Source organism: Scleropages formosus, chromosome 1 (assembly GCF_900964775.1).
Source record: "Scleropages formosus chromosome 1, fSclFor1.1, whole genome shotgun sequence".
Classification (NCBI taxonomy): Eukaryota; Metazoa; Chordata; class Actinopteri; order Osteoglossiformes; family Osteoglossidae; genus Scleropages; species Scleropages formosus.
This window is the reverse complement of record NC_041806.1, coordinates 53,013,663-53,125,710: the sequence shown is the minus strand read 5'-3', so window position 1 is coordinate 53,125,710 and position 112,048 is coordinate 53,013,663. Positions and strand designations below refer to the sequence as shown.

The 112,048-nt window shown below is 49.2% G+C and overlaps 2 protein-coding genes across 10 annotated transcripts; both read left to right on the top strand.

Moving 5' to 3' along the window:
• Positions 1 to 8,652: 8,652 nt before the first annotated feature.
• znf638 (zinc finger protein 638) lies at positions 8,653 to 27,657 on the top strand. Its single transcript, XM_018730323.2, has 27 exons — positions 8,653 to 9,512; positions 9,640 to 9,753; positions 12,625 to 14,089; positions 15,569 to 15,630; positions 15,715 to 15,753; positions 15,840 to 16,237; positions 16,362 to 16,636; positions 16,852 to 17,004; positions 17,240 to 17,338; positions 17,456 to 17,520; positions 17,672 to 17,724; positions 17,963 to 17,991; positions 18,069 to 18,209; positions 18,485 to 18,616; positions 18,718 to 18,759; positions 19,008 to 19,139; positions 20,450 to 20,575; positions 20,713 to 20,753; positions 20,866 to 22,207; positions 22,496 to 22,561; positions 22,776 to 23,906; positions 24,007 to 24,115; positions 25,092 to 25,310; positions 26,494 to 26,739; positions 26,915 to 27,037; positions 27,161 to 27,282; positions 27,478 to 27,657. Exons 2-27 carry the CDS (start codon positions 9,746 to 9,748, stop codon positions 27,538 to 27,540), a joined length of 6,681 nt encoding a protein of 2,226 aa, XP_018585839.1. The 5' UTR covers positions 8,653 to 9,512; positions 9,640 to 9,745; the 3' UTR covers positions 27,541 to 27,657.
• Positions 27,658 to 29,615: 1,958 nt separating this feature from the next.
• On the top strand, positions 29,616 to 110,399 carry dysf (dysferlin, limb girdle muscular dystrophy 2B (autosomal recessive)). Of its 9 annotated transcripts, none has more exons than XM_029253133.1 (57): positions 29,616 to 29,885; positions 40,108 to 40,163; positions 40,431 to 40,522; positions 44,255 to 44,360; positions 46,076 to 46,190; positions 46,896 to 47,107; positions 47,405 to 47,533; positions 47,748 to 47,810; positions 47,915 to 47,965; positions 48,221 to 48,251; positions 48,942 to 49,057; positions 49,235 to 49,361; positions 49,450 to 49,553; positions 49,751 to 49,819; positions 49,896 to 49,939; positions 50,901 to 50,983; positions 52,246 to 52,278; positions 53,538 to 53,653; positions 54,047 to 54,160; positions 54,335 to 54,512; positions 55,260 to 55,384; positions 55,799 to 55,905; positions 56,224 to 56,419; positions 56,909 to 57,055; positions 57,651 to 57,782; positions 58,129 to 58,295; positions 58,659 to 58,773; positions 59,320 to 59,425; positions 61,790 to 61,932; positions 63,082 to 63,255; positions 64,740 to 64,827; positions 65,807 to 65,884; positions 70,841 to 71,022; positions 71,210 to 71,350; positions 71,871 to 71,900; positions 72,693 to 72,728; positions 73,131 to 73,172; positions 75,307 to 75,408; positions 76,006 to 76,167; positions 77,174 to 77,339; positions 77,531 to 77,604; positions 88,713 to 88,772; positions 95,856 to 95,954; positions 97,328 to 97,456; positions 98,170 to 98,325; positions 98,715 to 98,806; positions 99,316 to 99,486; positions 99,931 to 100,073; positions 102,650 to 102,789; positions 103,368 to 103,456; positions 103,579 to 103,674; positions 103,861 to 104,002; positions 104,262 to 104,361; positions 105,302 to 105,474; positions 105,804 to 105,913; positions 106,277 to 106,424; positions 107,845 to 110,399. In XM_029253133.1, exons 1-57 carry the CDS (start codon positions 29,798 to 29,800, stop codon positions 107,902 to 107,904), a joined length of 6,348 nt encoding a protein of 2,115 aa, XP_029108966.1. In that variant the 5' UTR covers positions 29,616 to 29,797; the 3' UTR covers positions 107,905 to 110,399. The 9 variants fall into 9 exon arrangements, with proteins under 9 accessions (XP_029108966.1, XP_029108975.1, XP_029108965.1 ...); XM_029253130.1 differs by lacking the exon at positions 29,616 to 29,885 and adding an exon at positions 34,998 to 35,331; XM_029253142.1 differs by lacking the exon at positions 88,713 to 88,772.
• The last annotated feature ends 1,649 nt before the right edge of the window (positions 110,400 to 112,048 follow it).

Here is a 112,048-nt window from a genome sequence, read left to right as displayed (position 1 = left end):
GACGCTCAGGGGAGAGAAACGTCGTTCTGTTGTTCTCATGTGCTCTGGAGTCACCGCATATTTCGAGTCCTTCCAGAAAGTTCTGTCCTCCACTTGTGTCCTTAGCGTCCACTTCCTCTCTGACTGAGTCCGTCCATCTGGTTGCCGCTCTTCTTCTCTTTCCCCCAACTTTACCGCACATTTACAGTGTTTCAGAGAGAATCCCATCTTCTCACCACGTGTCCCAGGTATGAGAACCTCCGTCTCCTCGCTGCTGCTCGCAATGGGAGCTCCTTCCCGATGTGATCCAACACCCATGTGTCATCCTCTCTGTCCACGGTGTCCTTAAAAGTCGCCTCTGGCACCACAGCTCATAGTTGCAGATTTTCCTTTCCTGCTCTCACATCCTTACAGCGTTCCTAGCAAACAGGTGTGGGCTATGATACAGGAAAGCCACCAGTGAAACAGGCTGTAACGCGGTAAAAGCTGTGCGGTACACGTTCTGTTACACATGCAAGCGCTGTGTGTCACTGGGACACGTGTCCGTGCGTCGAGGCCAGGGACCGTACTGTTACGTGTTACGATGTTTTACGTACTCGTATGTAATGACTAGAAGTGGAAACAAGTGCTGCGTCCTTACACTAGATGTTGTATTCAGAGGTTTTTGAACAACAGCAACAACAGCAATAATAATAATAATAATAATAATAATAATAATAATAATAATAATAACCCCAAAGTGACATTTTCTGTCTTGATGAGTGAAGCTCTTTCTTGCCATCAGAAGAAAAGCGGCGGACTGGACTTGTGGTTCCCCCCCCGACCCCGCCGCGGGAATTATTAATGGGGGAGTAAACTGTGCGGCAGCCTGCGCTGAGCAGAGGGGCTCGCGGAATACGCTGTGAAATGCTCCGGGGACGAGGCAGGGCCTCATGCTGACCCTTGGCACAGGGTTCCAGAAGAGCTCTGTGGGGTCCTGCCCACCCCACCCCACCCCACCCCATGGTCTGGGGGCTCTTTCCAGTTGCCTTGGTTACTTTGGCCCATCTGAGACTGGCAGCTGGTGGCCACAGGCATCTTAAAAGTGACTTTTATCGTGGTTTGATTGTGATTAATCTTTAATCCGTGTAAATTAAAGTCTCAGACAGCATTGGGCAACACCGCTATGTCGGCATCCATGACTGGATCCTTAATCATCCACCCAATTTCAATAATGGTGATCCGGAGCTCATCGCAGAAACATCGCGGGCAGGACATCAGTCTATGGCAGGGTAGCCACACCCACACAAACACAGTGGGTAATTTGGAGTCCCCAGAGCACAACTTTGGATGTGGGAGGAAACCAGAGCACTCATCAGAAGAAACCGCTGAAGAAAACACCATACAGACTGACCAGGGCTCGAGCCCACAATCCCTCTTGTGAAGAAGCGGTGCTACTCGCTGCACCACGATGACAGAAGTTATTAGACGTTATCCTAATGTTCATGTACTTTGTGACATGAGGTATATTTTTCATTCCCTTCCTGCTGTGCGTCAGAGAACACAAAAAAAGCACACATGCTTTCAAGTAACATATTTCTTATGAAAATTTATCGTGGAAAACATACAATTTCTTTTATACATTAGGGGAAAACATTTTTAAAACATGTATGTTGTATTAATTTTAAAAAAAAAAAAGGCTGGAATACGAGATGAGAAGGATGAAGTTCTGCACACGTCACGGGACCCAAAACTGGGCCAATGACAACAAGCCTCAGTCCAAAACGAAGGGAGACGGTGTCATCCGCTCCATGAGCCGTGTTAATTTTGCCCCCGTCTGTGACCCCTTCGCTATTTGTAATCAAATAGCAGCAGATGCTTTTTATAGCTTTGATGAAGCACAGCGTTTGGGAGGGTTTACCGCGTTTTCTCACACCGAGCTCTCTGGACACACCGAGCCCTTCAGATCCGTCTGCGGTCATTATCCGTTCAAAGTGGAAACTGTTGAATGTCATCAGTTAAGTGATGTTTACCATAGTGGAGAATCTGCCAGCCCCATGTTAACAAGACACAGCGAAGGCGATGTACAGTTGGCCATAACTTTTACCGTGGTGACAGGATGCTGCAGCCAAAGTGTTGCTTTTGTGGGACCCCTTACACTGACAGGGAGCGTCTCAGGTCAGGTGGACCTCTCACATTCTACATGCACTCATTCAGAACTCATTCATTTCTCCAAAGTGACTTCTCTCCGTTTTTTTTTTGTTTTCCTCTCCTCTGTTGCCAGTTGGGTTTTTTTAGTCACTGTTTGCAAAACATTATCTGCATCTTTTCGTTTTCTTCTGTGTGACTCGGGTCCCGCTCTTCGGTGCGCTGTGTCATGTGGTTAAGAAGAGTGCTTTATGGCAGTAAACTTACGTCTCTCTTAGACCCCTTACACTGATTTATTCCTTTATCTGACACTTTTCTCCAAAGCGACTTACAATGTGAAACTACTTACAGTGAATTACCCCTCTGTACAGCTGGGTCATTTCACTGGAGCAGGAGGTGGGATTCGCACCTGGGCCGCTTCCTAAACACGCAGCTAATGGCGGCTTGTCCTCGTGCGCGGTCTTGGACCGGAGGCCCTTTCCCACCACGGACACAAAAACACGGGTTCCGAAGTGACCGTGTGAGCGTGAAAGAGAACAGTCCCCATGGCGAGGGGCAGCGACCGTGAGCGCTGCTTTCTCGTCTCGGTGAGGACAGTACCCGCCGTCTTCGGTACGCGTGTCCACACTCGAGAGGACGGTAGCCGCTGATCTTCGGTTTGGACGCCTCAGACTTGTCCTTCTTGGAAGACTTGACACATATTACAGCCTATTAACTGCACCCTTTATCACATGGTCTTGTTGCTTGTGGGAAATTCCCACCGATATTGATGACCACGTTGTACCATGGTCTACCATGGTGTACGGTCAACTCTGATCTGTATGGCCTCAGGTTGCAGTGAAAAAGCGGTCGTGTATATTTGCCTCTTTTTGCTGTACGGCCCAGAAGGATTGCAATCTATTCTCCCAGTTGTGGGACACACTGTAAAAAGGCTTTTTCTCATGTTAAACAAACAGGCGAACACATTTGGACATTTATTTTGAGGCGGTATCCTGTCAGTCCTGCTTGTGCAAACAAACATCCAACATCCCCGTGCAGCGAATCCCTGGAGTTGTGACCGCGCTCTTATGGGTGACCCTCTTCGCACAGCACCCCCGAGCGACACGTCGGACTAACGCGCTGGGGGAGGGGTCCCGGGGACGCTGGAATTCGCGTCCCGTCTATTCCTGGTGTGTCAGAAACATGAACGAGTTGGTTTATCTCACATTTCTGCCGGGCGCGTGCAAATCCCACTGCTTAATAGGCGAAACATGAGGGCTGAAAGTACGAGCAGCTGCTTTCAATTAGGAATTAAACAGGCAGTAGAGTAAATGACGGAGTAAATAAACCACAATGTTGCCTATGCTACCCTAAGCACACGTCGAGAGTCCTTAATACACGGACTCAGATAAAGGAAGGCCTACGAGCTCTTCTTGCATGAAACCGTTTGGAGGGAAAGTCATGTGACGCAGGACCGCTGTCTGAACGCAGTGCCCTGAAATAACGTTCCTGGCCATTTGGGCAGCTTCCTGTGGCCTGGATCTAAATAGCACCATTAGTCAGTAAACTTGTTTGTGTATTTTTAATAAACCATTAGGAGGAAGCCCCACCAAGGGGGGCAGAAAGGGACCCTAGAGACGGGGAATAAATCAGGGGCTCACAGCTCATTAAATCAGAGCTCATCACACACTCGCTTAACTCCTCACCATCACTCGGCTCCGGCGTAGGAAACCCGATGCGTTTGGTGTGTCCCCTTCCCGCTCCCCTTCCCTTCGCCGTCTGTCAACATAAAAAGCTGAGAAGATGTGAGGCAGAACGTCTTCTGCTGGATATGGTGCGCTTGTCCAGACAGAGGGGAGATGGCCATGAGTCAGTGGCGCTGTATTCGTAGTATCGTCATTATATCAGTATTATTTCATTAAGTATCCACAAGGGCCCCCAACCTGATACGGTGACTCACCCTTGCATCACCCTGAGCCTGGCAATGACCACTTGTCTGTTATCTGCAATTCATCTTTATCTGATTGGAGGCTCTAGCTTGTGTGATGATCATTTCCCAGAGATCACTGGGGCTAGAGGCCACACATAACTGTTAGAGCACAGCCGAAGCACGCAACTGAGTCGGGGCGGGGGTGAGGATGAAAATGTTGAGATGAGGGTGACGCGTAGTCTTTGTTCGGCGGGGCCACTCACACCCATTGCCCAGTGCTGATAACTGTGGACAAGTGTCTCCAACACATACTTGGCTTTGGCTAAAACTTTACTCAGGAAAACAAATGTCAAGGACCATTGTATTCGTGCCAGAAATACACACACACACACACATTTTCTGAACCGTTTGTCCCATACGGGGTCACGGAGAGCCGGAGCCTACCCGGCAACACAGGGCGTAAGGCCGGAGGGGGGGATACACACCCAGGACGGGACGCCAGTCCGCCGCAAGGCACCCCAAGCGGCACTCGAACCCCAGACCCACCAGAGAGCAAGACCCAGCCCAACCCACTGCGCTACCGCGCCCCCCGTGCCAGAAATATCTTGATTTTAAAAAACCTGATGTGTTCCAGGAGAACCAGGAACACGTGCAACCAGACAGCACACAGTAAAGTGGTTAAGGGCCTGGATTTGCAACAAGGAGCTGCTAATTTAAGGCCCAAGAACTGCCCTGCTATTTGTAAGAGTAAATACCAAGTGGTGTGAACTGGTAAAATTAACGCTGCTTTAGAGGGAAAGACCTGGCAATAGCATAATAATGTATGTCTACACATTTAGAAATGATTGAGTGTGGTAAACACATCCCTTTGGTTTCACAGAGGTCCCCAAACAGAGCAGGTGATGGGGCCTATAAATGTGTTCCTACTGGTAGTCAGCATTTCAGATGCCCACTCAAGAGTAAAATGTAGGTAACACTGTTTCTAAACTTCCTTCCAAAAATGATTTACGACTGACAAGTGTGACACACGTGGTGTGGATTACCGCTTGTTATGTACCCTTTGACTTATTTACCACTTACTGCGCTTTATGTCAGCGGTAAAGTAATTTAGGACTTGGTTGTTGAAGAAGAAACACAACCCTTTGACATGTGGGAAATACGTGCGTCATTAAAAAAATATGTCATGTTGCGATGGTTTCAAATAGCCAGCATCCGAGGTGTAGTGCAGTGATTTTGTTTGAGAAGCCGGGAGAAGCGGTGGCCTGTGATGCAGCCGTCTTTTAGCACTCGTGATGCTGATTCCAGTGATTCTCAGCTCTAATGTTCGCTAGGTGACACATCGTAGGGGAATGTCAAGTCACATCAAGTTGTGATCGGCAAATAATAAACACAATTAAGAACAAAGCTGAAGCAATGTTAAATAATAATGATTTAATTACAACAATTCAAGCTGCAAATTTTCAAAGAAAACTGAATTTATTAATTATCAAATTGCATTTTCTTCATGGTTCCACTTTTGAAAATGTGTCAGTCGTGAAGTGAAAGCTACCCGTGCTTCCTTTCCCCTCCACTAGTTGGCAGCAAAACGCACCCCAAAGGTGTAGGAATGCAATACAGTAGAGGTAAAGGGCCACCTTCATTCCACAGGCCTCTACAGTGTTTACCGTGTTTACAACTGCTGTCTAGTGTTCCTGAATTCAAAGCTATGTGCAGCAAGAGGATGAGGAATGTTGCGTGCATTTATGGGATGAATCGGTCAACAACTATCACTGAAAGGGGCCTGGCGAAAAGCATGTATTTTTGTTTTGTGATTTGTGTGTTTTGATTTGCTGAAAGTTTGCATGTTTACGTGTGCATGCCCCTAGAAGGATGTCGCCTGGGTCATTTGAGTGAGCTGGATTAATGCTCTGCTTCAAATCACAGTAACCTGCTGTTCTTAACTGCTTCACACTGGGTGCGACTGAGAGTTTTACTGTATTTACTCGGATACACAGCAGCACTAATGACCCTGCCTGGTTCAGCAGGTAGTTCCGTTAAGCTGCTCTGCCTGAACACAGGTACGAAAGAGAATGTGTGTGACTGGGGCTCTGTTGCAAGATCTAATACCCTTCTGGCAACTGGTCCATGTGCAAATGTGCTGTAAGTCATGTAATAAATGGCACCAGGTAACGGGTCACTTGGTACGTGACGATGTGGTCAGAAGGGCTGCGCTGGAACAGAGCTGATCATTGACAGAGGAGAACGATCCGTTAGTTCTGCTGTATAAAGAAGACGGCAAATGTTCATATTTTTACAGTAACTGCTCTGCCTTCAATTTAAATTTATTCACTTGACACTGATTTACCCATTTGTACAGTTGGATCATTTTACTGCCTCAGCTGAGGGTATGTACCTCCATTAAAGGCACTACAGCAGGGGGTGGGATCCAAATCTGGGTCCTTTGAGTCCAAAGGCAGTAGCTCTAGCTACTGTGCCCCCTACTGTTCCAAATGTAACACTTTATATTTTCAGTGCTGGAGTGACACTTCTCCACCTTGAAGCTCTCGTACTGTCATACGATTCAAGGGACATGTCAGAAACCAGATATGAAATGTCTCTTTATAAACTACTCCAGCTGAATGATAATAACCCTTATTTTAATTACTACTACTACTATTATTATTATTATTATTATTATGATGAAAGAAAACACACATGACAGACGTTGTTTCATCCGTTTGACCACAAAGTAGGACCTTTGTGCGACTGTTCCCAGCACCAGCAATGTGACGAGGACCGAGTACCAGGCGCTGCCAAGGACTGTAACTGTGGCCCTTTCACGTGTCCTGATTTACCACATGATGCCCTGCAGACGCCAGGACAGGATGCTCTCGCACCCGGGACGGAGAAAAAAATTCAAACACGCAATCTTCACACGGAAACACACATGGAGCCCAGTGACAGGACAATGTGACAACAGACACGTGGACAGACACAGCCTGGATCCTGAAACACACGCAGTTACTCACCGGGGTGGGGTTGGGCGGTGGGCCCAGACAGGAGCTTCAGCTGATCGCTGCTAAACGAAATGAGTTTTGAGCTTCGATGATTTAAGAACAGCAGAACAGCTCGTTGTTGGACACAGTGCGGTTGAGGGATGCAGGAGGAAGGAGCGCGCAGGAAGGAAAGTGGAATTTGACTCAGTCCTCCGACGGGACCCCTCAGCGCCTCACACATCTCCTCACTTGGAGCAGGAGCGACTCGTCTCTGGAGCCTGGAGCTGCTGCTCAGAAACACACAGAACACAGGTGACACGCGTGTCTCCTCACTCCTGCAGGGGTATCTAGCTTTACCTGTAGCGTTACTTGTAGGGGTGTGTGGCCTTCCAGCACGATTCTTTCTCTACTTCTTACCCCAATACACACCCAGCATCGCTGCTGTTCTTTTGTGTCTTTTTCCTCCCTAAAAGTAGGAAATACGTCAATTTATACAGAATGTTGCGGTGGGGCTGCAGCCGTGGGCTGGACGGACGGACGGACGCAAACAAACATGACGACGACAAGGGCGCGTGTGACGGTGCCCTCAACGGACGGCCGGTTGCTGGAGCGGAGGAGTCGCAGCAGCCCTCGGCGTGGCACAAAAGGGGTTCCCGACCTCCCCCGAAGAGGAGAAGAGCGCCACCGCGTGGGGGCAAATGGACAGTGCAGGAGGCTTTCCTCTCCAGAGCCCGCACACACTAGTCGTGCTTGTAGGATGTTAAGGGAGAACGAGCAGCAGGGGGCGCAGCGGTCAAAGCCGCCACCTCTGCTGCTGCCGCTTTACCTGGAGATCACAGGCTCCGATCCCACCTCCTCCTGCTCCGGCAGCCTGAACTCACGCAGTAAAGATGACCCCAGTAAGGCTGTGGAGAAAGGCGCAACGTTAATATTCCCTTAAGGCCCTAATTGCACTCGTCACAAAAGACAGTAAAGGCACAGAACTGACAGTTGTGGGGACTCAGCGAAGGGCAGAGCTACACGAAAACTTTAATTTAAAAACTAAGCTGTGCTGTGAGTGACAATGAATCATGTGTTACAAACTTTGCGGCACTTGGAATGAATTGCCAGTTAATACTGTAATATGACACGTAACTCGTGGACACTGTAGAGAGTGTAAGTTCGGCACACACGTCACGAAGTACTGTACTGTACTGTGCTTTAGGTACAAACCCCGCCGGTTCGCACAGCGCTGCGGGCGGCGCGGCTCAGTGACGTCACATCAACTACAGCGCTAATCGCTACAGTGCGATACAAAACGAATGATCCGCCGTGGGGGTGAGCGAGTGGTGTCTCTGGAAATACAAACTGCTATTGTGGTAAAAAAAAATTAAAGGAAAAAAAAAAAGAAAGTGGCACGAGCAGCAGTAGGCAAGCGGGTGTTTACGGACGGGCAGCAGCAACAAGGCGGAGCTCAGCGCGGCGCGTGCACGGACGTATCGGTGACTTATCGACCTGATCCGGCATCGACTCTCATCGACCTGATCCGGCATCGACTCATGCGGACTCAGCTCTAAAAGCGGCGACCGAAGCGTCTCGAGACGGAGTGAGAATAAGACAAGGGCGACCGCTTCGCTGGAAAGCTACGAGTAAAACAAATCCTAGTGATTGCAAGGTATAGTAAAGTACTGCTGCACAACGAAACGAGTGCCGCTCCGTGTTGTACTGCTTGATTATATCGGTGAGATTTCGCGAGCTGCAGCGACGAGCCCAGCTGAGCTGCGTAGGTGAGAACCAAAATGGCCGACAGCACGAGCGCAGCGGCTGTGTGTGAGAGCGCCTTCAGATGAAGTACTTTGTCATTGTATGCAATGAATGCAATGCAACAACGATGTTGTGTGGCACCCCTCAGAACCGCAGCAGAAGGAAAGAACACTAAGTGAATATAATATAAATAATAAAATGGGTAAATGAGATTTAGACAAACTGAGTGAGTGAGTGCTGACGACGTAGCTGCTTGGTGGTTGGGGAACAGCTATCATTACTGTATAGAATCAAGTAGCACCAGCTCTGTTGCTCGCATCAACTAGACGCACAGCCCTCCTGCTCTTGAGTCCCTCGTTCTGATTACCCTTGGTAAATAGACCTGGTCGTGCTGAAGAACACCACGGGGGACGAGCTGCTGCGCCTGGACGCGTCGTCTTGCCCCTCCCCCTCGGCCTCGTGAAAACCTACTGTCGCTATATATAAGTCTTACGCAAGATACTCTTCATATATTTTGTTGTCAGACCGTGAGAGAGTAACGTTTACTAGGTCGTTCGTTCGTATCTGCTGCGCTACCAGCAGCACGGAGTCGGCGAGCTAAGTTGCTAATGAGTCATTGCCATTGCCGGTCCCGCGCATGCGCACTCACGGGCCTCGGTCGCCATGGACACCGCGGGGTGAAACGTGCTCGTAGATGCAAATAAACTGCAGTTCGATTTGCGTCTTGAGAATCTCCTGTTTCGTCCCGTGTTAGGGTTGTGCGCCGTCCCCCATATCAGGTTTGACAGAACGGTGGACGTTATTGCATTGTGATTAAATGATCAGACATTAAATGGTTATTTATTTATTTATTCATTCTTTTTTGTTGGATGATTTTATCATCTTGTCCACGTTGGGTGTTCACAGGCACAGCTGCTCCCATCTCATGGGTCTCTGATATTTGGGGCGCTAAAGCCGCGGTAACATTTGGTGGCGATTGAAGGCCAGCACTGCTTTTCACTGCTGTTCTGGGATGTGCAGGTGGGTCCTGCTGTGTGTTCACTCACAGTTATGTAAGACCCATTTTAGCTCAAGGCTTCGAGTAGTTTTCTAGAGCAACAGGAGATGTTTTCTGTGGCCTCCTGTTAAACTGTGCTGCTGTAATGTGCCCACAGTGTCCTCAAAGTGTATCCAACTACAGTAACTATTGTGCATATGTGACTAAATCAGGAAAATAACAAGGGTGGGATAACGGTGGAAATTTGCCAAATACAGCAATGATCAGATAGAAGGGCATGATAAAAATGACGTGCAGAAGATGCAGCATTTACTAAAATTGTGCATTTCGCGCTGTCTGTGGAACTGTGTCGACCTCTTTGTCAATAGTTAGCATCCCATGGGTTAATGTCTGCTTATATGCTGGAAAATAGTCATGCTGTGTGTTTTGCGAAAAGTAGCACATCTCTTCTCACTGTTTAGTAGGTATTGCTGCAAAATGCCCAATTATTTGCTTTCCTAGAACTTAAGAGGACATTACTGTGCAGCTGTGCATTGTGTTAAACCTCAAATACTTTAAAACGATTTCCTTCTCTGTACTGTATGGATGCTCTTTTGTCTGCGCTGCTCTTCTTGAAGTGTGTCCTCTTTACAATTTCACGTGGATCTTCATGTATAAAGTGATTTCCAGTTAAAGTACAAGTGAATGTATAGAAGTTGTCATTGTCAAAGATATGACATCATAAGGTGCTGAATGTCTAAACCACATTTATCTAAAAGGATTCAAAGTTGTGTTTTTGTTTTTTTTTCTTGTTTAAAATGCCTTCGATAAGGAGCTTTCTGCCACACTCAGTGCTGCCCGCTAGTGCCACTTCGCACTGTGATTTTTGAGAAATTGGTCTCAGAAACCACCACATAATTTGACATGGCGGTGAAAGGTAGTGTGAGTTCTTACAAAATATGAACATAAGGTAATATCTACTCTCTGCCATTCCATATGTCTTGTTAACTTACACTGAATGTGGTAGAATCGTGAGGGATATTCAAAGTGTAATCTTTGCTTATTTTTATTTAACACATTGCTTAACATTGAGATCACTTCTGAGACCGTTTGTACCTTTCCTTTACGCATTTCTCGATGCAACAATGATGTGGTTTCACACGTGTTCATTTAAAATGCATACAAGATTGTAGAACAGTTATTGAAAACCAGTCCCTATGAGGAAGCAGCAGGTACCGAAAGGGCCTGGGTTCATAGCCCACCTCCTGCTATATGTCCCTTGAGCAAGGCACTCACCCTGAATTGCTTTAGTAGAAATTGTTCTGCTGTAATAGCTGTAAGTAGCTTAACATTGTAAGTTGCTTTGGAGAAAAATGCCACAAAAATGAATAAATAATGAATTGCGGTGATTTTAGAGGAGGAGGGTTGAGGGGCCTTAGCTGCCAGACTGGGCTAGTTAGTGATCCCAGTGAAACTGACAAAATAAGCAAACTGTCCGGCTAAACTCATCAGTTACAGTACAATAGTGACAGCGTCGCTCATAAAAATCTAATTTCTCTTTAGCTTTAGTGGTGTCCTTATAGTCAATTTTTGTAAAAGACCTTGAGCTACCTGGCTAGAAGGGTCACTAACTGAAAATAGTCCAGATACTTTCCACTAACCTTCATGCATGTCTGTATTTATTTAGTAAAATAATATAAATGCTCCCGTGTAATGACTTCTGTAGTTTTCCAGAAAGCCCAGTTTATTTACCAAGACTCTGTGCAAATAACATTGTTCACATTTCAGAACGTTGACTTGTATTACCATCTTCAAACTTTTACTGTGGGTTTTGGAAGCGCACCTCTGACCTTCTGTTTACAGGATGTACCCATGAGTGTATTTTGATTTTGAGAGCCCTTCAACAGACTGGGATGCTTGAACCTGCAGCCTTAACTTTGGAAGACCATGTCTTTAGCCAGGACCTTACTGTTGTCCCAGGACGGGGGACGTAGGATGCGTGTGCACTTGGACATATCGAATGTAGTCGTTCTTTCATCGTCAATACTGCTGCTCTTATGTTGTTTGGGAAAAGTGGCCCGGCTCTCTTTGCCGAGTCGGATGCAGCGCGTTCCTTCCCTTCTCTAATCGTGGGAAAATGTGAAGAAGTATGCAATCAAGCACAAGTGCCACTGCTGTGGTAATACTCAAGAATTTTTGATGAAATGGAATGGCAGCTATCAGAGTTGTATTTAACCTCACTTGTACTTCTTTGTTCAAGTGTTTGCGTCGGAGATTTTGTGACGCATGCTTGGCAACATCTAACCGCTGCTTTGTTTTGAAGCAGCATCATGGACACGAGCAGGTTATGATTAGTCTAAGAGAACTATTTTTAAACGACAGTTTTATTGGGTTAATTATTTTCATTTTCTGATATAAACAGTTTTGGAATTACTGTTTCAGTGACGTAAAAGTTATTCATGTTAAATTGCCCATCGTGCACCTGGCTGTTGAACTGCAAGTCAGTCAAGAAGTAGGGTTGTAGCTTCCTTGACCTTCAGTTGGTTTAGTCCGTTTCTTAATTTCAAGTCTAATTTTGTTCACTCCAGCGTGCCTGTCCGTAGCCTGCACTTTGAGTGCGTTACTTAAATGACGTGTTTAAATCCAGAAATATTTACCATAGGCACGCATGAACGCTCTAAGATTGTTTTTAGTCACGTTACACTGTCTTGATTATTTATTGATTTAACGCTTGCCGTTTTTCTTCCGATGAAACTAGTTAGTCTTGTGTTTTGGGCCTGGCCTTTGAACCAGCAGAGTGACTGAGTGTTTCCATCTGTTTCTGTGTCAGAATCAAGTGTACTTGCGTGTGGTAAAGGGGCGGGGGGCAGGTGAAGCAACGAGTCAATAATCCTGTCTGTGTTTTTAACTTTCAGCTTTGCGTTCTTGGAAAATTATGTACCTGTTGCGAATTCCTTGAACTTCGGGAGCCCGCTCCTTTTCAGCCCCACCTCTTTGCAGTTGGCCCAAATTAAGACCCAGTTGGCCCTGCAGCAGCTGAGCGCACTCACCACTGGTAATCGCGCCATACCAGCGTTGTCCTTGCTGAACCTGCTCAAGGTCACGATGTCCCACCCCTTGTACAACCCGCGGGGGACCCCCTTCTCCAGCCAGAGGCCCATGGTGTCCAGCCAGTATGGCATGAGCACACAGTCAGCCATGGACATGGGGGGAGCTCGCTTGGGCCCGAGCAGCATGATGCCGCCGATGATGTCTCAGCAGTTGGGGTTCCAGGTGAGCCAGCGTCCCTCGTCCATGTCTCAGGACATGGAGTCTACGATAGACATGCACATCCGTGGAGCTCGGGAAGAGGTGCGTCTACTCAGCCAGATGATGCATCAGCAGAAGATGGTGGACCCCCGAGTGAGGAAAGAGCCCAGAGATGATGCCCTGACCCAGGGCGGCAGCTTCCCTTCGCACAGGGTCTCCGGCAGAATGGAGGAGCAGTCTTCGGGGGACTGGTCCAACTTCCAGACCTCGAGCAAGATCTTCTCTCCCCCAGCGATGGCTCAGCCTTCACCTTCTACGCAGATGTTCCAGGCTTCTGGGTTTGGAACACCTTCGGGAGGGGGCAGAGTAACCATAGAGGGCCAGTCTGCTATAGGGCCAGCCTGCTACACCTCAGAGAGTGCCAGCAGTATATTGGCCAGCTTTGGACTTTCAAATGAGGATCTTGAGCTCCTCAGCCATTACCCAGATGAGCAGCTTACCCCAGACAACCTCCCGTTCATTTTGCGAGACATCCGTGTTCGGAAAGCCAAAAGGAATTTGACCAACATGGATCACGGACCTTCGGCAAGCGGAGCGGAACATGTTGGCGCTGAATCGCGACAGAGCAAAGTCATCGACTATGGACATTCGAGCAAGTTTGGCTATTCCGAGAAGAGTGCAGACAGCTTCCAGCTTGACCAGCTGCCTAAAGAGTCTCAGACGTACGTGGTAGAGTCCTCCATGAACAGCAGCACTTTTCCCATGGTGGATTCCAAACATCCTCAGCCGCCCACTGTCCCGGGTCCAAAGAACCCCACGATGGAACAGAGAAAGCATCCGCCCGACACAAAGACCATCAAGCCCGCACCTGCTCGGGACCCAGCCGTGAAGCCTGTACATCTTCCCAGCAGAACTGCGGTACTACCTCTGACACACAGCGACAGTGCCCGAGACTGCATGATGAAGCCTGCCTTTATGGCACCGAAAACGGCTTGGCCCCACTCGTTCCCCTCCAGCAGCGGCGCGAAGAGATTGCCCACACCCACTATGATGAACGATTACTCGGCCGCATCGCCAAGGATCTTTCCTCATACGTGTTCTCTGTGTAACGTAGAGTGTGTCCAGATGAAGGTGAGTATTTGCATTCCTCAAGTGTCTTGAATGTCGGGTTTTTATTTATTGTTTTTAAGTAAACGTGTTAATTTTTAAAAATTCTTCCAGCGTGGGTTTACTTGTATTTAAAGGTTATTAAATAAAATGGAGGTATTTTATGAATTAAGTCTTTAATATGGCAAGTTGCTGTTCTGTAGCCAGACCGAAGAAGTTTAAGTGAGCAAAATTATGTTTATTGATTTGGAAATATAGGTGGTGCTTTCGGTGTTAAACGTCTTTGATGTTCGGCATCAAACATCCTGAATAAAACTCCTACACTGGATTTATATTATTTGATATCATGGTCGGTGTGAATTTTTTCCCCCCTCCCCTATGTCTAAAAGTGTGATGCGTACCAGTGAATTTGTGTTGTGTGAGCGGCATACATTTGCTGTTTTAGACAAGAAGAAATTGGACGAGACGACGAGCTGAGATCCTCCTGTTCCAGTGATGTGCTTTTTGTGTTGTTCTCTGAGATGTTTGTCACTTTGGAGAGAAGCGTTTGCTAAATGAGTAAATGTAAATAGACGTTTTAACTGATGCTTTGGCTCTGAAGACGATGGAAGAGTTTTTTTATTTTTTTATTTTTATTAAATAAATGTGTCTACAGCATTCGCTAGTTTCCCCTCGATGAACTGCTCAAGAAAGAAGCTGAAGAGAAGATGAAGAAATCTCACTGGGATTCTTTGGTCTCTTTGAGAACTTGAAAACACCGATGTTACGAATTTGAGCTTTTTTAAACACTCAATCTGGCTGCTGAATGAATGCTGATCTCTGGAAGGTGTCCAGTCCTTTAAGCAGCTGACGACTCGCTACCTCTTAGGCCCGGTGGGAAACAAGTTTTGCGTCTGCAAAGCCTCAAAGGAATGTGATGTGCAAAACTGGAAGAGTGCTCCTGAGACCTCAACTCTCGTCAGAAATGAAATTGATTGCGTATGATAAGACGAGAGGTTTTGTCCACCGTAAAAAACTAATGGCATCCACTTTTCAATGAAATACAATTATTTGTTTAGGAGAAGCAGAACAAATTAATACTGTGCAAATGAATGTTAAGGTTTTTGTTTTTGTATTCCTGCTATTTAAGTGATAACATAGTCCCAACCTTTTTACTTTTCATTCTCTCCTTTCTTTTAACTCTGGGACTGCAAGATCTCACTGTAGTCTAGGTTATGTATTCTTTTTTCAGTTGACAGTAAAAGAATATTACGATCTCTGCAGTCTGTTTTTGCTGAGACTGAATGCATAAATACATATTTTCATTGTACTTAATAGCTTAGAATAGCTTTTATGGTGATAATTTTAAAATCAAAAAGCTTTTTCCTGGCCAAAAAAAAAAATTTAATTAGAGATTATCTGTTGTGGAAGAATAGGAGTGTGAATTCCTGAAGCATACTGTTTCTGTGAGTGTCTATGGAGCTCAGCTGTTCTTTCTGCATTCTGTTTCTCTTTGCTTCACAGGACTGGATTGAACACCAGAACACAAGCCTTCACATCGAGAGCTGCAGACGGCTTCGGAAGCAGTGAGTTTGCTGCCCTCTAACTGTCAAGATGTAGCCTGGAGTCAGACCATTTGTACTGAATTGTTCCTTTTGTTTTCTTGCAAGGTACCCCGACTGGAATGTGGAAACTGTTGCTGTGTCGAGGTAAGCGCTAAAATGCAGTGGTTCTGATGGTGATGAGGTATGGTTGACCTCAAGAATGAATGTTAAGAACTTCATGTACGCTGTAGAAATGAGAGGAAGACATCCTTGGATCGGCGCATTGGACTGCAACGAACTCGCTCTGCGTCCCGCTCCCAGTCCTGGTCCAGATCCCCAAGCCCATGGCGGTACCGTGGTCGCTCTGGGTCGCGGGGTCGGAGGCACCGCTCTCGCTCCAGAAGCCCTAGGAGGTATCGGCTCTCTCGAAGTCGTAGTCGCTCCAGATCCCTCCGCCGGGGGTCCCGGAGCAGCCCCCTGCTCTCTCATCGAAGGTCTCGCACCCCACGCCGTTCCCGGTCCCGCAGCTACAGTCGTCATTCCCCGGCCCGCAGCTCCCGCAGGTTGAGCCCACGCCGATGCAGTCCTCGGCGACAGATGCGCTCCTCCAGCACTGAGAAGCTCGCAAAGAAGCTCATTGAGTCTTCAGGTTTGTCTCTTGCGGTGAAGCTTATTTTCCAGGCTGTTCTTATTGGAATAATCCTACACCAGCGAGTGTATATTCTTCTGTCTTAATTTATGGCTTAATTGAACTCTGTTTTGTGTCCTTGCAGGCTTGTCTCTGACAGACAGCACCACCCTGGAGGCGATGATGCAGTCTTTGGCTCCGGCACTCATTGCTGAGCTGGCAAAGCGGAAGGGAAGGTCCTCTGCCTCTCCAAAAAGGAGCAGCATGAAACGCTCCTCCACTCCCCCCTCCTCTATGTCCAAGAAGAGTGAGCCTTTGCACGCCTTGGCATCCAAGTCACGGCACTTGGCCGCAGCGAAATCTTCAGCCTCCAAATCCATTTTGTCCACAGCCGCAAAGTCAAGCTCCTTCAACTCCACGGTCAGTTCCAGGTCTTGGGAAGAACAATGTACTAGTGCAGATTTAATTGTAGGAAGATTTAAAAAGGAATGGTGCTAACTGTCGCTTCCAGGTTTCCCACGTTTGTAACCTTTGCATGATTCACTCTCTGCTTACCTGCTATACTTCCAGTTGGACACCAGGTTTTGTAAATGCAAACTGCAAATGGACACCGTCTCCTGATTGGTCTCTTGCAGAATGCCAAAGTGAAGAAGAAGACTGCACCGGGTACAGCCTGTTTACTCCGCTTTAAGGGAATTCCCTTTACCACCACCCACAAGGACCTTGTGGAAGCTGTGCTGCCCTTTGGAAAAATAAGCCATGCTATTCTTCTGAAGGGCATACGGGAGGTAATGCTAAGAAACCTTTGATTCAAGCAGCTCTTTGACCATGTGAACACAAGCACAAAGACGTTGATGTTGCTGCACTTCAGCATAACCTGTGTCTTACTCCATGACAGTGTTTGTCATTGCAGTTTATCTAAAGAAGCCTGTTGCACTTTTTAACATAATGTTTTCAACCAATACATTTCACACACAGCAGATCATATTACAGAAGTGAGCAGTAACATTTGTTGTTTTTAAGGCTTCTGTTTGCATGGAAAGGGTGGAAGATGCCAAGGCTCTGGCTGAGTGCAAGAACTTGAAGATTCAAGGGAAGTTCATCCAGATATGTATGGAGAAAGTATGTGATAGTCTGTGAGCCCCCGTCTTTGGGTTAAATGTTAATTTAATATTAGTGTTGCATGTCTGATTTTTCCCCCTGCCTTTTTTTTTTTTTTTTTTTTTTTTTTTTTTTTAGGATGTAGGGAAGGATACAACTAAGGAGCCAAGAAAAGAGCTCAAGAAGCTGACTGGCACTAATAAGTAAGTTTTTACTAAATTGCTTTTCTGATGATTTCTTGTCAGGACTGTGTAAAGGAGACAGTGAAATGCTCTGTTTTCTTGACCTTGTTGTTACTCAAGTTCTCATGTTTGTCTGTCTGATGATGTTGCATTTATTTAATATGTTTGACAGGAAGGAGAGCATTGCAGTGAAGTCCAAGGTGAAGAGATCTGTCAAAAGCACTGGTGAGTTGCACTTTGTGTTCTTCAGGTGGGTGCCAATAATGCACCTTAGTTTTCCACTGGGTAAGGAGACTCCAAAAGTGCGTTTTAAGCATGAGCAGAGAAGTGAAATAGTAGGTAAGTGACTAAACTAACACTTTTCAAACAAGTGAGCGTTTCTCCTTCTCTGAGTTTGTGGCTTGTTGAAGTGTGACCTGGAACAGTTTTACCCTTAACAATGATTTTGTTTTTACTCCCACAGAGACGAACACTTTGAAAAAGATGAAGAAGGTATGGTCTTTCTGCAGTTTTTAAAAAAAAAAAAAAAGTTGGCTGGTTGTCTTTTAATCACTTTACTCCCTCTGCAGCCTCCACAGGAAGTAGCAAGGAAATTTGTAGTTGAGGTCACGGGTCTGCCAGAGAGTGGATATAGCGAAGAGGATCTCATCAAATTAGGAACACCCTTTGGAGTTGCCTCGGAGGTCATCATTGCGGTTGCCCAGAGAAAGGTAGAAACGAGATGCAGCTTAAACGTGCTATTGCTGTTCTAGTGTTGTACTGCAGAAGGCAGTGGCCTGTGATAGTGTTAGTCCTTTGGTTCACCAGCCATCTGCAATGCTGACATTTATCTCTGTTGCAGAAGTTGTTTTGGAACAGGCATATTCTAAAAAAACAACAATGCAAATCACAAGGCATTTACAGAATATTCTTGAGAGGTTTAAAATCATTGGCCTTGCATAGTACGGCATGTTATGTGTCGTCATATTTCAATACCTGCATGCAGGCCTTCATGGAGATGCCAGACATGGAGTCGATGGAGAACATGGTGAAGGTTTACAAGGAGCTGCCGGTGAAGATGCAGGAGAAGGAGTTGAGCATTGTGCCAATGACAAAGCCAGTTGACCTCAGTGCTGTGGTGAGGAACGCATTTGCTGTTTAATTTCACAAATTATCCTCTGTATTGTGATGCAGGAGCATTAATGTTAGTTTTTGTTCTTCTTGTTTAACTTTTTTCAGGAGTCCTTGTTTGCAGTACTGATGGGAAGTGAGAAACCTTTGGTAAGTGTTCTTGGATATGACCACACATAGTACCACCCTCTAGCTTTCTGTGGAACCCTGGCCTAGGCAGTTTTAAAGTAATCTTTTGGACGCTGGCTCAAATGAAAATGTGTGCACAGTATTCACTGGAGTTCCTGAAATGAACACTTATGCTGGAATTGTGCAAAAACAGTTTACTTTGCAGTGTATTAGGGATTTGAAGCTTTCGGCGCACTGCTCCGATACTGACCTTCATTGCTGTGCTGCAGGAGACGGCTGGGCTGGCGGACAGGCTGCTCATCGTCAGCAACGTGCCAGTGGGCACCAGCGCTGCTGCTGAGGTGCAGGGTCTGGTGAAGCGCTTTGGCGCCGTAAAGCAGGCACTGGTGCTCAACCACAGGGTGAGGGAGAGTACAGTCTTTGGGGGCCTTCACTTCCTTTTCTCTCTTGTCCTGCTGATGTCTGCGTTCGCATTAAAGGCTTGCTTGGCTTTTCCTGTGTTCATGGATTGGGTACTGAAGCAATTCAGTGTCATCGAGTTGCAAAGCAGTTAACATTTATAAATGGCCTTAATTTTTCCTGAATGTCAAACAACGGATGATATTAGTTTTTCCATAAATTTTTATTGGGGGAAAAATTCCAACTCATTCCATCCCCATTAAAGTTCACCTGCAAATTGCCATAAATTGTACTCAATATAATTTACATTTATTAGTTTAGCTGATGCTTTTCTCCTTGGTGACTCAGAACGTTAAGATACTTACAATTATCTACCCATTTATACAGCTGGGTAATTTTACTGGAGCAATTTAGGGTAAGTACGTTGCTCAAGGGTACTACAGCTGGAGGTCCAAATTTGCAGCTTGAATTACTATACTTCCAGCTGTCCCAGTATCATAAGGAAGAAGTAGTGCAGTAGCTGCAGTTTTTCTTTCTTTTCAGTTTTAAACGTATGCAGTTTGTTCCCAGAAAGCATTGGAACAAAAAATTTTATTCCATCCCTGCAAAGTTTTGGGAATCACATTCAGTTTCAATAACAAATATGGGCCTGCTTTGTCACTGTGAATTTTCCTTAGTTAAGTAGAATGAAAAACAAAAGATTTTCTGTATCATAGTTGCATTTTCTTCTTCCCGACCTGAACGCTGTACTATACAATAAAAACCGGGGATTTCTTAAATGGAAGTTAGTGTGATGGTGTGTAGCCTGAGGCTATATGTCACATTTAAATTAACGAGTAATTTGGAAGTTAACGCACAGTGTGGTCTGTCGCTCTCGCACAGCTGCTTGGCATAGTTTTCAAATGCACACAACAAATGACTGGAGAGGTGAAAGATAAGTGGTATTAATAATCCCCGAGTGGATAACAAAGAAGAGAGTGAATAACGGACTGAGTTCAGGAGCTCCACGCCCTTTGTGTATCGCTAATCAAGTAGGGTTCCTCTGTGCTGAGGACCTGCTGCTGAGCTGCAGCTTTCAGGTTCAGGTTACCAGAGGGTCCTGCAGGTGCACAGAACACTATTTATTTATTCATTCATTCATTCATTCATTCATTCATTTATTTCTGTACATTTTTGGAAGCTTTCTAAAGAACATCAGCTGAACAACCTGTCCCACCCGGTATTTTAGTTTGTCTTGCAACATTTTAATGCTGCACGTTAGTTCGTCTCATTTATCCGAGGCAAAGATGTTTGTTCTTGTCTTTGGAATTAGATCATTTTTGAAATGGAGTCAGCTGCTATTGCCAAGACAGTTCACGCTCGCTTCTTGAAGTTCCCGTGCATCATCCAGAACAACCCCCTCACCTTTTCAATCGTTGCCAAACCTGCAAAGGAGGAGGCAAGTTTTTTTAAAACTTGTGCTGATTTAATTTTGACGGTTGAGCCTGATGTGGATCCATATTGCAACAGATTTATTGTTGCTGTTGTGCGCTGCTTTGTTTTCAGTTTTCCAAAGTACATTTCTTTGTTCTGCAGGTGAAAAAGAAAGAAGCAGTAAATTTGCTTGTGAAGAAGAGGTACTTCTCTCTCCCCCCCCCCCCCCCCCCCTCCATAAGCTATCTGTACTGTATATGATGCATATCTAAAAATGCCTGCCTCATTTTTGAAGCCTTTTCATTCTTTTTGAAGCCCTAAACCGTCCAGCAAACCCAGTGACTTGAAGAAGAGTTCAGCGTTCTACAAAAGTGCTTCAGTGGCCAGCAAAGTTAAGGCAGCTAAACTTCAGGCCACCACTTTTGACAATGAAAAGTCAAAGGTCGATCGAGACGCTTCTCCTGCGGGTAAAGCGTCCGACTGCAAAGCAGGCATCTCCACGGCACCTCGTCTGAGCCCTGTGTGCGCAGTGAGCAGTTCCGGCCTCGGTGCCGCTGAAGCGTCGGCGTTCGCTGAAGACCAGGCCCTGGGCAAAGTGATGGCAAGTGCTGAAATGAAAGACAATATGAAAAGCACCGTTTCCATTCCTCTTGATAGCGAAATGCCCACTGTTGTTGCACAAGGTGAGATCATACTGAAGGCATCCCTACAAGAACATGAAAATCACCAGCAGGTGCTTGTGTCAAAACCTGCCAATGACACAAGTACAAATGAAGTAACGGAGAGGTCAGACTGTGAGCAGCAGGAACAAGGAGAGCAGAGTGAGGAAGTTGCACACAAGGACACGCCTGCTTCTGTTAGCAGCAGCTCAGCAGCTTCCGCTGTGGCTGAACTAGCGGAGGCTCAGAGTTGTGCAGCAGTGGAGGATGAATCCAACCTGGGCCCTGAGGTCAAATGGGACGAAAGTACTGTAGGAGAAAGCAGCGTACACAGTACTGACACTCAGGCTGCGGTGACTGAAGGTGGTTCCAGCGAATACAGTGGTGACATGGTGGAAGAGCTCCCTATTCCGTCCATTACTGATCCCATGGAGGTGGAAACCTCCCCACCGGTTGATGGAGGAGAATCCAAAGCCTGTGAAGACCTCACTACGTCTGAGCCCAAACAGACTGACATGTCATCAACGCCTGAATGCCAGCTTGGCTCTGCCCCCAGCTGCCAGTCTACTGCCAGCACTTTCAGCGTTGCAGATGACACAGCCATCACCGCATGGCCCACCTCCAGCGATACCGCAGAAGTAGAGTCCGTCCAGGCAGACAACCAGCACGACAAGCCACTGGACTTCCCTCCTGTGACACAGGAGATACTACAGGCACTGGAGGTGGCAGTACAGGAGTGCCGCATGCGAGCCTCCATGAAGGGCAAGAGCAGTGGCAGGGTGATGCCCTCGACTGACAGCAGGGCTCCGCCGAACGAGAGGGCCCGCTGCAGAGAGCCATCCCCAGAGAGGCACCAGCACTCCAGGTCTAAAAGCTGCCCCTGGTCAGACGAAGAGGAGCCTCCTGTAGCACGACGTAGTGGGTCATCGGGGTCGTCGGCAGAGTCATGCAAAAGCAAGTGTGACAAGGGCTTGCAGGTGGAATCGATCAAGAACAAGGTGAGGCTGGTGCTCTCTTTTGAATGCAGTAAGAATCCATGTTTGATTTTACTGCAAGCACGGCATAAACTGGGACGTTATTGAGCCAACTTTCTGTATGCGTGAACTGAAGAGCAGCTCATCTATGGAAGCTCCACAGTTGGATTGAGGGGAATTCTGCTGGTCTTGACTTCTGGCTCAACAGCCATTCACTCTATCACACAATGACTCAAAAGTGCCACGTCTTTGTCAGGTCCTGTGCGGTTGAAGGTGGTCGTTCTCATTCTCTTCATCCTTTCCTTGTCACAGAGTTACAGCTTTGCCAGAAACTCAAGAGAATTTAGGAGCAGTTCCAATGGCAAAGATGAGAAAATGGTGTGTAGCTCTTTTCTAAACTATGATGTCACTTTTTGTTCACTCGTGTGCACTTGGACACTGAAAAGTCAGATGTTAGACATGAATAAAGAGATGTTAGAAAATTTACATCTCTTTGCATTTGTTTTAGAAAACCAGAAGCAGTAAGTTTCTCATTAAGTGATTATTATACAAGTTGTGGGTAACCTGACATGTATTCTTTGTTTCGCCTAAGGAGCCTATAGTCCCTCAGGTGGAGGAGCCAGCCTTGGAGGATATGAACGAGGATGCCTTCCCATTTAATCTGGATGAATTTGTGACTGTAGATGAAGTGGGCAATGAGGCCGGCGATGAGGTGGATGCAGTATCCCCTGGTGAGCCAGAAGGACTTTGGAGCCTATCCATGCCTGCCCTGCAAGAGTCTGCCAAGCTCGGGAGAACCCTGGAACCAGAGAAGGAGCAAAGGCAGCAGCAGAAACCTGTTGTTAGTCCGTCTCCGAAAGGCCGAGTACAAAAGAAACCTGTTCCAACTGCAAAGCCACTGAAAAAGTCCACTTCAGGACTTCATAGGTCCAAAGCCAAGCAGATTAAAGTGGTGTCCAGACCAAGAGCCGGTGAACTTGGAACAGTAACTGTGGGACTTGCAGCAGCAGCAGCTGCCCAGCAGACTCCCATGGAAACTTTGGAGGTTGACAAGGGTCCTAAAGACTCGGTCCACAAAGCAAGTGGGATACAGAGTGCTGATGCTGAAGTCAAGGCCTATGACACCCATCAGGGGGCAGTACCTGAAAATGCTGCCCATACGATGGATAGCACAGTAGATACAGAGGTAACAACTGAAAAGACTCCCTCAGTGGTAAATGAACTGCAGAAGATGAGAGAACCAGAAAGACTATCAGCAGGTTGTCTTTCGAGTGGGCCATCTCCTCCTGCAGGGGCAGCCCCCCCTCATCTGACAGTTGTACCTGGCACAGCTGAGCAGGTTTTACCTGAAATGGGAGGTAAGGTGGCTAACGTGACCAAGAAGTGTCAAGTAGACAAGGAGAGTGAAACAGCCCAGGAACCCCAAACTCCAGCAGATGCAGCCCTGGTCACACTAGATGAGGTGAGTGAGGAGGAGGAGGATTTCCCTGAGGAAGAGGAGGAGCTGTTGGGGCTTGGAGGAACAGGAGAAGATCCTGAAGTGCTGGTCACAGTGGATGAGGTTGTTGGAGATGAAGACCACTTCCTCCACACGGTTCGGGATCTCCAGGCTTTGGTCACTTTGGATGAAATAGTAGAGGAGGATGATGTGAAAGAGGAACGTGGCTCTGAGAGCTGTTCTTTTGGCCTGGATGAAGAGTCTGGGGAGGCATTCAACCCTGAGGTTGGTACCACTGCATACACTGGTTTTTGTAGGGAAACGGAGGCCCTTCAGTTTGCGCTGCTGTCCCTTACGTGTTGTCAACATGGGTGGACTTTCGTAGGCCTTGGTGACCCTCGATGAGGCTGATGGTGATGATGACGCGATGGAGGAAGATGAAAGCAAGAAGACGAGCGGAGAAGAAGCCGCAGCCCAGCCTCCAAAAAATACAGGTAAGAATTAGAGCTGTGGGTGTGGAGAGTGTGGGTCAGCTGTTAAAAAGGGGTGAAAGGGTATTGAACAGGTGGATATTGGTGAACCCGTTTGTAATGAGAAAGAACGAGCCCAGGGAAGTCCTTGTTGTCGGTGCTGGTAAGCGTACAGTAATATGTCCATTCTTACCGCGGTGTGGTTCTAATAGATCTCACACTTAAAAACTATTATATTAATGCGACTGACCATTGCTCAGGATTTCACTGCATAACTCAAAAGGAGAGATTAGAGCACCTCTGAAACGCCAACACATTAATATGTATTTGTGAACATTTTCTGTGTATTGTGTAGCATCACAGCCTGACATTAAACAGAAAATATGGCATCTGACTTGTAACTGATTGTCTTGCAGGATTTCTTAAGTTATAAAATTGTTGCTTTCTCATTAGTGAACATATGGTACTCAGACATAATTAGCTGCTGTAATGTAAATGTTTTTCCACGTTTAGCAGTTGGTTCTATTTTGTGTACATAACATTTAAATGAACAAAAAAAATTTTCTTTAAATACAGATTTAAGGATAGTCCCTCGGGAAAACTAAGGGCTGTAGGACATTTGTAAATGGTGCTGAATCTTCTGAACAGCAGTGTGGTGTGTGTGTTTTTTTTTTTTTTTTTTTTTTGCCATGTTTACAGATTGAGCCAAATTTGCTTATTGTAATGGATGGCTATATATATTTTTTTTTGGCTGAGGGTAATTGATTTGATTCTTATTGTTTTTAGATTTTTGTATTGCTGTTTAAAAAAAAAAAAAAAAACTGGCTGTACAGAACATGGTGCCACTCACAATATGAAAAGTTCTGAGCTGTGAAGAATCATGTCTGCAGCCTGTATTTTACTGTATTTGTGCCATAGTACACTTTTAGGTCCAGGGTACATTTCACCATGTTGTGTTGTATTCTACGTTGCTAATGGGGGAAGCATCTCGCCTTTGCAGAGCTTGAAGAGGGGGTCTCGGAGCCCCCAGGGGAGGAGGATAACAGCCATGGCTTTGAGGAGCTGCACAGTATGAACTTTGTTACTGTGGATGAGGTGGGAGAAGAGGAGGAGGAGGAGGAGCAGCAGCAGCAGCAGCCTGTTAAAGAACAGCAAGAATCTTTGCAACAAACCAAGAAAGGTGACGGTGTGTCCCGAAAGAGGGGGAGGCCGCCTGCAGGTGAATATTACAGCTCTATCTTTAAAACAAAAAAGCCCAAAATCTTAATCTTTTTTGCTGTCATGTAGCTGTGTGTTTGAGTTTTACTCAGTTTGACCCCTTTTACATATTTGCATGTGACTGTAACCTGTTGAGGTTGATGATCTGGGTCACTGGAGTGTTTTTTTTTGCCATCTGGGTTTCAAATTTTTGCATATATAAATATTTTCTAGTTTACTTCCTAATGTGTTTCATTGACTAGTGTTTATGCTGTAAATGCACTTTGTGTGTGTGTGTGTGTGTGTGTGTGAGAGAGAGAGCCTTTATTCTGCTGGCATTTGAATGCTGCTGCTCAGTAACAAGATAAATGCTACACATTTTTAACTGATTAGGCAACAATTGGCATTCATTGGGTGGGGTGTTCTGGAGAGACTTCATTCCCAGTTTTTTTGATAAAGAATATTGAACACAGCCAGAAACTTGGAAAACGCACTGTGTACCCATCATCTGCATTATAGAATATAAAAATACAAACAGTTTGTAACCCGAAAGTCACTCTTACCAGTGAGATTTTACCAAAAAAATCAATGAAGGGTTTATGATGATGATTTTCACTTTATTTGCATGTTACATTTGGTTTAAAAAAAAAAAAAAAAAAAACTTATATACAGTATAATTTTAAGTTTAGACTTATTAAAATTGAAAGCAATTTAAAGTGACAAAATGTGTCCACAACCTCCTGTTCAGTCCTGGTTGTTGACTAACTGGTCCCATAAATAACAAATGTAACGCCTTTATTCACTTGGCTGATGTTTTTCTCTAAAGTGACTTTGTGTTAAACCGCCTATGGTGATTGTAGGTAATTTATGCTTACCCAGGAGGTACACCAGGAAAGCGCTGGGGTGCAGTTTAGGGCAGTTTAGGGCAGTTTAAGTATCTGGCTCGGGCACTGGAGCAGAGCAATCGGTGGGATTCAAATCTGTGACCTTCAGGTCCAAAGGGAACAGCTGTAACCACTGCGCTGTTAGCGGTGCCTCAGGAGTTACTGTGTATCTTTGCGATTCTGCTGACCTTCAACTACCCTCAAAAACCTGTTTACGCTGTCTATGCACTAGGTGTGAGGTGACATTGCTGTGCTTCATAGGCATCTTTGCTACAAACACGTTTTTTTTTTTTTTTTTTTTTTCCCCCCCCTCACCCTCAGTGAAGAAATGGGGAAGAAGCAGGAAGGCTGTTGGCGTGAAGAACACGGAGGGAGAGAATCCGGTCCCAGAGCCTTCTGCGCTGCCCTCCTCCCAGGCCACTGTCACCGTTGAGCCTCCGTGCGTTAAGTCTGAGGTGCCCGAGGTGGGCAGCAGCGGCCCCTCGGCTCAAGAGCCGCATCAGAAAGCGACACGAGAGAAGCCGGTGGAAGATGAGCACGCGTCAGAGCTACGAGCTGCACTCAAAGGTGGGAGTGCAGATGTGGGCTGAGTGGAGCAGTCCGCTCTTTCTTCACTAGAGCTGTTCCAAATATTGGATCAGCTTCTGCCTGAGTGCAGCTCTGGATAATAAAATAATCATAGCGTTGGGCTGCTTGTGTAAGTTGTCACTTTGGCTTTTAGTCTGACTTGTGCGCTTTGCAGAAGAGTCAAAGCAACGTAGAGATGTGACAGACAAGGTGGGTCCACCTCCGAAGAAGCTGTGCGCTCAGTCTGTGCTCCCCAAGGACTTCAGCCTGCGCCCGTTCAGCCCGGGACATCCAGTTGGTGAGTGCGAGGATAAGGGCGATTGCTGTAGGTGCGGTATGTGCGGTATCGTGGATGTATAACATGGTACCGCTGACTGATGTATGAACTGACCGGTGCATCTCACTCTTTGTGCCACGGCAGGGCTGGAGTTCGTCATACCCAAGACGGGCTTCTTCTGCAAGCTCTGTTCCCTTTTCTACGGCAGCGAAGAGGCGGCCAAGAAGGTGCACTGCAGCAGCCTCAAGCACTACCAGAACGTGGAGGTGGGCAGAGCTCGTTGCACTTTCTTACTGGTGCATTTCATTGTGCCGGAGCTTGGTGTGTCAAAGAATAGCACTTGTTACATGTTGCCCCCCCCCCCCCCCCCCCCCCTTTTTTTTTTTTTTTTACATTTTAATATGATCATTAAAACCTGACACTAGGATGGGGGGGGAAAAATCACTGTTTTGTTCCTACAGAAATACTTGCAGAAGCTGAAGGCCCAGCAGAGCAGCAGCTCCACTCAGAGTTCAGCAGACTGAATGGATGTCTCCAGTTCTTTTTTTTTTTTTTTTTTTTTTTTTACACTTTAGTTCATGGGTCCAACAGCATTTTGATGTAAATTTTCTTCTTTGAATTAACTTTTAAGTGACAATAAAGGGGCAAAAAATGTATGTAATAAAAAAAAAAAAAGTGTTTTGTGTCGTTTATGGTGCCATATCAGATGTGTTGAGATTGTATTCTGACAAGATGTCATATTCTGCAAGCACAGTCTTGGGTTCTGTAAGAATCCTTGCATGAACCCAGGGGCTGGAATATGAAATATAAATACCATCAGCGAGTGCTGGCGAACGGAGCCCGGCGCAGCCCTGCCCTTGGACACACATTAGTACTGCGATGGCAGTGATTTGAATCTATGTTCAGAATTCAGTTTTACTTCGTTAGTGTCACAAGGGGGGGTGGGAGGTGTCACCTCCATTTAATTTACCAATTTGTCTGTGTTGTTTTTCTGTCTTGAATGTTGTCCTGAGCAACACAGTGAAGCAGTTAGTACAGGCGCTCATTAGCAGGGCCCTGTAAACTGACACGGGGGGTCGGTCGGTGACGGCGCTCAGATGACGGGGGGCACAGCAGCTCTTTGACTCCGCTTTGACCCTCACATCTTGTTACATTTATTTATCCTGTGCATTCCTCCAGTTTTAGGTACAACTCTGAGTAAACGAGTGTTGAGCAGAAGAAAAGCTGCAGAAACGTGTTGCCACTTTGCTCATGACCTCATGATGTAGGTAGCTGCTCACAGAAGCACCAGTGAACTGCTGCAAACTGGGTAATAGTGGTGGCAGTGGGTCTGAACATGAGCGTTGCCGGCTCGTCCCACGTGCGCTTGGGCTCACGTCCCTCTTGTCGAAAGGTCAGTTTTCGTGGCGTTTGCATTTTGAACTTGACGTCGTGACAGCGTTCGGGTTTGGGAACTCCTTACTTTTACCTTCGTCAAAGTATCGCTTTGTTGGGCCTCCGTTGTTCTTTGTATGAACAATGAATTATTAACACTACGTTTATTGCACTTTTCTCCAGAAATGGTGTTACGCTACTTACGCTGATTTTCCCCATTTATAAAATGGTCATTTTTACTGCAGCACAAAATAGACCGTTCATATACAGTACAGTGTGAACCAATCACATCCTTCCATTGTGGTAAATATAAACTGCACAGCACGTTCAACGCTGCTCTTATTAATTCCTTTCTCCTAGTCATTTACCGTGTTAGTCGGTCCCGTGGTCCAGCGTGTCCTCTGTGTGACGTCGTTTTCTCCTGCTCAGCCCACAAAATTCCAGGCACCCACACACATTTTTTCCAGCTCCTTCCCACCTGCTGTGAGTGGAGCGGAGCCCTGGCTGGTGCGTTAACCGCACTCGTCGCTTTCTTCGCTTGCCGCAGCAGGCGCTGCCCCCCCACCCCAACACACAGTGCGAGTGTTTTTGTCTCTGTGTGTGTTATGTTATCCCACTGTACAGATGTGTGAATGGCTGTAGTAAGTTTACCGTACTGTACTGCGTGTACCACGCCTGGGATGCGGTGGCGCAGGGAACTGAGCTGCTCGGTGGGTGTGGGGATCATGGTTGTTGAATTGCTTGTAAACTGAAGGGTAAAGCAGCCTTGTGTGGGCAATATTAAGACAGAATTGATGGGTGTGAATAAAGCCAACGTACTTTTGAATGGAAGGAGGCGGACCTACTTCGGTGTTACTCCTAAGCTACCTAGCCTCCTAGCCATTTACGCAGCTGGCTACTTTTCATTTATCTGTTCAGGGTAAGTACCTTGCTCAAGGGTACTACAGCATGAGGTGTGATTCAAGCCTGGGTCCTTCATGTCCAAAGGCAGCAGCTGTAACCACTGCGCCCCCTGCTGGCCAGTGTTGGAGACCCACATTTTCTCTTCAGCTTCACGCTATGCCACCAGGGTGCTACAGCAGCAGAGACTGGGAGCGTGTGGAGAGACGACTGTCTCTTTAAGAGCAGCACTGATTGAAAGCACCGTGTGTGTGTGTGTGTGTGTGTGTGTGTGTGTGTGTGTGTGTGTGTGTGTGTGAGAGAGAGAGAGAGAGAGAGAGACTGGGTCAGTCCAGACCGCAGTCAGCAGCGGCGGCGGTGTCTCCAGCAGCTTCTGTCTGTCCTCCTTCCCTTGGCCTCTGTGGAGGAGGCCCAGCCGAGGGTCCCGGGTCCCAGTGAGGACTGAGGCCCCCCTCCCCGGCGCGGGTCTGTCTCTCCGAGGACTGAAACCCACCCCATACCGGCGCCATGCTGCGGGTCTTCATCCTGTGTGCCCAGAACGTGCTGACGCCGGACGAGGACGTGAGCGATGCCTACTGCTGCGTCACGTTCCAAGGTAAGCGGGTGGTGGTGGTGGGGGGGGGCAAAAGGGTACAGGCTAGCCTGTGGGGGGTGGGGCAGGGTCCCAGGGGGCAGGTCTTCTTTTCCTTTCCCTCCATCCCGACCCCCCCCCCCCACCCCCGGCGGCTGGCAGGTTATTACTGGAAGGCCGGTGACCGTCAGCGGGCTATTTCTGTTGGGGCTTCCCGTGTTTTTACAGCACTGAGGGGTTGGGGGGGCACTGATGCAGCAGCCAGAGAAATTCAGCTTCTTGTTTATTTATCTGACACTTTTCTCCAAAGCAGTTTACAGTCATTTACCTGTTTGTACAGCAGGGTAATTTTCACTGTATCACTTCAGGGTAAATACCTTGGTGAAGGGCACTGCAGCAAGAGGTGGGATTCGAACCCAGCTCCTGTGAGTGTGGGACAGTGACTATTAAGGACCGCTTTCCCTGCTGCCCATATGTTCTTTGCTGTCTGTGACTGTCTGTGACTGTCTGTGAACGTGACCGTGTTTTGGACGCCGCTCCTCCTGCAGGTCGAACGGGCGAATTGCGCCCGGAACTAACTGTCAGCCAGGACGACGTAAACCAGTTGCGTTTGTGTTCAGCATCACTCTCCGTGTGTGTGTGTGTGTGTGGTGCCCACTGACACTGGACTGTGGTCACACTTGTTTCTGCTCTTGGAGTCGTGTTCAGGCTTCCTTCTCTTTGTTTTAACTGCTGTTCTTGCTGAGTAGTGTTTTTTTTGAAAAAAATCCACTGGTTTTTACACCGTTTTACCCCATGCCTTATGGACAGAAAACAAATCACCGTGAAAACGCTGCTTCTGGAAGCATAACAAATTCTCCACCGGGGGACGTGGGACGGCAGGGTACTGGTTTAGACAAAGTGTCCCGAGGGATTTGGGGATGAAGCCTTATTTTGGACCGTGATGCGAACGCAACCGCTGGAGAGCAGAACCCGGCACTTCACACACTCGTTCTGTGGGAAAGGCCTCCCAACAGAAGAGGTTCATGGAATTCATTTCTGATTTAGCTCCAGTCTCTTACATCAGTTTACCACATTTTTTACTGCGACTGGTGCGGTCCTGCTGCATCAGCACCGTGAACAGCCAGTCACAAATGGGCTTCTTGTGTCTCATGTTTACCTTTAAATGCTTTTACTCACCTGACACTTTTCTCCAGTCCCAACACTGATTTACCCCTTCACAGTAGGGTAAATACCTTGAGGGGAGGTGAGATCGGAACCTGCGTCCTTTGACGGAAAGCCAGCGGCTGTAAGCGCTTCGCCCCCTGCCGTCCGGCCGACACGAGAGCACGTACAGAATTTGTGCATCAGCTGTATTTGAACCCCACACGGGACTCAAACCCACAACCTGTTGCTGCGGAGGCCAGTGTCTCATCCATCGGTGACGTGGCTCGTTCTTCAGAGCACGGTGTGACTCCAGAGCTGTGGATCCACAGAGCTTCTTCACGTGATGGAAGAGCTCGGACGCGAACGCGGTCGACAGACCCCCCCCAACGTGGTGCGGTCAGCAGTTCGGACATTAAACACTTAGGGTTACGAACTTTCTCCTGTCGGCCCCTCCAAGCCTCCATCCGTGGTCTCGTGCGTTTGTGCGTGGAAACACAAGACACGTGTACAATAAAGCCCTTGTTCTTTACGCTCATCTCTTGCAGAAACTCTTGACCGCCGTGTGGCTCCAAGCCAAGAACCGTGTGTTCAAACCACGTGTCCCTCAGTCTTTCACATCCTTTACTCTATGTTATACTCGTTAGCGGTCATTCAGTAAGAGCTCCACCGCGTTATAGTTCACATCCGTGGCTCCACTTCGTCAATATCGGCTCCTTATTTAGCCTTAAATGTTTGTACCCCGTTAAATCAGCGCGGTAGAACATGGAAAAGGCTGCGACCAGCTTGCCTCTTACTGTCCACAGCAAGCATGGAGCTGCTGAAGTATAACTGTGGAGTTCATGTGGTCATCCGTGGTCATCCGTGGTCATCCGTGGTCATCCGTGGTCATCCGTGGTCACTGTTACAGCAGCTAGAGACCCTTGAGGAAAATTGCAGTGAACGTGGTCCAGTAGGTGAGCAGGAGCTTCCACCTTCCGCTTGGTGTGTTTCGCCCTCTTGTGACCGTGATTCACACACATCTGCTCTGTCTTTTGCTGCAGGAAGTCTGTGTTCACAGTGGAGTCTTTCTCTCTCTCTCTCTCTATTGCCTTTGGCTTGTTTATTTATGGATTTGTTTACTGTTATTGTTCATAACAACTTTCCATTTCACCTACTTGTGCAGCTGTATATTGTACTGCAGTAATTCGGGGTACACACTTTATCAGCAGGGTCTATATCTATATCTATGTCTGTATCTATATCTATATCTAGATCTATCTATATCCACATTCACATTAATATCTATATTTATACATCCTCATCCACATGTATGCATCTATAGCTATAGATCCACATCTGTATCTCTGCAGCTGTTGGTATGGTGATTAAAGCTGCTGCCATTGGACCCCAGATTCCCACCTCCAGCTATGATACCCTTAAGCAAGGTACTTACCCTAAGTTGCTCCGGTAAAGCTCCTCAGCTCTATAAATGAGTTAATAGTTGTAAGTAACTGAACACAGTGAGTTGCTTTTGGAGGAAAGTGTCACACGCACACACACACACACACACACACACACACACACACACACCCTTGCAGTGTCAGCCGAGACTCTTTTTCTCTCTCGTTGCACTCTGTGTCGCTAAAACCTGTGACTGGGATTCAGCTCATCCCTGTAGCTTCCTGTATAGTTTCCATTTATTTATGTTCATGATACTACAGCAGGAAGTGGGATTCAGACCTTCGAGCACAAGGCAGCAGCTCTAACCACTGCGCCCCCTGCTGCTCTCCTGTAAATGCTCTTTGGAATCAGTTTACCCTAATTTGCCCAATTTGGGATTCAGCAGCTCTGAGGGACACAAGGAGCTCATTCATTCCACCAGGACCCCCTTCGCTGGCAGATGGCCTCATTCCCAGGCCTGCACACACACACACACGCACGCACACACACACACATACACACACACATACACACACACACACACACACACACACACACACACACACACACACACATTATCCTGTATGGTCAGTGAAGACGGGGTCATTGGGTGTGTGTGTTTTGACAAGGGCAGGTGGGGATGTGTTCCCAACACAAAAGCTCGTCGGCTGCAACACACTTTGGACTTTCCAGCAGCACACAGTCAATAATGTGTTTATGTGCCGGACCCGTCGGACCAAAGTACAGCTCGCTGTGGTCAGACCTGGGTAAATGGGGGTGGGGGGGTGGGGGTGTTTAGTCATGCGACTGACCCCTCATTCCAATCATTTTTACATGGCAGTAATCCTGTTGTACTCAGATACAATGTTTGAGAAGTACTGAATGTATGAAAAACAACACAGTGCAATACAAGTTTCCATGGTAACAGGGCAATAAACACTGTACCGTAACAGTAATTACTGGTTCCTCACCAAATCTGCACTTATAATAAATGATTTCTGATGCTGTTCTAAGTTTTATGCAAGTGAATCATTCAAATACTGAAGTGATTTCTTTCTACATTTATTTTATTCTTATAGTTTGTCTCCCACTGTGGTAAATTGTTTGGGTTTTTTAGTTCACTGGACTGTCCGGTCTGTCCGGCACCTGGTCACTGGTCACTCAAGGCCCACTCATGCGAACTGTACTGTACTGTGTACCGTACCATCAAATGTACCATGAGCTGCGGCTAAGAGGGGTGTCCTTGGTGTTCCAGTGAACTTGCAGTGGTCCGGTCTGCAGTTGCAGCTGACGGAACATAGTCATTAACCGTAGTAAAAACCGTTAATTACCGTCTTATCTAAAATGACTAAAATCACACACTGCTCTCATCTGTCGGGACGCCTCCGACGAGACAAGGCCGCGACCCGGTAAATGACACGGCCGCTGCGTCCAAACAGTCGTTTGCTTTCCAAAACTCCTCACGCTCCCAGTGCGTCCTCTCTCGCGTCGCTCATTCCGTGTGTCTCCTCCATAGTGGCAACACTGCAGCTCCCATGATGCCGTGCGGGGGACCCGGGGCCCGCGGCGCGTGCGGCTCTGCGTGTGGACAGCGCTTTCTCTGTCTAACAGCAGGTGGCGCTGAGCCGCTGGGCGACATCACCGCGCCGCCGTGTGGGTTCATCGGCAAACTGGCTCGCTATCTCAGCGCATTGCCACACTTTTACCATAGTAAATGTGCATTTCAAACGTCCAGGCACTGGAGCTTCAATCAGTGCTGTAACTGTACCCAAGGACACATTTATAGTGATTTTTACCTTGTGTTTAACTGATACCTTTCAACAAGGTGACTTGCAGTGGGGGGAGGGGGGGCTGAACCTGATTCCTGTGCTCTCAAGTTTACCATGAATGGTACAATTCATCTGACACTCATATCTAAAGCAACTTATTAATGTTAAGCTCCATACACTGATTTACCTGATTACACACACACACACACACACACACACACACACACACACACACTTTCAGAACCGCTTGTCCCATACGGGGTCGCGGGGGAACCGGAGCCTACCCGGCAACACAGGGCGTAAGGCCGGAGGGGGAGGGGACACACCCGGGACGGGACGCCAGTCCATCACAAGGCACCCCAAGCGGGACTCGAACCCCAGACCCACTGGAGAGCAGGACTGTGGTCCAACCCACTGCGCCACCGCGCCCCCACCTGATTATACAACAGAGTAATTTTTACTGTGTTACAGGGTAATTACCTTGATCAAGGGTACCGGCAGGACATGGGATTTGCACCTGGGCCCTGTTATGCCCCAGCCACTACACCCCCAGATGGGGATCCTTGATCTAGTGCCCACAACATTAAACTGGTATCACGATGTCAGGCCAACGATGCTGCTGCTGCTCAGCCTAGTCCTGCCCCCCCAACCCGCCCCGGTGACTCTAACCGCACTTCGACCAGCAAAGTGGGGGAGCAGGAAACATTTAGACTTCCTTTGCACTCGAGAGGCGTGTCACTTGGGCTGTGGAGATAAGTGTGTGTGTGTGTGTGTGTGTGTGTGTGTGTGTGTGTGAGACACAGAGAGCTCCTCCTGGCTCTGCAGAGTTCCCACTAAAACTGGTAGGGGAGGACAGCGGAGCGCAGGCAGCGTTACCCTTATTGGAGAGCCTGGTCACACACACACACACACACACACACACACACACACACACACACACACACTCACACACGCTCTGGGGACCGGCGCTCCCTCTGCCATGCCTGGATGGTCTACGTTTGGGTGGGGGCACTAAGCGTTGGGTCGCGTGTCTCGTGGAAACATGCTGCGCTGCGTGCTGCAGAGGGCCAATAACCTGCCCAACGTGGAGAAGGGCGACCGGCACAGCGACCCGCTGGCCAGCGTCACGTTCCGAGGTGAGTGTGCGTGTTTGTCGGCCAACTCCCGAGAGCCTCTGCTCATCCTGGGGTGCCACACGTGTGCTACGTGTGAAGGACAGGCACGACCGAGGGCTGCTCTCTCTCTCTCTCTCTCTCTCTTCTCATTGGTGCAAAGGGGCAAGGGTTTGCGTGAAATATAATTTCGACACCGTTACTTGCTTACGCTGATTTACCCGTTCATACAGCCGGATGATTTTTACAGTATCGTTCAGGGTAAAATCCTTGATCGAGGGTGCGGCAGCGGGAGATGGGATTCAAACCTGCGTTCTTTCAGGGTGAGGTGGCAGCAGCTCTAACCACTGCGCCCCCTGCTGCCCGAACGGTAGTGCAAAGGTGCTATAATTTACGTGGAAGCTGAGGACTGGACACAGAGACAGAAGAGATGTACAGTGTCCATCTGCTGTAGAGGCTCCTGCAGGGACCCCAGCGCACGGCACTCCTGATACTGTTAATATCTCATTCACCACTTTTCATATGTAGCAGGTGAGGTTTCACGAGTTCACGAAGGAGTGGAAAAGGTTGTGCTGCTTATATAGTAACCGTTCTAACCGAAAATGAAAGCTTTTCATGAATAATTGAAAATGGGAATGCGTGTAAAGATTAAGAGGCTCGTCTTGGTCCTGCTCTGGACGGACTCGCCATCAAGCGATGCTATACTTTAGAAACTGTCGGCATCGTCAGTTTTTCATCTTTTTTGAACATTTTGAACCAGTGGGAGGCTGAATGGGAAAGCAAAGCTTTAAATCCTTTACGCAGCCAGTCGCTGCTAATGTGATGCAAATAAGATGCAAATGAGATGCTAATCAGACCGTCCCAAGTAAGAAAGGAGATGCGTCACGTGCGATCCTGAGTCTCCGTGGGTTGAGACACTTTATTTCCATGTGTGAATCAGTCACCGGTGGCGACAGGAACAGGAAGCGTTTGCATCATGCGTGTCCCACGGATGAGCGCGGGGGGGACGGGGCCTGGGGTGGGGGCTGCTCCTTCATCATGGAATCCCTGTTTTTTTTTGTTTGCTCTGCCCTGGTCTCTCTTGGCTCTCGACGTGGAGAGCTGCAGTTCCTGCCATTGTGTCCAGTTCCTGCTCCACGGTGCAGAGCCTCAGGGCTCCGTGTGCCTCGCCGCGGGGCCTCGCCGCGGGGCCTCTTACGCGGCGCAGAGTCACGCGTCGACATTTCGGCATCAACTCGCCTTAAATGGATTGAGGAATAACAGCCGGAGATTTTTCACGTTCTACAACAATGTTGCACTTTTTCATTTTTTCCGCTGTTGTGAACATAGTGGTGTTTGTGGGAGGGGGCGTGGTGGCGCAGCGGGTTGACCGGGTCCTGGGGGGTCTGGGGTTCGAGTCCTTCTTGGGGTGCCTTGCGACGGACTGGCGTCCCGTCCCGGGTGCGTCCCCTCCTCCCCCTCCGGCCTTACGCCCTGTGCTGCCGGGTTAGGCTCCGGCTCCCCGCGACCCCGTATGGGACAAGCGGTTCAGACGGTGTATGGTGTGTGTGTGTGTGTGTGTGTGGTGAATCCCACCTACAGCTGTAGTACCCTGAACAAGGAACTGAGCCTAAGCTTCTCCAGGAAAATTACCCAGCTGTATAAAGGGGTAAATAGCTGTCAGTACGTTCACATTGCAAGTCTGCCGATTGAATAAATGTAAATATATCCAGCTGCAGGATACCGGGAGGGATCACACACTTTATACCCCAAATGTACCGTGGCTACTGTTCACTAATCTAGTCTCAGTCTGGACAGGCACTCAAGTGCAAATTGCATTTAATTCGGTGAGAATTCTACCTATGTGCCACAATACTACTGTGATCATGGCAGAAAAGCTGCTCAAATATTGCAGTTTGTCATTACAGGTAATTATTAGCCCACGAAACACTGCTCCTATTTTAAAAGGAGAAGAGAGCAAGAAGGATCCTTTAAAACGATTCACGTAAACACGCGTATAAACGTCCAGCCCCTTTCCCGCGTCACCATAAGCATCAGAGAGCTGTGATGCGCTGCCGCATGTGTGCCAGGTGGTGCGAACCTGGTAGGGCACGCATGTCCTTACACGTCAGTCAGCTGCTCCCCGTGCCACTTGGACCACAGCCCTGAGGGAGTGTTTATAACACTGTGTGTGTGTGTGTGTGTGAGTAAGAGAGAGAGCCGGGACGGACCCGAGGAAGAGAGAGCAGCTGCACACATTATATCAAAGTGCCATTTCCCCCCAGCAGAATCGAATGCCTTGACCATTTATAGCCATGGGCGCAGCAGAGCGGGGCGCAGGGGGGTCTGTGCGGAACGAGCAGCGATCGAAACGAGCCGCTCGCCTCTCGGCTGCTTGCAGCGAACCGCGTCGGGAAGCCCTTCGCTAACATTCGCAAAATGACCTCGGTAGCGGAGACCTTTTCAAAGTCTAAGGTGACAAGTTGTAATGTGTAAAAGTACATCTTTTAAATGGAAAGATAATTATTGAAAACAGCGAAACAATGTAAACAAACCAGAAAGGACAAATTGCAGCCAGTTAAATTATGGAACATCTACAGTGGCTCCTTTCTAACAACTTCACAAAGGGCTGTTTCCAGAAACATCTTTTCTGGCCGGCAGCGGGTCGCGGCAACACGGAGGCGGGGGAAGAGCTGCTTAGAAATGGGAAACGCGAGGGCCTCCGCATGGGCGCGAGAAGGCCGGGAGGTCCCCGTGGCCTGTTTCCATAATTTGCAGGTACGATCACGCAGCTCCATCTGTCTGAAAGGTCCCAGAAAGGCTTCCAAAGGGTACGCAATTGCTCGGAATGGACACGCAGCCCGGATGTCAATTTTTCTTTCGGGAAAAAGTTAAACACCTCGTTCGTCTACGAGCCGCTCCCTCCCTGGGGGAGACGTGAGAAGCGCTCGACGCAACACGCTGAAGGGAGGTGCTGTTGAATTTTTCGCTCTGATTTCTTCATGTAGATGTAACAGTGGACAAGCTGTCCCAGCGTGACCTCGAGGGATTTCCAGGCCCAGGCTATACATAGATTGCCATGTTTCCATGGAGAGACTCGAGTTATTTTCGCAGTGAAACACCCTCACATCCGCTGCCCATCCACACGAACCCACGTTGCTCGCTAGTTGTGGCCGCTTGTCCCGCATACTCGCTGGAAATGCCTCAAACATTTGAACATTTCTGAAATACTTCCAGCGTGTACGTGGGACAGTAGGGGGCGCAGCGATTAGAGCTGTGCTCAGAGGACCCAGGTTCAAACGCCAGCCTCCTGCTGTCGTACCCTTGCTCAAGCTGCTCGACATGAATCGACGCAGTAAAAATTACCCTGCCGTATGAAGGAGCGTCCAGATCTTAACGCTGTCAGTTGCCTTGGAGAAAACTCTCAGATAAATAAATGACGGTAAAGGTGAGGTAAAACATCTTGTCGGACTTGCGGCCAGACTCTGCCGCTCGATCGCGTCCTTTTTTCTCCGAGGAAGCTCCTCGCAGTTCTCGTTCTTTGCTGCTCGTGCTGCTTGTTCGCACCGCGTCGGCAGAGCGGGAGACAGGAAGGTCGACACCCACTTCCCCGTCTCTGGCCGGGGTTTGAGCGACAGCGAGAGCTGGGCAGCGTGTGGGTGCGTTCCTTCGACAAATCACGCTGTTTTCCCCCAGCGGGGGCACTTTGTATACCTGGAAGTCTATATTCAGGGAGCGGACATCAATTACCCCTCCGGCAGAGGATGTGTGTAATCTTCGCCGTGTTTGTGTCCGTATGTCAAGAGGACCGGTGTGCCGTTGGCAGAGGGTTTGGTCACTGCTGCTCACTGCCACTGCTCCCTAGTGCGGTCTTTCCCCAGGATCTCACCGGTTGATCGGTTGAAACGAATCCACGTTTTGTAGACGTACATCATCTCCCCAAACGTGTCTGCGATGGAACGCAAATCTGCTATAACTGTCGTACGGCGAGCTCCATATGCCTGCAGTCAAGTCTAAAATGATGATAATGGTCCCCCGTCCCTTGACCTCTGTCCCCTGTCACCACATTAGGACGACCATGACGTGTGTGTGTGTGTGTGTGTGTGTGTGTGTGTGTGTGTGTGTGGGGGGGGGGGGGGGGGGGCACTGGTACTTGCACCTCCGAGGTTTATTTTTGTCTCCACTTTTCGCTTGGGAGCTTTTTGTTTTCCTCTCCTCAACTACCAGCTGCCTCATGCTTATCCTAACAGTGCACTATAACTGCTGCTCCTCTGCATCGTGTCTCTCCCTGGAACCGCGTTCACCGTGGTGCGAAGAGCACTTGATAGAAGTAAATTGAATTGAGCTCTACTGAATAATAGGGTGTATCTCCTTGGATAATAATAGTGCGAAAGGTCCTGATGGGATAAGACTCCCGCTTGAAGGCGGTCAGACAGCATCCTGTTTGAGTTGCTTTGGGTGGAAGGAACTCTTAACTCACACCTTGCTGATTTATTTCGGATGTGAACTTCCTTCATGCCTCATCCAGGCCATTCTGACTCATGGTCGACGTGCACAGGTGACTGATCAGAAGCGCTTCCGGAAAATACCCACATTTTGTGCGGTGAAGCACCGGTAAGTGCGGCGTACGCAAGTGGTTAATGTGATGTCAGCAGTGTGCAGCGCTGAAGGATCGTCAGCGCGGTGCTTCTTTGCGCTCGCAGAGACAAGGCGTGCGGTGATTTATGGGCTTTTCGCCGCTCTGTGAGCAAACAACCTGCCGTGTGATTTTGACGTGTTGCCTGCAGAAGCACTGCCCTTGTCGTCCCTCTCCTTCCTCAGGGTCCAAGAAGAAGACCAAAATCATCAAGAACAACTCGAACCCGGTTTGGAACGAGGTGCGTTTCGCCGCCGTGGACCGGCTCTCGTGCAGGACAGAGCGGGGCGGGGCGGGGGGGGGGCAATATCTGTATATCTGTAACCGTCTCTGGAGAACGTGAGCGAGCGGGAGAATTTCCTCCCGGTGATGATGTCTTCTACAGCACTGGGCAGGAAACTTCGAGTGAACGAGGCAACGTCCCGCGAAGCCCTCCGGCGAAAGCTCTCATTCCTTTCCTTTCATTTTGACGTGAAATGACCTGGCGGTCCCCTCCTCTTTGGCACAGGGGTTCGAGTGGGATCTCAAAGGTCTACCCTTGGACCCGAGCGCAGATCTCCACGTGGTGGTCAAAGACCATGAGAAGATGGGCAGAAACAGGTGAGAAACGCGGCGAAATACTGTATGACCGCTACAATGGAAAGCAGTGCGGTGCGTTGCTCTGAATGTTACCCTGGAGGTCAAAGGTCCAGTCACTTGGCCAGTTTACAGATGCTTAGGAACAAAGTGCAATAAAAGAAAGAGAAGAAAAGAACTGGTGTCACTGCCCACTTTGAGATGCTTCGATTGTATCTAATGAAGTGAACGAACACAAGAATCAACGGGCCTCGGTCCCGCCGTCTCTAAACACGAGACGTTTCAAACCGATTTCATTCCTCATCTTTCCGCGACCAGAAAAACCACCTTTACTCACGAGTAACTCATCATAACCGCATTCTCTCCAGTCTGCACTTGGCATATTACCACGTTTTACCGTGGACGTTTGCCCAACCGAACCCCGGCGACTTGCTGCCAGTCACTGTTCCGTGCGCCAGGCGCCCGTGGTCGTTTTACGAGGACGGCCTCGTGGGTCAGCGCACTTTCGGTGTTGGGCGACTCATCTTTGACACTTTTACGGTCCAGGAACGTGGCAGGGCTCAGAAAACTCCGAGTGCAGAGACTGAGAAGGACAGCTGGTACCGTAGCGGTCAGAGCTGCTGCCTTTGGACCCAAAGGTCGTAGGTCTGAATTCCACTTCTAGTCACGGTGCCCTTGAGCGAGGATCTGACCCTGAGCTGCTCCAGTAAAATTACCCAGCTGTTAGGGTTAGGGTTGGGGTTAGGGTTGATACGACTGGGTACATAACTGTAAGTGGCTTTAGCAAAAAGTGTCCCATAAACGTAATTGAGCAGCGGTGGTTGAGGACACTGCCGGACCCCTTCGAGTTAAGTGTCCAGGTGAGATGAACTGAAACGGGTTTTTACACACACACACACATTTTCAGAACCGCACGTCCCTTACGGGGTCACAGGGAACCGGAGCCTACCCGGCAACACAGGGCGTAAGGCCGGAGGGGGAAGGGGACGCACCCAGGACGGGACGCCAGTCCGTCACAAGGCACCCCAAGCGGGACTCGAACCCCAGACCCACCGGAGAGTAGGACTGCGGTCCAACCCACTGCGCCACCGCACCCCCCTCGAAACGGGTTTTTATTTCCATCAAATTAATATCTGTTTTATTTGGATGACAGAAGAGAGAAGTTTAGGGGCACAGCTTAGGGCCCTCGCTACGAGGAATTTCTCCTGGAACCCGGAGCCGGGCTCCGGGACGGGACCCTGGGTGGGAAAGGGCCCCTGAGGAAAGAGGCAGCAGCACTGCCATCCTGGGTCCAGAGCGCGGGGTGGGGGTTGAGCGCAGAGCCCCCACGGCTAGAGGAACCAGCAGGAGACTCACACTCCCTTCGCCGGGACCCGTTTTCGCTGAGATTTGGTGTTTGGTCAAAGATGCTCAGATGTAGGTGTGCGTGTGTGTGTGTGTGTGTGTGTGTGTGTGTGTGTGTGTGCGCGTTCCACGTCTTTCCCACAGTTGTTTCCAGTGTGAGAGGAAGAGTTGTACACAAAAGAACAGATGAAACATATACGAAAAGTGAAGAAGCGGGAGCAGATCTGTTTGCTCGCTCTGTGGACGGGAAAACGATTAAAACACATTCCGCATTCCATTGTTGACGCTCATGCTCGTTCTGAGGAGCCGCTGCAAACAGGAGGCGCTGAGTCTCGAACCCCAAACATTCGGCTTCCTGTTAGCAATCTCCGGTGCGCGGCCCTCGCTGGGCTCCGGCCAAAGCGACCGCTCTCGGCATCCCCGCCCCCCAAGCGTCAGCGGTACCGGCTACCGCGACTCCCCGCAGGGACCATGACTGCGGGCCAGAACTGATCGTTTGTCGTTCCTCGTCATCGAGCAGCGAAAGGAATCGTGGGGTTGATTTCCACGGATTCGCTCCGCTCTGTGTTCTACGCACTGACTGCGCCCGCACTGGTGGAACATCCATGGTCAAGCGGTCCGGTCGGCTGTGGTCCTCACTGAGGTCGACTTGTTTCCCGCTGGTCTCGAACCCCCACCTTCTCAAAAAAACAAACGCATTGCTCAGTTTGCACTCCAGGAGGGAAGTGTGTCGGAACCCTATCGCACGCTGGGACGCGAGCACATGTCCTGCTGGCGCCAGCTGGACTGCAGGAGGCAGCGGGAGCCCCTGGCAGTTTGAACCTCCCTAATGTGGGATGGGATTCGCACCCCAGCTCTGCTCTCACATTTAGGTAGTGGCTTCCACTCCAGTTGGGTCTCCCTCCAGGGGCAGTAGGTCACCTACTTTGTGGTCAACGCCACCACCTTCGGGCTCAAAGGACCTTGGTTCGAATCCCACCTCCTACTGCTCTCTCATCACTTATAGTGAACGCCACGATATTGAGGTGTTTTAGGAGACAATGAGGTCCAGGGTCCCGCCATTCTCATCTTTGAAAGAAAGCAGGTATTTTTCCCATGGTGTGTCCAGGGACGGAACTTGGCCCCTGCGGAAAGGACCGAGGGCGCGCACTCCCAGCATGCATTGTTCCTGCAGGAGTCCCCAGGTAGCGCACAATCACACTCCATTGTTTCTCAGAGCCGGTCTGGACAGCGTGAAGGTTTCCCCCGAAATTGAGCACAAACAACAACAGTGGCGGCGGAGAAGAGTCACAGCACCCCTGCTGTGCGGCTTCTTCACATTCGTACCGAGCAGCAGCTCAGAGTTGTGACGTTTATTTACGTCGCTGGCGCTTTTCTCCAAAGCAGTTCGCTGCGTTGAGCTCCTTACGCTGATTTACCCTTTCATACAGCAGGGCCACTTTTACCGTATCAGTTCAGGGTTAGCGCCTCGATCAGGGCTACTGCAGCAGGAGGTGGGATGTGAACCGGCGTCCCTCTGACTCTTCGCCACGTGCCTCCACCACAGCAGGATACCAGTGCAGTGCCATTGGATTCAGACTTGTTGTTTCCCGAGAAACTGCCCTGCGAGATGATCATAGGAGCACAACGAGCCCTCGTGTGATGGGGTCGCATCCCGAAAAGAAAAGCTACGATGGCCGATGAGAGAATGTCTGTGTGATACAGTGCAGTACCGTATTCCCTCTTCTGTCCTTTCACTTCTGCAATGTACTTATTATTCTGTAAAAGAGGCTGTTTCAGATGCTTTGTGCACACACACACACACACACACACACAACACACACCTGGTTCTATAGTATAAAACACAAACAGCGGAACCCACACATATGTTTGGACTTTTACCGTGTTTTTGGGCCCCAATTGGGAAAAGGGACGTCTGGATCAAAAAATGTTCCCATTCCTTTCAGAGTTCAGTTTCTGCTTCTAGAGGCTCTTTCCAGGCGCCAGTAGAGTAAAGCGTCTCAAGCAGGAGGGTAAAGTCCTGAAAATCGGGGTAAGAGTAGGGTAAGAGCAGGGTAAGGCCCCTTTACTGGCCCATTTCACCAGTGACCACCTTGGAACATATGCTTCACCTGAATGCCTGCGCGCACTCGTGTGTGTGTGTGTGTGTGTGTGTGTGTGTGTGTGAGAGAGAGAGAGAGAGAGAGAGAGGGAGCAAATGCACAACGAAAATAAGAGACAATTTGTGTTCACCTTGTCTTGGTTGTGATATTTGTGATGACGGGAAGGAATTTTGCGACTGCTCCGTGTTGCCGTATCAACCGCTGCGTCCATGAACGTGTCCACGAACGCTGCCGGTCATGTTTCGCCGCATGTGACTGCGTCACCTTCCGCTTCCCGGATTCTCACGTGTCTTTGTGTTCCTGCAAACAGGTTCCTTGGGGAGACCCGGGTGGCGCTGAGAGATGTGCTCAACTCCCCGAACCTGGCGGCCACCTTCACCGTCTCGCTGCTGGACACCAAGAAGAACAACACGGGGGTGGGTCTGTCCACACGGCGAGCGGACGCACGTCCAGACGAGTGTCGCTCTTCCGCCTCGCTGGACACCCCCCTCTGCTCTGTGGCTGCCGGGACCTCAAAGCCACCCAGACGCACGTTTCTCGACGCTGCTGGGAGCGTAATGTCCAGCATCGCTATAATCTGACGTGGACCACTAGGGGGCGTAGCGCTTCGAGTCACCGCTTTGCGTAAAGGGTTGAATAAATAACGTGTTCCCTCTGGGGGAGTTCCGAGGGTTCGAGGGTTAACTGTCCTGGACTCAAACCAATGATGTACCGTATCCCGTGGCGTCTGCGTCCGCCGTGTTCCCGCATCGTCCGCAGCGGCACATCCTGCAGAGCGGCTCGCTCCGGTCTCCACCCCCCGACACCCTCCCGAGGGGTCCGAACACCTGGCTGTTGGCTGCTCACAGCCTCCAGCGTAAACAAGCTTTTCCGGAAAATTCGGCTCCATTAACAGCGGCCGCCTGGTCTGGACTCCTCGCACAAACGCCTTGTTCCTGAAAAGTGACGTCACGAGTGCAGGCGAGGCGCCCTGCTCCGTCCCCCTCTCCGACGTCCTCCTATGTCCCCTGAGGCTTTGGCTCTGGGCTCAGAAAAGGGGTTCGAGCTGGAGGTGATGGTGGCGTCACATTAAGCCGAGCAGTAATAGCAATAACTGAAATGAGCCAAAGCGACAGGCCTCAGGTGTCCGGAACACCCGGGACCTCAAATGTGGGACTCTTGGTGGCGTAATGGTTGGAACTGCTGCCTGTGGACCCAGCAGACACAGCTTCGAATCCCACATGCAGCTGTAGTTCCCTCGAGCAAGGTACTTACCCTCAATTACTCGTAAATATTTGTGAGTCGTTTTGGGAAAAAGCGTCGGATAAATGGAGGTGATGGTGACAGACGGTGTGATGTGAGTTTATGGAGCAGTTAGATCAGGAGAGAAGTTGCTCTGAAGCACATGGGTTTGAGACCCTTCTTGGGTGTTGAGAGGGATTCAGCAGCTCTGAGGGACAGAGGGAGCTCATTGCACCGCAGTGGAGCCAAAACTGAGAACCTAGAGAGTTTGGATTTTGAATCCTTGTGAGGGGCGCCACCAAGTCTCCAGAGACCTAGGAGCTCAGAGCTTGTGGACCGTAACGTAACCAGTTTGTTGAACGTGACATGAGCGGCTACAGGAATTCAGTGGAGAGATACTTGAAAGCACAAACTCAACTCGTACCGCGGTATTGTGGATCAGCTGTCGCTCCAGCAACATGTGAAACCCCCAGTCAGTAGGTCAGGTGTGCACACTGTAACGATCCGGCTAAGCTAATGAGTTAGCCCGGATCCTCACGTGGATTCCAGCAAGGCGTAAAATTATATAAATCCAGATGGACACGGACAAAAGGACGCTCTTCTTTTTAATATCTTGTGGGAAACTATGGATAACATATTTCACACAGCTGTCCTTACAATAAAATAACCAACATTAAAGCAATCTCCAAAACGTGCGAGGCACAAAAGGTGTACACGGCCACGTATATCAGCCTGCGCGCCCGGGAGCCAGCATCGAGGGGGCGGAGCAACCCTTTAGTCTCCACCATGATACGTCATCATTACAACACGCTCCATCCTGCGGACCCACAGCTGTCCATTTCTCCTGTAACTACCTGGATGGACATTGAGTGTGTCTCCCTGACCCCCTGCTGTCTCTGTCCTCCTGCAGGCCACACTCACGCTGCAGGTCTCCTACATCCCCCCCCCAGGCATGGCGCCTGTCTTCCAGCCTTCCGCCCCTCCGGAGGCCCAGCACACACCCCAGGAGCTCGACACCGTCACAGGTACTGTGCGCAGAGCCGCTCGGTCCCCCAGGAGTCCAGCAGAGGCTGCGGACACCGTTTTTTTCCCCGGCTACTGCCGGCACTCATTCCGTGGCCGTGGGGGGGCCCCTCTGTTTGCTCACGCTGAACTGGCACTGACAGAAGAGCACAACAATCCCCCCATTCAGCACGGAGGGTCAGAACTGGAGCAAAACATGGTACAAACAAAAGGGAATTGAAGTGAGGACAGTGGGGACAGCGGGGAGGGACAAGGAATTCTCCGGTGCCGCTCACTTGTCTTACTTTTACTGGACGCGTCTCTATAAACTGACGTACCGTGTTGAGCCGTTTACGCTGATTTACCTTTTTATACAGCGCGGTAATGTTTATGGTGAAAGTACCTTGATTAAGGGTACTGTAGCAGGAGGTGGGATTCAGACGTGACTCTCTGAATCCAAAGGTAACATCTCTCACCGTTGCGCCACCTGCTGGCCCTTGACGTTCGTGTGGATGAGATCGTGACCGATGTTAGAATGAGCACCTTAAACCAGGTTTTCTTCGGTCACCGCAGTAAATGACCACGGAAGGAGCGCAGCGAGTTAAGCGGCGAGGTGTGTGAGACGGAAGCTCCCGTCGTCCTGCTTGCCGCTTCACGCTCAACTTGTCTCCGAGCGAACAGAGCAACTCGGGTGCCAAGCGGCGCTGACGAAGGCCTGTCCTCGGCAGTCTTCTCGATGGACACGGTCGGGGAGGAGGACACCGAGAGCATGCTGATGATGGAGAGCACCGAGGACCCGGAGCCTGCGGCGGGACCCCCGGGGCAGGAGCCCCCCACAGCCCCTCCCAAGAGAACTCCCCCAAACGTGGTCCAGGGTATGAAGAAGAAGAAGCGTCAGCCGAACCGAGCGCCGCTGCCCAACAAACCCCAGGATGTTCAGGTGTGCGGCGGCACCGCGCGCGTGCGCGCGCGCACACACACACACACACACACACCTGTCTCAAAAGCCGAGTGTGTTTTCGCTCGCATTCAGACACAAGACAGATGTCACTAAATGTGCTAAAGCGTGATGTGCTGCGGAAGTTGCTTCTTCACTTGTGTCACAGGAAGGCCCGTCGTACTGCCACCTAGTGGTCATCAGCCGTAGCGCCGTTCATGTCAACGAGCATCAGGACTCTGCCGAAATTGTCCACCTGCACGTGGGCTTAATGGACTATTTTTGGATTCACTCACGAAGGTGCGGGTGAGGATCATCGAAGGGAGGCAGTTGCCGGGCATCAACATCAAGCCGGTTGTCAAGGTGACGGTTGCCGGGCAGACCAAGCGAACCCGAATCAGGAAAGGCAACAACCCGTTCTTCGACGAGGTGAAGGACGCACGTCATGGCATCACATCCCATCTTCTCAGCGTTTCCGCTTTCTGTTTCACCGATGTCTACTGAGTAGTTTACCGCGCTTCCCCGGAAAGGGACGGGAGGTTTCAGCTCGACTCTTTAGTCCAGGTTTCGAGTTGTTATTTGTGCTTTAAACGAGTTCACTTCTCTGACACTTGAGTTACACAGCAACTGCTGTCCTTTTCAGACTTTCTTCTTTAACTTCTTCGAGACGCCGTCGGAGCTCTTCGATGAGCCAGTCTTCCTCACTGTAAGTTCACTCGTCCCCCCCTTCCTGTGGTGAGTGTGTGTGTGTGTGTGTGCGTGTGCGCGTGGAGCACTGGAGCTCTGACCGCTTCCCTCCCTTCCCTCCAGGTATTGAACTCCAAGTCCCTGCGCACCGACTCTGTGATCGGCGAGTTCAAGGTAACACTGCGCTCCTGCATACACCTGCCAACGTGGCTTTTCTCCCTGCTCACCTGCACACAGAGTCACTTTTGCACGTTCAGAGTTCCGCCCCTGCGGTCCAAACGACGGTAAAGGCGCTGCTGAGGTCGCTGTCCTCCTATACCTGTCCTCATCCCTCCTCCTTTGTGCTCTTCTGGCCAAACCATAGAGCAGAGGCTTTGTATGTAGCGCTTGCGTGTGAACGTGTTTGCTGACCGCTCTACTGCCTTACAGCTCGACGTGGGGATGATCTACGCAGAGCACAGTAAGTGTTTGCTGCGAGACACACACACACACACACACACACTCTCGCACACGCGTGTTACATGTAACGGTATAACACAGCGGTTCCCAGACTCGTGGCCCCAACCCAGGCTGTTGCTGAGGGTCACGGGACACCTTCGGAAAAGAAAAATTGCAGACGATTTATCCAGTGGGTTGATGTGACGGGTTGTTGAACCAGTATTTAGGACAGTTATGTTAACAATTTAGCGCACAAACATGCCTCATATAATAATGCTTGGGTCCATTCACATCCGGTCCTCATGTGTTCCGCGGCCATCGTATCCGAATGCAGTGATTTTAGCTTTTCAAGAGGGATTATTCAATGCGCTGCTTTTCACTGCAATTAATTGAATATTGGCAAGCAACTCAATAAAAGCAAATGAATAAACAAAACATATCAAATTAACTGGCAATTAACTCTGAGTGTAGCAGTGTTTACAGTAACCAGGACCCTACAAGACTGTATTCCAGAGCCTTCCCTAAATGTATGGGAACCTCTGCTATAAGAGCTCTATTGGAGTCTCAACGGTGTCACATGGTGGCCAGTCTGAGAATATATTTATTGACTGTACCTCATAGGACTGCTGAAATGAATAATGTTAAAAAAAATGACGAATGATGCCATGTGAAGGCAAATGTCATAACACGGTCTCCTGCACACATTTTCTAGAGCATGCCTTTCTCAGGAAGTGGCTACTGCTCTCTGACCCAGAGGACCTCTCGGCCGGGGCCAGGGGTTACCTGAAGGTCAGCCTGTGTGTGCTGACGGCAGGCGACGAGGCCCCGGTGAGTCTGACAGTTGGAAAATCAACAACCCTAAACCCTAAACCGTAAACCCTAACCCTGACCCTGACCCTGACCCTAACCCCAAACTAACCCTAACCCCTAACCTTGACACGTGACAGTAGGACCGTATGTTAGTCGGGAAGGCCTTCGCCGATGACTGGTGCTCTATTTGTGCAGATGGATAAGAAGGAGGGAGTGGAGGAGAAGGAGGACATCGAGGGGAACTTGCTGAGGCCTGCGGGCGTGGCCCTGAGGGGGGCCGTGTTCTCGCTGAAGGTGTACCGGGCGGAGGACCTGCCTCAGAGTGAGTCCAGCTCTCCTTTCGTCCCCAGAGCTCAGTTTGGCGGAACGCGAATCCATGTTAAAGCAATGTTCCGTCTCTCTTCATGCAGTGGATGACGCCTTCATGGACGGCATGAAGCAGATTCTGGGATTCGACAGTAACAGGAAGAACCTGGTTGACCCATTGGTGGAGGTCACCTTTGCTGGCAGAATGGTACCGGAGTCTTTTAGCGCCATCTTGCTTACTGGCAGAACTTCCAGCACACGACCGTACATGAACGTAAACGTGAAAGGACGCACGAAGGACGTGTGCTGGATTCAATGAGTGCAGGTCGATGCGCTTCGCTGCGAGCGCTGCTGAGTGTTGCTGCGGACGTATGAGAGAGCACTGGTTTCTTCTACCTCCTGCAGATCTGCTCCAAGATCCTGGAGAAGAACGCCAACCCACAGTGGAACCAGAGTCTGACGCTGCCCATAAGGGTAAGGAGGTCCAAATTCACAGGAAGAGGCCTTTCTCCATCCTCGTGGCTCTAACGGTACATCTCATTCCGTTCAGTTTCCATCCATGTGTGAGAAGATGAGAATCCGGATCCTGGACTGGTGAGCCTATGCGCCCGAAAAGCCGAAGCCCAACAGCGTGTCCGTTTTTGCGTGTGTGCTTGTCGTTAGTTCCAGTGTTTCGCTGGGTCGCCCACTCAGAACCTCTGCACTTGAGCACCGTGGAGAAGAACAGCAGTGTGTTGCTCAACACCCGCTGCCCCCCAACCCGTCTTCTGGCATATCTTTCCTGCCTGTAACCATGGTCGCTCATCTCTCACGCTGCGGGGTCCTGTACGATGGGTCCCGTACGATGGAAAAACCACTCATTCTTCACGTATTGGATCCAATGATGATCGATAACTACTCGTTCGGTGCGGGGCTGTAGACTTCGGGTATTGACGAGCAGTTATCGATCTTCAGTGAATGAAAGAAAAAGGATGGGGCAGTAGGCAGTGTAGCAGCCAGGGCTGCTGCCTTTGGACTCAAAGGTCCTGGGTTTGAATCCCACCTTTACTAAGTACGCTTAAGGTAGTTACTCAGAATCACTCCAGTAAAAATGACCTGCCTGGTAAATCAGTGTAAGTCACTTTGAAGGAAAAACACCAGACAGATGTCAACTGTCTTTCCAGTTACAAATATGTTGGTGTTTTGATTATGATTTACGAAAATACCTTACCATGGTGTGCTGATGAATTTTACATTATGTATTTATCGAGAAAAGCAGTGAATATGAATATTGAGAAATAGTGCTAATGCAGACTCACCGACCGGGCGCTTCCGCAGAACCACTTAACCGCCTCGTGTGAGGAGTGAGTGTGCTTGCTTGCATACCTTTCTTTCGGTGCATCTTGTTATGAAGTTATTTTTAATATGAACTTGTCGGGTGAACCATACTAATAACTCCCAGCATGCATTGCACCGCCATCCTCAGCCACAGTGTTTCGCACGGTTCGGTGTGGCGGCGCGGCTCACGCGACCGGCCGTGTGCGATGTGACCCTGAGTGCGGTCGCTCTCTTTCAGGGACCGAGCGAGTCACAACGATGTCATCGGCACCACGCACCTGTGCATGTCCCGCATCTCGGCTCCCGGGGGGGAGATCGAAGGTAGGACTGTGGCCCTGCTGTGTCCCGAAGCAGCGTCTTGCCGTGCTGCAGCGGCTGCGGCTGGTTTGGAAGTTCAACGGTGCGCTTATCCCCTGTTACACGGCCAACACTTGCACTTCCGTGCTGGGCAGGGTCATTGTAACGCTCATTGTAACACTCATGGTCATGGTAACAGTAATGGTAATGGTAATGGTAATGGTAACGGTCATGGCGAACTCTTTGCACAGTCTCAGGAAAGACGGAAGACGAAGGCTGTACGTCACACTTAGACCAAGCAGTAATTCAAACATTCAGGTGCCGCGATGCGAAAGCGGAAAGGAGCCAAACGCTGACGTGTGAGCACGCAGTGGGTACACAGTTCCCACAATGCACTGCGTCTCGCGGTCTCCCGCACGCAGCCGCTTAACGCACTTTCCACGCGGGGGCTTCGGTTCCTCACGGCGAACCGAAGGGTGCGGCTCGGGTCCGAGGGCACGGCCCGCACGCGCGAAGCGATGGCGGGGGCAGCAATATGCGCCACCAGCAAGTGGACACGTGAACATCCGGGTGCTGGGGGAGCGAATCGCGGGCGGCGAGCGAGCCGGACGTGCGCGCCGGGCCGCAGCCGGAAGGACGCCCCGCGGCGTGTTGCTGTGTGCTGTGCGCTCGAGTGGTTTTTCAACAGCTCGTCGTTTGCCCCGTGTGGAGTGTCGGCCTGCCTCGAACCGTGCCCCACTGCCGGACCTCTCGCACGTCACTCTACTTTTCAAGGTATTTCACTCTAGTAAAAAGGGAGGACTGCTCCAAAAATTGAGGCGAAGCCAGTTTTCGTTCTTTACGTTCTTAGAACGTCAGCGGCGTCACAGCGGGCAGCTCACGTGGGGCAGGGGTCGCGGCGGCTTCAAAATGCCCCAACGCTGCAGTCCTTGCACTTGTAATTGCAATTATAATTACGGATACAATTGCAATTATAATTCAAGGGCACAAACACATGCGTGGGAAACGTGTCTGGTGGAATGATCCTCACCATAACACGCATCATTTGAAGCGAAGCGTGAACCGGAAGGACGACGGCGTCCCTGTGTGCGGTGGTTGTGTGGACGCGACTCCTCCGGAGCCCCGGCTTTTTCGGGCCCGTCGGCACTCACACAGCACGAGCTTCTCTCTTCGGCGCGTTCTTTGTGCATGCGAGCGTTCGCTCATGCGCTGCGTGTCTCGGGGACTCGTCCCACGGGCTCCGAACTCTGTTCTAACGTATGTCCATCATCTCTCCATGCATCCAGACGACTTGCCGCCGAGGACTCTCTCGAAAAGCCGTACGTTCGCTTTTTCTCCACTCTGCGGTGACGCACCTCTTGCACACGTTGATGTGGTATAAAGTCCATTCACTTTTCATTATAGTGAACAAATGGGGATGAATGTTAAACGTGGGCACTTGGTAGCGCGGTGGTTGGAGCTGCTGCTGCCTGTGGACACAAAGGTTATAGGTTTGAATCCCACCTCCCACAGCTGTAGTACCCTTGAGCAAGGTACTTAGCCCAAATTGCTCCAGTAAAATTACCCAGTGGTATAAAAAGGTGTAAGTAGATTAACCTCGTGAGTGACTTTTGAGCAAAGTGTCAGATAAGTGAATTAATGTCAATAATTGCATTTTTTGAAAAAATGGGACTGTATGTCATTTCCATGTTTAATTTCTGTTTCCTTCAGACTGTGTCTTTCCACGCTGCGACGGGACCATTAGTGTCACTTAACATTTTAAAGCGCCACATCACACCACTCAGAACTTCTTGCTCACAGTAGATGGTTAAGGCACCGTGATGAGATGCCGCAGGGCTGTTTTTCGCTCTGCTGCGCTTGGTGGGATGCAGTCGTGTTTGTGCCTCGTCCAGCTGTCCCGTGATTTATTATCCCTCGTTATCGAATGCTGCAGTGTCCCGCGGTATTTCGGATATCCCTCTTTATGAACTTCATGAATCCATCTCACCGGTGCGTCACACCGCAGTACAAACACAGCTCGGACACGTTTCCATAACAGGCGTCTGTGGGTCGGCCGGAGCCGGAGCCAGCGGTGCTGCGTGGAGAACCGGGGGGGGCGGCGGTGGAGGGGCTTCAAGCCGGACCTGGCACAGGGTGTGGCTGCTTTGTCCCCCAACCCACCCCCCCGAACCGCGGAAGAGTCGTCGCGGCGCTTCGAGACCCTCGCCAGCAGGTGGCGCTGTTCTCTCAGCACTCGCCGCGGCTCGGGCTGAACCACAGCCGTCTTACAGCAGAACATTACGCTGAGAAAGTCCCTTCATTTCTCCCAGTCAACTCAAAGTCCCAAACGCGCCGGGTTCTGGAAGCTGCTCCCGCTTCTGAAATGCGGTCGCGGCCCAAGGGACGCTCCGCGCTGCTCCGCTGGGTTCACCAGTACCGCACGTTCTGAGGACCGTTCCGACAAGACGCGGACGTGCAAACGCGCGTTCGTCGATCCTGCGCCACATCTCGCCGACTGCTTACGTCGCGCACTTCCGCGCTTCTGTCGCGGCTCCGAGCCACGGCCGCGGCCGACGTCTCCGCTCTCTCTGTCTTACAGCGGACGACAGCCTGGGCTTCCTGCCCACCTTCGGCCCGTGCTTCGTGAACCTGTACGGGAGCCCCAGGGAGTTCAGCGCCTTCTCGGACCCCTACGAGGCCCTCAATGTGGGAAAGGTGACCCCCGCCACGCCGGCGTGTCCTCTTTCGCGCTCGTTCGCCTCTCAGGCGCTTCCCTCCGAAGCGACTCGCGGTGAACACGAGTATGTATTGCCAACAGGTGAAGAGCTACACACACACACACACACACAGGTGATTGTTGTGTGTCCACTACCGGGATATATACACAGCAGCTGTATATAGAAGTGATAGGAAACACAGAGGTGATGGGGACAGATGGTTTGAGGCGACTCTACGGAGCAGTTAGGAGATCAGGAGGGAAGTGGCCCCGTAGGATATGGGTTTGAGACCCGTCTTGAGTGTCGACAGGCTTCACCGAGCAGAGTGAGCACGGTAAAAAATGCCCAGCGCTGTTTTACCCCTTAATGGCCGTGGCTCCTGTGGATGCAGGGCGAGGGGGTGGCCTACCGTGGGAGGGTCCTCCTGGAGCTCGGCACCAAGCTGGTGGAGCGGGTGGAGCAGCGGGTGGAGGACATCCCAGCTGACGACCTTCTTGTGGTGGAGGTGAGAGCTCAGCAGACGCTGTGACCTGTGACCTGTCAGCGAGGTCTGGCAGCAGAAAGTAGCAATGAGACGCACAGCGATCCGATACTGGGGAGGGAGGGGGGGGGCACTTCATGAGCCTGCGGATGACGTGTTGCCCATTTCTGAGCTCTTCGCTGTCGTTTCTTGTTGCAGAAGTTCATGCGGAAGCGGAAGTACTACCTGTTTGTGGCCTTCTACTCTGCGACGATGCTGCAGGACGTGGACGACGCCATCCAGTTCGAGGTCAGCATCGGTAACTACGGCAACAAGTTCGACTACACCTGTCTGCCCCTGGCCTCCACCACGCAGTACAGCCGGGCCGTCTTCGATGGTGAGTCCCCCCCGCCTCCGACACGAGTGAAAATGCGCGTATGTCGCACTAAACGTACGGCATGTGCGTGAAAAGTGCTAAAATATAATCTCTCCCGGAGCTTCGACCAGAGAGCGTTTCACAAGCGGTGGTCCTTCGGTCCCAGGAACAGCAGATGGTGTTCGAGCAGCAGGGCTTAGAGCTGCTCCCTTTGGACCCGCACCAGATGCGTTCACATCCCACGTCTGGCCGCCGTACCCTCGAGCGAGGCGCGTAGCCTCAAGCGATATGGTAAAAATGGCCCAGCTAGTGTGTATAAATAGGTAAATCGCTGCAGCTTGAAAGCGTATGTGACTATGGAGAACATCAGCTATTGAAATAACTTCATCCTGTCGCACAATATACAAATAGAGAGATGACTGAGTTTCTTGTGGATGTTTGCTGGCAGTCACATGTCAGATCGGTGCTCTTTTTTCGTCTCTCAGTCGCTCGCTATGGAGCACCGCTGCGTCACCGGGGTGCTTCGGTCGGTCTCTCGACATGAGCGCAAGCGTCACGGTGATGAGTTCTTTACCGCACCCCGATGGACGGCTCCACGCAAAGTGCTCCGACCCCGTTGACGGGCTGTTGCCACCCTCACTTGGGTGATGTTTGTGCGGTTTAATTAAAAGCGCCGAAGACGTGACGTTCTTCGCGAACGGTGCGGCGCCCCCAGGGATGGGGGCCCTGGACGCGTCATTAAACAGGCTCCACGGTTTCGCCCTCCAGGCTGCCACTACTACTACCTGCCTTGGGGAAACGTGAAGCCGGTGGTGGTCCTCTCCTCCGAGTGGGAAGACGTCGGGCCGCGCGTTGAGGCTCTGAACATGCTGCTCGGCACAGTGGAGCGCCTGGTTCGTTCCGCCCGCTCTCCCTTCCACACGTCTACATTTTGGCACGTGCAGCAATTCATGCCGGAAAAGCTGCGGATGTTGCCGAGATGAAGCAGTTCTGCTTGGAGAAACGGCTCAAAACTCCTCTACGGAGATGTGAGACCCTGGCGAACAGCAACAGGGCGAGTTTAGTTGCAGTCATTCCAGCTAAAGGCGATGGACCCACTTATGACTGAACATTTCGTTGTGCTCCGGTGTCACCGTTTCGCTCCCAGACCCCATTCATACAAAAAAATAGGATCAGATTTAATGTGAAAAGCTGTAAAAACGCGGGGAATCGGGAGGGATGCGACGAGCCTGAGAACAGCGGCGCTAAACGCGCCGATCGGCCGGCGGGGAAACGTGCGTTTTGTGACGTTATTGCGACCCGTGCAGGAGGCCCGGCTGGAGAAGGTGGAGCTCTTGCGGAAAGCTGGAAGCGACATGGAAGAGGTGGAACGTGAAGTGCTGGAGCTCCTGGATGAAGTAATAGCCAACTGCAGGTATCGTCCCACCGACGCGGGACAAGGCGCCTCCAGCTGCAGCGCTTACTCTGCATATTTACATTAACATTCCGGTTTTTGCACTCGGAGGTTTCCGGCAAATCGCATTAATCCACATAGATTCAAAAATGACTCTGCTCCACAAAAGGGTGAATCGGCGTAAGATGCCTGACAATGTGAGTCGCTCTGGGGAGAAGCGTCAGATGAACGCACGTCATGCTGCGCTGCATAGGTGCCTTAGAAACGCAGCCGACGGTCCCGGAAAGTGCGCACGCCGGGGCTCTAAACCTGTTCTCGTTTCGCTCCGGTGCGGAGCAGCCAGGGGCTCCCGGAGTTCGGCGACTGGCCGTGCGCGACGCCCCTGGACCGGGCCGTGCGGCAGCAGCGCAAAGCCAACCTGCAGCAGATCGAACGGGCCGCCCTGGCGCTCAAACACGGCGACGCCACCGAGCTGGAGGCCGTACTGGAGCAGGCCGAGGACTGGGCCCAACGGCTGCGCTCGCTGGCTGAAGAGGTGTGTGTGTGTGTGTGTGTGTGTGTGTGTGTGTGTGTGTGTGTGGGGTGGGGAGTGCTACTAGGCTATCTGGGGGCCTCCGGTCATAGCGACCCATGACCAGCGTCCCCTCTTCCGCTCTGTACGGTTTATTCTTAGTTTACTGTATATTTTCTTCATTATTACTGATACTGTTACTCCACCTTTATTTTTGCCTCTTCACAGAAACACTCAAATTATGCCATATAATTATTATCTCTCCCAGCTGCAGTTCAATCATATTTAATTATGTCACAAACAGTGTGTTGCCAGTGTACGCACTTTCGCAGCTGTGTGTGCTTCCTGTGATGGGGGCAAACAAAACCCAAACAGGACAGCGATGTAGCGGGGCTGTTCTATCTATCTATCTATCTATCTATCTATCTTGCTGTGTGTGTGAACGTGTGTCTTCTTCCTTTTCGGAAGTGTATCTGTGTTTAGAGCCTCTCTTATTCTGTCAACCCCCCACAGCCTCAGAACAGCCTCCCTGACATTGTGATCTGGATGCTGCAAGGGGACCGCAGGCTCGCCTACCACCGCATCCCTGCCTCCGAGGTGCTCTTCTCCCAGCGACACTGCGGGAAGAACTGCGGCAAACTGCAGACCGTTTTCATGAAGGTCACGACCCCTCGACTTCCGTGCTGCTCCCTTCTGACAGTCACACTCATTTCATTTCGCTTCATTTACATTTATTTATCAGACACTTTTCTCCGAAGCAGCTTCCAAGGAACTCTATGTAGTGTCAGCAGCCCCCACAACTTATTCACTGCAGTGATTTACACTGCTGGATATACTACTTACACTGGGTCACTCATCCATACATCAGTGGAACACACACATTCTCTCTATGTGTGTCACTCACACACCATGGGGGATCCTGAACAGAATGTCTTTGGACTGTGGGAGGAAACCAGAGCACCCGGAGGAAACCCACAACATGCAAACTCCACACAGACTGAGCGGGGATCGAACCCATGTCCTCTCGCACCACCCAGGAGCTGAGAGACACCAGAGCTATTCATCCACTCACAGAAAATTGTCAATACCGATTTAATACTTAAGATTCCTCTGCACGCGTGTGTGTGTCTGCACCCTGACTTTGTAACACGTGCCTGTATTTAACTTTGTATGTGTGAACTATGTTTGCACTCATGTTACACGCGAACCCGTGCGAAGCGTATTTCGTTTTGAGGCTCTTGTGCGGCCCCTGCAGCTCCCTCAAAACGGCGGCGTGGACGACAAGGTGCCGGCACAGCTGCGCGCGAAGGTGTGGTTCGGCCTGTCTGCCGACGTGAAGCACTTCAACCAGTTTGCCGAGGGCAAGCTGTCCGTGTTTGCAGAAACGGTGAGTAGCGCTGCCCGGTGGCTCGGGGGTGCGACTGCGACGGTCGGTTGTGGAACCGATCCAAGTGTCGTGCGCTATTAGTACAGAGAGCGCAAGGAATTTTATTTCGGTTGTCATGGCAACCGTCCAGCTATTGCCAGAAGCGTGATCACGAATTCAAAGCTATTCACGTGACGCTTCATTTTTTATCCTGTGCTGAAATCGTGAGCGTGGGGTGAAAAGTTTCAGCGGAGGTGCCGCGCGGGCACAGCGCTCGGAACAGCTCGGGTTGAAATGACCGCAGCGCGAAGACCTCTTGCGTTTGTGCTCTGTGTTCTCACTGCGCTTCTCTGCGTTCCCTCGTAAGTATGAGAACCAGACCAAGCTGGCCTTGGTGGGCAACTGGGGAACCGCTGGGCTCACGTCCCCCAAGTTCAGTGACGTCACGGGAAGAGTGAAGCTGCCCAAAGAGAGCTTCCGTCCGTCCCCGGGCTGGGCCTGGGCGGGGGACTGGTTCATCAGTCCAGAAAAGACGTGAGTCACTTCTGAGCCTGATGGAGGCGCCAGCCAGGTGTCAGCGGGCTGTGTCTGTCTTTGTGTTCCTGCATGCTTTCCAGCACTAATCTGTGTTTGTGATGTCTCTGTCTTCCAAATTAGTGAGTAAAAAGGTCCTAAACCGTTTGTATTTGTCCGTATATTTTGAGTTTCTGCTATCCAGATATATGTGGCCCGGGACACTTATTGAGCTCGCATTTTCTCATCGGACATTATTGCATGCACGCCGTATGCGTCAAACGGTTGTCCTCTCCTACGTGACCGTGTTGAGAAGGGAACTACAAAAAGATGAAATGAACGAAATAAATGACAGCGAGCGCTTGTCCTTCCTGCGGTCCATAGTTTGCTGCATGACGTGGATGCTGGACACATGACCTTCATGGAGGAGGTGTTTGAGAACCAGATGCGGCTGCCAGGAGGACAGTGGATTGGGATGCCTGAGGGTTACACTGATGTGGTCGGTATATTTCCGGTCGGAATAACATCCATCAGTATTGGTTAAAGTACTAATTAATTCTTTACTAACATGAAAATACTGTGATATTGTGATAGTACTCAGATGCCAACACGTAATGTTCCACCAGGACATATTTACTCACTCACGTGAACATTTTCTCTAAAGCAGCTCACGCTGCTTTGCCCATTTATACAGCAGGGTAATTTTTACTGTATCAGTTTAGTGATGTACCCTGATCAGCTGCAGCAGGTGGTGGGATTTAAGCCTGGGTCCCTCAAGTGGCAGGTGGCAGCTGTAACCACTATGCCCCCTGCTGGCCCTCTAGCGAATATAAAGCAAAGGTGTCCAATTTCAGCACTCCAGTCTATTTTAATGAACTGTATGCGGTAGTTTGTTTCTCACAGCGTCTCACTCAATATCTTCAACAACGGAGTACAAATATCTGCCATGAACTCCAGAAAGACGTCTTAGACTTGCAGCACTTGTAGCGAAAGCGTCCTCCAGCGCTGCTCTGTGTCCTCTGTGTCCTCTGTGTCCCGGGGGCAGAACGGAGAGAAAGCTGTGCCCAAGGACGAAGTGGAGTGTCCCCCCGGCTGGGTGTGGGAGGACGTCGAGTGGAGCGAGGACCTGAACCGTGCCGTGGACGACCAAGGTACCGTTTTCTCGCCTGCTTCGTAAAAAACTGCAGAATTTGCTCAAAAATACTGTAGTAGTTATAAAATAAGAAATGTTTGTGCTTTACTGGATGTGCAGGGTGATGGTGCAGCTGAGAGCGTGGGTACACGCTTCCCACAATGCAGTGCGGCACGCAGCTGCTCGGTGCAGCTTTAGTTTATCGCGGCAGGCTGGACGTCGCCGACCACATGAACGAAAATGTACATTTATTAACCATAAGCTGTACGTATAACTTCAGACAGGAGATGTGAGAAACCAGATATGGGGAAAGCGAGTAACGAAGGACGTAAGCGGAAGATTCCAGTTGGACGTCCTTTACGTGTCAGGCCCTCGCGCTGCGGACCAGCTGGTCTCTGCGCTGCATCTCACTTGCTTTCCCCAAACACTGACATCCCACAACTGAGAACTTCGTACAGTATCTGGGCTTCTTCTGCTTTCTTCGTAACCGCATTTGGCCCAGTCGTGAATCACTCCTAGAATGTGGCGGAGGGACACGCAGGACACACACACACACACACACACGCAAACCGTAACATAAATGTAACATAAATGTAACATAAATGTTATTTTATATATGTAAAAAATTACTATGAAGAAATTTTCGATATTTGGATAAAGTTTTATCAGCTACTCATGTGATAAACGTCGGTTCATAAGGTCGAAAGAAAGAAACTGCACTTAAGTATCACACGTCTGTGTCTAAGTGTCTCTTCCTGCTCATGTAATGAACACATTGTATTTTCTATAAGATGTTTGTCACTTTGGAGAAAAGTGTTTGACAAATGAATACACACACACTGTCTGAACCGCTCGTCCCATACGGGGTCGCGGGGAGCCGGAGCCTAACTCGGCAACACAGGGCGTAAGGCCGGAGGGGGAGGGGACACACCCAGGACGGGACGCCAGTCCATAGCAAGGCACCCCAAGCAGGACTTGAACCCCAGACCCACCAGAGAGCAGGACCTGGTCCAACCCAGTGCGCCACCGCGCCCCCCGTTATGAATACATGTAGATGTAAATGTAAACCCTAACCCTAACCCTGACCCTGACCCTAACCCTAACCCAATCCCTGTTCCTAACTGAATACATGTAAATGTAAATGTAACCCTCAGCAGGGAGATCCTACAGGCTATAGTTCTGTCCCCAGTCATCTCGTTAAATGAGCACTCATCACAGGAGAGGGGTATGTGCTGTAGGAGGCCTGTGGTCAGGGTCCGGTCAAGGACCGGTCAGAGCCAGACCAGAGCTAGGTCAGCCTTCGGTCAGGGTCCAGCCAGTGTCTGTTTGAACCATCTGCAAACAGAAGCTCTGAAACCCTGAGTGCCATGACTCATTTGCTTCATCCCAACGGGAGCGGAGAGAAGCGTCGTCCAAGAACAACAGCTCCCGCGAGCTGTGTTTATCGCCACCGCAGCAGTTACCAGGTTACCGGGATCTGCCTGGTTAACCAGCGTAACCGCGGCCTGTCCATCACCTTGACACGCTGGCTGGGAGAGCCGCCTCTTGTTGGACGTGCCCAAGGCAACACATGAATCACCGCTGCGATGGGGAGCGGGCCCAGTGCGAGCTCCAGTGCGGTGGGGGGGGGCGCTCAGTGGCACACGTGTGTGCACGCACACACACACACACACACACACACACACAGAGACACGCACGCACGCACGCACGATCAAACACACACCCTCCCACATACCTTGGAGCTGGAAACGGACGGCGCTGTTTGCTGACAGAAGTGCTTTCTGAACATATCAATATAATCGGCCTGAGCTCTGGAACCTTCTTCGCTCCACTTTACTTTGGCACAACAACTTCAAGTCGCACATTTCCAAAGGGTCACGCAACTTGCACCCGACATCATGTAGCCGATGCTTTTCTCCAAAGCGTCTCACAATGTTGATAACAACGTCCCCTATGTGGCACCTTTTGTAGGAATCTTGCAGCTCGCAGTGTTGAGTCCCTTGCAGTGATTTCTGGAGAAGGGTAATTTTTACTGTATTTGTTGGGGGTAAGTACCTTGACCAAGGATACAGTAGAAGGAAGTGGGATCTGAACCTGCAACCTCCGAGTCCAAAAATGGCAGCTGTCACCAGCGAACTCTCAACTGCACCCTGTGATATATTTGTATATAATATATTCCATATGAATTGATGACTTATTTGCATAAAACCTAATGTGTATCGATGATTTGTGATGATTGGGATAATTATGACCCTTTCAAGAGGATGATGTCGAGTGTATCGGAGCAGTGACTTATGTGGCAAGAAGCTCCAACCCAAGGTTGTCACCAGCTCAGTGTCCCCAACACAATGTGTGTGTGTGTGTGTCTGTGTGTGTCCTGCAGGCTGGGAGTACGGCCTCACCATCCCTCCAGACCGCCGCCCTAAGTCCTGGGTCCCTGCCGAAAAAATGTACCACACGAACCGGCGCCGGCGCTGGATCCGACAACGCCGCAGAGACCTGCAGAAGATGGAGGCCCTTCGGAAGGTAAAACCCGGACCCGGACTCCGTTCCTTCAGGATCCCAGTAGAACAGAGTCCGGGGGGGTGGGGGGGGCGGCAGAGACGAGCCACAACCGCCATGGGTGGCTCGTCCTACGAGTTTGTTTCCCGAACAGGCCGTTATTGTTCACCCACGGCAGCCAGGATCTTCCGTCTGCAGTTTATTCGCCTTAACGTCGCGAAACGCATCGGGCCCTTATTGCTCCGCGCTCGACCTCACGCCAGAGCTTCTGGGAACGGTTGCGTTGCGATGGCGCGTCGGGCTCCGCCGTCTACGCCGTGTCTTTCAGCGCCCGGCGGCCGTAGGAAACCCGCTATCAATCATGCCGTCCACGGCTGATCTGAAGTCAAACCTAAATCCAGTCTCCCCTTCTTCGCCTTGGCAACTCCTGGGCGCCGACCGCATTCGGCCCCTTGCCGCCAATATGCCCGAGCTCCCTGTAAGCGCGAGTGTCTCCGAAGGCGATGGCACATTTAGAGGGAGCGTGCGCGTCCGGTGCCGCCGGCAGGCCGACATATTCCTCAGCTAACGAACCAGAACCCAAGGAATGGGCCGAACGCCGGCGAGGCGCACTGTACACGTCAACCTCTGGGTGGCGCTCTGCGTTCACGGAACTGTAACCCGACTGCGAGAACGCAGCTCATTTATGAGAGCAAGCCAATTACAATTAGGTTCCCATCCGTACGTCGGCAGCGCGGTACTTTCTACCTGGGCAGGGATGTGAAGTGGGGCTCTTCAGCCGAGAGGGCGACAGGGTCAGTACCCACGATGCCCCTCGCAGCTCCGTCTGTTTGAAAAGGAACAAATGAGGGAAGTTTCCGACTCGAAGAAAAGCAGAATCCGTACCGCTCTCTTCATTCTCTCCGTTTTGTTCCTTCTGGTCGGGCGTCCTGCCTTGGAGGGAAAACAGTGATGCGTCTGCAGGCTGCAAGACTGCACTCCTGCAAAGCGCCATCCCAGTTCGTGAAACTTTGCGAGGGAAACACCTGACAGATGCGGTAAAACGGAGTAAAGGTGCCCTTTCACCAGCAGGGGTTCAGCGGCTCAGCCTTCCTGCCAGCAGCCTGTACGGAGCACCTCCGGACCTCGAGCGACCCTTAAACTCTGCGCCGTCGTGTTCCCTGTGTCTCGCAGCAACGGCCGGACGAGTCGGAGCGCGAGGGCTGGGAGTACGCCTCCTTGTTCGGCTGGAAGTTCCACCTGAAGCAGCGAAAGACGGACTCGTTCCGGCGACGACGCTGGCGCTGCCGCATGGAGCCGCTGGAGAAGACGGGGCCCGCGGCCATCTTCGCCCTCGAGTGCTCGCTGGTGAGTGGCCCGGAGCTGGCGTCGCGGTTACGGGGATGAAGAGGAGCCCGATGCTGCGCCGCTGGGACGGGGGACGCGGCGGCGCAAGGACCGAGTCCCCCGTCTTGGCCCTCCTTTGGGTTCTGGACCAGGTTGCCAGAAGCTCGGGTTCAGCAACGGTGTCGCCGTTAGTGTTGGACCGCTGGACACACCTCGTGGGTCGGCGCTCGTCTCGACACACGTTTAAGTCCCATTTAGGACCCAAATGCACTTTGACCTGCAGGTGAAAATGTTGCACGAATGGTCACTGATGTATGAACGGCTGTCGTGTAGTTTTTCAGCCGCGGCCCAAAGACACCGGGTTTTCGCGCCGATGTGCTTTTATTCCTCGGGTTCACGGTCACGGGGGCGGCGGGTCGAGGCGGAGGGACGCGCTCCCTGCTGTCTTTGTCCACAGTGTCCTCCTAGTCCCAGGGACGCTGTAAACCAAGGAGTAGTGATGTGGTGCTGCTGCCTTCAACTCAAGGGACATGGGTTCCAAACCCACCTGTAGTAGCCTTGATGAAACGATGTACCTTGAGTTGAAAGTGCAAGAATTACCCAACTCCATATGTGGTAAATCAGTGTAAAGAGCTTAAAACTTCATTCCACAAAATGATGTGTTTTGAGAACATTGCGGCTGCAGACCGTGGTGCGCGGACACACCAGCACCTTGTGCGCTGTTTGTAACTTGGCCGCTCTGCATCATCGAGGACTCGGGCTCCCGTGCCGGAGCGATGGGACCTCAGACATGATCTCACCAGCGCCGTGACGGGCAGCCGGGCGGGAGCCAGCAGGGGGCTCGGGGGGTGAGGGTCAGGGTGGGGGTGGGAGGGAGAGGGGGGCGGAGCCTAGAGAGGATCATCAGAAAGTACAGGGCGCTGGCAGCATCTCCCCTCTTTAATGGACAGGGCGCAGCTTCAACTTTCCATGTTCGGCGGGAGCGAAAGCTCTCGCGGACGAGCTGCGTTTCTCTCCCTCCGATGGAAGGCGTTCAGGCTGATTTTCTTAAATCAATCACAAGTTCGGCCTCTTGGGCTCAAGCGCGCCGTGTGACGGCGGTGTGCGTTTTTCCCTGCGTCTGTGTCCTTTGCTTTTCCACCAAGCCGCAACGAGTGTTTTTATTAACTCCTTTTCTCGCACATAATACGAGCTCCTGTTTTCATTCCGCTAGACGACTCCTTGTTTGGAGCCTTTTTCGCTCCTCGGGCCTCATTGGCTCTTCTTGCCGCCCTTGATGGAAATTTCTTCTTGGTTATTATGAGAGTAACACAACTGCGCCTTTGTGCTCCACACACTTTTTTCGGGCAGAATCTGCCTCAACGTGTCCAAATTCTCAATTTGATTCTCAGTTTGTGACATTTATCCATCTCTTTGCGCGAGAAATTGATGTACAGGGCTGCCACGGGGACATTTTCACGAGGGATTCTGCCGATTTTTCACCCGCAAAGTGTTTGTTCCGACAGGCCGGCGTGAGCGATGACAAGAACGATGACAAATCTGCGACGGCCACCTTCGGGGTGAACCGACCCACCATCTCCTGCTTTTTCGACTGTGAGTGGAATCCAGACGTCCAGTGAATGGAGCGTGTGTCCACATGTCCCGCTGCTTCCGTGCGTCCTTTCACAGCACCGGTAACTACGCTGGGGTGCATTCAGCTCCTGCACCTCAAACTGCAGCTCTGGGATTAGTGAGGATTAGGAGAGGGACACTTTTTGCCAGCAAAGTTTGTTCGGTTCAAGACGGGAAAGAAAAATTCTAACAAAAGGATTTTCCTTTTCCTTCTTTTACACTTCAGTCACTGATTTGTATCAAGCCCTTCGAACCCTGACCCTGTGCAACATGGCCCCACCTCCGTTGTCTGTGGAACTGAATTGCACACACACACACACACTCACTACATATATATGCCCTAAATGGCTGTTCTGGGGGGGGCGCTTACCGAGGGAGTGCGGGAGGGACGACAGGGAAGACAAAGTGGACGAACGTGAAGCAGGACACTTTGTACAAGTTTTACTTCCCATTTCTTTTGGGGCCCTAAATCCGGCATAGAGCACCCGCTGACGTTCCTGCCAGGAAACTTGCATCGAAACTTTTCCTTTCTTCGTGTCGAATGTCTTCGTCAGCAACGGGGACCTCTCCGTTTGTGTCCCAGCTCTCCGCTTGGAGCTCTGGACCAACCCCTAGTCGGAGATGGTTCTGCTCGGAAAGACATACCCGGTGGCCGCACAGCGCAGGTGGTAACCATGGATAGTAACACCCTTAATGCCTTCTGCTGGTGTACGGCACAGAACCCTTAATGGCGTCTTCCGTACTATGGTAACTATGAGTCATAGTTGTGGAAATCTCACACCTTCTCCCACCTTCATGCACTTGACACGCAGGTGTGACCGGAGCTAATTTGGTACCAGTGTGACACCCATGTGAACTGTGTACAAACCACGGTGAAGATCCAGTGCCGTTGCTTCTCATGGACCCGTTTGGACCCATTCCTTCGGGCCTCCTGTCTTACTGCTGTGACTCTGTTCCACAGGTGGCACTCGATATCACCTGCGCTGTTACCTGTACCAGGCCAGGGACCTTGTTGCCATGGACAAGGACAGCTTCTCAGGTGAGCAAAGTCCCAGGCCGGTGGAGCCTTGATGCAGTGGCGCTCAAGGAGAGGGATTTGTGACCTGTTGGATCCTGCGTTCCGTTGCAGAAAGTACCCAGTTGGGACGAGTAGAAGTGGTGCGCAGTCCTCCGGTCCTGAGGCTATAAGGGCAGCAGGTGGACTAGGGATGAGCGCTGCCCCCTCTGGACTCCAAGGACCTGCCTTTGAATCCCACTTCCTGTTGCAGCACCCTTGATCAAAGCACTTACCCCAATTGAGTAGAGTAAAATTTACCCAGCTGTTAAAAAGTGAAAATCGGCGTAACTTGTTCTGGAGAAAATCCATCCGTCCGTACATTTTCATTACGTGCTTGTCCTAGTCAGGGTCATGGGCCCGGAGCCTATCCTGGAATCACCGAAGGGGGGGTATGCTGTGGTCGGGACACCAGTCCATCACAGGGTAAATTTGGAGAGAAGTGTCTGCTAAATGAATTGAGGTTAGCACTGAATCTGCTGAGTACTGAATAGTGGTTAGCTGTGATTTACAGTATGTTTACTGTAATCAAAGGCTGTGATTTGTTCACATTGTCAATATGTTGGAGAGGAAGTCCGCAGTCAGTCACCTGGAGAAGAAAGTTCAGCTCCCTCTACCATTTACCCTGTGCCCGATACGCAGCGTTTACACACTCAGCTACGAGTGTTTTCTTTCGTCACTCAACGGTTCAACGTGTAGCCGCCATTCGAACCGAAGCCCCAAATTCGAGCCGCTCCTCTTTGACTGCTTCCCTGAACGGGCACGACAGCGGAGACTCTACCGCCAGAAACATGCCCTGAACATCCAGAAAGACATGCACCATAAAGGAGAAGGGCTTCAATCCCAGGACGGGCCACAGCGCGTGTCTCTCAGAGGCACACACACACACACACACACACACACACACAGCCAGCCCTTGGGCACACACTCGATGCACGTTAACTTAATGGATGTTGAGTCGTTTCCAGCTGCCGCACTTTTTCCTGAGGAGCCGTCACTCCGCCAGGGCGCTACGGAAAGACAATGGAGGGAACAGCGGGAAAAGGACACTGAAGTTCTGTGTGAATTGGCTGCGAAAAGGTTGTAGAGGCACTTCAGAAATTAAACTCAAAGAGACTTGAAGGGAGCGGTAATGGGCCGTGCTGACGTAAGGTGGTGTAAAATACGAGCCCGGCGGCACAGAGCCCGTGCGGGGGGAAAAACCAGGGGGCTGCTGGGAATGCTGGGGGGGGGGGGGGATACGTGATTTACGGCTGCGGGAGGAGAGAAGCCGCAGCCGACGGCCGAGCGCGAGCGCCCCGTCTGAGTCATTCTTCCCGGGATGGAAAAGGTCGAGTGGACGGACCCTGTGCATTTAGTGGGTGTGGGGCGCGTGGGGGTGCGTGGGCCGTGCGCCGAAAACGTGGTTTTCGCACGCGCGGCGTCAGTGTGTTTGCACGCGCGTGCCCAAGTGAAGCACTAAAAGCGTTCTCTTCACGTTGGGTTTGTGTTTCCTTCGTCCTCAGGGATCCCTGCTTGAACACACACACACACACACACACACATTTTCAGAACCGCTCGTCCCATACGGGGTCGCGGCAAACCGGAGCCTACCCGGCAACACAGGGAGTAGGGCCGGAGGGGGAGGGGATGCACCCAGGACGGGACGCCGGTCCGTCGCAAGGCACCCCAAGCGGGACTTGAACCCCAGACCCACCGGAGAGCAGGACCCGGTCCAACCCACAGCACCACTGCGCCCCCTCCTTTGCTTGAACGATAAGTTATTATTTCATATTTACATTTATTAATTTTTCTATTGCGTTTCTCCAGAGTAACTGCTTACACCGATTTACCCTTTTACACAACTGGGTCATTTTTACTGGAGCAAACAATATACCACACACCACACGTGTACTGTATGTACCACCTCAAACAGTCACATCCTTTCATTATGGGCAGTGTTTACTGCATGGATTTGGTGTAAACATGGTGCTGAAGGAAGAGTACTACAGCAGGAGATGACGATTATGAATATAATATGAATGCGTGCGCCTTGAGGGCGAGGCGGCAGCACTAACCGCAACGCCACCTGCTGGCACTGCTGTCCATTAGTTAATTTTCTCAGTGAAGAAGCCGACCCAGAGCTGGTAGCGTACCCTGCTACGTGGAACGGTTTACACTCCTTACTCTGCCACAATGAAAGCTGCATCAGAGCTTTTCTCAAGGGCACAAGGACAGCAGTCCTCCCAGGAAGCTCAAGGTCTTCACGTTAAGTACAGCGCTCGGTATCCGGAGTCGCCGTCTCGCACCCGAAGGCTCCGGGTTCGAATCCCACCTCCTGCTGTCGGACCCTCGATCAAGGTCCTCACTCTGAACCGACACAGCACAAATGGGTAAAGCGGCGTAAGCCGCTTTGAAGACAAGTGTCGGCAAAGTGAATAAATGTAAGCAGCCTTCTGAGGCTCAGCGCGTTCTGGACGTGGGAGAAGTGCGGCCTTTGTGGAAACTCACTGGCTGCCAGTTTCCGCCGCAGAGGCTCCTTGCCGTCGTCCCAGTTGTCACAGCCGTGAGTCCCAGGCTGCGCCGGACGGACGGCGAAAGGGCCCCGTTACCGGCGCGTGGGACACGGACTCGCTCCGGCACGCGGGTGTATAGGGCAGGACGGAGGACGGGCGTGCGGCTTGTAGGCGTGTGCTTTTTTTGGACGACACGCCCAGCTGAAGGAGACCCGTAGTCTGGCCCATCGAACCTGGTGAAGCGGAGGGAGAGAGAGCGAGAGAGAAGGCCGTTGCAGAAACAGAGTATTGTATTCGCGAGATCTCAGAAGAGATCATGGAAATGTGGGGCTTGAAGCAGCACTGGAGTGTCACTACAATCCCACAAAGGCACATGAAGGGGAGAAGGAGAGAAAGTCGTCACGCAGGACATCGCGGGGACTGTTACTCCACGCGCAAGGTGCTGGTGCTGCATCGGGGATGTGAAGCAACATCTGCGTTCAGGCTTCGGTGAAACAAACGCGGAGCAGCGGCGGATCTGAGCCTTTGCCCCACACTTTAATAGATCAGTGCAATTATTAAAACAGTTCAAATCATTCCAAATCACACGAAATTCAAACTTTGAACGCCACGTTATTTGAGTTATTCCTTTGTGTAGGAGAGCCGGGCTCACGAGTGAAACCAAGGAGAAACGAAGCGTGTGTTTCGCCCCGTGGGGATGGTGCTCCGGCCACCTGAAACTGCACTTCGGCTCCACGAGCTGCATAAAAATGCTGAGAAATATCATACGAAGATCATTAGATTATATGTGTTGCAACACAACAATATGATGAAGTCCTGCGAAGAGGCGGAAAGCCGCCGTGAAGCCGCACGCGCTCACCGCTGGCGCTGGGTTCCGCACCCGTCTTTAACGCCATGGTGTCACGCTGCGATCTGGACCGGAAGCCTGAGCGGTGATGGTGGTGAGCAGTAAAACAGTGTACTGTACTGCGATTGCAGATTGTTTGGAAACGGGTGCTGAGCGGTCCTGCTGTGTCCCCAGCGATGTAAAAAGATGCCGGAATTTTTTTTTTTCTTTTTCCTGTGTCTCTGTTCAAAAGTGCCAGCAGTTCACACACCTTCGTTTCAACTGTTTTTTTTACCTGCTTTTCAGTACTTGTTCACTTTCGCATCGTGGGTCCTCACTCAAGCGGGCGCAGTAGTGCGGCGGGTTCAGGCGGTGCCCAACTTTGTGGTGGGTGGGTCTGGGGTTCGAGTCCCGCTTGGGGTACTTTGAGATGGACCGGCATCCCGTCCTGGGTGTGTCCCCTCCCCCTCCGGCCTTGCGCCCTGTGCCGCCGGGTTAAGCTCCTCTTTGCTGTGACCCCACCTGGAATAAGCGGTTTCAGACAATGTGGGTGAAATGCATGAAGGGTGGAATGGCACAGATGCAGCTTTCTGTGAAGTGGGATAAGAACCTTTCCTCCCTGGTGTGTGTGTGTGTGTCCACAGGCTGAGGTGGGACCCCTCACATCCCACCCTGTTTATTTACCCTCCCCACTGGTATTACACTAGTTCTGCACCGCGTTTATTTCCCCCGGGGCTGCGATCTGACTCCTGCGCGACGGGATCTCCTCCTGGACACTTGTTTACTTCACTCTTTATTTTAGGTGATGTTTTTTTCGGGGGGGGGCTAAGAGGGGGGAGCTGGGAAACACGTCTCACTTTTTTCCAGTCCAAACGATCCCGTGGAGCCCCTTAACAGAGACTGGAATAATAAACTGTGCACAGCCCCCCCCCCCCACTGTACACATTCCTCGGCTGCTGATGTCATCATGTTTTATTCGTCGTCTTTGGGATATGTAAGTGAAAAAAGCTCAGCTATTACATAGAAATAGAAAAGACAAACACACAGAAAGTGATGGAAATTTCTGTTTTTCAGTAACTGGGTCAAATTGGCTGAGCTTTACACTTAACCTCCTCTAATGGAGGTGGAAGTGTCATTGCAGCGCCCCGAGTAACTGCACTGCTTATTGTCATTCATCTCTTTCAGAAATAACTGCATGCACACACACACACACACACACACACACAAACACGGTGGACAGAAAGATTCAATTGTTGTAAGTGATGTTACCTCGAGCACACACTTGTCATGTTACCCAACTGAGAGGACACTTCAGTGGTTTGGCGCTGGTTCAGGCGTAAGTGGCCGTTAAGTGCGTTGCCAGTCAAAAGTTTGAGTACACGTGCTGGAGACTATTTTTTTTACCATATTTTAAGCGGTTGACAAAATTCAGCAGCAAATGAAGCACCGCGTCTTTCCAGCTCCTCTGCATTGATTCCCAGACATCCCGCGCTCTGTTTTTCCCATGCAGGCATCACCCAAGTTGCCCTGGTGTACTCAAACTTTTGGCAGGTCTGTCTTTTTAAATGTTTTTAACTGTTAATGGCACCTGACCGATGTCCTCCGTACGTGTCTCTGCAGACCCCTACGCAGTCGTGTCCTTCCTCCACCAAAGTCAAAAGACGGTGACCATCCGCAACACCCTGAACCCCACCTGGGACCAGACCCTCATCTTCTACGAAATTGAGATCTTTGGAGACCCTCAGATCACAGAACGCAACCCGCCCAGGATTGTCGTGGAGCTCTTTGACCAGGACACCTATGTGAGTGACGCTCTGGGGGGTTCGCATCTTCACCCAGAACGACAGCTCTGCTTTCCCTCCTTTTTGTTCTATCTCACGTCTGTTCTTCAATTTACATCACCGTTAAGATGTTATTATTATTATTATTATTATTTTTCTTCTTATTATTATTATTGTTATTAGACTCTGCCGTGTTCCTACTCTGCAGGGGGCAGACGAGTTCATGGGCCGCTGTGTGTGCCACCCCTCCATGAGCCCTTCGCCCCGTCTCGCCTGGTACCCCATCAAGCTGAATGGGAAGCTGGCCGGCGAGCTGCTGGGGGCCTTTCAGCTCATTCGCAGAGAGAAGGTGAGAGCGGCACCTCCAGCTGCTGCGTCCCGCTCAACTCACACACTCTCAGCCACCTGTGAGCGCGCGCGCACACACACACACACACAGACACACACACAGGTCACATGGAGCGTTGAGGTGTTTCACCTCTTTCTGGATTTTATTCGTAGCTCACAGCTTCACATGTGCTCTCTATAGCAGCGACATGTGTGATCAGCGATGTCCTAACAAAGCGTACGGAAGCACTTCTCATGTCCTGCACACAAAAGTGAGAGTAGGGCGGTGCTCCAGCTGCGATGGTAGGAGGTGAAAGTGCAGCGGCCGGGAAGGCCCCTGCCCCGGTACAAAGGGCCACGCCACTGGCAGACGCGGACCGGGGGGTCCCGAGGGCTCGCTCCCCGATTTCTGATGCGTGTGTGTTCGCATGTGAACGGGGCCACTTTCCCAGCAGTTCGGGGCTAATTTAATAATGTCCTATGAAGTCACTGCCTTCATTTGAGACTCATTAGCTCCACTCTCTCCGTCTGTTTTCCCACAGCCCGCGATCCATCACATCCCGGGTCAGGAGGTTAGTCCCGCCACGGCGCCCGGTCCCCTCTCGCACCCCACCCCGGTCCTGCCGTCTGCGCCTCTCCTCCCTGCGGACACAACCCGTCGCCCTTCTGCAGGCCGACTGCGGTGGCACTGCTGGACGCAACAGCCTACAGCCTCATACACTCCCTGTTAGCTGACGTTGACCCGACTGCTCGGGGGGCCCGCAACGCTCCACCGGGACATGTTCTGGAGGCGCCGCGGTGGTCTTTGCTAAAGACCCGCTACCCTCCCAGAGCAGGCAGGCCCAGCTGGCTCCGGTTAGAACGGGGTAACCGGGGGAAATGTCATTAAACGACACACTTGGAGCATCGAGCAGCTGCCAGCACACAGGCCACCTGGGGGCCCAGGTTCTACCTGGAGACACTTCCTAGGCAAAGACCTCCTTCCTCCAGAATGTCGAACGACGTAGACCGACACCAGCGCACAAACACGTGTCTGGGGGTCCTGCGGCTTACGTGATGGGCCGGGAACGCGTGTAGAGACACGACAGATTCACACGAGCGCAAACATGGTAACCAGCTGTGCAGACATGACAGCACATGGGCACAAATAGAGTAAAACACCTACTGTTGACTGACACATTTCTCCAGAGTGACTTGCACTGATTTGCACATTCATACAGCCGAGTCATCTTTACTCAAACACGGGAGTCGAACCTGGGGCTTTCGGATGGAAGGTGGCACCTCTGACATCCGGCAGACACACGTTTATAGTTGCATGTTGCTCGTTTGTCTTCTACTGAATCCGTTCTGTCTTTGTCTTCCAGGGGGAACCTCTCACTGCGACTCACGTGCTGGACGAGGTCAGTACCACCGAGCTCTTCACCAGTGACGCCAGTACCTGTGATGTGAGTCAGGGTCACAGTTACCTGAATGAACGCCGCTCTTGCCAGCGAATGTGTCCCAAAGCTAATTTTGTGCTCGGTGCTGTAGGCAGCTCTGAAAAATATAATAAATATGATATATTCACGCAACCAGGGCGTCGCAGACGGAAAGTGCCAGGGAGTTAATTGACGCCATAGTGATATTTACAGGATTGTTATTATTATTATGATTATTACTATTGTTCCTAAAGTGTAAATGCTCATGATGTTCATGGTGGGTTCATTTGAGCCGATGGAGTGTTAACCGTCTCTGTGCCTCTCGTTCCTTTCCTCTTCTTTCCTTTTGCTGCGCGCACTCTCTCTGGGGGGGACGTGTCCTAGCTCGTCCTCCCGGGATTCCTCTCTGAGAATCTGCAGCAATGGGTACAGCACTGCCTCACAGTCATCTTCATCTGCGCAGCATCTCACCCCGGCCTCTGCAGCAGCACAGGAGGCAGCTGAGAAAGAAAGGGCCACGTGGGGAGGGGGTCGTAACCCACAGCCCTCCTCACTGCAGACACACTTTTTTTACATTTTTTCATTCACCTGACACTTTTCTCCAATCCAACAAGCACCGATTTACCTCTTCGTGCAGCTGGGTAGTTTTTGCTCTGTCCGTTCAGGGTAAGAGCCACTGACACGTGTTCAGGCCGGTGCCCGGCTGCCGCGGGCCAGGGAAGCGCACGCAGACTGGTGCCAATGCCCTTGTGGCGCCGGCATTCTTACGCTCCGGTGCCAGTCCCCCGCTGCCGCTCCTTCGCACCCCGGACACGACGTGACGGACGGAGCGTGGTCCAGAGGGACGCCCAGCGGGGAGCAGTTCGCACGCGTGAGCTCTTTCGCTGGGCAGCCCCCCCCTTGCATCGTGTGGTTACCCGCGTCACTGTGTCGGAACCCACGACCCCCAGTGAATATTAAAATAATATTGATCCCACAGCACGTCGAGTCCACGGGCCAAAACGCTGGCAGAGCCCAGTATTGCTCCTGCCGCTCGCAGACACCATGTAAAAGCACATTTCACATCCTGTACCTTCACTGTGCAGCTCCACAGGCATAAATGACTTATTAAATGTTTGTAATCTAGTGGCCTCGTTGTCTTAAGCATATTTAACCTGCTACAGTTCAGCCGCACATGACCGGCCCTCAAGTGACCACATATCGGAATGACCGGACAGTGCAGGACATCTCTAATATATTTTCCGCAATTGCCAGAAAAAGGGGGAAATTTGTCAAAGTTGAACACAAATTGTCAAACAAATCACTTTATTTCAATATCTCAATTATTTGTGTAGAACCTTTAATAATTACATTAAAATAATTTGTCAATGTACACATATTTGATTTCAGTCCAGATTTGGTAAGGAAGTGTCATAAACGCTGAGCCGTCTTCCAACACGGCCTCAGGGTCATGAATCATTTTTCCCTTGAACAGTCAGTAAATCGACAAAACAAAACAACTTAAATACTCAAAGTGATTTTCAAGCCTTCAGCTCTCAATAGGAAACAATTTTGTTTGTTGGAAATACAGAATTAGATAAAATTGTACTCTTTGCACCAGAGAAAAATAACCTGATTTCCATACTTTGATGTGAAAGTGTACAATATTTAATGAAATATTTCAGTAAAAAGGTTAAAATAAAGCTTTTTATGAGCGAATCAGACCGCTAATATCTCAACACAACGAAAAATGAGGTATGTGAGACATTGGCCTCCCCGTCCGTGCCGTCATGTGAGGATGAGCTGCCAGCGCAAGCCATGTAACATGTAACAGGCGTGATGCATGAAGCCCGGAGCGTTTCCTGTTTCCGCTCAGCCGCTGCCTGTTTATGGCGGGAAACACCTCTCGGTTCCAGCCCCGTAACAGCTCCCCGGTTCCTTCCGTGGTTCTGCTCCATTTGTGTGTGTGTGTTAAATATGGCTTTTACCTTCACCTCTGCTCCGCAGCGCGAGCGATTCTTTTTTATTCTTTACCGCGCTGTTAAATGCACGGTGCGAAAGCACTAAACACGCCGTTCACCGCGTGTACTAACTTTGTTGTGCCGAACAAAAGTCACGTCGCTCCGTGCGACACGCAACGTGATCATCATGTCCGCGCTGCTGTGTTCTTTCGTTTCTGAGACACAGCAGACCGAGTGCACTTTACGTGGTGAACTTCTGTATTCTACGTCCACTGAAAATAGAAATAAAACTATGTTTCATATCTGCGTGAGGTAAAGACACATCTTTAGATATAGTTTGTATTTTTCCATCCCACATCGACCTTCATTCAAATACTGAATGAAGGCAAGAAAGATTAAATGAAGTTTTATTAGTTGCAGAGGGAAATTCGGTCCTGCTGCAGTGCGCGGTGTACTACGGTACACACGCGCGCACACACACGACACGCATGTGTGTACAGTCACAAGTGAAGTGAACAAACAGATGAATAAGCAGATGAATGAAGCTGAAAGTGAATAAATAAGCAAACGCAGCGCAGCTCCACGGTTCTGACCCATTTTGTCCCGCTTTTCTACTCCAGCCCTCAGATTCTGACCTGCCGTACCCCCCACCCCAGCGGGGGCCCAACATCTACGTGGTGCCCCAGGGCATCAAGCCAGTCCTGCAGCGCACCGCCATCGAGGTGAGCGAGTCGGGCCTCGGCTTCCTCCTTCCGTCGTACGGAGGACAGGCGCTCCTCACTCCAAGGGGTTTTTCGCTAAGGACGGGTTCGAAAGAGTTTCACCGTGGCCTCCTTCTGCGGGACTGCAGTAGTGATTTCGTTAAGCCGATGTGTTCTATAAAGCAGCTTATGATGATTTACCTGCTTATACAGCAGGATAACTTTTACTGCCTCAAGTTAAAGGGTGAGTACCTTCATTAAGGGTAATTCAGGAGGTGGGATTCGAACCTGGGTCCTTCGAGTCTCAGGATGCAGTACTAACCATGATGCCAGCTGCTGACCACAGTTCACCCGCCTGCCGTGCAATCCTCATGTGTAGTCCTTGAAGCTGTCGCCTAGTGGAAACAGAAGGTGCTGGGTTTGAGTCCCACTCCCTGCTGCAGTGTCCTCGATCAAGGTTCTCACCCTGAGTGGATGCAGTGAAAATTGTCCCGCTGTGTCAGCGTGTCAGTTCTTTCCCTGCACCGTGTGACACTAAAGGGCCGTTGCTCTGCGCCCCAGTTTGAAGCGTGTGCGCTTGGCAGCCTGACACACCGTGCCCCGCTCGCAAACCCACAGGTCCTGGCGTGGGGTCTGCGCAACCTCAAGAGCTACCAGCTGGCCAGCGTGACGTCGCCCAGCCTGCTGGTGGAGTGCGGCGGAGCCGTGGTGCAGTCCTGCGTCATCCGCAACGCCAAGAAGAAGCCCAACTTTGACATCAACACGCTCTTCATCGACGTGGTGAGTCTCTTCCGAGTGTCCCTGCTGTTCACACGCTTAACATGCTTACTTTTGACCGTTTGCAGTCAGTGGTTCGCGAAGTAAGAGTCGCGACCCAAGCGAGGGTCATGAAACTGTTCCCGAGGGTCGGGGGATGTTCTCCAGCACGGGAGTAGTACAGTGTTCTATGAAGGCTTATTGAAAGAGCAATTCATGTAAATGAGTTGTGAAGAGTTGAGTGTTCGTGTCCCCTGAATATAATACTGATAATTATTGTTACACACACAGAGTCTGAAACCACTTGTCCCAAACGGGGTTGCGGCAAACCGGAGCCTAACCCGGCAACTCAGGGCGTAAGGCTAGAGGGGGAGGGGACACACCCAGGACGGGACGCCAGTCCGTCGCAAGGCACCCCGAGCGGGACTCGAACCCCAGACCCACCGGAGAGCAGGACCCGGTCCAACCCGCTGGGCCACCGCGCCCCCATCATCATATTAATGAATGCAATGAAACAAGATGAATAAAATGAACGTATCGGAACGACTGGTCACTAACTGTGCTCACGTACCGGCGTTTAGGGTCACCGGGACAGGGCACTGCTGCGTTCAGGGTCACGACCCGTACCCGGGGCTGGCCTTACTTCATCCACTTTATGCACCTGTTGACTGTGGCTCCCAGATGGTTGTTTTCTTCAGTTTGACGCCAGCGTGCAGTTTTTCTTTTCCTGTCCCCTTCATCACCACGTTCTCACCGCTTCCTCTTCATCACTGCTACCGTACGGTACATCGCTACGCTGGCGGTCGCTGGCGGTCGCTGCGTTTCCTCCTTTTATTGACACATTTACTCATCCATTTGAGGTACAAGTAGCCTGCGCCACACGTTCCTCTGTCATTCGTGGGGTGAACAGTAAAACACTACATTGTATTATATTGCTGGAGATGCACATCCGGATGAGTCTATTCCACAGTTCATATGTGACACGTTGTAGTATCTTCCCTACTTCCTAATCAAGCACCCTGCTTTTCAGAACTTGCCCCAGGAGGAGCTCTACATGCCCCCCATCGTGGTGAAGGTGATTGACAACCGGCAGTTTGGCCGGAAGCCCGTCGTGGGCCAGTGCACCATCCGCAGCCTGGAGGAGTTCCGCCGCCTGCCGGAGAGCCCGGAGAGGGACGCCGAGGATGAGGATCAAGGTGAGGGGCGGGTGGCCCGCAAGGCGGGGAACGCAGCAGTAGGACGGCGGGACCGAAGGTGGGGAGCCGGGGGTCCGGAGCTGGGCTGAGCAGGGGGAGCCGCGAAGGTGTAGTACGGCCGTACTCTACTTTACCGTGCTTTACGGAACTCGGCGGCGACGCATACGGTTTCTTTTTTTGCACGTCCCCAGATGAGGCGTGCGAAACACCCCGCGATGACGTGCTGATTGACATCGACGACAAGGAGCCTCTCCTTCGCGGCCAGGTAGGCAGAGCGCTGACCCGTGACCCGTTGTGCCGGAGCGAGAAAGAGCCTCTGCCTGCTCTTCGTGTGAAGCCGTGCAGATCTCGGAGGGCTGAAGCGGGACTCGTTTCTTCCGGAAGCATCTAGGGATCCCCTTCCACGTGCGCGGCTGAGTTTGTGGTCCGGTTCGCAGCCGGACCTTTTTCGGGATCCCCTCCTTCTTCAGCAGGGGCACGAACAGGGGACAGGTTCTCTTCCTCAAGGGCCTCCGTGCTTCACTGTGTCCCGCACAGCCTTCTCCGCTGGGCCTTTTCCCCCGCATCTGTCCCCGAGGCGTCCCTCGCGCCACGGACACAGCCGGACGAGCCGAGCCCCCCGGCAACGAAGGGGGACAAGCGCCCGCAAGTCCTGCTGCGGTTCCGCTGACCATTTTACTGAATCGGTAGAGTAAAAATGACCCGTCTGTCGCTTTGAAGAGAAGCGTGAGCGAGATGGACACGTGGAAATGTGGTCTTGGACCTGGAGTCCACCGTGCCGCACGCTTCCCCCACGCTGTGTCGGCGACACCGGTAGCTACTTCACGGCCCACCGGCTCGGGGCTTTAGCCTCCGGTCCCTCCTCGGCTCACGCGTGATCTCATTTCCTCTCGTTCGGGCCACATTGTGCAGCACTTAACGATAAGTAAACAACTACATACTTTTGCTTATGCTAAATTATTGCCGTCTGTTGCCAAACACAGAGAGAGTAATAAACAAGGTCCTCACTGCACTTACTCAAAAAAGCGATTAAGGCTGAAGACGCACATAAAACAGTTTTAGAAATCCATCCCTGGGTGGGTAAATTATAAAGAGCCCTTCGGTTTAGCCCCCCGAGGGTGGAATATCTGGTCGTCGTCCAAAACCACGGCGGCAGTAGCTCACGTTAAATATGCTTTGTGTATTCAAATCATTGCACATTAATTTGACAAAAGGCCCAGAACTTTATTACATTCAGCAGAACAATAATACTCATTATGGTTTGGTGGAAAAAAGTTATAAACGTGCACGGAGTCCACAGAGTCCTCGGCGAACTGTGCTCCGCATGCATTCCTCGCACCGACGGCTTCGCTCGCCACTCGGGGTTTATTTAAATTCACACGGTGAAGGAGACGTGCGGTCGGCGAGAAGTGACTTTCGCCGCTCGGTTCTTCTCCGAAACTGTGCCCCGCGTGTTAGTCCTGGGTGACGACCCCACATCGACCTCACTTGGGTTACGATCCGGTAAAGCTCAGCGTTGGGCTCTTTACCTGTATCCAGGAGGCCCTTAATGAGGTGAAATTATGCATTTTACTTTGTGCATGTTTGTACACCTGGGTTTCTGTTTTGGTGGCTCAGGCAAAGTCCTTCGCTGGGGTGTCCAGCAGTAGCGTCTTCCCTTCTCATGGAGCTTCACTGCATGAAGTCCTGTCCTTGGCACCTTCGGCAGAACACGAACGCGGTTTCGCATTTACGTTTATCCATTGAGCCGACACTTTTTCTCCAAAGCAACTTACAATGTTAAGCTACTTTACAGCTATTTACCCATTTACACAGCTGGGTAATATTTAGTGGAGCAATTTAGGGTCAGTACCTCGGTCAAGGTACTACAGCTCGAGGTAACCGAAGGCAGCAGCTCTAACCACTATGCTACCGGCTGACCAGTTTTTGCCCTGTTTTCAGCTTCAGCACCAGTGCTTGAGTCATGACCACAGGATGTGTGTCTTGGGTCGGACGTTAGTGCTGTGCCCTAGATCATACAGCCCTACCGGTGTTCCAACAGAGCCTACGAAGGGGAGAAAATAAATCTTCGGGTGTCCGGTCAAGTATAACAAGCAGGACAGAGTCGGAGTCTGTGCTCCTGATCAGTGGCCGCCGTTCCCAGCGGCATCTGGAGAATGCTGGCGCGCTGCTTCCACTGCCAGCTTCCCAAGTGACTCAGGTGTTTCCAACATGCTGCGATTCTCTGGGGGACACAGGGAAATAAAGCAACCAGTGAGGACAGTAGTGATGGACAACTACTGGAATGTCTCACAGGCTCGCACCCTAGTTTATGGATGCGGAATGAGGGTTTGCAGAATTGCTCGACTCTTCCTTACCAACATGCCGCTGCTCCACCGCATGAAAACAACCACGTAGCTGCATAGCCTCCGTGCGACGTTCCGAGCGGAGCCTTTATCGTTCGGCGGTACGGGAGCCCCTCCGAGGGCTAGAACCGGTAGCATTCCGGTTACGGGGCTGTGCTCTAAGCCATCCCACTACCTGCTTTCCTGATGTTCCTGCTGGAGTGAAGACACAGGAACTTTGCTTTCAAGTGGTCTGCGGTGGGAGCTCAGCCCGGACGGACATGATCGGGCGGATCACAATGCGCTCGGGGCCGAGTCGCTACCCTCCGAAACAGACCACGGAAAGTGGAAACAGAACCAATGTCACCACGAGAGCCCATCAATTCCCTTTCATGGCTACAGCCTAAAAATATCAGAAAATAAATAAAAACAATGTTAAAAAAATTGAAGGGATTATGGAAATTGGAAAATTGTTTCCATCTCCCAGATGTAACCTTTCAGCCTTTATTTGTTTAGTCACAGAATAAAAATAATAATGAGAGGGATTGTGGCCGCGGGGTTGCCCTGGCGATGGCCACAGAAATGTGGGCCGTATCGCAGCGGTGCTGCTGCGTTTATTTGCGTTGTTTGACCCCTTCATTCCGATGGGCGCCGAGCCATCGGCTTTCCATGTAACAGAAAAATCTTGTTCTCCAAGTGGAAAGATATTTTACATGTGCAGTTTTGTCTTTTTCTTTTTTTTAAATCCCACACGAGAAACTTGCAAAAAGGGCACCGGGAAATATTAGTGTTTTCCACTGAACAAATCTGAGAACAGAGTTTAATTTGTTCTCAAACTAAAGCGATATTCATGGAAATAAATGTGAATTCCGTGTCTGTGCTTTAACGTCGCTTCTGGCCATGGAAAGCTGGTACATTTGTACCGTGTATTGCAGTAAATAACATGAAAAGGTGAGCAGACGCTCATCAGCTGCTGCTGAGCAGGAACATGGGAGCAACGATGACCTTCAGTGATCCTCCTGTCACATGGGACTGGGCACTTCTTTGTTGGTCATCAGGGGGTAGAGTGGTTAAGGACATGGCATGTAACCTGTTATTTGAAGGAAGGACTTACACACACACACACACACACACACACACACTTTCTGAACCGCTTGTCCCATACGGGGTCACGGGGAACCAGAGCCTAACCTGGCAACACAGGGCGTAAGGCCAGAGGGGGAGGGGACACACCGAGGACGGGACGCCAGTCCGTCGCAAGGCACCCCAAGCGGGACTCGAACCCCAGACCCACCGGAGAGCAGGACCCGGTCCAACCCACTGCGCCACCGCACCCCCCCGACAGGAAGGACTTAATTAAAGTTAAATGTAAAAGAAAATAAAGTACAATTACTCTGCTTTTACCGCGGAGTGGGGATGTGCCTTAGCTGTGTTTTGGGAGTTGCTTTAGAAGAACAGATACTGTATTTAGATGGTTGTTTACACTGATTGCCCACCGCTGGCGCGTGATTTATTTTTGTGCTTCAGGACCTACGAGTAAAAGGCTGCAGTGCTGCACCTGTGAGCGAAGTGTCCACCTGTGTGTCACTGCTTGGCTGCATTACACTTCCTCCCAGCAGTGTATTTTTTACTCACTTTCACTTCATTACGTTTTGCTCAAACTGACTACGGTTACAGGTTTTCACGGTGACACAGCGATTTATACGTTATATAACGGGGTGTTCCTTTAAGTAGTATATTTTTTAAATAGTTTTTTACGTTTAATTTTTGTGCACGGTCATCGCTCATCCGCTAAAATGTGTGTTTCAATAAATAAGTAAGGGAATGAAAAATGGAGCAAGGAGACAGATGAAGAGGCCTGGGAGCTGGGAAGTGGACGGATATTCGTACATGGAAGTTTTGTCCTGCATTTATTTGTTTAGGCGACGCTTTTCTCCAAAGCAACGTACACTGTTCGTCTACGCTCAGCCGTCCCAGTCCCACGTGACGAGTGAAAGCATTCGGTATGCTTTACAGTGTCTCTCTTTGCCGCCTGTCTCATGAGTTTTTGTCCACAAGTCAGCAGTTGGCACTATTTGCACTGGTTTCAGTTTACTGAATGAAAAAGTGGGCGGAGTCATGAAAGGCAAGTCCGTCTCTTACTGCAGTCAGTGTTTATCCTTTGGGAAAATGTTACATTTAAGTTCTTTCCTACGCACAGTGTTGTGGAACCTTCAATTAGTATTTAACGTGTTAACGTTTGCGTAGCATCGTGGTTACAGCTGTTGACGTGGCTGGAGATCTAAGGTTCAAATCCCACCTTCTGCTGTAGGACCCTTGATCAACGTACTTATGCTGAACAGAGACTGTAAATATTCCCCTGTTGTATACATTTGTAACTTGGTGTAAATAGCTTATCACTCTAAAGTGCTTTGGGTTGAAAGAGTATTTTTAATACAATTGTGAGGTATTACACGATATGTGTCATACCATTGTCTTTTATGTTTAGAAAATTTTTAATTTAGGTTCAAGAACTGCACACAAACAGTTAAGAAAAACTAACACATGCTTTTATTTGACAGTTCCAGTGAAAATTAATGTAATAACCTATAATAACAGTATATTATCGCACAATAAGTAGGGACATATTTTCAGCTAGACTACAATATGTTTTAATGTTTCAGAAACACTATATTCTTAAGAAGCATTTTTTGCCTAATTTGTTTCTTGGCACCGTTGCACAAACTCTACCACTGAACGTGTTGCTCGGGTCGGCATAAGCAAACGACCGCAACCACAGAAACCCATGCGAAAATTTGCCTTGGGCCTTTGGTTTTGGAGGAGGGCCCTTCTGGCCCCCTGGATCTCGTGCTGAAACATGGAGCGGGGAGGGGTGGGGATGGAATCCGTCCCTGTGACAAGACAAACAGCCTATCCAATGCGGGAGGCAACCCATCGCGGGAGAGATGTGTTGAGATGTGCCTCCGTCCAACCGCACGTTCCATTGGGGAACTCGGTTTATGCCGAGTTCCTGCTGTGTGAGCTGAGCACATGGCAGAGCTGGACCAAATGCGTCCGAAGTCTTGAGATTCACTGGCCGACATGTAGCAGTTCTCTCGCTCTGGTGCCCACTTCGCCTTGACTCAACGTACTTTTGGACATTCTCTCAACGGTTCACTGATGGGTTGGGCATGGAGCAGCTTGCTGTACCCTACATAAACATTTCCATCATGCCTGGGTGACGGAGCAGGAAGTGGGCGCGGAGAGGAGCACAAGATCTTCATGTCTGAAGGATAACTGCAGGAAGTCATGGCCTTCTCCTCGGCATCAGTTGAGCATTAAGTTGGGATGGATTGATGAGTATGGACAAGTGCTCTGTTGCAGTAGAAACCCCTTCACTTAAACGTGTGGTGGAGAGATGTTTTTCTGTCACCTGAAGGTCCTTGGTCCATCCTTCATCCTGATGGAAAAAAATCCATGGCAGGACTCAGGTGCAGTTGGAACCTCCGTGTTTTAATCAACGTTTCTAAGGTTTCCTTTCGTGAATAATGTCAGCAAAAGAGCAACAAGGCAGTTCAGTGAACACAGACATCAACTTGAGTGTAACACAAGCAACGTGTGCTTGGGATTTCATAGTCTTTCCCTGTGTCTGCAGCCATTAGCGATTTTTTTGGCCGCTTCCTTTGCCCAAAGCGACTGACACTGATTACTGATTATACAACAAGAGACGTACTGATGTCCCCTTTCATACAGTAGAGTATTTTACAGTACCCATTCAGGGTAAGCACCCTGGTCAAGGAAACTGCGGCAGGAGGTGGGATTTGAACCTGAGGCGTTCATATCCTAAGGATTGTGCGCCGACCATAACCCCCCCCCCCCACTAGTCGTAAGGAATTCTTTCTCTTTGGATTTTTAGCTTTGCTAGTACTTTGTTACGTATTTCTGTCTTTTTCCGATAAATCAAAATACATACAATTATTACATCAAAATCAACAAAAGTAAAGATGTGCACATGGGAGCACAATCCAGGATTTCTGGTAATCTGAAACCGAGAGGGGTTCTTCTCGCGGCATGCTCTTCCTCTATTCATGGCTGGTTGTGTGTTGAACCTTTGGTACTGGTTGGGTTAGGGACAAGTCGGTTGAAGACATTTCACTCTGAATTTGGTGCACGTATCGACTAGAAAAACGGGATAATTGGGGAGAATGAGCAGCACAAAAGTGTTCTTGCGCATTGCTCCTTCAGTTCTTCAGTTTTCCCACATGGACCAGAAGAGCCCGTTGTGGTGAACTATTCCTAGTGTTTCCTGAAGATGAGCTGTCTTTCCAGGATAGACCTTAGCTTAATGCAGATTTTACTGATCATGCGCTTGCTTATTCTCTCACTAAGCCACTGTTGGTTAGTCCTTTTCCAAATCAGGGTCATGGTGGTTGAGAGCCCATCCTGGAAACACAAGGCTCAAGGCTAGTCAAGGGTACTCCCTGGATGGAATGGCACTCTATTGCAAGGTAGCTACACACGCATTCACTCAGTTATCCAAGCAGTTTCTAAAAATCATGTCGGTGATGAGGGTACTTCAAGTAGATGTTGAAGCAAATGCTTGTGTGAGAGAGCAAATTGTACAGAACCTGTAAGGAGTTTCTGCTCTTGAACTGTTTCAGCAGTCAGGGCACCTCTGGATAGAACACAGCTGTCTGGTTGACTCCGTAATGGCTTCCCACCCCACAGGAACTTGTTCACCATCTGTGTATTTGTAGTCTCAGTAGAGCACAGGTCTCCCTCTAGGACATCTTGAAGCAACAGGTTTTGTGCCTTCGAGAGTACAGCTTGGGGCAGAGATGGAGTTAGTGACCTCAGCTCGCATCCAGAGCTCTGAGTTCCCCCTTGGAGAACATCTGATGGCTTAGAACTCAAGTTGTAATGCAATGCCATTCTGGTGTAAAAGACAGTCGCGAACCAAAGGCCTGCTCCTAATTAGGCCGCGTTGGAGACGGAGCGTTTCAGGGTTTTTAGACTTATTTCATGTCGGAATCTTTGTTGCTCTGTGTATATAGTGCCCTGGCACAATGCAGTGGCAGCCGTTGAAACGGATGGGCCGCACTCTGATGTGGTGGATCCTTGCAAGCCAGGCGCACCCCCGCCTGCCCGTGGGCCTCTCACCACAGGCGCCACGAGAGCTTCCTGTCCCGCACTCCCCGCCAAGGGTCAACCCCAGGACCCGAAGGGTGGGGGACACTCTGCTCTAGGATGGCAGCGTACGTAATGTCGAGCAGTCGCGTTGGGTATGGGGAGGTGGCGCCCAGGGAACTGGGCTTCGAGGGAAAGGAAATGCGCCTTGTTTCCTTCTCTTGCTCCTGGAAGTCTTTGTGGATCTCCGGCGTAGGAGGCTCTTCGCGTCTCTGCCGTGTTGTGTGCTTCCATCTCTTTCGTCTGCTTTCACCTCTTTCTCAAGCGAGGGCAGCTGGCGCCATGTATGCCCCTTCCAGCGTTGCAAACACAAACATGCAGATTTCAACATTTGCATGAGACAGGAGAGGGAATGGTTGACCTTCCTTCTCAGACAGGATGTCCAGTGTGGTCGAGGGTATTTTCATGCTAGTATGCTGTTAGGTAGTCTTCCGTTTCGGCAAGGCCGAAGCATGAGGGTGCCAACCCTACCCCTTATTTGGCTTCGACAATGTTTGTCTTTACTGTTACTTAGACCCCCGACACAAGTAGTCCCTTGATGGAGCTCAGACATCCCTTCACATGGTCTCTGTTGGCGCCGCACATCTTGACCCTTTGTGTCTGTTTGGCTAAAGATGTTCATACCGTGGGACAGCGGACCATGTAGTGGTTAGTGCTTCTGCCTTCCACTTGAAAGGCTCAGGTTCTAGTCTCCCATCCTGCTGTAGTACCCCTGATCAAGGTACTTACCCTGAATTGATACAGTAAAAATTATCCAGCTGTATAAATGGGTAAATCAGTGTAAGTAGCTGTAATTTACTTTGGAGTACAGCCTCAGGAAGACGTAAACTGTTCAACGGTGCTACAGAAGCGCTGAGTTCTCATGTGGTTTTGTTGCTATTCTGTTGTATCCTTGAGAGCAAATAATGAAAATGACCTTAGTGAAGCAAAAAGTACGTCAAGCTTTCTACATGGATGAGATTAAATCATGTAGGCTGTGTAGCATGTTACCCCAAAGAAAGGGGTTAATGTAGAGTTTAGGGAGTTCCACTGTTGTAAGTCATACAGTTTTTTCTGCCACTTGCACGTATGCTCCAGGACTAACCAAAGTAGTCGTGTAAGAAACATGTACAGTGCTAGTTTGTAAGTTAGGTAAGAGACCGTCCACCACCGTAAGGAAGTGTGACATTTGTCATATATAGCTGTTCATCTATACTGTGAATTGCACTTTTGTTTACTGCGAACTGCGAATCCTTTGGAGAAAAGCATCTGGTCAATGAAAACACGTGAACATGAATGTAAATAAATATCGTGGATGGTGTGAACACCCATGAACTGAGCTGAAATTACAGCTCATCCTATCCATAGTGTGCAGCTGAATTCTTAATAGCAATGAGCAACAAGCAAGAAGTTTCGAACCGCATGACGCTGCAGCAGATTATATGGGTCCCTCTAGAAATCGATGCTGGGTTTTTTGTTTACCTCGTGGCTTTTTATGAGGTTTATGGTTGTTATTCTATCGGACTGACACTTTAATGCGAAGCAACTTGCGAGGACTGCAGCATTTCATTTACTGTGCACGCATGCTGGTACTCTTTTGTTCATGACTAAATGTCTTGATGCAGGAAGAGAGGACATTGGCTTCTTCCCCCTCCCCACTGAGTCTGGTAAAAACATTATTGGAGACATATTTAAAAAATGCAATTCCTGAAAAACGTCCAATATAAATATAACAGGATTTATTTTTTATTGGGGTTTGCAGTTTCATAAGATGGACCACGGTGTGATTTATTGGTTAGAGGCTCTTCGAATTTTGGCCATGCTTGTAGCCGAAGAAGAGTCGGACCGTTCAGTGGCAGAAGATTCACCAAAATAAAGGCCCAAACTGAGATCTGATTTAACGTTGCTATAATAATAATAATAATAATAATAATAATAATAATAATAATATGTTATAAACACACACGTATATTTATATATATATATATATATATATATATAAAATATAATATATTTATAATAAGGGGGGCCGGTACGGTGGCCCAGCAGGTTTGGCTGGGTCCCGCTCTCTGGTGGGTCTGGGGTTCAAGTCCTGCTTGGGGTGCCTTGTGGCAGACTGGTGTCCCGTCCTGGGTGTGTCCCCTCCCCCTCCAGCCCAATGCATGAATGAGTGACCCATTGTACATAGTGTATCTAGCAGTGTAAGTCACCATGGCGAATAAGGTGTGTGGGCTCATAACACTATCCATTGGAAGTTGCTTTGGAGAAAAGTGTTTGCTAAATAAATAAATGTATTAATAATATAATAAAGTTTGGCCTGTGCTTTGGCTGATAAATTTATGCACGCTGAACATTTTTGGCAATCATAAAATCTTTTTCATTTATTTCGGTGTTTGCCAGACTCATATTATTTAACGAGTTAAAGTAGCACATTATTAAATTTGTTATTTAAAGTAGAAGACATAACTCAGTGCGGTTTGCCTGAACTAAGATCTGACTGACTGAACCCCAGCACCGGACTCTTTTACAACCACTTTGGATCACAGCTGTGAGAATAATTTAGAACTGGTGGAATCCCACTGGTATTAGTGTATAAAGGTTTCTCACATCTGCCCATGAAGGTCAGCACAGGTGGTTTATAACACATATGGAAAAATAAGATATTTGAGATGTTCAGAGAAAAAAACACCAATTGCTGATTTTAATAAATACTTCTTTAATTAGAATAATTGAAATATATTTAATGCTGTAATTATCACCTATGTAAATATACAGTTTTCTTACAATGTTAAAGGAACACTGGGTAAAGATTGATTTGGAGGTGATCATCTTCAGAGTGAGTCATCTTTCTGAATGATACAACACAAAGTTCTTCTCACAGCTCAGTCTGCATCCACATCCTCATCCCTCTACATTGAATTAGTGCTGCTGGGCTGCTGCACTTTCTACTACCATCGTATTCATTCATGTGGGGCTAAGAATGATAAAACTAATGCACTGCATTTATATTCATTTATATTCAACCATCACAGAGCTGAAGGTTATTGTAAGAAAGACTGAAATGAGGCCATTAACAAGAGGCAAGAGGATGAGCTCTTGGGGTGGGTTCGTATGTGACTCTGCACGGAGGGCAGCCATGCTCTGAGGACTGAGAATCATTATGGAAGTGCAGAATTGGGGAGATATAAGTCTGTTGAGGAAAAAATAATGATTGAAAGGTCAGCAGCCAAGTGTGGACCGGTAGAAGCAATTTTCCCCCCAAAAACCACTCTCCTGAAGAAAGGTAGAGTTCTAGCAAGGACCTGCAGATCATCCTAACCATCAGTGCTCTTGCGTGGTGTCTGGTGAAGGTTTCTGGTTGAGATCATCCCAGTGAGCTTCTCTGCTCCTTGTCTGCAGCATAAAGGCTCTGAACCCAGAGTCCCATCAGCTGAACAATAACAAAACTGAAAAATGCTTTTTTACTACAGTATAGTGTCATAATATCATTATTTTTAGCAAAGCTTTTTAACTGATCTTTTTTGGTTATAATTCTTCATTATGTTTTGTTAAAAATGCCCTTTGTGTTTGTGTGTAAAACTAATAGAATTTTCATCATCATCCATCTATGAATGCCATGCTTCTGTACTTGTATTTGAACGGTTTACTATGTCATACTGTGTGAGTGTGTGTGAGTGTGCGTGTGTGCGCGCGTTTGCAATTAATTTAATATTTTTGCTAAGCTGGAATTAAATCCGAACTAAAAAGAACATTATGAATACAACTGCTAAGACAAAAAAAGACACGTGTAGCTACCTTAAAAATTGAACTATCCATTTTTACCATCTTTAAAGTTCTGGTTTGATTCTGGCTGCTGTAATTGTGTCTAACCCTAACCAGCTCATTCGATGCTCTTGGTTTTTAGCTTGCAGACGGCACCAGCTCTGCCATAATTAACATCTCCTCCTCTCGGTCCAGCCTCCATGTACGTATGATCCAGACCTTCTCTCTTTGTGACCCTCGTATGAAAGCAGACGCCCACCTTCACTGGGGCAGCCTTGGAAAAGACCACCTCTTAGTGGATCACGGATGAGATTTTCATCCTAGTGCCAGTTGGGCATCCCTGGCCTCTTCACAGAAGATGAACGATCAATGCAGTTTTAGCTTTGGGTCGCTGTGTTCATGCTGGTAACCCATTACATGGCTTTGCTGGGACAAGGTTATGAAATGGCACAGAGGGGCGTGGCAATCTTGATTGTGGTTCTTCCCAAAGGGTCCAGGTGATACATCTTAAATGATACCGAACAATGAACCTGCAGCTCCCAATGGATTATTAAAAAGCAGTTATGAAACGGAGAGCTGACAGACTTGCCGCTGAGGAGATCGAGCGTTTCCCATTCGCTCGTGCCCATGTTCTCCGCAAAGTCTGCGGTGGATCTCGACCCCCCCTCCTCCAGCCCATTTTTCCCCTGAAAGGGGCACAAATACCTGAAGTCTAATTGAAAGGGGCATTTAGGGAAAGTTGAGAAACACGGTAAGGACAAAGATGTTTTTTTTCTACAAAAAAAAAAATGCGTTCTGAGGAACTCGAGACATTTTTCCCCCTGTCTAAGTGCATTTGGGCCACTGGAGCCAGGGTGCTGTTCTCAGGTTGCACGGGTCTGGAGCCTGTTCCACTGGCTGGCTGTTGTACGCTTCAGGGGAGTTAGTACTTAGGGAGCAGGGTTTCCACTAAATGCTCTCTGGAGGGCATTTGGGCAAATAATACAGCATCGGAGGCTCCCTGCTTCGCTCCTGCAGGCTTCCTGGGACCAGGGTCTTTCCATGAGGTGCAGACCTCAAACCTGGGTACATCCTGCGCTTGGTTCCCCAACTTACAGCAGTCCCCCAGGATGAATTAAAGGTCTGATTCCCCATGGCAATCCAAATTTGCTTTCTCATTTGTATCCATGCCCGTGAAAAACGTCTTTTGTTTCGGTTCGCATTGTTTGCAGAAAGTCGGTCTGTAATGCTGGGGGGACAGACACTGTTTCACATTAAACCTCAAGAAGCCTAATTGAATCAAACATTATTGCTCTTTTTCTTCTTTGCTTTAAATCTCCAGGCAAAGTTGGAATTTGCACTGAAATACTTGTCTTTTGAGTGCGTGTGTCTGTGTGTGTGTGTGTGTGTGTGTGTGTGTGTGTGTGTGTGAGTCACAGACATATACAGTTGTATATGTGTGTTTAGACTCAAATTCAAGGAGCTGACAAGCTGAGGTTGCACAACAGGAGCAGCGCTGGTCACATGTGATCTGGTTTTATATGCGCCAGTACCGCGGTACAGTCCCTGTAACTCGTGCTGGCCCCAGATTCTATTAAGCCCTTTGATAGTGGCTTGTTTATATCACGCTCCAAATGTAGCACTGACTTTGACACACTGGCCAAGACATGGAGGTTTCTTTTCTGCAAACAAAGATATTTATTTTATTAGAAAATATTTAAACCAGATGATCAAAACCCAGATTTTCTCTCTCCCCAAAGCCAAAGTAAATAGGACTGTTAAAAGATTCCCGACGCGAATCCCCGTGCCAGACGTCCAAAAAAAAAAAAAAAAAGAGCAGAGAAAAGAGAAACGTGCATTCAATCAGCTTTCTTCTAATTAAATTTTCAAGATTCAGACTTTACAAGAGCCGGGGGAGGATGTTCTGGTGCCAGTCTGTTGTGCTCGGAGAGCTTCAGCTAAGCAGTGCAATGCTGGGAAACGGGTGATGAGGAAACAGTGTATTCCGAAATCTGGGGTCACAACAAAAGATCATCTTCGACGTGTCTCTTGCTGTCACTGCTCTGCGAGAGCACCGGACTGGCCCGTTCGTGGGCTCTTCTCCCCACCTAATAGCAACAATTTCCTCTTAACGAGGGCTTAAGATTAATTTATCACAGCAAATCACAAGCTCAGTTGCCTGGGAATAAGATCCAGGATCTTTTCGGTGCCGGTTGGATGGACACCAAACAACTGAGGGGGCAATGCAGAGAAAAAGCCCAGCATTCTGTGGTCTCTCTATATACTCATCTAACATGAGGAAGGAGGCCCGGTCCTAGCCAACGCACATGGCAGATGCATCATCGGCCCAGAACTGAACCCAGCAGGGAACTGGCACTGCAGAGTGACCCAGGACAAGATTCCACCCCAGTGAGATTTAAAGCCATGAACCCTGCTCCTTAGTGATGAATCACTTCAAGAGCTCAGTACGTAAGTTGATTACATCAGAAATTGTCTGAACATTTATGGTCAGTGGCACTGACGGTCAACAGCCGCCATATCTCAATGACAGAGGGAGCTGTAATGCGAGAGGTGCAGCTGAACACGAGCGCTTTCTCTGAAAGCCACAGAAATGCAGAAACCGACAGTGACCCTGAGAGGGCTGCAGAAGCTCCGACTGCGAAAGCCGACAAATGAGTTTTCCGTCTCGCTCCCCTGTTTAAATAACGCTCGGGATGTCCAGCTGATCATAAAAAGACGCTAAAAAATCTGCGGTTCTACAGGAGAATTAATTTGCCCGTGGAAGAACGCGCGTCTGTTTTGTTTTGTCAAGTGGCTGCATTCCTCCTCAGTTCCCAAAGTTCGATAGTAATAATAGCAGAATAGACCCCCGCCCCGTGGCCCTCGTTCACCTCGTGCCGATGGTGGTCACGGTAGACCTCGAGCGCGGCGCTGCTCCGACGGAGAGAGCGCGGAGCTGGAGAAAGCTCCTGCCCTCTGCATGATGTTATTTCAGTTAGCACTTGATTTACACAGACCACAATGACTTTGGATCCCACTTGACATCTGGCTCCTCAGTGGAGGAGGAATGTTACTCGCAGACGTTGGCATCCATCTGCACCACTGAAAGAGTCACTTCATAAACCCTCTCCCTGGGAAGGGGGGTTGTGTCGGGGGCACGTTTCCCAGGCTGGACTACAACCTATATGAAGTTCCAAATTTCTCTGCTTTTGCGTCACAAATTCCCAGTGTCAGTTTTAATATGGTTTGTTCTTTCTGTGTCACTTGTGCGAGAGGAGTGCCCTACAAAAATGAAATGTAATCAAACTGAAAGTGAATTCTTTCCAGTGAACAGCGGACCGAAGAACTATATTTACCTGATACGAATACTCGGTAAACTACGAAACCTGAGCAAGAGACACTTGTGCTTACAGCCATGCTGTCTCACATTTTATACGTGCTTAAATATATTTGAAAGTGGCTTTTTGTGATCTGCTCCCTTCTAGGAACTGGTTTAGTAGTTTGAATAGTTTGACCTATGACTGTAAAATTTCCAGTTGTACCCTTGAGGAAGGTAAACCTCAAATGCTTTCGTAAATTTCCATTTGTAAGTATGAATAAAGGTGCAAAGTACATGGCATTATGTCACTTTGGATAAAAGCGTTCTGCTAAGCAACAGTGTAGTGTCGCGGTACAGAACTCTGTAGTAACTACGAGGACCTCAAGCAGAGAGGGTCACCGCCTGAGGCTCATGCCAGTTTCATTTCGGAGTAATTCCCTACGGCTCGGCGTGAGCGCCCACCCTGGCCCAAACCTAGCGCCACGAGCTTGGCGGTACCACCCCACACACTCAGTGCTCAGTTCTGTTTGCCTTCTGATCCCAGCCCTCTCTGTACTCATACCTCGGCATCTCTCCTCACCCGCAACGTTCTTCTCATAATCTGACAAAAGGCATCTGGGCTCTCTTGAATCACACGGACTAGGAAATGTTTCTGTAATTTGGAAAGAAGCGACCGTTCTGTGCACTGCCTGTTACTGTTAAATGCAACATCGTGACAAAACAGATTTAGCAACTTATTGTAGCTTGATATGTAACTACCAAGGGACAACTGTGTTAATTTAATGTTAAGCAGCATACACTTATATAACTTGGACCTTGCCAACAGGAAGACTGTGATATGACTACATTTATGAACAGGCATCCACCCACAACCCCACCCTGTCTTCTGGAACATTCAGTTGGCTTCTGTTTCTGTGCACGTCCATCTCCTCTTGGTATGGATTTCCACCATCTCTCGCTTCCTGTTTCACTCAGACATAAAGGCTTTCACTTTGCATAACTCAGGCCCAGATATCTCTTTATTCAATCCCATACCTTCATTCAGGCCTTTGAAAAACATCCCTCCCCATTGCGGTTCGTACGTTCTGACGCTCCCACTTGTTCTTCCTCTCTCTCCTCTTTGACCCAGAGTGGCCTCCTGCTAACAGGCGAAGTTTCAGCCTGCAGTTCTTATAATAACAGCAGAGGCCCAATTAATTAGAGCAGCAATAACTGGAGGCGTGCCTGTGTTTGTTTCCGTTACACAGAGACAGGGAGCACATGGCCCGTTCACAGTGACTGGCAGTCCTGAGCTGAAAGGCAACATTCAGGCTTGGTTTCCCATGTAAACCGCAGCTGGACCTCACCACCCAGTGCCAGTTCTCTCTGCTCATCTCGTCTCATTCAAGGGACTGCCTGTAGGCGGTCAGCTTTGTGTGGACTGGTGCTGTCCAGGACAGTCCCACCTGAATGCAGTGTTAGACCTACCGCTTGTCAGCCCTTCTGCTCCAGATTGCTACCCTGACATGACAGTGGACAACTGAAATATGAAATCCAGCACATTTGATTTCACATTCCGATTGCCAGCACATGCGAGCTCGCATACCCTCACATCTCTCTGGGCTCTCTTGAATGATCTGGAAGAAGAAACTCTTCCTACTTTGACAATGGAATGGTTTGGAAGCTGAAACCACCCTGCCAAAGCATTCTCATGTATCTCCCTTCATGAACCCGCCTGCATCAAGTTTCAGACTCCGGCTACAGCCTTCCAGATTGTTTCGGGAGTGAGAATGAGGGGAGATATGGCTCCATGACTTCTGTCTTACACAAGCCACAAGCATCCTGCTCAGTGCCAGAGGTCTTTGTTCTGCTTCTGGAAGAGCAGATTCTTGTTGCATCACAGCAGCACTGGAAGACCCATTCCTGCGTGGGTGGAAGGTCACAGACTGGGATAATGAGCTGGTCCTGGGATGGGATTGTGCTAGACGGCCTGTCCTCTGGTTTTGGTTGAGGTCCCCATGATAGCATTTCCTCATTGGACTGAGGAACGTGTTTATGTCTAGAAGCATGAGGCACGCCAAGGATGACATTGCTGCGTGCCAACACACAGACCTTCGTCAGACGACTAACAGTGCACATGTGGGAAATGGCCTTAGGCCCTCATGAATATCCTAGTGTCACACCTTTGCAGTGACATAATGGATAGACTAAATGGTGTCACAGCAGACGGACTGAAGTCCTGCTGTGGGTGTGGGTTCATCCTGATCAGTAATGCAGGTAACACCTGACAACAGGTGTGTGGATGTTGTGTTTGAGCTTCTAAAACCTTTCAGCATTATTCTCCTCCTCGTCTCTCTCCACTGGCTCTCTGTAGCTGTCAATATCAAATTTAGTACTCAAGCTCAACACTTGTCACAGCCGAGAAGACAGTCAAAGGATCTGTGCCACAGTACGTACAGGACCTGATCATTCCCTGCATCCCGCACCTCTAGCAGTTTGATGGTTCCACTCTCAAGTAGTTCAAAATCAGTTGTTGGTTTTGGCTCTCATGTGGTGGAATGTGAGGTTGACTCCGGTGTGATTCTGTGTGCTGCAGGGCTTCCCTCTCCATCCTTATCTTGTTTAGTCTATCAGAGGTTTGACGAGGCAAACAAACATGAATATGTTCACCTTGAGTAGTGGAACTGCCTATTTTCAGTGCACACGAAGAACAATCCAGAATTTCTCATCGGGGCACTGTAGTAGGACAGAGGTTTCCGCTGTGGTATGAGCTCTGGAACGAATTCGGGTTTCCCTAAACTTGTAGTGCACAGGTATGACTTTGCAACATATTGCCCTGCTCTCCATGCTCCCTCTTCCAAAAATGTTGCCAGTATGAACACTCTGCAACCTTTTTCAAGGTCCACTTGTTGCCGATAAAGCTTGTGTCCTGCTGTCTCTGAAGGTGCCTTCTATCTATCTATCTATCTATCTATCTATCTATCTATCTATCTATCTATCTGTGCTTTCAAAGACACCTTGAAAGTTTGCTCTATTTACTAAATTTGTTGTGCATGTGCTTTGCTTTGATCAATAAGTCATTATATCTTTATTTATAGAATGGAAACTATAAGCAGTATGTTTAAGTAAAATGCTAATAATAATGTCATTTTTACTCATTTTAACTAGAACATTTTACTAACTAAATGTACTAAATGTACTAAATGAACTAATCTCTGCTATTCCTATTGTGCTTGACAAAGATGATACAATGGGTAAGTAAATTTCACACCTGGTAGCATAGCATAGGGAAAATTTAATCTTTCAATTTTTTAGTTATTTATGTTGTGATGTGCATGATTTATTTTTTAATATACATTTTAAATTTTTCTTTTTGTTCAGCAAAAAGAATTTTTTCTTTCTGTGTAATGTATTTTTTCAATATGCCTCTTCTTAATTGAAGTTCTTAGAATGCAGTACAGCGTGACATAACCCTGCATCAATTTTAGTTTTTGCCGAAATTAATGTGTCTTTCTAGTTTACTGTATCTTTATTACAGTTCATGCCAGCATATTTTAACTGTTACTTGTAATACCTCTGTAGATATCCGTAGTTATGTACATTTTAGTTAAAACAACAAAGGCATGGTCTTAGAATTTCAAAATAATGTATAATTTTATTAATGACAAATTGAAACAATTTCATTTAATTTAAATTCTTAATGATTTAAACAATTGTTCTGTTAAATTCATAGTACTACTATCAAAACTGAAGCTCTTTTCAGGCAGATTTTATAGCACGTACCAAAGCCTTGAGCTTTTTAAAGTGACTGCAAAGTCGTTAATTTTTTCCATCAGCATTTCGGTAATTGTTAACCACATTTTGTGATATTCACGAGTCACAGAGCGACACTTTTATGACAGAGTTGTGTAAAACGTGTGAAGACACACTGGTCCCTGGTGGCCTCGTCTCTCCATGTGGTGGCCACGTGCTTCAGACAGCGATGTGTCACGATCTCTCCCTCCTCAGGAAGAAGAGTTCATGGACTGGTGGAGCAAGTTTTATGCGTCATCAGGAGAAGTGAGCAAATGTGGAACGTACCTGGAGAAAGGTTTCGACACACTCCAGGTGCCGTGTCCCTCAGCCATTCTCAACATTGCCAGCCTGAAACTCATTGTTTTACTCTTTTGTTGGGTTCCGCTCATGTCACGTAACGGTTAGAATCACGATCAGTCATGACTAGTTTTCTTTACACCGCTTTTGCCATACAACTGACTAAATTTACATTTGTTCATTTAGCTGACACTTTCTCCAAAGCAACTTACAATTATTTACCCAGTTACACAGCTGGGTAGTTTTGCTGGAGTAATTTTGGGTTAGTACCTTACTCAAGGGTACCGCTGCTGGAGATGAGACTCAAACCCACAACCTTTGGGTTTAAAGGCAGCAGCTGCAACCACTCCACTACCAGCTGCCTCCTTGGTTCCCCCCTGTGATTACATTGTTCCGAAATTTCATTGTCACAAAGCAGTAATTGGAAGGCAGAGCCGTCTTCTCTCATCCTACTTCTCCATCACCTGGAGCGGAGGAGCCTTGTTTGGCGTTTCCTCTTCAGGGTGGAGGCCCTCGGCAGCTCTGCCAGCTCTGGGTTCTGGTAATATGTTTGCCCCACCCACTGGGAGGGTGGGCTCAACCACCCAGGAGGATGTAAGCTGTCTTCGTGGTTTAAGAGGTCAGGTCATGATTAAGCCTAACCCAAGGGCCCTCCAAAATCCACTGCTCCACTTCCCACGATGCACTTGGGAAGCTGATGGCCATGAATTTCCGATGAATCATGGCAGAACTCCACGGGGATTGAGACGGGCTACCGTGCTGATGTCATTCGCAAGCCCATCCTTGTCAGAGTTCACTTTATGAGCACTTGTTTCCAAATGTATCCTCTTCTGAATATTTAATAATTCCAGAGATGTATCCAGCAATATATTTTTCAGGCTTATTTTGTCTTTGGCTGGTACAAAAATACAGCTTTTTGACGTGGACATTTTCCCTATAAATTGTGTTGTTTGTCAGCATTCGTCTTTAAACTTCGAGCCAGGAAGAGATGTTCTTCTCATTTTGGTTAATTGTCTTTTCAGTCTATAGAGGATCCCTCTCATCATGTGCATGGCAATTACTTCTTGGTCTGGAGTTTTTACTGTTTTCCTTGGAAGTACATGATAATTGTAATAGATCTGATTATTTTTGGACCTGAGCAACATATTTATTTTGTTTCCATCTTAATTTCTTTCCAGTACATTATCTATTTTTATTATGTATCTTTTTGCTCTATGGTTCAGCTCCATTGCACTTTATCTCATTGCTTTTCTTTCTCGTGGTCTTGCAAAGGTAACTCTTTGACAAATATATATTTATACTGTATAACTGAAATTGATAATTATTCTTTTGGTCGTAACTTCCTACTGAGGGATGTTAATCCATTTATCCATCGCTTCTCTCTATAGGTGTATGACTGTGAACTAGAAAATGTTGAAGGTTTCGATGGCTTGGCCGACTTCTGCCAGACTTTCAAACTGTACAGGGGAAAAAGTCAGGATGAGGGAGAGGACCCCTCTGTTGTTGGAGAATTTAAAGTAAGTGGCCTGTCTCACCGAAAGGCTGTCCTGTGCTGGACGGCACATACATCACATGGGCTGCGTGAGGCACCCAGAGGCCCCTGTGAAATTAGAATGAGGACCTGAGTCCTGCCATTGCAATGATAACATGTATGACCTGTAGACATACATGTTACTTTAAAGTGTATATCTTATGTTTCATATGCGTGGTTGAAAGTTGTATTCATTTTTTTTTTAATGACTGCACACAGTTAAAAAAAAAAAGGCAGAAAAGACTGTTATTACAACAATTAAGTTATCAGAAATAAAAGATCCATGACATATTCAGTGACAGCAGTACACAACAAGGGTGCTCAATTGTTGTCAATTTATGTAGCTCTCAGGAGATTAGGAAAAAAATGCGTCAAAGAAATGGGTTGAGACATTCTTGAATACCGAGAGGCATTCAGCAGCTCTGAGGGACAGAGGGAGTTTTTCCACTACATTGAGGCTGAAACTGAGAATCAAGTCTTTTGATTTTGGAGCCCATCCAAGAGAAACAATACAGACAGAGAAAATTAAGGGCTGAGAACTGAGCCCTGTGGAACACCCATCGAAAGAGAGTGAGGGGGTTAGCGGAAGCCACGCCAAACTATACAAATATACAAATGCTCTATACTCGTTTATCGATTTTAAAGGTCCTGTATATACCCTCCAATTACCTCACTGCACGCATGTGCTCTTCTACACAGGGAATGTTTAAGATCTACTCCCTCCCTGATGACCCCTCCTTGCCCCTGCCCCCTCGCCAATTCCGCCAACTTCCTCCCAGTGGCATCGAGGAGTGCCTGGTGCGCATTTACATCATCCAGGCCATAGGTCTCCAGCCCAAGGATGCCAATGGCAAGGTAGACCATCCTGACTGCTCAGTACCCCTGTTTTTGTGCTGCTTTCGTTCAGCTGCCAATGACATTTTTAGGGGTGCAGAAGCCAAGGCATTCTGTCAGTTTTTCCATTATTTGTTGACGATGATGAATGAATGAATGAATTCATACTCATATGTACTTATGCCAAAAGTTTCGTCCAAAGTCATACTGAGGGTAAAACCATTCATTAAGCCAAATGTGAGTTTTTTTGCATGAGAGTGACATCAAAGAATTAGCGGAACAAACCAAAATTCATCCAGATTTTGATGTTAAACTCATAGATATGCACGAAAGCATGATGTTATATAGCACACAATACCAAATACAGCAAGAGGGCATCTGGTACCTTTATTCTTTGTGCATGTGTTCAGTGTGACCCATATGTGAAGATCAGCCTGGGCAAGAAGTCCATCAGTGACCACGACAACTACATACCCTGCACACTAGATCCCATCTTTGGAAAGTAGGTGCTTTTCATTCCCTTTCATCTTTAGATGGAAAAACAAGCAGAGCTGATTTTGGGAATGTCTCTTACCAGCAGGGGTCAGTATTCTCTCAGTAATGGGGTGGGGGGTGGGGAAGGCAGCTGCTTGGAGTCCAGAGTGCTCCAGTACTCACAGGGCCTTGGATCAGGTTCACTTCTTGCTTTGACTGAACTGTATTTTCTCTTACGCTTCTTGACGAGAGCAACCACCCAGTGGTCTTTAAAGCAGTAAAGCCCCCGGTTCTCCATCGCTAACTCGGCCGCCACGTGCAGATGTGGATGTTTTCGTTTAATCTCACAGAGCGGAATGACAGCATGAGGGATATCGCATTGCTCCTGTCCCCTACGTAGACCGATAAAGTAACGAAAGTGTCAACAAAGAGGCAGAGTGATATGCAGCAGGAAAGTAAATGAACAGGCGATTTCTCAGTGCATCACTTATTAATAGGCCATTGAACTCATGACTGATTCATTTTTTCTTCTTTCAGGATGTTTGAGCTCACCTGTGCCTTACCGCTTGAGAAGGACTTGAAGATCATGCTCTATGACTATGACCTGCTGTCTAAGGATGAAAAGATTGGCGAGACTGTGATCGACTTGGAGAACCGCTTCCTGTCCAGCTACGGAGGGCGATGTGGCCTTTCGCAGTCCTACTGTCTGTGAGTTCCATTGTGTCACATTTACTCATCCAGCAGGGCTTTCTTTCCGCAGTGACGTGCAGGGCCCTCAAACCTTAACATGGTTCGTGCAACATGGAATGTGCTGAAAGACAGACAAGGAAGGAGAATGTGCTCATGAAAGTGCTTGCGTGTGTGTGTATGTGTATACGTGCCTTTAGTCATCTCATCATCTGCTTCAAATCCTTTCTCTTCAAGGTGCTTTTATTCGTTCTCTGTAGTCACTGGCAACACAATCAAGGCCACGTTCCTTTTCCTATCAATGTCCCGTGCCGTACTCTGACTTTGTGTGTGTGGTACATTTGTCACTTTGTCTGGTGCTCAAATCCAGAAGGAAGTACAACACTGATGTTCCATAACACGTGGATGCGTCACCGAAGAAGCTCTTCTAGTGATCTGGAACCTGCTCACATTGTGCCCACGCAGGTCAGGGGTCAACCAGTGGCGGGACCAGCTGAAGCCGTCGCAGCTCCTGAGGAAGCTGTGTGAGAGGAGGAACTACAAAACGCCTGTCTACAGTCAGGGTGCAGTCGTCTTCAGGGGCCACGGATACACCGTGGCCGACCTCGGTAAGCGTCACCATGCTTCTGTGTGTCCACGGCTCCGCAGATGGAGACCTGCCTGACGACGAGAGTCTGAGACCAGCTGTTTTCACATGAGGGAAGGGTGACATTCAAGCAGTGTGTGTGTTACTCTAACTACTTGGGCTTTGGGTCTGCTTCTGCTGCCACATCAGTGTTACACCCCGATCCTGGATATCCCTCATGGAAGGCGTACCGAGGATGCACTTGTATCTCACAACACGTCCTACGCAGCTTCTGGTCAACTCCCTTTTGTCTGGTCTTCTAGTCTTGCACAACTTCTGGGTGGTGGATTTAGCTCCTTCAGAGCTGCTGAATCCTTGTCGACACTCAAACCCATTTCCTTCAGAGCCAATTCTCACCCGATCTCCTAACTGCTCCATAAACTCACGTCACGCCATCTGTCACCATCACCTCTGTGTTCCCTATCACTTCTATATAACGCTGCTCCGTACCGTGGTATTGGAAACATTGGACACACTAACTGTGGTACAACAATCACCTGTGTGCGTGTGTGTGTGTGTGTGTGTGTGTGTGTTTGTAGCTCTTCATCTGTTGCTGATGCACTTCTCTTCAAGCTGTTTGTTGATCTGGGGAAAAGTGTCTGAATTAATGTAAAGGCAACAGCAGACCAAGTGCTCTGCGTAGGACTCGATCAGACTGGATGAGACACTCCTGAAATACAGGGACTCAACAATTCCAAAGTAATAAAATTTGAGGAAATTATGAAAATTATGATAAAGGATAATTTAACATTAAATGACCCAGGGAGTGACTAGCAAATTATCGTGTAAAAAATGGCATCTTGCAAAATTGCATCATTAATCCTACACCAAGTGCAGTTATTGCTTTGGAAAAGACCCTTTTGCTCCAGTCATCTTCAGCGTGATGCTCAGCGACTCACAGGTGTTTCTTGGGCGGGTGATGAAGAACAGCTTTTTTTTCTTTTTTAACAAATGACAGCGAGTATTTCCAGGGAGAGAAAGACTAAACAAATGTACAAGACCTCCAACACATTCAGTGGATGTGAGACAAATATATCACTGCTGGGAAACACCCCCACTTCCCCCCCAGTTTATTTTCCAGCGATCCGGGAAGCAGGTGGTCCAAGCGATAGAGCGCTCGCCGACCGCCACGCTCCAGCCACCATCCAGCAGTGGACTGCTGCTCCAGTCGTCCCTGAGCGCTGATAAATAAAGATGGTCTCACGCCCCCAAACAAAACCCATTTCTTCGAAGTTCTGCCGCACACCGACCGAGGCTACTGAGCGCAATAACAGCCACATTCCCCCCCGTTGGAGCGGCGCGCTCGGTGAGATCCCACTGATTTATTGCACGTCGTCTTGAAGGCCCCAGCCAATGTCAATAGTGCGGTGGGTCGCGGCCGTGTTTCACCGGACTGGAATAGTGCCGCTCTTTGTTTCTCGGAAAAGCACGGTTCTGCTCCCACGACAGACGCAGGGATCGCCCCGTCCTCTGTGATCCTGGAGTTTGTCTTCACCGTCCTCTTCCGCTCCACAAACCGTCCCTCTCAGGCGACGCTGTCAAAGCAGGAGGTGCGAGGAGCTCCTCGGTCTGTAGTGGCGAGCTCTTCGGGATCCGTTCTTCTTTTTTTCCATCACCGGGAAAATTTTCCTTTCAGATCAACAGTGAAATCAATGGATCGTTTAGAGAACTAGAAATAGTTTCAAGCCCTGGAAATGAAATACTTTCGGAGTTTATTTTACAGTCTTTCCCCTTCCTATCCCATTGATGACTTCATCCAGTGAAGAGCCAGCAGCCCTGCACTAGATTATGAAAATGAAACACAGAGTGTTAGATTGTCACGTCTGATCGCTTATGGATCTCTCATGAGGTGTAAGAGCAGTAGTCTCTGTGAGTGCTGATGCAGAACAGACACCATTGCGCGCTGGCAGAGCTGGGAGAAGACCTGCGATGTCTCTTTCTGTGCCCTGCTCCTCTCGCCAAGCTACCTTTCGAAATCTCACAAAGATCATCAACTCCTCTTCTTCCCTAACCCTAATCATTCAGGTACCATTTTACATTAGTTTATTTATCAGACACTTTTCTCCAAAGTGACTTCCGATGAACTCTGTGTGGTGTTATCAGACCACACACCTTACTCACCCTGGTAACTTACACTGCTAGATACACTACTTACAATGGGTCACTCATCCATACGCCAGTGGAACACGCACACACTCTCTCTCTGTCACTCACACACTGTGGGGGAACCTGAACAGCATGTCTTTGGACTGTGGGAGGAAACCAGAGCAACCGGAGGAAACCCACTCAGACATGGGGAGAACATGCAGTCTCCACACAGATTGAGTGGGGATCAAACCCACGTCCTCTCACACCACCCAGGGACTGACTGTGAGACAGCAGCACTACTCAATGTGTCACCGTGCCGCCACCTGATTTTTCTGTTAGACGCAGCCATATGCACTGATTACATGATAGTGCCCCTCCCACCCCCTGTGGTGCTACATGACCATGTGTATCTGCCTCGGTCCATCTGCACGTGCTGCCCCTGAGCCTCAGTTTCTGCCCCACTGCCCGCAGATCAGGCCAAGCCGCCCAACCCCCACCTGGGACCCACAGAGGAACGCCTGGCACTGCTGATCCTACGTCGGGAGGGCCTGGTGCCCGAACATGTGGAAACTCGTTCGCTGTACAGCCCACTGCAACCGGACATCGAGCAGGTACAAGTGTTGGAACCGCTCGGGAGCCCAATCCAAACTGTCCCTCCGCAGATCTGGTGTTGGTTGAAAACAGAGACAGATAAATGCAATATAATTCTCGCTTACACGCTGCAGGTTCAAGTTAACCATAACACGAACCTTAACGTTAACCCAAGTGCACACATCCTCCCACAAAAGAAATTCTTTATAGCTGAAAATGATCAAGGGGGTTGCGGTGGCATGGAGGGTTTAGCCAGTTCCTGCTGTATGGGGAGCCTGGGGTTCGAGCCCTGCTTGGGGTGCCTTGCAGTGGACTGACATCCCGTCCAGAGTGTGTCCCCCTCCCCCTTCGGCCTTGCGCCCTGTGTCTCTGGGTAGGCTCCGGCTCGGTGCGACCCTGCTCGGGACAAGTGGTTGTCGGCATTGGTTGGTTTGGTTAAAAATGATCATCTATGATTGTACAGCAGTCCTTCATATCTGCTTGTTACATACATACTGTACCCTACAGTATTTGCTCACAGTAACTTATGTCCACAATATATCCAGTCAGATCCCTTTCCTTTGATGCAGCGCTTCGACTGATCCTTTTGCTGTTTTAGGGAAAATTACAACTGTGGGTGGACCTTTTCCCCAAGTCCCAGGGACCTCCAGGACCCCCTTTCAACATCTCCCCCCGAAAAGCCAAAAAGTAGGCGATCTTCTGGAATGCACGTGTTCTCATCTCCTCCTTCGCTCTTGTCTTTTTAATTTCCTGCATGAGTTCACTCTGTGTGTCTCTTTCCTTCCCACCATTCCACTGCAACTGGACAGGTTCTTCTTGCGTTGCATCATCTGGAACACCAGTGATGTCATCTTGGATGAAACCAGTATCACGGGGGAGAAGATGAGTGACATATACGTCAAAGGGTAAGCTGTGAGTCCTCAATTTTAGGTTCAAAGATCAAACATTAGTTATAGATGTATTGGAAGACTGTAGATGATTTGATGGTTGTTACTTGTGGGCAGGGGACATGGCCTGTGTTGGAGAGCATAATGCTGGTGGGTAACTGAGATGAGTCTGGGTGATCTTCAGCAATGGTGTGTGGTCCACAGCTGGCTGCAGGGGCTTGAGGAAAACAAGCAGAAGACTGATGTACATTACCGTTCCCTGGGTGGAGAAGGGAACTTCAACTGGCGATTCCTTTTTCCCTTTCACTACCTCCCTGCAGAGCAGTTGTGCGCCGTCAACAAGAAGGTGAGCAGGAACAGGACAGTGCCACATAAAGCCACGGAGAGAAATGGCCATTCAAGCCACACTGTGCCTTTTCCATTTCTGTAAATGGTCCAGCTGATGATGCGTTGGCCTGTAAAACATGACATGTCAAGGAAAGTGACTGCAGTCTGTTTGAGAAGTATTTTTAATCTTTATGGAAGAGTTATTGTTTAGATCTATGTTCAGATATGATCATGTGGATTAATTTCCATGGGAGTGCTAACTGCCTCTCTTTTTCCAGGAGCATTTCTGGAGCCTAGACAAAGCTGAGACAAAATTGCCCCCAAAGCTGACCATCCAGATCTGGGACAATGACAAGTTTTCCTTTGACGACTTTCTTGGTAAAGACTTGTGAGAAGTAGATGTGGAAGACACCTGACGCATCCGTTCGCCGTCTTTATCAAGGCCTTGGATTTGCACTCCCCACATGCCACACCTCCCCCCCACAGCTGATGGCCATTTGACCCCTCACTACCTCATTTTGCTGGACCCTACAGTCCATGGTGTCTCCACTTTAGCAATCTGATGCAAACATTCATTGGCACCACCCCAAAACCACCAACTCCCGACCACCCCCAAGCCATCAGCACCTACCAAAACGGCAAACCCAGCCTGCTGTTTTTATTCCTCCCTTTTCAGCCTTGACATGACACATGTAGGAACAATAAAAACATTGAGCGGATTGCGCTGATGGGATCCTGATGTTTGAACGGATGGGGAGGAAACCGGTGTGCCTAATCGCAGGGCTTCGAGTAGCAGCCTGACAAGTAAAGAAACCACACGCATACCACCGTAGCAATGGAGTCAGCATACAGTGGGGTTCTGCAACCTCTGGAAAAACAGATTAGTCACCCCAGATGATTCGACATACATTATTTCCCGCATATAAGCAGATCTTGAAGGATAATGGTTAAGATAGTGTGTGCAAGAGTGAGGGTGCGTAGACACGTAGACTCAAAGTCAAGGTTGGATTTCAACCCCTCCAGCTCAATCAACTCCTATACTGTATTATTTATGACCACCAGCATATCAAGAAGGACCAGGTCTGCTGACTCCAATAACTCACTCAAGGTCAGGCCTATCCTTGTCCTCCACAGTTACTGGGTTTCCAGTGAGAATGCAGGAAGACATGAAGGGGTACCTGAGCACAAAACAGCATGAAAACATGGAAAAAGTCTCCCTATTATGGAGATCAGCTTGACACTTGTGGAATGTGATGTTAGTCCGGTTAGCAGCTTTTGTGTTAATTACATTGTGTCCTTCTCTGTGCATCCCATACAGGCTCCCTGGAGATGGACTTGAACCACATGATGCGCCCAGCCAAGGTAGCAGCAAAGTGTGGCCTCGAGATCCTGGATCAGCCACCGGAAAAGCTTGTGTCGCTGTTCGAGCAGAAGACAGTCCGAGGCTGGTGGCCATGTGTGGGTGAAAGGGGTGGCGAGAAGATCATCGCTGTGAGTCCACCTCATTTGAAAATGTTTCGGCTTCATCTAAGACACCTCTTTCTCTTGTTTAATCCGCTGTCCTCTGTTCTTCATTGTTGTAATCAGACTTCAGCTTCTTTACTTTCTTTACTTTGATGGTTTCGTTGGACTTCATTTACTTGCATTAGTTTTTTCAGTCTTGTGTATTACTCTTTCTGCTGTATTTCTGAAAACTTCCTCTGTTAGGGTATTACACTGAATGGAGCCCTGTACTATAGCATGTATATACTACAGTACACTGTAAGACATAATGCAGAAATATCATAGATTCTTATTCCCCTTCTGTCTTTGTCATCCAGGGGAAGGTGGAGATGTCCCTGGAGATTATTTCCGAGCAGGAGCAGGAGGAGAGGCCGGCTGGTCTGGGCAGAGATGAGCCCAACATGAACCCCCACCTGGAGGAACCTCAGTGAGTCCCCAGAAGCAAGAGCCAGTAGTACATGTTCACTTCTGTACTCAGACTAGACAGTTGTACATAATTCCTAGTCAGTCCTAAATCCAGGCAGCAGTGTTTTATAGCAGAGCACAAGTGTTCTAACACTAAAATGAAGATGAAAAGATACCAGAGGTTCATTCTTCCACTGCAATAAAAATTTCAAAACAGGGCAAAGGCATCCTTGAAAGGTCAGACATCTGCAGGTTTATTCTTGTTCTACTGTGTAATAGCAAAGCAAATGTGACTGTATTTATAGCAGTCATTATTCTCATCTCATAAATAAGTCCATCACACTGGTTTTTCACTGAGGTACACAAATCCACATTCTCTTCCTAGGCGTCCTGAAACCTCCTTCCTGTGGTTCTCCTCTCCCTTCAAAACCCTGAAGTTCATTGTGTGGAGGAGGTTCAAGTGGGTCATCATTGCCTTGATCCTTCTCTTCTTACTTCTTCTCTTCCTTGGCGTTTTCCTCTACGCCTTCCCGGTAAGCCTGTCTTCATGATTGTTATCTGACATAACAACAACAACAAAAATCCCCAAAGCTTCATGGGAGACGAAGGTGTTCATCAATCGATCATCTAGGTATAAAAGAAAGTGCATTTAAAATATTATAGGATAACTTTGGTCCACTTCACTGCATCAGCCGGTTAAAGGTGTCTTATGAATTGACATGGGCAGTTTTTCCAATTCTTTATATCTTTCAGTCCTTTGCTTCCTCTTGAGGCATGAATCTGTTTTAGTTTTTAGCCAAGTCCTTCACTATTATTATTTCAAACAGTATTCTCATATGCTGGCTATACTGATGCTTTTAAATGGACTGGAGTAGGAGCCAGGATATGGACTGGGTGCAGGCGGTTCGACACCAACCGAGCCTGCTGCAGTTCCATCTGTGAGCAAAGCTACCAGCAGGGGGTCTGGACCTCCTCCATATTTACAAACAGCCTTGGACTCGTAGCAGGAGGCAACTTCCACTCATGGACATCATCCATCATCCCATAAAGTAAAAGCTTTTCAATTAATGCCACTCAGGCTGTCTTTGAGCCTTTGTGTGAGTGTGTTGCTGACTTTGTCTATTTGCCATGTTTAGCATTGTGTGTATTCATGTTCAGGTAGCCTTCATGAGCCTTGAAACCACATAAGACTCCAGACAGTTAATGTACATGGATAGTTGAAAAGACTCTTCAGTGTACAGTCATATTAGAGCTTTAGTGCCGTGAGCATGACAGAGTATACTGTATATTTTACTGTATGAGGGTATAGGTTTACACTTGTAGCAGTAGCATTCAATTCACAGTCCTGGACTTCAAAGTTCAATCTGGACACCTGATTCCACTTTCTTTGCTGAATTTAACCATTTAACACTTTTTGAGCTCTTAGTGGTATGAGAAAATCTCCTCTGTTCAGCCATTCGGGTTTGTGGATTCAGTGCCCTCTGATCGCTGACACCTTTCTCTAAAGTGACTGAGAATTATCTACCCATTTATACAGTTGAGTAATTATTACTGTAACAATTCAGGGTAAATACTTTGCTCAGTGGTCACATAGCAGAGGAAAGAGTTCAGACCTCAGTCCATTGGAAGTGTTGCTTTCCAGTATACTACTTGCCGCCCCATTTAAGTTCAACTATCTTGAAAATGCCTTTTTTGAAGCCATAGAGCCTTACTTCAGAGCCAGAGTCACTGGTGACCACACTTATCTCCATGTCGTATTCAGAGCACAGCACTCGTCTGGAGTAAATTATATCCATTTCTAAGGACAAAAAATGTCATGAATTCCTCTTATTTGTGTGGCTATACAAACTTGCTCATTCAAAGGGCACCACTTTTATCAGGTTCTCCCTCTGTGGAGGGAATGCCACAATGAACTGAGCTCGTGAATTTCTCCTTCTCTTTTTCATCCTGTAGAACTATGCTGCGATGAAGATGGTCGCTCCCTTTGGCAGAGATGGCAGCAAAGCCAAATGATTTGGCGTGGAGCAGGAGGAAGGTCCCTGAGAAGTTGGTCAAAGCCTTAGGAGGACATACCCTTCAGCATTCGCAGTTTTACCACATCCTCTCAAACATTGCTGCTGAGCTATCCGTTCCAGGCCACTCCGCACCAACTGCATGAAATCAACACATATGCCTAAACAACCTGAACGTTTGGCAGGCCCTGCTCTTGGAAAAATTCTTTAAAATGAAAAACCTGAACGAAATGTTTATGAGCGTAAGTGAGAGGACCGGCTACTGTAAATTCGTACGTGTACCCTTTGAATCTGTGCAGCTCCTGCACCGACGACCCAGCCATGAACTTGCTCTCTATTCCGTTTGATTCGCAGTTATGCTTTAATCTCCTCTTGTGTTTAATCCTTCTTTTATGGTGCCTGTAAAACTCAGCCCTCTTTACTCCCAGTCAGACATCTTCTTTGACGCTGCAGGAGAGATGGAGCTGCTTTGTGTCACGTGCTCTGCCTTTGAGTGCTGCATATAGGATTTGATCTCTGCAGTCACAGGTCTTCCTCGCCATGTCTGTTCTGTTGCCATCGGAAGGAAATATAGGCTGGGGGTAGAGGTTAATCATTGATGATGTCCTTTCGGTGTAAAGAAGTCCACAAAAGACACTAATAGACTCAGGGTCAGACCAGGCTTTACAAAATGTGTTCGTGGAAGAGAGAGTGAGAGAGACCATTTGTTTTTTTGTATGTTATTCTGTGTGTGGGTGTGTGTGTGTGCAAGAAAAAATGGTAAAGGAAAGAAAAACATCATGTGACACCCTATAATCCACTCTGAAATTCCATTTCCTCGTGGTGTGGCAGAACATGGGTTCAGGTGTGCTGGGGTCATGGGGGCATCATAGGGTTGCGGTAAAGGCTCGGCTGCTACGGCCGGTCTCCTACGCAGTGTACTTTGCGTGCGCCCCTTTTGCTCGAGGCTGTTTGTCTGGCTGCAGACTTTGCACCACAGACCCTGGTAATAGGAAAAGTCATCCGGAGTCCAGATAATCCACTCAGGTCCCTTCGGATTTCCTGGAGTGTGTATATTTTGAGGGAAATGAAGAAAAAAACTCTTTGATGCTTAAAGAGTCCCCATTGCTACAGCAGCAGAGTCAACTATGGACCAGAGAGCTCCAGGGATGGGGAGTAGAGGTAGCGCCTGTTCAATGGAACCACTTGTTTCATCACACATTTTGCCTGGCAGAAAGAAACAAGAACTCACATGACAAAGATACTGATGGACCCACAGACACATTAATGGCTATTAACAAGAAGACATTATGGAGCTTATTTATGCTTTTTTATTTGCTACCATACCTTGACACATGCAACACAGTGCAAATATAGTCAATATCGAACTGAAAACAAAATACCAAGTCATGTACAGACATCATCTATCTCTTCAAAACACATAACAACCAGTCAGGAGCCAAACAGCATTGGGATCTGGGGCTCTTAGTTGTGCTGTATTCTTTCAATGTGTTTCAAACGTGCCTTTCATCATTAACCTGATACTGAATTTCGAGGTTCTTCATTTGCACAGTCAGACACACCTCTCGGTGATAGTCTTGAAGTGTGGGCTGACAGTGAAACTGCGTTGTACATGCTGCCTGAAGCTTTTTTGGTTGCAACGACTGTGAAGCTCCATCACTTAGAAACTTAGCCAAAGACTAGAATCTCTTTCTCCGGCATACATGGCTGTGACATGCACTCAACCCTTTTGCCTCTTCATGTTGGCTTCCCTTAACTTCGAGCACCTACGTGCCCCATCCTCACAGCACTAAGTTCAGGGTGGTCGTGGGCTTCAAAAATCATCGAAGCAGGAAATGAGTCTCTCAAGAGCGTTTGCTATTGACTGCGTGGTAGGCACCAATTATTAGTTGCAACTGTGGTCATATTTGTTGTGGTTTCAGAAAATTGAGGAGAATGTTCTGGTTAGTTTTAAGATTGTTGTTGACTGTTTTTTTTTTTTAAGCAAAATCATCTGGGAATTTTGGAATTGGAATTATCATTTTGGTGCACATCATCTCAGTTATGCTCATAAAATCACATCACCAAGTTGCCTAGTTATACCCTATCAGATATATGTTTGCTTGTGCCTTCGTTACTGAACACAATGTATTCTGTGCATTTATTCTATGCAGATGTATGTATACACTGACGATGGAACTGCTGATAAATTGTATGAAAAAGTTGCCTGTTTTTCAGTCCAAATGATGTCCATGCTATTACACTCCTCTGAAGAGAAGTTACAATCAACCATTGAATTGATTGCGTAGGAAATCTAAATTTAATACTATTTAAACTCGCTGCCTGCACTTTCTGTAACCGAGTACAAGAGAAAGAGGGAAAAGTGACAGGGCACTTTTGGGGCCGTATAAGAGAGAAAAGTGACTGGTCCACACTGGTGCACAGTGATGTCATGGACCTGGGTATATATGTGCTCATGGAATAAAGTGGCGTAAAGGGCACCAGCGACTTAGTAAAATAAACCAGTGTGTCGTGTGACAGGGCGCACCTAGAACAGTGTGTTCTGTTAAATTTGGGACGGAATGCGCAGTCGGTTTGACTCTTTGTGCTTGGCCACGTCTGCCTGCAGTCGCCGTACGAGCGCGTCAACAAAGCCGCAGGCATTTAAATAAAACTGCCCACTTAACTGCGCGTGAATCACAGTCCAATAAAGCAGGAAGCAAAGGGAACCTCCGCTTTTAATTAACCTCCAGGTTGGCGACGAGCCACTCGCCACCAGTGGGCATCTGGGACTCGGTGCAGTGGCGCAGAGGCTGCATGTCTTCAATGAGCTGGCAGGGGGGGGGGGGGGGGGGGTCCAGTTTCCCTTAGCGCTCCTGATGGGGGAATGACGGGAAGGGATCAATGGGAAGGCAATGAGAGGAAACGATCGGAGACAGAGGGTCTACGGAAAAAAGGCTTTCTCCTGTGGGCCGCCCTCATACCTTTCCTCCCCGAGGTCCTGTTGAAGCCAGGGTTGCACCTCCTTTCTTGGTAGTTCACTTTTTTTCACTTTGCTCCTCCCCGCCTCAACTCCCTCCCTCTCCTCCCTTTTTTCTTAAAGCCGGGAAGTAAAGTGCAAAAGTGCAAGGAACACAAGGAGAAACATGTGAGGAATGAAAAAAGAGGAAAATCTGATAGACATTGAGGTGTCCTCTGTGTCTCCATCACATACTGTATATATGCATATAGTGTAAACAGAAGTGCCACAAGGGTAAGTGGGCTCCTTGGCTTGAGAAGGGAAGTCAAATAAAACACCATTTGTAATGTGATGCCTAGTTGGTAATGAGGGTCTCAGAAGTTCCCAGGTCAAAAGAGGCTTTTAGAGATGGTCATTTGATGTCCTGCTGACGGCCTGCCGTGGCACTGGACGCTCTGTGGCCCCAGGACAAGGACCAGGACCAGGACCCTCACACTTAGTCCTTTAGGTGTTCAGCGCCAGTCTAGGGTGTGATCAGCGTTGTTTTCATGTTACCGTGGTGCATTTCCTTCTCTGAGCTGACAAATGGGACACCACTAGTACATCTGTTTTAATACTTTCACTGCATATTAGAGCTTCGCTTGTCCTTTGTTATAACTAATGTTCTTTACATTTATTCGTTTACCTAACATGTTACCTCAAAGCAACTTGCAGTAGTTTACCTATTCAATCATACAGCAGCATCATTTTTACGGTATCACTTCAGGGTAAGTAGCTTGATGAAAGTCCAAAGATGACCCATTCTGACAAGTTCGGATGAAGGCTGAAGACCCCGACACACATTTCAAACCCGTCGCACTGAAAACGACGCTCTAAGAGAAGAGAGATAGACCTCGGTGGTGAACTGTAACTGTGCTCTCAGGAACAAACCCAGTGGACTCTTTCAGCAGCACACAACGCTTTCTGTGGCATTTCTGCGTGAAATTACTGTGAAATTACTGCATAATTACATTGCAATCTTGGTGTGTTGAAAATACTGCTCTTTGAACATTGCATTTAACATATCAGCCTTGTTAAGTGACTGAAAGGGGCAAAAATGGTGTGTTACTTTGTCAAATATATATCGTTCCACTTGATATCGTTGAACCACAGTGACCCAGCGAGGAGCGAACCTTTTTGCAGACCCTTCACAGTCCAGTGACAATAG

Bases quoted from the DNA above. Each gene is read 5' to 3' on its own strand.
- dysf (XM_029253127.1), top strand. From the start codon at position 35,238: ATGCTGCGCTGCGTGCTGCAGAGGGCCAATAACCTGCCCAACGTGGAG. The intron at 47,966-48,220 runs GTAACACTGCGC...ACTGCCTTACAG, and splicing joins CTGTGATCGGCGAGTTCAAG to CTCGACGTGGGGATGATCTA. The intron at 49,820-49,895 runs GTAAGGAGGTCC...CATTCCGTTCAG, and splicing joins GTCTGACGCTGCCCATAAGG to TTTCCATCCATGTGTGAGAA.
- znf638 (XM_018730323.2), top strand. The intron at 17,005-17,239 runs GTAATGCTAAGA...GTTGTTTTTAAG, and splicing joins TTCTGAAGGGCATACGGGAG to GCTTCTGTTTGCATGGAAAG. The intron at 27,283-27,477 runs GTGGGCAGAGCT...TTGTTCCTACAG, and splicing joins AGCACTACCAGAACGTGGAG to AAATACTTGCAGAAGCTGAA.